Source organism: Diadema antillarum, unplaced genomic scaffold (genome assembly GCF_040938485.1).
Source record: "Diadema antillarum isolate AM-2024a unplaced genomic scaffold, OU_Dant_1.0 scf00000095, whole genome shotgun sequence".
Classification (NCBI taxonomy): Eukaryota; Metazoa; Echinodermata; class Echinoidea; order Diadematoida; family Diadematidae; genus Diadema; species Diadema antillarum.
The window spans coordinates 970,031-1,114,209 of NW_027270984.1; the positions used below are offsets into that span (position 1 = coordinate 970,031).

A 144,179-nucleotide genomic window follows, 5' to 3' on the forward strand; every position below is an offset into this window, starting at 1 on the left:
CCAGGCATCCCACCTTGTTTTTCTGATATTGTTCTGTTGTATGTAATCCTTGTGCTTTATTAATGATTACAAGAAAGCGAAGACTGAATTCAGTTATGGAATTCACACCAGACAGCCATATGTAGGGAAAATATTTGAAAAACTGAATATGGGAAGATCATAACCTGTAACATTTGGCAGGATTTTATCACTAATTTTTACATGAAATGATGGCTTTTCATATTTCAGAGGGAGAAAAACGTCTTGATTGTCAAGAGATGTTAATGATATCAAGGTTACAAGCCAATGATTCTTATGGCAGCATTGTTGTCTTATGACTTTGTAATTTCCGTAATAGATGGACAGATAGACCGTAACCAAACAAACTCTATTCTTCAGAAAGGCAGTGTGGTAGATCTGTCTATGTCTGCAAGTGTTTGTTCAGGTACAAAGTTCTGTTTACTTCCCAGATTAAAAAAAAAAGGTATTATCACCAGTTGCCTACTGGCCTGCATTGATGTTCCTTGAGTAAATTTGGATTGGCATTGATAAAGAGCTTATTTCACTCTTTTCTTAATGTCATTCATCGCTGAAAGGAGCTAGGACTATGAATAAGGAACAAGAAAGTCAAAAAAACAAATTACATAGCTTTGGCGCTATCACAAGTTTTTCCTTTCAAATACAGTTAAACTCGCCTAAGTCGACGTCGCATATGTCGAATAATCGCGCAAGTCGAAGATTTTAAAAAGTCCTGATTTTTCCCCATTGACTTACGTGTATTAATTCACTCACAAGTCGAATTTTTAAAGTCGAATACTCGCCTAAGTCAATGAAATTCCAAGAACACTTTCACGGAAAACCATTGAATTCACTGTGCCTAAGTCGAATAAGATTTTATTGTGTAATAAATCACTGTCAAAATCACGAGACGCCAGCTTTTGTTTACATACAGTATATACCAAAAGAAACTTTGCGTTAATAAACATTAACTTTTCATTAACGCAAGCGGTTTCACCTGAATCGTTATTATAACGCAAACTAACGATCAGGAAAATTAACGTTTGTAGTAACGATGAGTAACGATCCCAAGCGCAAATTAACGATGTTTCGTTGACATTAACGATAGGTAACGCAAGAACTCACGCGAGATTTTGGTTTCCGTTACCCAGACCTGGTGAAAGGACAACGTATCGCCCCTGCCGAGTGTAGCGATCTATGCCTTTACTACCAGAGTCTTTTCGCGAATCGAATCACGATTTCGCGAATGGTTTATGCGACCGGGTTCACCAAAAACGCACACCGGGCCACCAAAAAAAAAGCCGGATGTTTGCCTTCAGTTTTGGAAATGAACAGCGGTAACAATCGGCTCCATAAGATGTTAGAATAAATGTCAGATGTTTGCTCTTAATTTTGGAAATGAATAACGGTAATATTCAATGTGGATAAAGTGTCTTGCTGAAGGGCAAACATCGGGCACACCGCTCCAGCTCTCGGCTCCAGAGTAGACAACATGCATGTACATTATACATGTGTATGCGTGGTGTAACTGTAAGTCGATTTTTTTCGACTAACGCACAAGTCGAAACTCGCCTAAGTCGATGTGTTTTGCTCAGTCCCGAGAAGATCGACTTATGCAAGTTTAACTGTAATTACTGGTAATGTAAGCTCATCTTGCTACATTGAAATTGAGCAAAACATGAATGTTGCATTTCGTACATTCAGGGTGAAGTGTTGTGTACTTGAAATCAAACCATGTGAAAGTAAATGCCGACTTTATAGCATTCTGTCATGCATGGTTTTTTGAAAAGGTCATGCCAGAACTTTTATGTGCATAGAATGAAATTCAAAAACAAAAGCAAAATCAGAAACTGTCAGATTCACAAGTATACATAATGTTTAATAATGATCAACTGCACTATCAATCAGGGCAGTGATTTACAGTAGATGATCATGAGACCACATTTCCAAAAGTACCAGCTACTATTGTGTACATAGATTATGAAATTATTGCAGCTGCTTTGAAAATGTCAGATATCATGCAACATTCATGACTGGCAAACATACATTGTACCAAATCTTGATTTCTTGTTTCCCGTTAGGCATTGCAAGTTACAGCAGTATAGTTTAAGGTTGATATATCTATGTGTTCCTGGTGTAGGAAATACATTGCCTAGAAGTGGAGAAAAAGAGGAGATTTTCAGGGGTTTCCACTTTATATTGCTCATCTGCTGAGTGAACAGAAATACAATGTATGGTATGCATGAGAATTATATCATGTTACCATTAGAATACTAAAACATAGACAAGATAGATACTGTATCTTCTTTTCACTGCCAGCTGCTGTATTCAATATTTATGTATTAAAACGTAATGCAGCGCTCGCTGACATTTTGGCGAAATTATCTCTTTTTCCATCTGAAGTGATGACTGAACTTTCTGAAAGTGGCCTCTGAGGACCTACATTGTATATTTTATACTAAATAATGTACCTTTTAGTTAACAAAAGATAAAGAATTGTGCAGAAAGACATCAAGCTTGAAACGCATAAAACCGACTGCATCAAATGCTGAGATATGAACTAACAGTGAATATAGCCATTGGCATTACCTGGTAAGTCGGGTTCAACAAATCATGGAAGCTGATAATTTTCCACTTTTGTAGTTATCGTAGAATGATATCTTTAGTATTTCTGACACTCTTACTTTTGTATGACAGGGTTGTGGCTGCCAGTTGGTATTAGAATGATTTTCCCAATTTATAGCTGGTGTGTGATGAATGCTTTTATTGGGAAGTAAATCCCAGGTTATATTTATTACACATTTGGCAACATATTTTTTTTTCTTTTTTTTTCAATTTTAAGATCTGGATGTAGCTGGTTTAGTTCACAAAACTACAAACAAAATCCACACACCCTTGTACACAACATACTTTTTGTAGTTCCTACCCTTACACATTTCACTAACAGTAAAAAAAAAAAATCTAGGTATTCACTTATGTACATATCTTTAAAAGATATCTCTTGAACATATTTTATGTATATGCATGTGTGTAATTGTAGAACCTATCAGAAATATTTATGTTGGACAATATGCATTATGATACGAGTTTATGAATTATGACATAAAACAGCATCGATCACCGCTTATCATCAGTATTAATTAGTGCGCTATGCAATTGCCGACGTTGCCAGTAGCTGCGCCAGCACATATTTAAGTGTACATACTGTATGCTCACCGTATTTGATTTTATGTAATAACAGAAATTAGTAATTTTGACCAGTTGTATTTTTGTGTGTTCGTTTCACCTGGGAGTTCTCCAAAGTCAGTGGTGTAACTGCATATTTGATACACACTGTCGCTACTGCCTTTTAACTCTGTCACATGGGCTGCATGATGCTGTTGTCAGCTGCAAAAGAGAACGGTATGTAAACCGCCGACTTCACACAGCACTAGCAACCTTCTTCCACTCACTCAAATAAAAGCACTGGGTGATGGTAGCACATTCATTCATATCTGACTGGAATACAGAGATCGCAACGTTTACCCACTTGAGATCCCAAGAAGGGAGCGTAACTGCCATGTGAAGCTCTGAATCAAAGATAAGCCTCAGCAGAAATGAAACGCTATTTTAGCAGTTTTACAACTACTTGAGGAAACACAAAATTGTGATATTTCATTCAGTTAAAGATGTCTGTTTACATAATTATGAAATTGATGTCATTCATTCATGCACTGCAGCATAGTTCTTTTTTTCTTTTCTTTTTCGGTCATTGCATTGCTACACGAAGGAATAAATGAAAACGTTATTCACGTTGCCTAGAACGTTTCTGCAGTTTCTTCTCTTGGGCAGTGCATACATGTACATGAACGTGTCATGGGTATGTATACTGCTCCTGCAGGTGTATTACATTGTAGCAACTCAGCACTTTCAAAGTTTTGTTATATCAATGCAGATTCCATCCAAATCGTGTGCCTGAAATTTGAGATACAGTGGCATTTTGGCTTCCAGTCATTCATGTATGTAACATAGAAATTGTGCAACTTTTATGTGTTGGTCTTTATGTATTCATTGTTTGGAAAGAAACTGGGCATTAATAGAAATTGAGTTTCACTCTGTAGTCAATTTGAGAAGTACACAAGTAGATGCTTAGTGATTTGAATCTGTATAAGAAATCTTTGGGAATCTCACATACAGTTTGCGTCACTGCAAAGGAGATAACTGATTTCGTGTTGGTTGCACGTGTGTCTGTATTACTTTTGAAAAAAGTGGCGAATGCATACAGAGAGGCGAGTCAAAGGATCTCATCGTTAGTAATGTAATTGACTAATGTGATTTCTGTGACACAGATTTATATGCATTGTCTTTGGAAGGTTGCCTCAGTTTTGAGCCCAAACTATGGAAGTGTGATGAATTTTGAGAATTACTTTCAAGATTTTCATCACAGGCGGTGGTCAAACTCTGAAGATAAGAGCAGGACCTCTTGCTGCAGGTTTGAGTGTTGGATGTGTGTGTGTATGTCTGTCTGTCTATCTATCTGTCTGTCTTAATTCTTAATTCTGGTTATTATACTGTACAAGCTGAAATTTTCGCGGTGGTTTTATTTTCACGAATTTCGCAAATCGCCTTTGAACCTTGAAAATAACAACGCGCAAATACAAAAGTAAGTTCAGTTAGACCCTCGCAACCGCGAAATTAACAACATGCAAATATGTCCTCTCAAGTAGCAATTTGCAAAAATATCTGTACGCGAAAATTTCAGCTCGTACAGTAATACACTAAACCTGGACCGCCAGAAACTTTTTGTGGAATGTCATTATTCTCTCCTGCCTTGACCTGCATAATTATGGCACACAATCTTTCATGAATCAGTTCAATTGCATCATTGCATTGTACTAATAATTATGACCAAAATTCACTAAGGGGAATCTAAATTAATGTATCATAATAGACATGTACACTGTACCCTACTGAACCTATGTCTTTACCTGTACGTATGTGTGCAAGGTTATGCCTATTTGGTGCTTACTTTTAGTTCATGGACTGGAATTTAAGCCATATGATAGATTCGATATGAACTGCCTTTGTGAATTCTGGCCTAAGTGTCTCAGGTATTAAGGAATTCTCATGCTTTGCTCAGTATTACTGTGCAATGATTTGAAGCTCAGATTTTCACATTTTACAGAGAGAGGCAGCTGTACAAGTGTATCTTGCATCTAATTTATGTTTCTTTGTACATGTGTAGTTAACTATTCATTACAAATACTTTCTATGTGTTATCTTTAATTTTCCCCTTATTGTTTTTTTTTAATAAGTTTATGCTGAATACATGTATTGACCTGTATGTCATATGTCATTTGTCTATTTTGTTTCATTAGAGTATAGACTGCAATGATAACATATGGTGTAGTCCTCTGTATATTATGTGTATTTGTGTTGGAGAGGCTGCCTATTTTTAAAATGGTATTCAATTGGAATGATGTTTGCAAATCTTATATGTATTCTTGTAATTTGAAAAAAAATAAAATCATGATCTAATAAATCCTAACTAGTATAATTATATGACAAACATCTAAAGTCCCTTGATGTTTTCTTTGTAAAATTTTGTATAAATACTTCTCATGCTTTCACAGGAAGTATCTCTAAGACATATACATTGTACCTCCTTTGTCTTTAAGGATATATTCTTTCTTCTAAAAGCTGGTTAATTGGTAAACAGTGAAGAGCTTTTAAAAAAACAAAAAGATTTTGATTCTTTGTCATATACAGAGATGCCAACTGGCACTTTCTAGACATATTTTGTACTGTTTATACGGAAAATACTGTTTTCCCAGATTGTATTACTACACAATCATGTTTATTACCAGAAAGGTGGAAATACTGTTTAAAAAAAAAAAAAAAAAAAAAAATCTGCATTTTCAGCATCCCTGCATATATGATGACTCCTGTAAGAATAAGCAATAATGGTCAAAAGAAATTTGCGGCCATAATGCTACACAACATGTAAGGGGATAAGATTATCCACTCAAATCAGAACAGATTCGCAAAAGCTAGCCTTTTTTCTTAAAAACATCTATTCAACCTCTCTGATCAAGGAGTTGTGAGGGGGGGGGGGGGAGACGACTACATTTCAAATGGACATTGGAACAATATTTTTTGTATCAATACTAATATGATGAAGAAAAGAGGATGGTGTGTGATAGTCATCACATCGTATATCAATTATTTAAAATGGGGAGATTTAGTGCTTAATGCATGATACAGGAAAACCCTGTTATAATGAGGTCGCTGGGACCACCAGTTTTACCTCGTTATAAGCAGTACCTCCTCTTAAACACACTGAGAGAGGCTAGCTACATGTACATGTAAATGCAGTAATAGAAAATCAAGACCTCCGAATTCACCTCGTTAAAAGTGGTATCTCATTGTCAGCTAGCTCGTTTTAACAGGGTTTACCTGCATATAACATTTCAACAAAGTCAGTCTTGGCCAGTCTAGTCTTCTTTCAAGCGCACACGTCATTGTCAGTAGAACTGACAGATCATAAACGAATGATACACAAACAGCACTCCGGGTTTTACTGATGTACTTTTTTTGTTTTATTTATATTATTGACACATTCAACTTGTACATGTGTAAGAATAGTTTCTTTATCTCGAGTCCTTCTTCAATTAATTGCCTGCTGCGTCCCTTACTACATAACATCACTTGATGGTAATAGCAAATACATGTAACAGTAAAACCACTCGATATGCCCAATATAGATTCCATTGATGGTCAGGAATAACTCATCAACTGTCAAACTCTGCCTTCTTGATATATCAAAACATCAACACCGGCTTGCCATTCATATCCATTACCTATCTACAGTGTCACTTTGTATGGTGCAACAATCGACTACGTCCTATACAATCATGTCCTGTGTTAATGGTAACACAAAAGCGCTCCCACCCAAGTCACAGCAAGAGTGCACTTCCAAGTCCGGTCGTTTCCGGGTCTGGATAGTGCATGTGTGTTGAAGTTCACTTGCATGATTAAGTATGGGTAGAAATTTCACACACTTGTTTATTGTACATTCTCATAGTCATATTCTACAGCTACAGACATTACCGACTCATTTTATATCTGAATGAAAATATTGTTCATTGATGCAATGCAATACTGTCCTCGTGCGAGCGAATGTCTCGGCTCACCCTATCAATTCTTCAGTCAACGGTATACAGACACAGAAAAATAAGATGCGAGATATGTTGAAGGCAATTTTGAATTTCGCAGGCAGGGACCGCACAACGATAAACACATTGCTTCCAAATCTACACTGAATCTTGGATCAATACGAATGGACAGGAGAGATTCTACCCACGTAACTGTAGACCCAGTAATCACAGATTGCAAATGTCTTTACCAGATCATACGATAATCATTTTAGCATTACGCTTTCTTGTGATGCTGAATCAAAAAGCCATGTAAGTATATGACTACTCGAGTAATCTGCTTTACTTGGGTACCTTCATTTAAAGATGGGCACTTTGTAATATAAGACTCTGCACTTTAAAAGGGAACACAGTCAAATTTCAACAACAGATATTTATGCTAAATCATAGAATAATGTTTCTTTTAAATCCAATAATTCATTAGGATGGGAGTAAATGCACTGAGTAAGCACCTAAGCAGGACTGTGCAGAGGCTAAAATGTATGATATTGTATTACACATATCAGCGCTGACACAAACACTGGAAGCAAAAAATACTGTCTGAAGATATGAATATAACAGCATCACTGCAACAGTTTAAACAAGTGAGGAAAGTTAGCTCTGATGTGACTTTACAAATAGGGCAAAAGATGGACAGATTTGCACACACATTAATCATGATGTTTCTTTTAGACATTGGACGGTCATCTAGTCTATCCAAGACACCTCGTTTTGTTGTTGTCGTGCCCGTCAAAACTTATGGCAGGCATGACAATTCATTATCATCGTGAGTCTGGATATTTCGTAAATGTCCCTCTTGATTCTACTGGCCAATACGCACAGAGCAACTATTAATCTTCAAAGAAAACAGCAGAGATAGGACAAACGTGTCTTGAAGAGCCTACTATGCAATGGCTTGGGCACAAAGACATGCTCCTGTTGGCAGGGATAGTGAAAAATTTTTTTCTCAAAAGACACAGTCTACCCACCCAGCCAAATGCTACTCTGGCTTTTTCAAACCTCACGTACAGGAACAACATACACATCAACCAACGAAACGCTTCTTATGCCATCGACCGACATCAGTCCCTAAAGTTTTTCATAAACATGTACATTTCGTACATGGAGAGTAAGTACAGTTCGGATTTTGTATCATGGAGTATACCATGTTCTCTGACACATTTTTAATCTGCCCTAAGGATCGTACTCATACACTGTACCGCTTCAATAATCATTCTGGTACGGGGAGTACAGTGTAGACTTAGTAGTTTTGGCTCGGTCGCTCTATAAGCTGAGAGCGGCAGTACTTTGGAAGTACTTATAGCCTGGTTCTCTCCAAGGTGGTACAAATGTACTTCATGTCCAAATTTTCACAGCTCAGTCAACTTGCACAATTTTAAGTAGCATGGCATATCCTCCATTTCTAATTGAAGTATAAGAATGACCTTATCAGTCACCGACTTTTCTATCTAGGGTGGGCTTTTTTTCTTTTCTACTTTATTAATGCTAGTCCTTTGAGGTAAGATTTTCTTCATAAGGTATCCAGTGCTTGGATTCAAGACATGACATAACCATTTGTCCATAAATATTGAATTTCCGTCTGGATAAATTACACACTTGGCTACAAAGTATATCCAGTACTGTTTGTCATCTGCCCAATACGATGTACAGATTTGTTAGGAGAATTTCATAGTTTACAACAATATGGGCCATAAAACTACAAAGGAATCCATTAAATATACAGGGGTTATACATAAACACAAGAACCTATTTCAAAGGGAGGTGAGGGAAAAATATACGATGATATAAAACAATGGATTAGGGACATTAAATGTAACTACAATGCCATACGAGTGGTTTTATAACATGCATGTACATGTACTTGTAAATAAGGGTAACAGCTGCAATATTCAACACCTTCCTCTCAGAGCATTTAACTATGGCATGATGAAAATGAATGCATTGCACAGCAAACGATGAAATGTTTAGTTAGATAATATAGGCCAAGTACAATGTATCACAAAAGTGTCTCGAAATGACCTACTATACTATAGCAGCATAAATACACTACATGCACCTCCCCTGTAGTCTTTCAAATAGACTCTACAGAATTATGGTCCCTTTACTTCACATTTTTTTTTTTTCATTTCCAAAACAGTCCTTTAAAACAAGAATGAAGGGAATATAAATCCTTTAAAATATTTTGACTTTCAATTCATTCATTCAAGCTGTCCTACATTATAAACTCATTGTGTAGGTTGCACTTTGTGGTAACAAATTTTGGTTGGCATTCAATGCCATAAGAGGGGCTGAAGTACACCGTAAAATACACTTGAACAACCAGTACGCTCTTTTTCTAACATTCAGAAAGCTCGGAAAAGTATATACTCTGACATTAGGAAGATTACTGTGGCATGTTCCAATTTTTCTAGGAATTAGTGTTGTCCTAACATTAGCAACCATCACTGTGTTAAGATAGGCAAATTATTCAAGTCACAATTCATGTAAAAGCATGAAACTCACATCAAATACAAATATTTTGATTTGTTCAAATATTCCAGCCGTACAAAAATAATATCTCAATTTACAGCCATGCACAAAATTGCATGGTTTTTGTAATTAAAAAAAAAATAGACATACAATGAGATTTCTAAAATGAAAGTCAAAAGCATAACTGGCTAGAAAAGTGTAAAAGATATACGCATATCTTTCTAAGAAGGGAAAATGAAATGAACATCTAATCGCTATGTGACTGCCATTCAAGTGAACATCAACATCTACATTTCATGCACTGTTGACACGAAAGCACTATTTCTATTGCAGACACCACGGTTTCTTAAATTCAGTCGAAGGTACAATAAGACTCTAGCAACACAAATTTTACAGTAGGGGAGGTACAGAAAAAAAAAAAGGAGAAGAATCGCTCGGCATTACAAAACTGGTCCCAGTACTGCTGAACAAAGACAGAAATATAAACGTCTTACTCACCCAATGCGCCAACGTTAAAAGAATTTACCAAGTTCTTATCCAGTCGTTTGTGTTGAAGACTTCCCACAGATGGCATACCAAGTACAATGTGAGAATGCCAAGGAGTACTCTACAAATTAGTCCCATGAATTTTGTGAAAATATTTCCGGGACATAGAGGAGTGGGATACAAAATTTCTAAATGAGTCCTAAATTTCTGTTTGCCCGAGGATTACGTGAAAATGGCTAACATTCCTGTTACACACTTTGGCCCAAGACATTTTGCCTAAGAAACAATGTTGGGGGTACTGGCTTGATGTTGGACGATACGAAATACACACCACACCAAAACGACACAAAACATTGTACGCTGTGGGCCTATATTCATCATTCCATCTGCCAATTCCAAGAGGAGACCGCTTGTTTTTGGACTTCGCTGACAAATATCACTGTAGGCAAATACAAGAAATTCTGCTGAATGGAAAATAACCTCAGAAAAATAAACTTTAAACTTCAGAGCACTTTTGTTTTTCTTTTCAAATCTATAAGCTATAGAATGATGAAGCCATTAACAACAACCCCTTCAGCACCAATAGATTTTATCTTGATGACAGAATAAAAAAATTACAGAAATTGCAAAAGAATTCTAAGCATAACTTTGAGTTGATAGAGAACAGACTAAGAGCATTTCTGACTATCAAACAGAAGAAAGCCTTCATTATAAATAAATATAAAACTTCATTTTAAGGCAAACTGAAGGACAAACCCAATTTCAGACAATTCAATTCGCTCACACAAACATCTCAGCTGGGAAGCAGAAGGGCATTAACTCCAGACAAAGTCCTCGGAGTTAATCCCTTTTGCTTCTCAACAGAGATGGATAAACATGGCATCGAAGCATCACATCTTCACATACATATTGCACTATCAAATAATAAAAAAAGATTTCTTCAGGATAAACGATATCAAATTGAGAAGATATCCATACAAACAAATAAAACAGGTAGACGTCAATCAACTTCACATATAGCAGAGCTATTCACATCTGTTTTTTTCTGCACAAAGGCAAAGATCGGTTCGTTATACATCGGAGAGAGAATGCCGTTTTCACTCAACATGAGTGTCATAAATTATGAGACAGTAGACACAGGAAGACATTGGTGGCGTTCTTGCCTTTACGACAGAAAGCAGAGCGAAGCGGCCGCAGAAACTATCCTTCCATACGGCTGCAGGATACAATATCGGCAATTATTTGAAAGAGCATGTCCAAAACGACTCTGAATTCATCTCACATGGAGAAGCAAACGTCGTTTCTTTGAACAAACGAAGGAGACGGACACCAGATGATAAATTCATTGAAGAATGACGCACACATCTGGTGCTGGAACATCGCCCCCATGCAAGATTGTCTGACACGTTTCATCAGGCTATTCAATCCTTTGCAAATCTTCCGTTCATAAGCAAAACATAATAATGGCAAGAGCTCTTCACATGAAAAGCCGAGGTAAATTTTGCTCTATATTATTTATTGCCAGTCTGGGAAATACAGATTCCTTTTGGATTCCTTGATTGCAATGTGCAAAAGTGAAAAGCTGCAAGCAAAAAAAAAAAAAGGCCATAATGTCATTATTTTCCCTTGGTTGATGCAAGCCCAAAGACATGAAGTAAATATACATACATAAGCAGATGAAATCATTGACAGAACTTCAAGATTCTTCTTCTGTTATGCGTAAGTCATCCGTGTTAACTGCAAATGTGTTGTGCATGTTATCATACATAATATAAATACAGTATGTATAAAGGTTTATCACTAGTTGCAAATTCCTGAATGCTTGAAAAAAAAACAGTGATTCTGAATGAATCACCTCGTATGCATGAATGAGCGCATCTATATGATTCTGAATGTGGATAAAAGCCTGGCGCTATGAGAAAGCTCGCATATCGGTTGCCTCCTCTCCAAATTTCAGATAGGACACTCGGGAGAGAATTTCAACGACCCCTGAACCAGGGTGTCATTGCCTCAGCAAGGAACTCTGCACAATATCATGCAATGTGTTCACCTGAGGTCAAAGGTTCTCGTACTTCTGTTTAAGGTGGATTTCAGTTTTGTCCAATATCTTGCAGCTGACTTACAACCTGAAAAGAGAACGAATCTGTTCTTGGAATTTCACGACAACTTCTGGCTAGGCCTGTTCCATTGCAGTATTGGGAGTACACAAAAGTTCCAGTGGTTAGTGTCTCCTAGTCTTGACACTATGCTATAGTCTCTTTCCAGACTTTGGTCTGCTTTTCGATACCACTGTCTTCCCGTTGGGGCTGTCTTCGAGGTCTAAGATGTTGCCAAGTCCCGAGGGAGCAGCCAGGTCCATGACTCCTCCAAGGCCTGCGGTGGGTGTCTGTTCTGAGGTCGTCGATACTGCCGCCTTTGATGTCGATGTCACGGGATGGCTTGCTGCCAAGACTGCCATGGGACTGGCTATTTGGCGGGACTGTCCGAGCACTGGCGGGAACGCAGATGAACTCGGTGAGGCCAGACCACTAGACATCTTAGGCACGGTGCCGCTGGACATGATGGGACCAGCACTGGACAGGGAGCTGGTGGTACCTTGGGCTGAGAGGGAGGGACCGCCACTGGTGGCTGACATCCTCGGCGAAGTCGTGCTGGACATGACTAGTCCTTCGAGACCGAGGTTGGCGCGAGGGATGCTGACCGCCATGGGGGGTGCCGGTACCAGTGCGTTGGTGGTGACCATCCGCGGGGTGTTGGTGGTGACCATCCCTGAGGAGTAGTTGGATGCCAGTGCGCCGGTGGTGGCCATCCGCGGGGTGTTGGTGTTGAACACCCCCGATGTGTATGTGGATGCCAGTGCGCCGGTGGTGGCCATCCGCGGGGTGTTGGTGTTGAACATCCCCGATGTGTATGTGGATGCCAGTGCGCCGGTGGTGGCCATCCGCGGGGTGTTGGTGGTGACCATCCCCGGGGTGTATGTGGATGCAAGGGGGGTGGTGGCCATCCGCGGGGCGTAAGATGACACCAGCCCACTGGCGGTGGTCATCCGCGAGGCGTAGGTGGATGCCCTGCAGCTCGCAGCCTTCTCTGCCCGGATGCTCCTCACCTTCTCCATCAGCCGCGCCTTGGTCTCCGGGTCTAGGATCTTGATGCCGCTGCTGATGGAGCTCATAGGCGAGGCGTTCCTTGAAAAGATCTGGCCGGACACCTTGTGGACGCCCGAGGGGGCCTCCACATCCAGCTCAGCCTTCTTTTCCGAATTCGGACTGGTGGAGAGGAAGTTGAGGCCGATGGACGAACGCTTTGACCGCGGTGCCGCCGTGGTCTGACTGGCCTTGAGGCGGACGGCGGAGCCACTGGTCACTTCAGGTGTGGCCAGGACAGAGGCAATGCCAAGAGAGGCCCCTGGCGGTGGGTCGTAGACACCGGGACTTGAAGGATGGCTCTGGAGGTCGATGGTCATTCGGGTACCAAAGGGGTTCCTGTATATTTTGACCAGAGAACAAATACAATTGAGAAATTACCTTCAACAACTGGTGTGCAAAGTGAGAAGTCAAATAAATTTTGATACATCAGGACAAGTATTTTCAAACATCCAGCAGTGTCATTCCCACTTTTCTCATCTTCCAATGAAGATGAGTGACTCACTCAAATGATTACAAGCCTCATATTTGGTAACATCTGATTGGAATACTCTACTTCATTTTGTAGCTGTGAAACCTACACTTTTGCCATAAACAAAGATTGGAACATACCTCTTATTTCTCACAATGCCTCAAATTTCTCTCTTTTAACCTGAGGAGGATGAGTCCCGAGTATACTCGGGCAAGAGTCTACGGGAAATGTGTGTTGTAGCAAATCAGCAACCTAATGGAATTTTTCATGGCCAAATGCACAGAACACGCTGGACAAATAATTACATTTTTCAATGTAGCTGTTATAGTTCCCCACTTGACCTAATGAAATCACCCACCCGCCTATTAGCTGAGAATGTTTGAAAGTGGACTATTCCAACGCTTACGTGGAGGTCATCATGGTGTTGCCCATCTGGCCCATGCGGCTGGTGGTGTAAGTGTAGGTGCTGCTGGTGTTTGCAAATCCTTTGCTTGGATAGGTGCCTGGACATTTGAAGTGGAACAAAGGGATAGAGTATTACATCACTGCTAAAACCACAGGGGTTAGTCGCTTACTCCTGTTTCCATCATGATGGTTAAAAAATAATCCAAAGATCACACAAACACAAGGAATGATGGAAAGTCTGTCCAGGTTATCTTACAGGAAAGCAAAATATCTGAGAATCTGAATACTATATCTTGACATTATCAAGGAGATGTCTTCCATTGGTCATGAAATGTCAGCTCCACTCCACAAGGTTGTAACTACTGTTGTAAAAAAAAAATGAGTCTCTAACTGTAGCAAAGTAAAAGTACTGTAACATGAATACATACTACTTTACTGATCATCCATTTGTTTAAGCGAAGATAGAGTTCATTATTTGAAAAGGGCAATGTTACAGCAGATATTACGCAAAGAGAGATTTGATACATCTTACATCATCAGGGAAATGGCACTCAACAGATAAAAGTTGTGACCTTTTAACATCTTATTTTTGGGGGACATCTTTTAAACATAGCTAAAAGAGTGCAATCTTGCAGACTGACCCATCGAAATGTACTTTCCTATCTTACGTTGGTCTTTCCTGCATTCTTAACTTTAGACCGTCAGTTGAAGTGGAACATTAATTTCTTATTAATATCAATTCTACTGATGTAAACATTTATGGAAAAAAAAATGCATTTCAGTGAACAATGCACAACAGACTTCTATTCCTGTAATTCCCCTTACACCCCGGTTTGTGACAAGGGTTTGAGAACAGGGAGCCTGGCTCTGTGGAACTCACCGACAACACAGCCATCGTCCTCAATGTCGTCCAGGTGGTAGCCGGCGTCGCGTTTGGTGTCGATCTCACGGAAGCCCTTGACGACGACCCCAGGCCGCGAGTCCAGCATGCTGGCCATGTGAGGAGTGGCCAGCCGCTGCCAGTGGTGCAGTGCCATGGAACCTGGGGGAGGTATGGCAGGAAGGTGATAGCCATGAAAGAACTGAAAAACAGTTTTGTAACAGTGCAGGACAGGAAGGGGGATTACAAGGCCAGGAATATTTTACTACAACACACATTTACATAACTTTTAATTAACTTTTAACTTTTAAGTACAACTTCACACTTCATGTTCTGAAGTATTTCTGGAACAATGAGGTATGGAAGGTACTTGATGTACATTGTACTTTAGAAGAATTGGATCATTTGTGACACAAATATGAACATGACCTGACATCAGGTTGAGCTCATGTGCTGCTTTAAGTGGCATGGAAGAGTCAAATCACGAGCAAAACAAAAATATCTCAACTCAGCATTTTGAAGTCTTGATTGTTTGTCGACTCAATGACAGGAGGGTCAACCTGGGCCACATTTAAGATCAGAATACACATGCACAATTTTGGGGGTAAGCGATGAACAATCATGAGAATCTGTCCTTGAAGTTCTGATTGATTGAGATAAAGGAGACTCAAAGTAGGCATATCATGCACTTCAACCAAGTCAGCACAGTGGCTCAAATTCTTTTCGTTGAAAGGCATGGGGAACCTTTCTGACACATCTGGATTTACACAAGAAATACTTCAATTTCTTCTGTAAAAACAGATATTTGGAGAGTATTTGGTGTGCCCTGAGGGTATATCCTGCATTGTACAGTTATACATTGTAGATTATTGTGAAACAGTGTTCTTCAGGAACTACAATTAGTCTGTTCAAATTTGAGACATTCTGAGGTGCTTCTTGAAAGGGATTTGATGCAAGATCAGTTTATGAATGTTTGTTGCTGTTACTAACAAAGCCACAAATAACTTAAGTTTAGAGATCCTCTACTGACACTTAATAGAGCAGTTCTCTGATTGGAGCAGGGGGCAACACCAAATAGAACCCCAAAACACAAATGAGCAATCAGTTTTCTTTCTCTAGCAACCGCCTCTCTGCCTCTTACCTTCCATCGGTTTGACAATCTGCAGTTTCTCCGGCATGTACCCGCGGAAGCTCTGGCCGCCGCCCCCAGCGGGAACTGTGGAGATGCCGGAGATTCCAGACAGTCCCGACAACATACTCTCCGGAGTCGGGCACCTGTCCGAGTCGGCATGCCGCTCGGCATACTCCTGCTCGGCTTTCTCGTTCTGCTGGCGCAGCTTGAGGCGTCGCAGCGCCGTGGCCAGGTCGTTGGAACCCGGTATGCTGGACACTGGAGCGGAGGAGGAGGCTCTGTGGACCACGGAGACGGATGTTTGAAAATGAGGGTCATCTTTGTCATTTCATTCAATCTAAATCAACTGGGCGACATTCAACTTCAACATGCTCACTTAAGAAAGTCTCATTACATTTATCACAATGCGAATTGTTAACATAATATTGGGACAGCGTCCTTACAAAATAATTTTGAAAAAAAAATCACAACATAGTACTGTACATCAGATACATGTGTATACATGTATTTGACCCATCCTGCTAGCTGTCATAGAATAACTGTTCATCTTCTGTCTTATTTTTTCATTCATGAAAAGAGAGAAGACACCAAATGCATAGAGTCTTGAATGAACTGCAAGTAGGCAACAGTTCTGTAGAGTGCCTTCATAGAATACAAGAACGTAACAACTCTACAATTTTTGAAGGATGGTTTTAACAATGCTGGTGAGTCAAAATCACTAATCTGCCCCATCAATGCTTGCGAGCCAAATACAAGAAAACAAAAAAGGAAAATACTGGCATTTCAAAAAGATGAGTTACATTGTTTATCGTCTACCGGGGTTATATTTTGAAGAGGTTGGGCCCAATCTTGGGACTTGACTCTTCACCCACTGAGAATATCTCTACTCACCCTGTGGGGCTGTTGATGGACTCACTGTCTCCCTCATACATGTCGCTCCTCTCGGAGCCGACGAGGGAGATGACCGAGCTGGATGGGGAGGTCCTCTGGCTGTAGAAGTCGCTGCTGTAGCCCGAGCCGGGGCTGTTGTGACTCCGCCGGTTCACCACTTTCACTGTCTTCATCACATTCTTGTTGTACTCCCTGGATGGGGTGAGAGAAAAGACATATGCAAGGTATGACAGATCTCTTGAATCGAAATTCCATTTAGCGTCTCTCATAATCATCATCACAAACCTCATCGCAGGCCTCTGAGATGTACTTTGTATCAAACCTTATTTTCCCCTTTTTGATCACCTTCATAAAACATAGCCATAGATATGTGCAATGACAAGCCAGTCAACTGCTGATGAGTGCTCCTTTACGATGCTCTTTAAAGAAAATAAATACAAGATTTAAAGACCAAGTAGAAAAAGTACTGAACAGGAGAGGCATATATCCTATGATGCTGAATTTTTCTAAAGAGCTACATCCAAAGTTAATTTTAAGTCTAACCTTTCCTCACAAAACATTTCACAGTCAGAATTAAAGTCAAACTATTACTCTTATTATCATGACTTGATTGGATGGTCAGAATATGAAATTAGACAACAGCAGCGGTCAAAGTACAGCCATTCCATTTGACTGGATTCCATGGTCGCAAGTCTCAGTATTACCATCGAGACAACTCACCTCTTTCCTTTTTTTGACAGATGCGGATCTTTCTCTAACCTCTGCTCCACGGAGTCCACCAGCTCTGCAGCTAAGGAGTCCTTAAGTCACAAAAAAAAAGGAAATGGGAAAACAAATTACAAAGCTGTGATTAGTTCTTGATGCACAACATAGTGTGTTTCTGCAAAGGGTTGACTGGTTTCCTGGATAAGCAAAAATTGTACATTTTTATATCTTTACTATCTTCTATAGTAAAACTCTAGATTGGTGGCATCTACTAAAAGTGTACAACAACAGATTATCTTTTTGTCAGAATGATCAACAGTGTAATTTCCTACAAACTACATGTACAATTCATGTGGATCAATAAGGGGACATCCTTTTCCTTTTTTCAGCACTGAATGACATTGCTGGTTCCAAGAAAGCGTACACATAATGTGGTATCAGCACATTATGCTAATTTGTCACTGATGACAAATACATGTGGGTACAAATTTGGCAGTTTAGATACTGGTCTTCTGGTCATTTTTGCATGGGGATTTTACCAACTTGTCATATGTCTGTCTTAAAGAAGAAAAAATAAAAGCAAAGTTTACTTCTTCTGTACTTTTTTCCTTAGTGTTTTCCATGAGATGTAGCAAAGTTTGGAAGTGAAAGTCTGTCCTTTAGTTAAGATTTTCTACACTTGCTAAGGTCATCTCCCACATGAAGGTGAAGCTAATGTGAACTACACAATATTCATTTGTTTGCTTTTTGTTTTGAATGATTTGTAAACGATGATGATGAAGCAAGGTTTGAAAGTGAAAATTTGTTCCATGCCTAAGATAACCAACTGGGAAAACAGTTTATCGAAATTTGTTTTCAAAAGACTGAACCCATGAACACACAATCAAAACACATGAAAGAAGTGATAAACAAATTGTATGGTTCTTTCACAGGGTTATTATAGAAGAGAAATATTTCCCCATGAATTTGTCTTTTGAATGCTAGCACAATCTTTAACGCACTGATACTGTCTCCTTTCCTACAATCACAGAAAGGATTTCTGAAGCGTAAGTTTACGAGGCATCGCATATCCAAACTTACAGTTCATAAGAGGAAGAAATACACTTTATTCAGACGGTTCAGTGGAGCATTTGATTAGAGTTTACATAATGATACCAGAGATTGGACTTACACTGTCAATGATCTCATATACAGGCGTGTACCTGCATCATAACCATTTCCTTATCATAAAGAGGAGGTGTGGATTTACATTGTCACATGTTTATGATTACAGCAAACATCACATCCCTTTGTGTCAATATTTTTTATCTCTCTTATGAGTGTTATGATGGGAATTCTGTAGACCTTTGCTCAGAGCTAGTTCATTTAATAAAACATATCTCCTAAGATCAATGTTTGATGTGGCAAAAAAAAAAAGACACCACAAACTGATAAAGCGCATTAATGCAACGTTTAATGTGCATATTTGATCACGATATCGGCACGTTATCCACCGCGTGAATATAAATACATAAATTTCATTAGTGTATCGCTTTTTTTTTCCTTCCTTTTCCAGAGCTGATTTGAGTTTTGCTTTCTACACGTACGTCATTATACATGAATGACGGTGTACTAGAAATGGCCGTGGCTTGCCTGACATAGCAGCAACTAATGCAGGTGAACTGGATTCAAAATCTGGCAATGCATTGAGCGAGTAAAAGTGGACAGAATAGTTTGCTATGAAATCCATCTTCAAAAGAAAAACATCCAAATCAAATTTTGGATACATTACTATACCAGCCTCTTTAATAGCAATACATTTCTCCTTTCCCTACTTTACTTTCTTTCTTATTCTAGTGTGCTACATAATGGGCACGATTCAAAACTTTTCATACAGATATAAAAAGACAGGAATGAAGAAAAGGTAGAAAAGGGAAACTCAGGGAGACTGGAAATGAGGCATTAAACAAAGAATAAACAGAAGAGGGAGAAATAATAGCACACTAATGACTTTTAGTCAAGAGAACCATGAACTGACTCTAATTATTCTTTTGGTTCTCAGAAAGCACTAATCATATTTGCAAATCACTTCTACAAAAGAGGGGTAAGATCCCCTCTGATAAATCTAAGACAATAATCTTGATGTGTGATCATTACTCTCTTTTTTTTTCTTTTTTTTTTTTTTGGGGGGGGGGGCTGGGTCTGTTCACATCATTGAATTAAACATTAACCTTAATCATGGACTGTAATGGGAGTATTAAATATTAAGGTGTGTTTTCAAAATCCAGTCTTATGTGTCTTCCTTGAATTTGGGGAATTTATGGCACTGCAAACAATTCACAATCTTCTTAATGACCTCCTCATGTGCTATGTACATCTAATTTGCAATACTGTAGATGCTGTATGCTTCACTGGGACTTTAATACTTTCACAAATCTGGTGAGTTAAAAGTCAAATCAAGCTTTATTTATAAAAAAAACAACAGCTTTATATATTGCCCTTTATTTGCATTGCATGGGAGTACTACGTATGATAGTGATATACATGTACATACAGTTGTATATGCAATGTGAGCAGGCAGCTGCTGCACCTACATGCCAAGCCTACTATATGCATGTACATGCCTCAGCGGCCACCTGCCATATACGTTCACTAAAAATGATTCCCGTTGAAGAAAAGGTACATTATAGACCATGTCTATAGGGACCACCTGTATGTATAGGCCACTATTTTGTCTCTCTTGGGTGGATGTAATAGACAGGTGTAACTGTATTTGTGTGATGTACAAGTACATTTACAGAAACACATCACTAAAGAACGCTGAGCTTGCAGTATGCTCTGCCTTTCCAAAGAAATATGTGATCTTTCAGACATACCAAGGAATGCATGACTTCCACAATCTAATGTGTTAGCAAAACATTTACACATATTATCAAGATGGCCAAGCTAATGATAGCATTGACACACTATCAAACATCAGAATAAAGAAGTGAGCAAATTCGCTGCACTTTGATTTCAAACACATTATACTCGCATTAAAGGCTTTATCTTCTTTGTGCAAGGTGTTAAAGGAATCATCGCAAAGAAACCCTTCACAGCATAATATGGTATACGAATAATTTATGAGTTGTGAGTGCATAGGGCACGAATATCGCACGAGGCGCGAGATGAGCCACTGGTCTATTCAACAAGGCGCGTAGCGCCGCGTTGAATAGACCAGTGGCGAATCTCGCGCCGAGTGCGGTATTACGTGCCCCAATGCACGAACAAAATCATAAATTATTCGTTTTATACAACACCTTGTCCACAATCACAATACAAAATTAGTGACCGCCAACTCAGGAAGGCCCAAAAATAAATGTAACAATTAGGCAGAGAATTGTAAACCACCCTGTGTACTGCTTTCAAACACTCGTCATGATTCGACCACACAGTCACAGGAATCACGAACTCCGCAGGGTCTATACCCATTCTACGCTAACGTTAGATCGAGTTAGGCCTGACTGTTAGGTCGATCTGAGATGTCGGTAGATCTAGTAGTAGGTCTAGACTTTGTCTATTTCCGAAAATGATTTTGTATAAAAACACAGAAAAATAATCAAATTACGGTTTCTCAACTTGAAATGAAGTCTTGATGTTGGGATTACTGTGGTCCACGTAGCAGATCAGAGTCAAAAGTAAAAACACAGCAGTACCGCTAGGTGTATACAGGCCGCGATACATGCAACTAGCTAGGTAAAGTAACTGCGCGTACACGTTAACGTTGCAGTACTCCGCCGCGCCTGGTCTGTGAGACTTACCGGCAGCGCAGCGCAGCCAGCCAGCACGTACATGTACACTGTACAATGTAGTTTGCTGGCGCTTTGCTACGGGTGTGAGCCACAGAACTCTGTGAGCGGCCATGCATTAGTAGCCCCCCGCGAAGCCGTGCTATAGTACCTTCGAGCCGTGCTATAGGCCCATGCCAGGGGCCTATTGTATGGCTGTCACTCTCAATGAGTTTGATAGGTATTTTCTATTGAATGTCATGTGACATGTTCTTGGCCAATCACAATTCGACATCATTCTGAGGTGTTGTATAATGATTCATACATCACACGCTCAGAGTGAGCAAGGGTAACACTGCATGTGAAGCATTTTCCCAGTGAGTTTATGGGTGTGTAGCATGGCATGGGGTACACAAACACAAACACAAACACAAACACAAACACAAACACAAACATAAACATAAACACAAACACAAACTTCGAATTACATGTTACAAGCTAGCAAACAGAAGTTTCAAAAAGCTGACCAGGTGCTATTATGTTGAAACACCAAGTTTTCATAGACTTTCGTCTACTTTCACTTTTAAAAAAAAGTGCCAAACTTGTACAGATCAAATACGCCAAGGTAAAGTTCATATGTCAAAGCAACAAATGTTTAATCATGAAACATATTTTCTCATTTTTATACAGGAAAGAATATACTAAACATGGTTTGACAAACTAGTGTCTAGCTCTGTACAGTTGTGCTATTTTGACTGTACATGCTATAAACAGCAAAGAAAGATGCATTCTTAAAAACAGTACTATCAAAAAAAAAAGGGGGGGACTGCAAAATAGCCTACTTGTTGATACCCCAGACTGTAATGGAGATATGGAATGGTTTTTCAGGATAAAGTGAGATGGATTTGCTTTCAATACCAAAATGTTATCATGACAGGTAAGGGGAGGGAGGCAAAGTCCAGCCGAACACAACCTTTGATATACATCACGAAGACTCAAACAAAACACTTCAGAAATTTTGATAAGAGCATGTGTGCTTAATCGATATCTGTCACCCTGCCCTATCATGACAAAATATGAATGATTACAACAGGGAGCGGCAAGAGGGGGAGAGGGAGGAAAGAAGATGGGGAGGGGAAGGGGAGGGAGAGAAGATGGAGGAGGGAGAAGAGGGTGGGAGCAGGTGGGTAGAGGGAGGGTAGTGGGAGGGTAGTGGGAGGGTAGTGGGAGGGAAGAGGAAGGGAAGAAGGTGGGGAGGGGAAGGGGAGAGAAAAGGGAGGGGAAATGGTGGGGAAAGGGTGGGGAGGTCGGGAAAGGGAAGGAGGATGGTAAGGAGAGGGAGGGAGAGAGAAATTGGACAGGGAAGGACGAGGAAGGAAGGGGGAAGGAAGAGGGAGGGAAGAGGGAGGGAAGCAGTTGGGGACAGGGAAGGGACAGGGAGGGGAGGAGGGGAGTGGAGGGGATGGGAAAGAGGAGAGGGGAGGGGGGGGGGGAGTAAAAGACTAGGAGGAGGGAGCAAAGAGCACTGATGTTAAGTGCAAATTCCGAACATTCACAACATCCTACTGGGGTTTTGTGAAATGTCCCAAGCATATCCACCACTGAAATCTAAAACAATAGCATTATCTACAACCCAGCACTTTATCTATAGATCGATGATGTCACAATGCCTAATGCAACTTGTACAGGTGTCTACAAACTTTTGTTGCAATTATCATATCAACTATCTGCGATTCATATTCCCCGGAATTTCATGTACATTAAACATATCTGTATCTTTCTTCTTTCACTTTGTTTCGATCATGTTTTGACAGGTTATCAATGAAGCTATCTCCAGAAAACAGCACAGTCCATAGTCTAATCAAACATGTTCGATCTTCAATTTGGTCCTGATGTTTCTACACGGACACATCAGACTTTTGTGGTCGTTGAAATCAATGAGGATGAGTCAAGCAGACGTCCAAGACATCTACCACAAGATATCACAACTGTTGAACTAAACAATGAAGTAAATACTACTGATTTCCACATGACGAGGCAACCCTGGTTCACACAAGTGTAAAATCTTCGTCATTTTTATTTCCCTGGGGTAATCCACCCTTATATATCATTCTAATCATCTTTTCTTCAATAAATTAAAATCATACTGTTCTCTCTCAGTTAAACTTTGCTCATTCACTCATCCAATAAATATGACCATAATGCTGTGAGAAAACTGGGCGCACAAAAACACAAACATGTACAGCTGTGCATTATTGCAATAGTGAGTCAACTGGGCTATCACCATCACCTGATCGGTTTGAGAAACATGCCATATGTTCCTCGCACCATCGTATGAAACAAAAAGTGTTTATATATACATTGTATACAAGTGTGTATATCCCGCACCAAATGCTCCCTTCACACGTTTCAATCTTGTGTGATAAACAATGAATGACAACAACAGCACGTGGCATGGCTGCCAGTCAGTACTTTATTATAGTAGATCACGTGTATTCGTCAAAGCTCTGATGTATGTTAGTGGCGTAAGAGGACATTGGCCGAGAGACTGAAAAAAAGACAAATAAGGATGGAAATACAGAGAGATGGAGAGAGTTGGAGGAGCGAGAGAAGGAGAGAAAAAAGAGAGAGGGAGCGAGGGAGACATGGACAGAGCAAAGATGGAAGAGAGGGAAAGACAGAGAGTGTAAGAGTGAAAGAGAGATGAAGAGAGTAGAGACAGGGGGAAAGAGGGAAACATAAACATCAACGGAGGAGGGAGAGAAAGATCTAGACAAAGAGAGAGATAGATGGAAAGAAAGATGGAGAGAAAGAGTAAGAGGGGGTAAACTTACGGCAGGGAAGACTGGAAGGGGGTTGTAGTAGGGGCCAAAGCCAATGCTTCCGCGGGGCATCGAGTTCCGGTTGGACTTCTTGGCCGTCTCCTGCGCCTCCTGCAACATGCGGTACACCTCGTCGTACTTCTCACGCATTTCCAACAGCTGATGGAAAGAGTCATAAAATGATAGAGAGAATGTGAAGTCAAGAGTGAAATTGTCTCGCTCATTCTCATCGGATCCACGTCAATTGAATGTAGTTACCATCTACATGTACATCACACACACACACACACACACACACACACACACACACACACACACACACACACACATAAAATCATATCAACATCGTTTGAAAACAATGAAAAGAAGGAAAAAACTTCAAAAGAAAGAAAACCCAACCATAGTACTCATAAGATTACAAAATATCTGACCCACCATTTTTGGTGTTGTACAATGGATTAGTCTCCTTTGATTCTGCCGTAGGATTGAAAAAAAGATGGTGGCAGATTCAACTGCATAATTAACCCTTAGCATGTTTATGCACTTAATAGTTAAGACTGTCAACCTGAACTCGCACAAATTACTTGGGTAATAAACAACCAGACTAACCAACTTGTGTGAAATGGCATGACATTTCCTCACAGGAACTGTCAAGATACCACAGGGGTAAGGATTGCGCACTGCCGACTCATAATTGGTTACAGATTTCAGTACATCTACGTTGGAGGAGGAGAGGGGAGGGGGGAAATGCACCCATCGTTGGTAAACAAGTGCAGTGTGTCAAACACACACACACCCAGAGTAGCAGAAGGGTTAACTGTTTCTGTGCCACGGCCATTTAAAAGTGTGTAAAATGCTATGGGATTTCTGTGCCAACCAGCACTCAAAGCAGTCAGAGGGTTAATAGGATGGTTCTCACCTCTTGAGTCAGCTCCTGTTGGGCATCCTTGGAAGCCTGGAGATGCTGATGCATCTCTTCATTCTCCACCGTCAACTGAAACAGATGGAAAGAAAAATCAAGTCATATTAAATGTATCATCAATCAAATTAATCTACTGGACATCATTTACTTGTACAGCATGTTTTTACTTCTTGTTTTTGTTGTATTTTGTTTTTTGTCTGGCTGGTTGTAACTGTCACTGCATTTTTGCCATGCCATGGCAAGATTGAGGACAGACTTTTTTGAGTCATGTGCAGACTCCATCTGACTAAAATAGACATTCTCTCGACTCATCAACTCATAAATTGCGGTTGTGCAAATGTGCTGCAGAAGAGAAACCCAAGGCATTGACGGTTTAGAATTATTCGCAGTATGTGCCTGTCATTAAACAAGTACTTGTCCCGAGTCCACGAATGCCACTAACAAGGTATGGTTTTTGCTGAAAGCAAGTCAATCTCCATACATGCCAGCCCTCATTCAGACCTAAAGAATTGATGGCTCGAAACTTGCTTGCTGATTGACCTTCCTATCAGGACACAATCACTTGACTTGACCAGGTCCTGACCATTACCATGCAGCCACAGTTCAGCAAATGAGTACAGACAGAGCCACAGTCCATACTTCCAGAATACATCTATCCTAAAATCTACCCATTTTTACGCAATCGTCATCGACTGCCTCATCGCTCACCTTCTTAACTTTCTGCTGGACGTCCACGACCTGGGCCAGGAGGCTCGTTACCTCCTCCTGCAATCTCATGTTGTCCTCAAACTTCTTGCTGAGTTCATCTGTTAAGATCTCCACACTACCCCTGGACTCCGCTGAGAGAAGATTAGAAAGAGAGAGGAAAGGGAAAATGTAAGAAAACCAAAAGATTAATATAAATGATTATAAATATCAGCTTTGGTTTCAGTCCTCAAAAAAAAAACAACAACCAAATATTATCATTTATCACAATTTATTTGGATTTTTTATCATTTAATTGGATGCATTAGGATTTGTTGCCCATAATATCCCTCTTGCTCTGAAACATTATACACGGGTGAACTTGCAAGCAAGCAGTATTGTAATGGAATTACACTGCTACATTTCTGAAATACGTGAGCCTACTACAATGTATGTCATCATCCTTGTTCAGTGTAATTTCTTTAAGGTTTTTCAATGTACTGATTCCCTGCTCAAGACCCACAATAAACTCCACAAATCTATACATGGAGCTGTTGATTATGTACTACATGATGTGAAATTATGAAAATCATCTGGAATGCCTCTTTAAGTCGTTTGTAACTTTAAGAACAGCTCAATGAACCCCCCCCCCCCCCCCCCCCCGGGACCACATCTCTTAAGCCCGCCGCACACTACACGATTTTGCCCCGATTCACCGGTCTTAAGACCTTAAGACTAGAAGTATGACGTCACAGTCTTGCCATTTTCCAGTCGTACGACTGGGTCTTAGCGCCAGTCGTAGAGATTTGACATGTTGAATTTCTACGACTGGTCGTAGGTTTTCAGCCATTCACAATGCAATAAAATGCAAGCGCACACAGTGCGCTTTACAGTCGGGTCGTATAGTGTGCGGTGTCCGGTCGTACGACTGGTCTTAAGACCCAGCTTGGCTCAAGACTTTAAGACCAGTCTGATCGTGTAGTGTGCGGTGGCCTTTACCCAGCTCCTTGAAGCAGTCCCTGACGAGCTGCTCCTCCTTCTCCTCGATGCACGTCGTCGTCGTCCGCAGCTCGGCCGTCTCGATCCGGAGGTTGAGGTTCTCCTCTTCCAGGTTCTTGATCTTCTTCTGTAGCGTGTCGATGTCGATGAACTTGGATTGGATACACATCTTGTTCTTGTCGCTCCTTGATGGAGGAGAAAAACAGAAAGAGATATGTCATGCGGCTGGCAAAAGCCACAGTGGCAAAACCTTGCACATTTTCAAGTTCCTACAGTTTAAGGGGATGGTATAGTTTTGGTTGAGACGGGGATTTATCTGTTAACTTTTTGCGAGATAACTAGAAACCACTTTAATGAAATATTCTTTAAAATTGTACATAACATTCTAAGAGGAATTAAAATTCTATTTGATGAAAATCAGAGTATACCTTTCCAAGAGGAATTAAAAGTCTATTTGATGAAAATCAGTTTTGAAATGGCTGAAATATCCAAAAACAAAGACGTTCTATTAAAAGGTGGGGTCTACCGTTTATTAGGACCACTTTGTTTCACTTTGTTTTGGGATATCTCAGCCATTTCACAACCAATTTTTGTCAAATAAACTTTTGATTCCTCTTGGAATGGTATGCTCTTTAATATCTTATATAAGCTGTTCCTAGTTATCTCGCAAAAGTTACAACATGAATCCCCATCTCAACCAAAACTATACCATCCCTTTAAGAAATTGAAGTTTTGCCAGAGTGACCACAAACTTCCTGAAAAAATTTTCAGGAAACTTCTTGCGAAACTTTCCGCTCAAACTAGGGAAATTCCCAAACCCCTGCATAAACAGAAAATGACGGAGACATTACAAATTTCTCACCATGCTCCTTCATCCTCGGAGTCACTCTGTCCAATGTCATTTGTGTAGATTCGGAGGAGATCATTCTTCAACTTGATCTCATGATGCAACTGTGTATTCTGTAAATGGAAGAAACAGAGATTGAACATCATCACAAATATTGATATGATTTTATCATATTTACGACAAATCTGAAACGGCAAGCCTTAGGGGTGCAGAAATACTGATTTGACAGTTTTTTTATGATTTGACATGATCGGACAAAATTAGTAGGCTACCTGTACTTTACAATCGAATCTGTAACCCTTATATGGATCAAGTGATTGTGACAGTTAGTGTGAAGTATTCTTCACACTTCATCTCAAAAGTCACTCTTTTTTTTTTTTTGGGGGGGGGGGTTGTTTGTCACTTTACTTTTGTTTGTCACTTTTTTGAAGGAGACCTCACTGTGATTCTGCTCAGACATATTACAGACATTGTAATTTCATATCTTATCCAGCAAAGGTACATTGAATTCACTGCATTTTTCTCATTCAGCAACGGACCCCTAGCCAAGCAGGGCCAGAAATTTGGCAGAAAACAGCTGGGTTCAGTATGGCATTTGTGTAAGTTTGCCTGAAAGTATCACAGAGGGGTTGCTTAAAACTTCGTAAGAACAGATTCACAGGAAGTAGAATTGAAAACATTTATGATTTTGAGGGCCATTTCCCCCCTCTTGCATCACTTCAACCTTCACCAAAGTCACAGGAAATCCGTTTCAAAGAGGAAATGATGAAACCATCGAGTAGTTTTGCATGTTGGGGAGAAAGTTTGTTACTAAAAACAATCGAACGTGAATTCTCGTGAAATTCTCACAGCATCCTCTACCAAATCACTAACCATGAGTTCTATGAAGCACCCGGAATACACATCGAGAATACCGCGATAAAATGTAATTGTTTAAACAGCACTTGGCATAGCACCTGGATATAACAAAATTTGAAAACCTTTAAAAAGAATGTCACACACAGACAGGGAAAAAAAAGGAAATTAAATGGAATACAATAAACCTTTAAAACAGATGATATAGAATAAGGAAATGCTCTTTGAATATGTTGTGCTGTCTAGACATTTGATGTAAGTTCCCTCTGCCAACGCCCCTTTATCACTATGACACCTCAAATAATTGGTAGTATGCCCCTCTAAGTGTGATATATCCAAATATCAAAAACCGCCAACTACTCAGTATGAAAGAAATGATTTTATCTTCAACTGTTCTACTAAAAGGTGAAATGAGTTTAATGGCACTTTGTCAATATCTACAGGGTGAGAACACTGCCGATAAAAGACATGAAATTAGCCAACTTCAAGCACTTCAATTTTTAACTACCTCAGTGACCCACACTTGGAGGTTATCATGATGGTTTTATGTCCTTCCTACTTTTCTGCCTGCCTACAGATTGAACACTACAGGGCACTCTGATACTCAGCTGTAGTTATCAGTCACCTTTCCTGACTGATAACAGGAAAAGTTACAGTCTATCAAATTTTGTCATATATGAGCTAGTCGTTCTGTCATTAATTGTATGATACCTGAAGCAATGTTACATAAGTACCTCAGCTATTAAAGAGCTGTAAAATTTTGTGGCACTTGAATCTTACTTGCATTGGAATATACATGAAAGCGGTACTGATCAATAAATGTGTTTATATGGGATGTTATCACAAGAAATTGTCAACAACATAGATGCGGCATATCGAAACTTTATAGTTTACTGCAACCTTGTCCCACTTCTAGTGCTGGCGCGTGCCTGGCTTAAAGGACAAGTTCACCTTCATAAACATACGGATTGAGAAAATGCAACAATATTAGTAGAACACATCAGTGAAAGTTTGAGGAAAATTGGACAATCGATGCAAAAGTTATGAATTTTTTAAATTTTTGTGTTGGAACCGCTGGATGAGGAGACTACTACAGCTTGTGAGTCATATGCGTACAACAGTATAAAGAAAATATAAAAGAAAATTCAACATATTTTCACTTTTTTCGCATAATAAAAGAGCAATTGACTTGCCTCTTTCTAAAGGCAGGGGGAATAATATTACCCATAACATTTATCGGTAACGAGTCAGGGGAATGTGTACTTTTTTCAAAAGATGGAATTTTGTGAAATTCTCTTTATATTTTCCTTATATTGTTGTACGCATGTGACATCTAAGTTATTCATACACTGCAGTAGTCTTCTCATCCAGCGGGTACTGCACATAAACTTCAAAAATTCATAACTTTTGAACGGATTGTCTGATTTTCCTCAAACTTTCAATGATGTGTTCTACTAATATTGCTACATTCTCTCAATCCTTATGTTTATGAAGGTGAACTTGTCCTTTAAAGTCAATTAAATGTTGTACACTAACAAACATAAAATTCATCACTATGAATAAAAAGCAGGGGATACATGTGTTTAAAAAAGAAATAGATGACCAAATACCCATAGAGAAAGCAGAAACAAGATCATTGATACCATCAACGACAGTAAGCCAAGATTATCTTTTATTATCCTCCTCCTTTTTTAATCATCATATTTCCTCCTCCTCTTCCACTTCTTTTTCCTTCCTTCTCTTCATCTTTTACCTCATTTCTTTTCCTTTCTCTCATTTGTTCTTCTTCTAGTTTCATTGCCAGAGAAGGTACTGGCCAAATCAGAAAGAAAAAAAGTCTGCCGTTATCTCTAGGCTGCATGTACATCTTTTTAAAAACCAAACTGCAAAATCTTCAAAGGTGCGAAGGGTTGGACATGATTTGCATATAAAAAGGGCAAAAATGTAAATGTCAAGTGATTTTTTTCCCCCAGTCAGCAGTATTTGACCAAAAAACATGTATCCAAGCAACGCTATATGAAATGAATACAGCTGTGAATCCCCCCCCCCCCCGAATATTTTGAATACACAGACCACCAAAAATATGAATAGAGGAGTTCATAACTTCATAAATCAAGTGATGAGTGGATAAACTTAAATTTACAAAAGAATGGATGGAAATAGAGCAAAGAAATTTGATCAATATGGATAAGTCCAATTATTTCAACTTCAGGATGAAATCTGGGTTTGTCTATTGACCCATGATCAGAAAGTATTGTGCAATGTTTGCATAAATATATGGGACCATCAAAATTCAATGTGTAATGGTTGACAACACAACATTTCTCCCTTATCATTTCCACCTTTGAGTTCTTGTTCTACTTAGATTATTAACGAGCGAGCGTCATAATCAGTGTAAGTAGCCATAAAAATAGATTCTTGTTGCATACACACGTGACTACTCTCAAACGTCTGCTCATGCACTAAATGGGCACCTAGAGTTGATCACATGATCAGGCGCGTTAAAAACTGTATGTTCTTCCAATTGAACTTTACATTCACTAATCAGACTGTGATATCTTAAGTAGATGGCTAAATCTCTCTACAAATATTGAGCATCTCAAGTATGTGTGATATAATGATATCCATTTTCATTTTTTCTTTTTCTTTTTTGATACTCAGGAGGGCAAGGTACAATGTGTAGGTATGATACTGATATATTATGATTTACTTCTCTCAGTACATAATTTCCATTATTTCACTAAAAATTGTCAATATTACAATTTGAAGTCACGACCAATCTTTCTTGAAATAAGCCAATCTCAATATTGCCTTTGAATTCCTTTGGGAAACAGGTGTGGGGCCAAAAAGCCACACATTATTCAGAGTTAAAGTACAATTATTCAATTTATCAAGAGACAACATGGATGCTGCTTGAAAACTGTTCATTAATTCTTCTTCTTTTATGGGGGAAGGGGGTCATTTTTTAAGATTATATACTTCCTTTAAAACAAAACATAAGCTGAGGAGTTATGTTTCTTGTGACAAATTTTGGAAACATTTGTAAACTTAAGTCGTAATGTGTGAATCTAATTATGAAAAATGTGGTGAGCAGATTTAAACAAGAAATTTATCAAATTTTGATTGGACCTATTTAGGGAAGCATCATACAATTTTGGTGTGATCCAGAAACTCTCCTCCCCCTCCTCTACAGAAAGAACTAGAAATGTCGCTATGGCGACTGATGCCTCCGCCAAAATGCATGATTCTCCCAATAAGCGTATAGTACAATGTCTTCACAATGTGTGATCCATGACAGTTTCACATAACTGGCAAAATATTGAAATGGCAGGTTTGTCAGAAAATGTCTTGAACTGGGTTTGCTATATTTTTCTAGGAGTGTAGGTACACATATTTGGGGAATTGAGAACTTTTACTTGCATTCTGACGGACCTTTTTGTAAGTTTATGCAATGAGTAATTTCCAAGGTATGAAGAAAGAGTGTAATGACGGTACAAAACATTCTTTTTTCCTGGGGGGGGGGGGGGGAGGCATTGAAACCTAGCCTTTGACCCTTAACCTTTGACCTTTGACCTTCTGGCTGGAAATTTCCCAGAGAATCTCCATCAGGTAATGCATGTATTAAGTTTTGAAAGTAATAATGCAAACATTGCATATACTAGTATATGAGGGAAATAGTAAAATTTTGAGGAGTTGACCTTGACCTTTGACCCCCTGACTATTGACTCATGACCCCTAAATTCCCTAGATAATCCCTGCCCGTCAGTACATGCGTATGTACCAAGTTCCACAAAGATACATTGAACCATTTGCGAGAAAAGTGATATTGCAACATTTTCACCTAACCTTAGACCTTTGACCTTTTGACCTTTGACCTTATGACGTGAAACCCTCTCTGGAGAATCTCTACGCAGTAGTACATGTCCACACCAAGTTTCAAGAAAATACCTTTGGGCATTGCATAGATATGGGGGAAATTGTAACATTTATAGCATTTGACCTTGACCTTTTGACCTTTGACCTCTTGCCAATGTCACTTAAGTCTACTCAACTTATTGTCACATCATACATCATCCTTGGACCAAGTTTGGCGAAAGCTGCTTCATCCAGTTTCGAGTTATCACATAAACAGATGAATTTTAGGATTTGACCTTGATCTTTGACCTTTGACCTCTGTCCGATTTCACTGAAAAACTAATCAAGTAATTGTTCTATCATACATTATCCTCCAACAAAGTTTGGTGAAATTTGCTTGATCCAGTCTTGAGTTATCGCGTAAACAGATAAAATTTCATGATTTGACCTTGACCTTTGACCTTTGACCTTCAGCCGATTTCACCCAAAATCTAATGAAATAATTGCCCTATCATACTTCATACTTGGACCAAGTTTGGTAAAATTCCAGTCAATATTACTCAAGTTATCGCGTAAACGAAAGCGGACGGACGTACGGACGTACGTACAGACGGACGGACAACCCGAAAACATAATGCCTCCGGCACCACTTCGTGGCGGAGGCATAATAAAAACGATAAAAGATGGTCGACTCAAATATCAAATACAATAGGATATCATATATGTTCCCTGTGAGTCCATGTATTGACTTAACAAATGTTTTCCTTTTTTTGGACAAACATCTACATTCCCTCTTTGAAAAAATAATCCAGATTTGAGAATTTGTTTCCATTAGTTAAAAAGAAAGTATCAATAATGTAAGAGTGTCTGCCATCAAAATATTTCATGAATTTCTTAATTTTCTTTTTTAGAGTGCTCGATGATATTTACCAACAAGTCAGTGGTTCCTTTAGATATGAAAAAAAAAAGAATTAATAGGGCTCTGAAAACATGAAGTAAACACAGTTAGAAGGAAATATTGATCCCTTATCATGTTCTTAACACAAGGTTGGTGGCAAAATAATTCACAACAACATGACATGTTGTTATCATCAACTTTTAATGATGTGTCAACATTAAAAACGGAGAGAGAGAGAGACACTCCCACACCAGAAGTTTACACATAATGAAACATGAGCAAACAAAATAAGACGTTCGGCATTACTGTTCGGCACAACATGCCCCAAAACTGGCTCGAGATAAATTGCAACGAGCATTTCCCTGCGCGTGCGCCGAGTAAACTTTTGGCTCAAGCTTTTGATGTGCTCTAGAGCATATTATTTTTTTTGTGGCAGTACGGTATTTCGATGAGAACGCTACTTCCTTAACACTGAGGTACAGTAGTTCTTCATGGTATTAAGATATCATTTGTTATGTAGGCAATGTCAGGTAGATTAAGAAGAATTTTCCAACAAATCTATCAATTTGATACATCACTATAATTTGGACCATTTTACCTTCCTGCCAAGTTATGGAGCAAATGACACATTAAAAAAAATTAATTATAATAAATAAGAATAAATAAACGATAACATAGAATCTGAAATAGATGAACAGATGAGAATGTTAACCTTTAATATAGGATTATGATACCTCATGCAGCCTTTCCTATTAATTCTCACTGGCTAATTTCTCTTCACTTCATGTCCTTCCAATATTTTATAGATAAATTTACAATTACATGCAGGTCATAATTGTGCATAGACCTACATGTTGTATATCCTAGATGGCTTGTAATATATTTAAAGCACGCATTCTTATCAGGGGGTTCAGAACAAGGGAGAAAACAGAGTATCACTAATCTTGTGACCGGAAGTGTTCTTTCTCTCTTCACCACAAAATCTGAAATTACTTGCGAGTCCCAAGTTCTACAAGAGCAACGGAAACAGCTGTCTGATGTGTGTTGCGTGTGCAATATTTATAGATATTATATTATAGATTGTCAAGCCACAGCTATTTATGCCCACAAAGCGTTATTCACTGCCAACTTTAACACCGTTCCATGAAAATACTGTCAGTAGTGGTGTGTATACCTCATGCAGTTGTAAACACAAGCGCGCACTGAAATTAAAGAGATAAATCCTCACGAACTTGACAGTGTGTTGGATTGTATGTACAGTCCGTAGTGTATGAATCGTTTGTCTGTTGCTTTGTTTGTTTATTTCTTTCTTTCTCCATAAACACAAACTGAAAGTTCTCCACGAGCCAGCGGACATTGTTACATGCATTCTAAACATAGGAGGAAATATGGAGTCGGCTTTTTATGAGGACTGCATAAATATATCACTTCTATTTTAAAGCTGTTTCACTTTCTATACACACACAGGAAACCTGGACTGGTTACAGCTACAGATTATAGTATCCTTGCACTTTCGGTGCTCCCAATAGAGAAGAGTTCACCATGATGATCAAGTTAACAGTCACTCATTCCGAGAAAAAGAGAAGGATTCATATTAAAGAGGAGAGTCAAAGAGTGCATTGTTGAATATTTATGATCTCTAATGACGGTAAAACAAAACATTGTTGGAGTTATCAAAGCCATGGGTTCAGTATGTATATGCAAAAAAGTGGGGGGGGGGGGGGTGGGAGGGGGTGTTAGAGTTTAATAACAGGAGGTGAGGGTTTGTTTTAGTGACCAGAGTGTTGATACATTGTAAAGCGCTTCCAGCATCACAGCAAGGTGCTGAGGCACTACACAAACTGAAAACCACATCGCTATGGCAACCAAGGAGGAGAGGGGTGTGGTCAGCCGACATGGCGGAGAGAGAAAAGGAGAGAGAGGGGGGAATAGAGACTAAGACAAACAGAGAAGGAGGAGGAGGAAGAGGAGGAGGAGAAGAGGAGGAGGAAGAGGAAGAGGAGGAGAAGGAGGAGGAGGAAGAAGAAGATGAGGAGGAAGAGGAGGAAGAGGAGAGGAGGAGGAGGAGGAGGAGGAAGAAGAAGAGGAAGAAGAGGAGGAAGAGGAGGAGGAGGAGAGGAGGAGGAAGAGGAGGAGGAGAAGGAGGAGGAGGAGGAAAAGGAGGGGGAGGAGGAGAAGGAGGAGGAGGAAGAAGAAGAGGAGGAAGAGGAGGAAGAGGAGGAGAAGGAGGAGGAGGAAAGACTTGAGATGCTCACCTGGTCTCCGATGACGGTGAGATTCTCCTCAATCAGCTCGATGCGGGCCTCCAGCTGTTTGTTCTGCTGGAGGAGAGACTGGCCAATCTTGGCTGCCAGCTCCAGGTCCTTTTCCTTCTATTCTCGCAAATCGAGCATTTTAGGGAAGAGAGAAAACAAAGAAATATATTTTGTCAGCCTTATACAGCGCATCGAGTCAAAGAAATAGCATGTTATGGGAACAGGCAAGGAAATGATGACAAAACAAATGAACAAGGGATAACAAGACATGGAGAGAATCAGACTGATACATGTATAATACAGACATACAGACTGACACAAAAACAGACAATAAAGAAAAACAGAGAGGGGGAGAGATTAAAAAAAAATGAAGAGCAAGAACAAGAAGTACATAAAGCTATGGTACATGTACACAAAAGGACTGACTCCATTCAATGCCTTCTTCACAGCCTTTGGTTCTAACATCATTTTCCAAATGACAGACTTTAACATTTCACTTCAATTACTCACAAGCTGTTAAACAGTGCCTGCCACTATGATGGAATGCCCATTCCATCAGCAAATTACAAGTGTGCCATGGCTGCTTGCATAGCGAACTATTAAAGATACACTCCAAGAAAGACTAAAGTTATTTCAAACTTTGTAAAGTTTGAAAGTAGCATCATGCACTGAGAGTACGAACATCTAATGCTGATACGATGTGGACAAGATATACTGAAACATTACATGCAGAGCTGTCTGACAAAGTTTTGTTCCTGACAAAAAAGAAAGCTTCCACTGATGCTAACCTGACATAGCAATTTATTCAAACTGAATGCAAAGCACTAAAATGCATTTAGCAGGAGCAGGTGAATTGAAACACCAATATGAAACTAAGGATCTCAGAGAAAATAAAGTTACAATGAATTTAAATAAAATGGTATAATGGTCTTAACAGCTTGTATAAAATAGCTTTGTCATGAATTATTGGCAATATTATTCATAGATGAAACTTATCTTTAAAAGAATAATATTCAAAAAGTATACTGACCTCCTCAAGTAGCTTGGTGACTGCATCAATGTCATTGTAGGTCCTGGTCATTTGGACCACACGGTCACCACATAGCGCTGCAAGGAGAGAAAACAGAAGAATAATAACATATGGACCACTGCTAGGAACATCCTTTAAAATCTGAAAACACTGCTGATACAACAGTTGGGGGGGGGGGGGAGAGAAGGGGGAATATGGAGGAATACAAAACTGGATGGTAAAAGTATACAATCAAAATACCACAAGCAGTCAGGTCAAGGCATTGCTTTGGACAATTTCCATGATACCAAACTCTGGCAAATGTTCACTTGAAAAATGACAACTTTTCTTTTGTCTTCTTCCTCCCTCTCTCTATTATTTTGGGTTTTTTTCCCTCCCCAACTGTACTCTTCAAACAATTTTTGTGGAACCTTCTTTGGAGGTCCCTGGGCAATTTCATTTCAAAATATTGAATCAACAGCACTTCAAGATTTTTCATGTTCTCTTCTGTTCTCCTGGCTCACTCGTGTAAACAAAGACAGGGATAGCGACAAACACATACATTGTTCTTGACGTCATTTCTTGGCAAACTATAAGGTTGGGTATTTTCTACCCCTGTTTGCAACACTCATCCAGTTTGAGACATGTTTCAGGTCTGGTTTACATCCAAGGTTACTATTGCTCAACTTCCACCTACGCTTTATCACGTAAATCAAGCCATTGCAGTTTCACGCAACCTTTTGTACACTCATTGCAAAACCCACATACTTGCTAACATTTTTATTCTTTGCTACATTCTACCATTTCGACCAATCGCACCTTCACTCATATCTAATAATAGTGTCAGCTGTTGTTTAACAGAATATGGTCTTTACATTCAAGAACAATAAAAGAAGAAATCAACACAAGAAATTGTTCATCTTTAATCAAATGCCCACATCTTCCTCTTTTCTTTTCATTTCCCTCTTTATAATACTTTTTCCCTCTCTCTTTCACAATCTTTCCCTCTCTATCTGTCTATCTATCTGTCTCTTTCTTGCTCACTTTCAAAAGGGAAATGAAATACACACTACAGAGAAATTATGCTACAATGAAAATGAACCAAATTTTGTGGCACCACAAGCTTATTGCTACTTCCTTCATTCATAAACATGGCATTCTCATCTGCTGGGGGGAGGGGGAAGGGTGGGGGGGGGGGGAGGGGGAAGGGTGGGGGGGGGATGTCTGTCGTTTTCCGAGTGCTGCCACTTCTGTTTTGCAACCCTACGGATGAAGGCAAGTTGACAAGCACTGTGAGGAAATGAACAGGGCTGCAAGAAAGAACCGAAATCCTCACATACGGATTTCTGGCTCAATTCAGCAGCTAGGTCAACAACGCTAAAAAATAAAGTTCAGAAACTAGTCTCCATCTTCCTTATCTCACCTACTCTCAGTTTACAGAAGAACTGGATAGAGATCAGAATGTGGAAATTCACCATTATGAAGTACATCTGATAAGCTACAAAGTAGGGCATGATATGATACACGTAAATGTTAAAACTACAGCAAAACCACTTTTCATAAACCTATTTATTGAAGAGAAACTGTTGCATAAAAACAATGAACTCTTCTTCTGCCATTACAGCATATCAAAGAGTATAAAATCCGCGAGTCAGGGTATTTGAGTACTTTTTAAAGATTTTGTTTCTCTCAGTTTGTGACTGAAAAAACAAACAAACATTGAAACTGTGGTTTAAAATCCTTTGCAGCTACAACAGGAAAATTTATATTCATGAAATATACTGTACTCTATTCGCTGAATATTTAGCGTTCTAATTTTTCACGAATCAGGACTTCAAGACAATTTTGCGAGTGGTTAAATTTGTGATCATGGAATACAGAAGTGAACTGAGAAATTATTTGATCATGTCATATTCATGTCACAATCAGAGTTAATATTTTCATGTGTTCTCAAATTCACGACTAGCACTTGACTCACAAGATTCGCTAAAAATAAAAACTTCACAAAATGTATGGTGTATACAGTAGTTCATACCTACAGCATGATCTGTAAGTGGTGATACAATGCTCAAAGCCATTTACTATACATGTTGTTCTTGTTTGTGTGAGTGTGTGTGTCTGTGTGTATTTGTGCATGAGAATAGTTTGTTGATGCCGTTGTCATTGATGAGATTCATTGTTGAGATCATTATTCTGTTGCTGTCGTTGTTTCATGATATTACACAAAATTTGGTTAAGAGTGACTGAATATTGCCACTTAGGCTGACGGTGCAATGCTTGTATAAAACATGATCGCCTCTGCTACTCCCACTGAATAATCTATATAGAAGTATCAATATCGAAAGCAAGTATCATAAATCATGCAGCTAGCCATGCAGAGTAGCTGTTCAGGCATTGATATCTCACATGAAATGCCTTTTTGCTAATCGGATAACAACAAAAGCACCGATCAGTCGTTGTGATTGAATACAAACACAACATTATTTTTTTCCTTGCACTTGCACTGGGATATCATAATCAACGTCGGGGCGTAGAATGATATGGGAGTCAAAGTGGAGGAGAATTGAGTTACAATCTGAATGTAACACAGGATGGCATAATTACCACCAAAGCCAGTCGGCTAATTTTCATTTCATGATAAAAGGGGTCAAATTCTTACACTCACCACACCCTGTGCACTTTAATGTGCATTTCTAACGAGTTTGGACAACTGTTTATGTAGAGACACATGATGTACTGTAAAAGGCTTATTGGATCATTATAATACAGAATTTATTTACCACTGAAAAGTAATAACTCATTAAAATCAAGCCACTATCTTTGTGCTTTTCTTTGAATAAATGTTTTTATGTAAAGCTGTTATTTCATATGTTTCCATTGATATTTCGAAATTGTGTGATTTACGTTGCAATGTTGAAACCATTTCAAAATGTAAAACTTCCTTAATAACAATTTCACTCTTATTTTGAAATTGTGCAAGTTAGATTGCAATGTTGAAACCATTTCGAAATGTAAAACTTCCTTAACCATCTCACTCTTGAATAAATACTCATCAATTTTTTTTAAAAACCCATTTTGGAAATCCTGTCTCCTACGTATTTGACTTCCTGTTGATCACATAATGCCGACGAAACTGTCCCGTGAACTCTGAATATTGTTCAGGAAACATTTCGAGAGGAAGAGACACGTTCACACGTGTGCCACGGTGGAGCAACAGAGAATCAAAATCTACTGTGGGTAGACGTGGCTCCACGTACTGACTTCATTAAATGCTTCCCATGCCCTGTAGGCTCTTGATCGACAAACGCCCTGTCCAAAAGAATAGTACAGAACACTAGCACAATGGAAGTGAATGGCAACAATGAAAGGTATTGTAGATAGGTATTCTTTTACTGCACGTAGACAGAACACAGATGAGCTACGACATGTGCGAATATCACAACATTTGCATTGTTCGTGCTATCCTCGTGCTTTAACCCCAGCTTGAACCCTCAGGCCAAATGTGTATTTTCAATTTCCGTAATTGCAATCATCAATCATTTCTCATCAGTGTCTACAACTCTCTTCTCTCGATCCTCGCGGCGCTGTAAAGGGGGAGACTCTTCCTTTTGACACGGACCTATGGATCTGCTCTGTCCCATTGCCATCCCTAATTGATTTCAGTAAGACTGTATTCACTAAAGAGATTATTGTCATGAATTCTAATGATGCTATAAAACAGGTTGGTCCTGATTACAATCTGTATCATCTTTCATTGCTTTCATGCATGTCCCATCAGACCTTTCTTAAGTTTCCATGTTAGGGCACGTTATATACAACCAGCATATAACAACAAAAAAGTGGACCCTAAAGAATTCTGTTTACATCTCAACAAGAAATGGAAGGATTTCCCACAAGGCAGTATAAAAAGGACACTAATTTCATCTCTAGGATAAAGGGAAATATTGTGCTGCACTGGGCGCTGTTTATTAATATGAAAATAAACATGAAATATGAGCAATCCTTTGCCAGTGTAAATTTCCTGTTGCTGCAGTAAAAATGACCACCACTAACCACACACTGAGACATTTAACCTTGAATATAATAGCCTCTTCCTTGTTTGGTTTTGTTAGCTTTTTTTTTCAATGATTTTGAGATTTGCACAGTTGTGAATGCATTCTCTCTTGATTATAGTGATCAGCAGGAATTCATGCACTATGCTGCCAATTTCCTTTTTAATCATTTCTGCCTGAAGAATCATGTCTCTTTAATAGGAATTAAAATGTTTGATGGAACAGTTGCATCACAGAAGAAAATATTAATTTCTCATTGGAATAATCTAGAAGATGACACTACCTACAAAGGATCTATAGTTTCTTTATACACAATTTCCAAATTGAATTGCTTATCAGTTTACTATCATGCCAGGCTTGCACAACACATAATATTTGAGATACATCAATTTGAACTTCTCCCACAAGCAACAAAAACATCACTTAATATTGCCTTCAGTAAACCCTTCAATTTTCATATTTAACAAGGAAACATTCTGAAAGTGCAATGGGCAGAAAGAGAATAGAGTTGCACAGTGCTGGTCTAGTACTGTTCACCAACAAAACCTGATCTTTCTAATGCTCTATGTAAACTGTCAAAAAAAAAAATCCGAACATCCCTTGCCTCTGTATTACCTAACAAAGCCAGATATTGTTATATTTCATATAATAGTACCTCATCAGATATCAGAGATTCTGTGGAAACAAATAATTTAATAGCAAATAAATGATAACTTCCACTCCAAGCTCCCAAAAATACTGACTGTAATTAGTCTGCAAAACAACTGCCATACTTTTTTACAGAAATATCTTCCCCTAAAAAAGAGAAAGAAATTACAGCCTGCTGCTATTGTTGTTATTACTATTGCAATCAGCATTAATATTACTTTCATTATTACTATTACTATCATCATCATCATCATGGAGGTAGTTACATTTTAAAAGAATGTGCATCTCATTCAAATTTGATGGAATCTATTCATATTAAAGTTGATTATTAGTGGAGATTTTTGTGCATGTTGTGCAGGTTGATCTGCAATCTGCACTTCACAACAGAAAAACATGCACAGTCCAACCCCGCATTCCCACAAACACACACAATTTGTTAATCATATTGAAGGGAAAAAAAATAACCAATACTTTAAATAGTTGAAAGAAGACTAGAAAGAAGGGTTGGGAGAGATTGCGCAAGAGACTGACGGCAAGGCTTCTATTCTCAGCAGTTGGGATGAAGTCGGGGCACCAGGAAGGCACGAGTCATAGAAGTCGACCTCCCATATTTCAGAAATCATTACAAAACATACCACAAATACGTTTTGCTCTTGCCACTTTTGTTTATTTCTCTTTTTTCTTTTCTTTTTTTAAACTGGCATGAATCAGCAGTGGCTTGCCACATGTTTTAGCATAAACTTGGCAAGTCATATTTTAATGATATAAGAAGATGGATTACATGTCTGATAAAAAAAAATCTGAGGCTTTTATCTTTTTCAGACATTTATTCACAGACTGCCAAGATTGAAGTGCACTCCTGCTTGAAGCGATTCCTTTGAAGGACAACCATCAGGAGAGATTGCGATGCGCCCATCAGATCACGTTCTGTCGTTCTCGTGGGGCGAATGATGCGACTGCCACGCAATTACCACTTCTGTCCTGACTACTAAAGGAATTTTGCAAATTTATATGAATACAAATATAGATGTTTCTTTTGGGTGATGCCAGGAATTTGAAATTCTGATACCTGTTTCGTATCTTTTTTCAATCTCTTGATAAAACCTGCATCTTGTCCAACTTGTCTGGCAGGACACAGTTGGATATTAAGCTGTTTTTATGAGGAAAAGCTTTTGTTCTCACATTATGCATAAAAATGCGTACATTACAGAAATCCCTAATGAAAAAGAAACATTCAAAGCAGTCACCAAAGCACAGACATCATCACAGAGTTAAAAGACCATTTATATCAGAGTTTAACAAGACCATGATGGCAAACCATCTAGTCTCGATGCAATTTGATTCATAGGTCCTAGAACACTTTCAACTAAAACAGACAGTCACACACACACTGTGTGAAAACATGTGAGGGAAAACAGAGATATATTTTTGAGTCTTCAAGGGCTGGCCTAGTCCTACCCAACAAGAACTTTTGTGTGACCTTTTCGATATTCTCATTTCAGTTGCAGATGAATTCTGAGTCTACTTCATAACTGCAGTGCCATACCTTTGAAATGTGTTCCCTGTGTATTGCTAAAGAATCTCATAATACACTGTCTTCAAAAACAAATCATTCACACTTCTCAAAGCACATCAAAGGCCTCTAATGGGCCAACATGTGAGTTCACATTTAGTAGCTTTGGTTGAGATGGAGCTTCAGTTTTTTTTTTCAACTTTTTGTGAGATAATGAGAAATCTCGTACGTATGAAATATGAAAGAGCATACAATTCTATGAGGAATTTAAAGTTTATTTGATGGAAATTGGTATTGAAATGGCTGAAATATTAAAAAACAAAGAGGTCCTAATAAAAGTTGGGAACCATTTTTTACTAGGACTACTTTGTCTAACTATGTTTTTGGATATCTCAGCCATTTCAAAACGGATTTTCATCAAATAAACTTTGCATTCTTCTAGAATTGTATGCTCTATGATATTTCAAAGCGGCTTCTAATCATCTTGGCAAGAGTTACAATCTGAATTTCCACCTCAACCAAAACTATACCATCCCTTTAATACCGACTTCTTATTTTTACATCTTCTTTTCTTCTACCATCTCTGTACTCACCTGACAATTCTCCGATTTCGAGAATGTCGTAAAGGTACGTATTGATAAACTCCCAGTCGTTCTTCATCTCGAGAGATTGGAGCGAAATGTCCATTGTTGAAAAAAGAATGGTGACAAAAAAGTAAGTTTACCCGTGTTCACAGAAGAACGGACAATCTAAGAACTTTGTGCCTTACGACAATCAATTTTGCAAAAGATAGAAAAATATTTATACAGGGAAACGCTAACAGTTTCGAGTCAAGGTAGGATTGAGTACATGTACAAATTTTGGCATTTGCCTTCTTTCGTTGTTGATGTTTTTCAATTTTCTGCAGCAAATGAGTATGGATCAGTAGAATATATTGCAGTTGTTTTTTTATCGGTATTTTACAGCAATGGGGAAGAACTGTCACAGTTTGTTCAATCGTAGTTGATCAGGGGTGACTGTCCTGACGAGAAGTTGCAACAGGTGACGTCTGCAATAGATCCAAAGCTGGCGAAGGGATTTGGGGTGGGGACCCAGAGACTTGGTACTGATTCAGACAAATCGAGTCAGTTTTGTATTCGAAACTTGGCTCGAGTGTCCACATGAATGCAGTTGGTGCTGCGGTCGCACAAATATCTCTGTGGAAATGGGGACTTGTAGGATAAAAATGCTGACGACTGATGGTGATGATGCAAGACGCTTGATGCGGTAAATACAAAAAAGCGTTAACACAGATGACTCGAGGGGATGATAAGTTCACTTGAACTCTTCCACGGCGCAGCTTCCACCACTGAGAAAAAGCAATAATGGTGCCAACTACACGTGCTAATCGTCTAGTTGAGGTGTCTCACGTCAGGCAGGTGTCTTCTCCCAATGAATGACGGTACTAATCCTCGGTAACCACAACACACAGCCTTTTTCGTAAAGAAACAAAGTCTTGCTCTCTTGCAAGAAAGTCTGAATATGTGACCAAAGTTGCTTTAAGGAAGAAGAGCAATGATTTTCAGGAAAAAACAAAGGGCGAAAAACAAACCAACGAGATGCCTTCAACACAGCGGTGTAAGTCCAACATCCAAAAAGAGTTCAGTTTGAAAGTTTTGATAGTTCTCCATAGGCCTATCAGAGAGCTACGGAGAGCTGGTAACACAATTTTGCCAAATACTGCAGACTTGGGCTCGATAGGTCTAGCGCGAAGCCCGCGTTTCGGGGCAAACGGCGCAGCACCTACAGCCCAGAGCAGGACCAGACGCTATCTGGCTAGGCACACTGCGATGGCACCTCCACTTTGGAATCCCCATCATGTAGAAACAAATAGTGTTAGAAAACAACGTAACACCTCACTTCCAGATATGAGAAACAGGAGGATATCCTCACGGAAATGCGCTCGCACCCGCTCGTTTCCTCTCAACTGAAGCAAGTACGCTGGCGCCAGTGAAAAAAGTACTGATTTCTTATCACCTGACTGATGTTCACTCTGAAGAGTTTCGCTGCGCGAGCACCAGGGTATGGGGGGCAAAGTACATTGATTGTTTCCATCTCAGAAGAGTTATTATCGGTGACTTGATTGCTCTTGAGCAGCAACTTTTATATCATATACCTCATGAAGTTCAAGGAGGGGGAGGGGGACAAAGTGAATCTTTGTGTGGAGTGTGGACAAGGGGCAAACTTTGATGATCTGGTCCTACAACGAGGGTGCAAGGCTTCCCCTATACCAGGTTGAGATTGCCTGAATTGGCAGTGGTAGATTTGGTGCCAATGACGATAAATACAGTGGTAGCAATGATGGCAGTAGTTATAGAAGGGGTTTCTGCAACTGCCATGCTATGGTATAAAGAGTGAAAGTTGCTCTATGGGTTGCACGGCAACTTTTCCATGGCCTGCAGATAGCAGATTATTTGAGAATAAGCAGATTTCTCAGCATCAGACAATAAAGTACCACAAGATTCCCATTCTCCCTCCCCAGCCCCACACCCCATCCCCACCCCCCACACTCCCTCCCAAAAAGAGATGGTCTGAGGAAGATCATCCTCAACAAAAAAAAAATCCCCCCGCCCAACATTGCCAACTATTTCGTCTCATTAATGCACTGTGCATTTATCTCTGATATCGTCTGATAAAACTGAAGCAGTTGATTCAATGCCAAGTTCTTTATGATAATTTCTCTCCTAAAGTGAGATAAGCAGAGGCAATATAATAATTGTAAACACTCCAAGGAAGTCAAACATTAATAACAAATAAAAAATGCTTCATAAAAGTGTGTTGTCGACAGCGGTCCGAAGGGTGATACGCATGTGTGGGCCAACAATAAGAATTTGTACCATGATTACTATATACCATCACTGAAAACAGAGTAGAATGCTTGGTAACGATGATCATTCCAAACACATTTACAACTTCTGGGCTCTGGATAGCTGGTGTGTCTCCATTTTATAAAAAGAATGTAAGCAAAAGGATAATGATGGGCCTCTGACTTAATTACACCAGCATGATTTTAACGGACAGCAGTATTTTCCTTGGCAACCTTCCTTGCTGAGTGGTGTTCAAACTTCAATCAGTAAATGAAGTTTGAGAAAACAGATTGATGCAGAGGAGGAAATTGTTAAAATATCAGGGTGCCTGAAATGTAATTGATTACTGAATAATTGAGCAAGCACTGCAAAAAAGCATGATCTTGCAGCCCCAAATGATGATTACACTATTAAAAAGAATTATATCAACACTGCAGACATTTGAAAGCAATATGTGTACCTTTTTCTCTTTAGGAAATAGAGACTCGTGTTGTTGATTTTGTTGCTCCTTGACTTTAAAATTATTATTAACAATTTGCAAAAGAATACACAGTAACTTCGACCCAAAGAAGGAACCTTTGTAATTTTGTTGAAAAAAAAAAAAACTTTCACAAAGCACACATCGCTTGTGTGAATGTGATGTGCGTTCAATACTCACAAACTCCAAAAAAAAATTATTCTCAACAATCAGATGCATACAATCATATCATACTGTCACTATATACATAAAAACACATAATACTCTGGCTGAATGCTCAGTTAATACTTTAAAAAAAAAATCAATCAGGCAGTCAAAAAAACACATTCACTGAAATACCATAGCTACTGTACAATCACAAAGTTACCTGGGGCACCTGCAACTCACTACCCAGGTAAAATGATCGCGTACTTGCCAGCTTAACGCATGGGGTCCTCGCCCCAATGTCCATTTGGGCAAGTAGGAAATATATCACTGTAATGACACATCACGTAGTACATGTACCCATACATCTGACATATTAAGGCCATGAATACACAACAGATGTTATGGCCATATTTATCTCAAATATCACATTTTTGGCAACAACATAACACATGGCTGATTAACTGCCAGAAGCTTTGCCTTACGAAATGAGGGTTGCTTCTTGAGATAGTAATTTCATTAACCTAATCCAATACTTAATAGCAATTTCATTTAATGCTGATAAGCATAGTACATGTATGCAATGTGCATCAACGTTTAAAGCAGCTGTAACACCCAGACAGAAATGGTTGACTCAACAACAACAAAATATATAATAGTAAAATAAAACTCCCCAAAGCATGCACCCTTCAATCATATTGTTCCCTCTCCATGTTATAGCCAAATACAACAATGGTACTGACTTTCCATGAAACAAATCCTCCTTCCACTCAATAAAGATACCCTAAAGAGTCACTGGGATTGTTTTCATGTGTATACGCATGCTCATGTTCAACATGTCTCCAGCGTGAGACTGACTGACAAATCTGCGACATACAATCTACCATCATACAACCGCGGAGTTTACTTCCAGATCAGGGCCACGTTGCATAAAAGTTACGATCAAACGCAAGTCACGAAGATCAAACGTAAGTCCCAAATGCTCCATTCTGATTGGTTGAAAATCAAGTTGCGCATGATTTTCTTGACTTGCGTTTGATCATAACTTTTATGCAACAGGGCCCAGGTCTGTAGTAAATCCTTGGTACAACAAGCCACAAACATTATACACATACTGTAAAAGTGGATATTTTCGCGCGACTAATTTTTCGCGCTTGGCCGGGTGAGAAGAGTTTCGTGTGTTTTTAATTCCGCGGAATCTAGACACCAAGTACAGGAACATACGGTAAGCAAAAATATTCGCGTGCTTCTATTTTCGCGCTGGTTTCTGGTTGCGCGAAATGCGCGAAAATTTCAACACGGCGAAAATTTCCACTTTCACAGTATTAATCAGTCAAGTGGCAGAGCAGATACAGAAATTGAGAGAAATTCTACCTATGGACGCTCTTCTTGTAGGCACAAGAGTTCGCTGGAAATCACTCTCCTTCTTTGATCGACGTCGCCCCATCTTCAAAGATTCTATTCGCCAGGCAGAGGAATCCTCTCCTAGCAACAGCAGAATGCAATCAGGTGATCCTCGGAGCAGAGTCACGCCGAGGTGAAAGGTTCAAACTTCAGTGTGTGTACAGAGGCACCATCACCCATGAAGCAACCTGCAATTTAACTCTCTGCGGACTGGCCGATATACCAAACTGCCCTTGAAATTGAGCAAAACGGTGATGAAAGAGTTAATCATTCGTATACGTCAACTTCTGCTCAACACTTTCTTTACGATGAGGCCAACAAAAATCGAATGTCACGTTCTTTGCGGCACTCTGATTGAGATGTGCTGGGTGAAGTTTTCAGCTCAACAAAACCCTGGATGCATGATCAAATCTGAAGTGATGACAATTCAAGTAAAAAACAGACTCACATTTATCCAGGTATCTCTGCACACACTCTCAAGTTGCAAGAGGAAAGGAGCAAAGCAAACTGTATGGAGCTATACTGTTTGAGTACCGGGAGATTTCATTTCTCTACACAGAGCAGCTGAAGGAGTTTAAAGTCCGCCCGCCGTTTCAAAAGCAAGAGGAGCGAAAACCCAGACCATGCGAGACAGGATGATCGCAAAGAAGTTCGTTTCCGTCGGGTGACGAGAACTTGAAGATGACAGAAAACTTGAGGATGCTGTATGGGTTGTACAGCTTCCTGCAGGGACGGGTTCCTACTTGTATCATGCAACCGTGGAAGCACTCTCCTCAGAAAAAAATATCAACAATTCGGTTCCAAGTCCATGCGAGATCCAATCAGTATTTGGGATATCCTGGACTTTTGACAGGGGCTCTAAACAAATCCCGCAATTTCCAGTCTCAGATATGGTCACGTAGACAGCGTAGCCTCCACCAGATTGTTTACTTGCACGTCACCAATGTACCCCCTCTGGCGCTCCTTTTAGTGCAGCACACACTTTAACAAAGAACTTTAAATACTGCGGAAAATGATGTGACATTCATCTTGTCATGCCACCTTTGAAAACATCGAAAGGGGAAAATATGAGAAAAAAAAATAAAGATGGGGGATCCAGGGCACCACTCTCATCTGATCAGTTCGGGTCATTCACATACAAGTTTAACAGAGGTCTGCATGAAATGTAAACAAGACTAAAAATCGGAGGGCAAGTCATAAAAGATTGTGGGCTCAAAGCAGAGAGTTTGCTATTTGATCCAATGTTTGATTCGACGAGTGTGAGCACTGACTGCACGTGCGCTTCCCTCCTTTGTTTATATTACCCCTTTCTGAGAAATATTTAAGTCAACATGACAGAAACACAGAAAAATCCACTTCAGTGTCTTGTGTAGGACAACTTCGTAGGAATAGTACCTTCGATGATAACATTTCTGAGAAGCTAACAATGGTAACGATGGGTAGACTTGTCTCCTTGGTTCATATATGGCGTCACTCTTCAGAAGAGCAGATTTTTTGAAAATATGTTTTGAGGAATTATCTGTCGTCCTTCTGTGGGGTTAAATCTTCGCTAATGCCATCACTCAAAAGGCACTAAAATGAGCTACAACCCCAAAGCTGCAATCAAATTCCACACAGATGCAAGTTCACAAAAGTATACAGCGATTTGTAATCTTCTGGAGATAATTCCTCCTAATCGCACACATCCAAGGAAGGAGCTGGCAGAGACGACGCTCTGTGCGTCTGCGTCTCACGCCGCCTTCAACCGAAATGCTGGCAGCGCATGGCAGCCTCTCCCACCAAACCACACACAGACACACACACACACACACACACACAATGCGTGAGGCATATGCTGCGTACAATGAATCATGCATTCGTCGACTATATGCTAGTTGGCTGGTGTTTAAGTAAAGAGGGGAAGGGGTGGGGGGCCAACTTTTTGCACCTCACATGGGTCCGATAATGAACCTCGTGATTACGTGACGACACTCACGGAATACTCCGTCCTAATGAGAGAAACAGGAGTTGCCTAATGCGCGGGTCGCAAAATATTCATTACTTTGCTGGAGGGGGGATATTGGCTAATCAACTCCAAATTAGCTAATTTTCCAGTCCAGTTCATGCAAGCAGGTAAACAGCATCAGAACTCAGCACAGGGTTTTTATATGTTGCTTAACAGCCTATCCTTATATAATGCAACGCTGAAACTTAGCCAGTTTTGTAAAGTTGTATTGAAACTTTCACTGCTCTGAGTCTCACTTTTCACATTAATTCAAAATCTAATGACACTCTGCACATATAATTAGTTTTAATCTACTATGTATTGAAGAGTCCTAGTGGAGTTCTAGTATTAAAACTAATTTATAGACACATTGGCTAGAGTTTGCAATGTAGCAATTAACAATAAAAATTGAAGTATAATCTTTATCTTGTTGACTAGCAATGTGTTTATGACAAATAACTTACATATTCAACTGCTCATACATATATATGGGATGCAGGCATACTACTTATTTTCACATACAGATGAATGAATAATACAAACGTTGTATGTCTATAAATTTGACTGAGAATCACATGGTCGGGACACTGTTCACGCAAGTACCTTTAATATGCATGTACGTCATGCAGTGACGTCTTTCAAAATAACTGTGAAATAATGCACAGTTTGGCAAGTGATATTTCAAGTGTTTTTAACAAGATGAAAATCTAGGTTCGAAGAAGAATACAACGTCTATTAAGAGTCACAAGGTGCTTTTCTTGTACGTCAGTGATAAAGTTTGTGGAAAACTTGGAGGACCTGGCGCTAATTATAGGAAGTTGGCAATCAGGAGTTTTCGTCTACATGCTATAAACCCTTTCGGTGACAATAACGGCACACACGATATTGACGAGTAGGATCATGACTCTGGTCCTCCTTTTTTTTTTTCATTCAGAACAGTCTGGTGATGACGTCGCCGTTTTTCCTACGATAATCTCAAAATATGCTTAAAACGTGTTCTTGGCGCCTACGCCGATCAAGATACCTCATGACTCTTTATTTCTTTTACTCACCTACTACGGGTCATATATTTTGGTTTCTCCATGCAGAAAGCAACGTTACTTTTCACTGCAGTAGTCAATAATGCAAATAAACCTGTATTTGAATGAATTAGACATGTGTGCAAATACAAGTGCATACTGGTAAAATTTAGAGGACTGTAATTTCATTTTATAACTTGAAGAATTTGTAAGATCTCCTGGGAAAAGTGGCACAAACTTACTATCCACAAACACATGTTTCAAGAGCCAATCTACATCTCTAAACATGAATGTGATAAAACCTAAAACGGCATAATAAAATGCTCCATCCCAGTGGGAAAGTGAATGTTCTAAGAAACAAAGGACCAAACAAGTTTATAGCAATCACATTGTTATCAGTGATTGTGAAAATATGATGCCAAACAAGAATAGATCTAATAATTTAAAATAAAAAGATATTAATGGACAACAGAACTATTGACCGTTCATACATAGTTCTTTCTTCACACAGCAATTCTTTTTATAGATATTGAACAGGTTTACTTGCAAGTTCAGACAGCTGTAACTGTAATTTTTTACTGGTTATACCCTACAACAATATTGACGATAAACTTTATTCTAGCATCAACTATCAAAGGGGGATAAGACTCGGCTTATGTGACTCATTTGCTATGCAGACTTAACATGACAATGACTCCATCACTATAGGTGGTCCCAAAAGTCACCCAAATCCTCCTACCCCTACGTTAGTACTGCCCGCCTACATGATACATGTACTTGTTGCCAAAATCATGTTTCCTGCCTGTCAAAACCAAATCATGTACTTTTTTTCTTCCAAGCATAATACAGGTACAAGTACTTCAAATACCTTGGCTATCTTCATGAACATAATACCAATACACCATGGTCAATTGTATTGGATCAGACACTCATTCTCTCCTGGCATAAACAGAGTAGGGTACAAACATTAATTAATCAATAAATATCTGAAAAGAAAAATATAGTTCATCATTATGTGACAGACTGCATAGAAAAAGTGACCCCAATTCAGTGACTTCCCATCTCAGTACTCATCCATTACTGTAAACGTGGAAATTTTCGCGGTACATTAATTTTCGCGGATTTCGCGCTACGTTCGGCTAGCGCGAATTCAAAAACGCGCGAATATATCTTCACAATTTTCTATGCACATTTTGAACGGGATGAATTGTGTGCGCTTCATCGATGATACTGCTACGTAGTACAATGTACAGGCATGTTTACGCTACGAGCTGTGCGAAGAGACGATAGATTGCTGTGTATTGTAGCATGCATGTGTGTGTGAGTGTGGTCTGTGTCCTCGAACATGTTGTAAGTATTGTGCGTGTACGTGTGTGTAGCGTAGAGAGCGACGCTCGGCTGAGTTTCCGGCCGCGATCCTCCAATCCCATTGGCGCAAAAAAAAAAAAATGTTGCTCCCATTGCATGCCCCCCCCCCCCAAGCTGAGGAATGTGGACGACGTCGTGCATTTCAAGACGTACTGTAGTGAGCGCGTACCTACATACCGTGCATTCCGATTGGATTGTATGCGTGTGTACGTGGTAAGTATATTTATGTGATGAAATCGTTGTGTGTCATGCTAGGCGTACCGGTATGCGGTACGGTATGCGGTCTATGTATGCAACGCGCATGCACTAGATTCCTAAGAGTGTTTGAATTTTTCCCGGGATTTCCTTCCGTTGGCAATTCGATCTTAGCGAAAATGCTTCGTTATTTTAAGCCAGTATCGAAGACAGATAATCTACAGCTTTTTCCAAAGCCTGCCAACAAGATCTTGCAAGAGGATGGACTTGATCCAGCATCCATCCGATCAGCAAATGAGGAGATTTTGAAGAAAGTGGAAGAAGATTCATCGGACCAAACGCTTGGGTCTACGTTGTCTGCCGCTAGTTCTACTAGTGGCGGCAAAGTGAAACCCAAGCGTGGGCCGTATGGAGTCTACTCCAGCCAGCTTCGTGCAAAGATTGGCAGATACGCAGCTGAAAATGGCGTTGTTGCGGCGGCAAGAAATTTCACCAAGGAACTCGGACGCCCTGTCAACGAGAGTACGGTGAGAGGGATGAAGAAGGCCTACCTCGGAAAGCTGGACGAAGCTATCCCTGGACCGATCGACGAACTTGCCCGTCAGCACCGCGGCAGACCTCTCATGCTTGGAAAGGAGATGGATTTGAAGGTCCAAAAATTCATCAGGGCTTTGCGCGAGAGTGGAGGACCTGTATCAACCCCTCTGGTGGTAGCGGCAACGAAGGGACTGTTGAAAAATGAGACCCCTCCAATTCTGTCAGAATTTGGGGGACACCTAGTCATCGAGAAGACTTGGGCACGCTCTTTGCTACAGCGCATGAACTTCACGAAGCGGAAAGGCACGAAAGCAGCTCGGAAACTCCCTGATGACCTTGAGGCATTGCGGGGGAAGTTTCAGCGGCGGATTGGCAGGCGTGTCCGGAAGTACAACATCCCAGACGAACTGATCTTGAACTGGGATCAGACTGCCGTGGAAGTAATTCCATCTGGGAGCTGGACAATGAATCATCGTGGGGAAACGCAAGTGGAGATCAAGGGAGTGGATGACAAGAGGCAGTACACTGCCCTTCTTGCATGCACCATGAGTGGCGAGCTATTGCCTCCTCAGATAATCTATCAGGGGACCACTGAGAGATGCCATCCAAACATCAACTTTCCTCGAGATTGGGACATCTGGCATAGCGTCAGTCACTGGAGTACAAGCGACACCATGGTGCGCTACATCGAGCGGATCATTGTTCCATATGTTCGGCGCACTCAGGAGAGGCTCAACACCACCGCTCCTCCACTTCTCATCTTCGATGTGTTTGCTGCCCATCGTACTGATGACGTTAGGAGAGCAATCACGGAAGCAGGTGGTCTGTGCGTGTTCGTTCCACCTACATGCACGGATGAAATGCAGCCTCTCGATGCTACTGTGAATGCCAAGTACAAACAGGTGATGCGCACGCAATTCCAGATGTGGTTTGCCGAAAAAGTGGCAGCAATGGTAGCGCAAGGGCTTGGAGCGGCTGACATCGCGTCTCGATTGGATTTACGCACGGCCACCATCAAGCCTGTACACGCCCAGTGGCTTATCCGCACCCAAGCGATCGTGTCAAGCGAGGCAGAGATCATCAAGGAGGGGTTCAGGAAAACTGGAATCGTGCAGGCGGTGTACGATGCTCGTGCAGGTCCCGTACCCCCATGTGCTGACAGTGACGCCGAAACAGGCGAATGGGATGACGAGTAGACATCTCCCCAACTTCTTCGTGACTTTCAGTTCTAATTTGCCTGTTGTTTTTGACTTCGGATGTAGGCCTACTTGTTTTCTTTTTTTTTCTGCGGACGCATCCAGTGATTGTTAAGAGTTGTCCATTGATATTGCCGTTGCAACATGTTCAGAATGGAAAGTTATGTTCCAACTACGAACCAGATCAGATGTTGAATAACGTTACTGCTGTTGTTAGTGTTCACTCAGCATGTTTGTACTGTAACCTGGAATCAACTTCAACTGCTTGATGAGCTTGGAATGCAGCAATTAATTTCCAATCTTTGGAAATGAGCTGGAGGCAGTGGAGCATCTACACTAGTATCGGTAAGTTAAAAATCTGAAACGTGCCAAGATTCATTGTTTTTGTAAACGTCTACGAGTACAGTACACATGTGCTCTCTAGCTCTGTGGCCATGCGTACCGGCCTAGCAATAAAGTAGCGTAGCAACATAGCACTAGCAGTATTATCGCACGCACCGCACGCACCGCACGCACCGATGCTACATTCCCCCGTGACTACGGTACTACAGTCACAGCTGTACTACAGTCACAGCTGTACTACGTATTTGAGTGCTTGTACTCGCAGTCGAGCCGCTCGCTACGTCGCTTGTCGTACGCTGGCATAGCAAGCTATGTAGCAGAGGCTTTGGATGAAAGGAGTGAATGTGTACTACAGTAAAGTAACCTGCTGCAGAGCGCGAATTTAAGAACCCGCGAATACGTTTTCGAGCCGCTCAGCGCGAAAAATTAATCGCGCGAAAATATTGACGTTTACAGTAATAGAAGTTGTTTGTAGGGCTGAGTAGCGCACAATTTATCCACCAATCAACCCACTACTGGTGTCACGCATGAGATCTATCTCATCTCCATGGAAACCACCGCCCTACATCGATGGCAGTGAGGAGGGAGGGAATCACCCATCAGTTTTGCTGAGAACCGATCACACATATCACACACTGTACTTGCTTGTAATGTGACATCGTTAGGACATGTTTTTTCAGTGTCCTTGTAGATGCAATCAAGTCTGTGCCATGCAATATTTTCCTTCAGCAAAGAATAAATTTACACTTCGGAAACATGGCAATTGTTATCATGTAAAGTAAGGTTATGGACTGCCTGATACTGTCTTCATGAATTTGAATCTCTAAAAAGAGTCCTTTAATATCAAATCATGACCCGAAGAACCAAACGGTGTTTTGAATTGGCAGGCAATGACATGCCCTACAAATTATTGAATGATAGTTTTCCATATTATAGGAATATGAATGATGTATTATTTAAAACAAAAAACAAAAACAAAAACAAAAAAATCCCTGTGGTGAAAAACACTGCAGTAACACATTTTCTTCTCATTTACTTATTTATTTATTTACTGTCTCACTTGGTGTATATTGACCAACAATCATTGTCAGTTCATTTGCTAACCCCCCCCACCCCCCCACCCCCCCACCCCCGATACACCTGTTTCTTTACTGTTGTTTCTGTATATTATCAAGCACTGGTTAAAACAACAACACTGATGCCTTTACAATACAAGTGATAACAAAGCAGTGTGACTGTTCTACACACAAAATAATGGGGACAGAAATGCATACATGTACATCCCGAATACACAATTGGTACGTTTGGGTGTGTCTCTGCGTATGTGGGTGTTATGCCGGTCCGAACTGTAGTGAGATGCCTTGGACAAAACAATGCACTGTGTTGTGAACACCACTTCATGCATTTACATATGCGGCATACGATGTTTACCGGATCAAATTATAAATAGGTCGATACTGGTGCTACCACAAAAGCAACAGAATATTGTATGCTCTAAATATCTTTTTAGAATCAATAACAGTATTTGTATTATATTGCCATATCTGAGGCAATTTATATACTTGTATCTTTTCAAGGAAATCAGGAACTAACTAAAGAAAATAACTTCACATGATCACATACATTGCATCTTTCTCATATAATTTCAATTTTACTGCTGGAGTTGTTTGTCTATGGGTACAGGTTTTAAGTACCTGGTATTCATTCATATTTCACGTGCTCTTCATAACAATGCCATCTGCATTCTAGAAAGGTTAGTCCTTAGAGTGTGCATTCATTAACTTTTCTGAATGAGTAATTTGCACTCATCTTGATCAGTGACTGAACACTGATGATATTTTCACCATCAAACAAATCAGTTTTTAAGCACTTTCAGTATAGCAGGTCTGCACATAAAGATGTTGTAGAGCGATTCAATATCAGAAGGGCATTTAAAACACCTCTACACCGTACATGACATTTGTAGATATAGCCTTACTGCTAACACTCATAATATAACTTGTCCAAGAACGAGGAATTTAAACCTTTTACAGGAGAAAATATGAAGTATTATATCAACTTAATACTAATGAAATTACTTATAGTAATTATGCTTAAAGAGAGAAATAGATAAGCGGAGAGAGAGAGAGAGACATATATTGGCATTCTTATCATAAGGAAAATAAACAACAGCAGCTCAATATTCAATCTATTGTTCCTCTGGTGTTAATGTACTACAGAAAATTTCCATAAACAAATATAAATAAATGAGGTTTATACCATGCCAACATTCCAAAGAGATGAATCAGCTACAGATGTACAATGTATTTGTCATCTGTCAACAATAATTTCCCCTTCAGGAGTTTGGTAAGCCGATCAATGTTTTGCTATGAATGCAGAGTGTCATGAATGAAAACATAAAACATGAAGTGTTGACATGAAGAATCCTACAGCAGTTTGATTGTCACTCATCTTCGAGCAGTTTTACCCTTTCATCATCATCACAAAGAAAAAAAAAAAAGAGTCAAAAAGTTCATATATTGCTATAAAAAATAACAACTTTAGTTTGCTCTGTCCTTGTTATCCTGTTTGGATTTGGCTGGCGTCTGCCTCTGACTCAGTTTCTCACCCAATCATTGTTGCGTCGGTTCCCAGAAAGCAAATATTGTACTATGCATTTGTTTTCGTGCAAGAAGAAGGTTAAAGTGACTACAGAAAGTGAATAGATTGCCACTGTTTATCACTTTCAATTCATAGTTGGTATTAAGGTATACCATGTACAAGAGATGTGTGTGTGTGTGTGTACATAGGTATTTAAATTGTGGTGGCACACAGCATTCGATCCTTAAAAAAAAAAAAATATATGCTGTGTCAAATAAAACATAGAACTAAACCAAAATGAAAGTAAGACAATACATTTCTTCCTTTCTCAGGAATTGAGAGACTTCATACATACATGTAGCCACACCCCATTCACCCAGAATCTATTTATTATACATCATACACAAAGTTTCAATATATATTTCTGACACATTGAAAGACATCCCAGTCATATTGCACAGAGAGTATGCTGAGTGGCAAACATGTACATAACATCATTTCCGTTTGTAGTTTCATGCTTGTAGATTTTAATGGTAAGTTGAAAGTTTTGAGTACAGAAACATTAACTATGGTTGTTAGACCATAAAAATATGTCCTTTCCTCGATCAAATGTGCATGACGTGTCAAATATCTGATGACTGATAGATAAAAAAGATGAATTGTGCAGCCACAAAATATGCAAATTGCAAAATTTGTGAAAGTTTCATACATGCGAAAAATTTCTGGTTTTACAGCATGATGTGCTCTCGTGTGGATAGATTCACAAAACAATTTTTTTTCTTTTCGCTCTTTTTGAAATACCGACTAGATGAGAAACATACTACATATCATCTCTGAAACCTTCAAGGGGACACCTGAAAGGAAATTTGCATAAAAAGGTGATAGACAGGACGAGGACACAAAAAACAACAAAAACTGTGATCTGAGACGGCACTAAAAAACTGTCAAGCAATCATCTCCTACACACAGGAACCTAGGAAGGCCAAGAGATGTATTAGACCTGTCTGATTATGTAATCAATGCCTTGCTCTTAGAATGAATTTCATCCTAACCAAGGTCAATTAACTTCAAAACAATAGATGAATGTCCCATCAATCAAAAAGAGAAACAGTAAAGATAATAAGACATAATTTGATGGATGAAACTAACTATCAAAACACTTCCCTCTAGTATCAAACCTACAGTCTGACTGCAAGAAATTTTTTCCCATAGGAATTCTTCAAATGACTTAAAGGACAAGTTCACCCTCATAAATATAAGGATTGAGAGAATGTAGCAATATTAGTAGAACACTTCATTGAAAGTTTGAGGAAAGTCGGACAATCCGTTCAAAAGTTATGAATTTTTGAAGTTTTTGTGCAGTAACTGCTGGATGAGAAGACTACTGCAGTGTATGAATAACTTAGATGTCACATGCGTACAACAATATAAGGAAAATATAAAGAGAATTTCACAAAATTCCATCTTTTGAAAAAAGTACATATTCCCTTGACTCGTTACCGACATATGTTAGGGGTAATATTATTCCCCCTGCCTTTAGAAAGAGGCAAGTCAAGTGCTCTTTTATTATGCGAAAAAAGTGAAAATATGTTGAATTTTCTTTACATTTTCCTTATACTGTTGTACGCATATGACTCACAAGCTGTAGTAGTCTCCTCATCCAGCGGTTCCAACACAAAAATTTTAAAAATTCATAACTTTTGCATCGATTGTCCAATTTTCCTCAAACTTTCACTGATGTGTTCTACTAATATTGCTGCATTCTCTCAATCCTTATGTTTATGAAGGTGAACTTGTCCTTTAACAAAGGCCATTTGTATAGCCTGTAGAAAAAATAAATAAAAATAGTTGAGACTTAAGAAAAATTTGTACACTGCAATGAGTGCTGCAAGGTAACTATGCCACAAGCTATTGAAAACATCACTAGAAATATCACGTCATGTGTACAATTTTCCTCACTTCGTGTGAAGCTCTCCACAACAATTTGCGATGAGAAGGTTGATGCCATCAGAGAAATTGCAGTATTTTTCACATGACTTCTACTTAATGTTCCACTAACTTACATACACCATATGTTCAGAAACAAAGTAAATCTAATGAATGTATATTGGGGGTACATCAGGGGGGCATTTCATGAAGCGCTTTGTCCGACAAACTTGTCAGACAAATTTGCTCTCAGCCAATCAGACACAAGGACTTCAGCAGCTTATAACAGTTTGTCAGAAAAAATATCTGACAAATGCTTTATGAAATGCCCCCCAGATCTCCCAACCTTTCTGACTGAAAAATAGGGATGATACAGGAAAGAAAGAAGAGTTCAGATTGGAGTGAGTAGTAATATTATCAAGAAAAATTTGAAACTCCGATTGAAACAAGAGCTACACTGCAAGAATGGTCAAAATGGTTGGGATGTCTGGGTACAGGGCACTCCCTTTACAACAACGATGGTTATAATGTAATTTCTTTCTAAAGAGCGAAGTAAAAACTTCATGTTCTAAAAATCATCATCACAATTACAAAAGTCTGTGGTGCAAAATTCCATTCCATCATAACAAAATATCATCATATAGGCCTACACTCTGGGAAACTGCCTGTCCTTAGGACTTTGTTATACCGAGGAGTTACCAGTTCACTGGTAAACTCCTTGGTTATACTGGGGGTCGTCGCCTGTACAATACGTGCACATCAGCACAACCATTACTGATAGAGCTCACTTTCACAGGGTCATATATTACATAACAGGGTGTCGACACCTGCTTACCTCTGAGATCCTCCTCATCATACAGCCATGCCAGGGGATCTTCATATCCTTCTTCCTCCTTCTTCCTCTCTTCCTCCTCCTCTTTACTCATCCTCCCTCTCGGATGATGAGAGCATCAAGAGGAGGAAATTGGACATTGTTCTCGCTGCGTGAGGCACTTTATGTTTTTACAGTCTCCAAAGAGGACGGACTGCCTCGATCGAGGCTTCTTTACGCTCGCTACGATCGCAAACCCCGGTTTCATGCGTCCATTTCAAAATGAAAGACACTGAGTAGTCACTGACGGGTCCAAATCTGGAGTCCAATATTTCCTTTGTGATTAACCACGTGCTTAATGGCTGTCAGTAAATGCAAAACGATCATTCATGAAGTATGAATACTCCTGTGTAGGTATACTCGCTAAACTTGACATTGGACAATCTCCACAGAACTTTTCAAGCAAAGTCTTCATCAGAATCCCGCCTTATAGCATAACTTCTAATGCATCTGTGTTCCATAACAAAAGAGGAACCTGGAAAAGGAACCATCAACCACAAGAAAGAGATTTTTCAAGAAGTCACATGCACTCCTGTTTGAATCCAAGGCACTGGGGTTTATCATCTGAGTTCTCACATCAGAGGTTTCCTTTTGAATGATTTACAGCTGAACACACAAGAGTGAATGATTTCAGGAATTACATTGTAAGAAAGACTGAAAATATGCAAAATATCGCTTCTTCAGCTTTAGATTTCCAACACAAATTAAATATCCTTTTAGAAAAAAAATACACACAAGCTGTCACATTAAACTGAGTTTGTAAGACTGTATACAGTGTGAGTGAAAGTGTGACAGGCAGTACAAACACTCCTCCAAGAAAAGGCACAGATTAAATGAGACATCAAGGTGTTAAACACACACCAAATGAAATTCACAACCTGTCTGTATGCATCAAGCGACAAGTACTTGTCCACATTATTCTCGCGAGGTCTTGCATTCCCTTGTTGAAACAGTGATAATCCCATAGAATCCGGATAGTAATCCTGGCATGCAACGTAGGGTATCCATGTTCGTACCCCATGAATCACAACAACTGTGTGTCAGATTTCATACTCGTACATGTACATATGGACGACGTGCAGTGGTGTGCATTTCCAAGCCGCACTTGCAAAGAGTGAAAAAAAATATCTGTGTTTGCTCTCAAAAAACACTATCACCGACACATTGCTGAATGATTTGGCAGCTCCGGACGACCACTGGGGTTCCACCATCTCGCAGTCACACGTCACGGTACGCCGGGCATCTGCTCGTCACACCGACACACACTGGTCCATTGTCAAGTTTGCGATATAGCATAATGCGATGGAACAACCAACCACTCAAGGCTACATGTATCTCACTGTATCAGAATATTGCTGGCACATGTACTAATTCTCTGACCAACAAATGCGGATACGGCGTAACGGCCATTAGCAACGTGCAGAGAACTCTATGAAACAATGTTTAATTGCATCAAGCCAGAGCCAACTGTTAGAGGCAATAGAAATTTGACTACTTCCTCTATGGAATAGAATCTCTTTCAATTTCTACTTCTTTCTCTAGGAAATATATGTAGTCTCAGACTCAGTATTAGTCAACTAACATAATTTCTCACTTCAAGTACATGTTTTATGGCATTGACCAAAGTCACTACTGACTATACGAAAGTGTGTTTCCCTTTACTGCTGATCAAAAATTCCACTGCTGGCTTGTCAATGTTATTTTCACAAGTGTCCAAATCAGATCAGCACTTGCACGGAGATCTTCTGTCCTTGTGCTCTCGCATTCGAGTCTTCAGAATCCAAAGCCAGGAAAAGGGCAGCTCCAGTCCAATGAAAAATCATCAAAAAACAGAGAGTTTCCTAGCCAAAGTCCAAATGGTGTAAGCAGATGATCTACATGCATGAGTAACATCCTGAAATACAATATGTAGATTCCCGTCTTTGAACAGCCACTAAAGACAAAGAGAGCTCCTTTTGATGTAATCTTATCCCAAACACAACACTGGGGAAAACCTTCCAGTGTGATCAGGCAGTTAATAATGAAACACCTAAATGTCTGAAGAGTCAATAGATTATGTGTGCGACCTTTTGACTACACACACCCAAAACACTCGACTTCATCCGCAGAAATTCGCACCGGAGAGGAAGAATTTCATAGTCCATTGCCAACCACAAGATGAGACTGAGCGTCCACAGGGCGTAGCCAAGCTGGTCCATCAAACCAAGGCTTTCTCCTTCTACACGAAGCAGCTCTTGCCTTTCATTTTTTTTTCTTCTTTTTTTTTAGCTCGGCGAAGCATTCAAATATTAATACAGCGTTCCATCTGTTTGCAGTCTCTTTCGTCATGCCCGACACGACTCCCTGCCCGCCAAAATGGATCCATCAAAAAAAAAAAATGCCATCTCAACCAAAGGGCACATAATTCCATTAAGTTTGTCTCGACACCCCCACTCAAGATACATACATTTAATTCGGGGGGGGGGGGGGGGGGAGCATGGGGATTATCATTTACTTCATTATCTACATCTGTTCATATGCTGGACCGACTATCTCGACCTCATACTGATAAGATACATGCATTCCAAGTGTTAAGACGCATGGAATCAGAAATACTCAAGGCTGAACGGTAAAGGTGCGACTGAAGCATCACGTGTACGATTCTGAGCTTTTGATGGCCTAACACAAAGAAAGGCATGATATGGTAGAAATACACTCATGGTTACATTCACTGTTCTCTGCCATTCACTCATGATTTGGTTGGTTGATGAGACATGGGGGGGGGGGAGGGCTATGAACAGCATTTTGAATTTCAAAGGGCAAGTTTCTCAATATTTACATGTGGGCTACCACTGAAAAGGACAAATTGTTTGAATGCAAATGACTACAGTGAGAATATTTCAACATGACTCTTTGCCGCTATTAATGATTTACAAATATTAACATACAAAGTACTATCAAAGATCATGAGTTTGATTTCCTGAATATCCATCAGAAGTGTGGATAAATATCAAATTGATCAATTTCATACAGATAAGCATACAAATACCTATGAGCAAAAGGCATCAATATGATTCACACAATCCATTGTAAATGATAACACAACTTTTTCATTGTGATACGCAGAATATTTCCTAGCTTTATCTTCAGACCAGTCATCAGAAGAAGTCTAGCCTGTTCTCTCTCTAGCCCCTCCCCCCCCCCCCTTCCTTCTTACCCTCTGGGTACACTGGCACCCTCTGGGTACACTGGCAGAGCGGGTACAGCACTGAACCTCTACACAGGAAATTCAGGTTCAATTTTTGCAGTGTATATCCTAATGGCACGTTCTTAGCAATGATTTTTTATTCACTATGTCCCTCTTGACCCATGCCTGGGCAAAGGTGGCAAAGGTGTACATATGGAAATCTGGCAATGCTAAAGATAGAATGAGAAGGAAGAGTACTGCTAGTACTAGAGATGCTACCCTGGGTAACTGAGACGATTATCACGATCATTTTTGAGTATTACCATATCATTTTATTATCATCAACATTATTGGTATTGGTATTGTTATAATTACCATTAATACCATCATTATTATCATTTTCATCAATATTATCATCTTCATTATCATCATCATTATTACTATCATAACAATACTCTTATCATCACTATCGCTGCCACTACCACTACTGCTACAACTACATTATGTACTATTACTGTTTATCATAATGATTGTCATCCCTGTATCTTTCCCTCTGTTCAATACTCTCTCTCCCTCACTCCCTGTCTCTCTCTCTCTCTCTCTCTACCTCTTTTTCTCTTCCTGTCACTTGCTCTCTCTCTGTTTACAGTATTCCCAGCCAAGACAGTCCTCACAGGTATGACCTGGCAAAGCCAATATTGCATTATGTACAATATCAACACAAAATCTCTGCTGTGTTTTTGAGGTAAAGCTGTTGAAACATGCCACATGCAGAAGGCATACACGCAGAGAACTTGACTGTCACTTGTGTGCATTAAAGGGTAGACCTCCGAATTCATATTCCCCTTGAAAGAGTGTTCTACTTGTACAATGTATTCTGTAGTTTGACTTACAAGGGAAGAGATATGTTAGGATCTTTGCACTGCCACTTTAAACTTTGAGAAACAAAATTCTGCAGCAGTTTGCTACCCATGTAACTGAGTATACGGAGAGTATCTTCTGTTAATATATGCAAATATTGTTAACTGCTATCTTTAAATAAAATAATTAATTTCCATTTTGATCACAAAGTGCAAAGAAATTGAGCAGATAGGCGTACATGTATGCCATGCAAATTTTCCTATTGTTTAGCTTGCCCATCAGGAACCTATAAAAAGAACACCCCCTTCCCCCCCCCCCCCCCAAAAAAAAAGAACAAAGAAATGAGGGTAAAAAAACTATTTTTGCAGATAACTGAATAAAAGTAAAGTACCTATATACACACACCTGGACTCATTTCTCCAGACACTACATAAAAGAGCTTGGTTTATTCAGAATGTCAAGCCTATAGTTGACCACTACCAAAAGTCTTAGGTTATGAACTTGTACATGTATGTGTATATACCTATTATGTGTATTCGTGGGTGTGTTTGAGTGTTGAGCTTTTGTTTGTACATGTGTCTGTGAGAACGAGAATGAGAGAGAAAAAAAAGCTGGAATTGGCTCCCAAATCCAGGACTCTGATTGATTTCTTCTCCATTAGTGGCCAGGTGCCATTTTGTGTTCGTTGTTTTGTCTTCTATTTCTTCTGATCCCTCCTCTCATCGCAATCGGGCGGCGAATAGGGACCCAAACAAGGAAGCAGTCGCTTTGGGCTATTTTCATCCTTCTCGGATAGCAAAAGACTGCACACGTTTTGCAGGTACAATACATGTATACATTTTGTATCGCACTGGTGGCGTCATTCGTGTATTGATTCTCTTTCAGACACACTGATGCTCACAACCGACTAGTTTACCAAACACAATGAAGTTTACACAACCCCTTATGAAAGAGTCTATTCTGTGTCTGATAACCACCAAGCTTGTCTGAGGCTTGCCTGGCATAGCATGAATTAATTCTTGCACTCAAATGAACATGAGACCAAGGATGGGTTATAAAAAAAAAAAAATAAAATAAAAAATTAATTTACTGTGTGGCCTCTTTCTCGTACAATGTACTCCCTGTAATATTCAAAACTGCAAAAAAACACATACATGTGGAAGTTCTTGTCTATTATATGCATTGAATGCCTGTGGCAATTCACAAAAACGTCATGCTGCAATAAAGCTGTCGGCTCCAATTCAAGAAAATTTCATGCCATAAACATTTCTTGCTTTACATTTTAAATGAGTAACATGCACAACCAAAGACTTTTCCTCGGCAACAAGACCCCCAATTACCATGAAGTATTCAGCACTAATTGTTGTCTCTATCTCCCAGATGACATACAGGTAACATCAACGTCAGTCAATTGGTGGGAGACGCAGAGTTTGATATATTCTATCAAAAACTTTGATACCTGGCATACGGCACACACACGTTGCATGGATACCACCTGCACCTGAACCAATTTACCAACCAGCATGTTAAGGTCATCATGTGTTTATTCAGTGCTCCCAATCTAACATTCAGCTATCAAGAAGTCCCAAGGGATGACCAGACTGAACTTCGGACTTCAGAACTCCTTAAAGACTCCCTAATAAAATATGACTGGTAATCATACGATATGTCACCTAGTGACTAGTGACAAGTGACTAATGACATACGACCGGCTTTAGCAACAGCAACAGCATCAGCATGACCACTGAAAAGAATTAAAGATAATCATATCATGTTTTTCACTTTAAAAGTCTTGGTTGTAGCTGACTGCAAAGTCTTTGAATTCCTCACAGCTGATACATAGTTTCCATCTTGTATCCCACAATCTTTTCACTTACAATGTATTTTGGTTCATATGCTCTTGTTATTTAAAAAAAAACAACAACAACAAACCTGTGACTTTATTACTTGACAAAAAGGGGATTCAAAGTTTGGCTCACTTGAACTTTGAGATTTGTGTCTATTTGAAATAAAAACAGGACATTCAAATCAAAGTAAATTTGCCAAAGTTTCCTTCAGAACATTGAAGGGCTTTAATGTGTGTGGGCTTCTGATGTTTTTTATCAAGTGCATACACATGTACTTTACTACTTTTCTATCAAACATGGTCATTTAAAGAGACTTCATGTTCTTATTTTAAGACCTTTAATTACTGTTCTGTCTCTCACTTCGAAGAGCACTCATTATAATGCTCACAAATCCCCTTCCAAAAACCAGTAGTTTTGTCCCACAAAACATCTTTAATATTTATAAAATCATTGTCAAGGAAGAATGACAAGTTTGTAGTTCTTAGGAAAAAGTTCTCACCACAGTCTTGTGTGCTGCAATTCTAAATGGGGCAGAGAAAGAAACAATTGAATATGATATGCCCAAACCTCATTCCCAAACCTTGTAACACAATATTGCAGTTGTAGTTGCGGATGTTTGCAAGGCCCTGGTGTGGACCGAAGGAGTGTCGACCGTGTCAAGTTGCTTTTATAAAGAGAACAATATCCACCTGGCGGCACTTTTCTTTGATAACGTATTGAATTTTATTCTATGCAATGTGTACAATTTATGCCCAAGCCGAAGTAAAATTTCAGCAAAGACTCAGTACTGTACAAATGTTTGAGAGAAATTATTCCTGTGCGATTTGCTAAATGATTCATCTTGTGCGGATAGTAAACTGATAGTATTCTGACTTTGAAACAGCTGTATACAGATTGACAGTATTGAGAATATGCTCCCATTCAATCTATTTTGATCATACCACTCCCATTTTCAAAGACAAGAAAGCACTCAAAGTCGAGGATATCCACACATTCCAAACAGCAATTTTTATGTTAAGCATGTCACACACCTACTTCCATCTTCATTTGAATCATTCTTTGCCTACAATACTGATATCCATTCTTACCCCACACGCCACTCATCCGACTTTCATCTCAATAATCCTAGATCTTTGTTAGCGCATAAATCAACAAGCAAAAGTAGAAATTACGCGGTGCATAATATATGTCCCCGCCGGAAGTAGCATTTTGTAGCAAAATGTACAATATAGGTAAAAAATCAAGGTCAAAGGTCAAAGAAGTCAAAGGTCAAAATTCTGTGTAGAAGTTTTGAAGCCCTCACCTAGTGCCATCACATAAAGCAAACAGAATCGAAATCGGGTTAGAAATGGCGAAGGAGTAGCATTTTGTAACCAATGTACAATATAGGTCAAAAATTAAGGCCAAAGGTCAAAGGTCAAAATTCTGTGTAGAAGTTTTGAAGCCCTCACCTAGTGCCATCACATAAAGCAAACGGAATCGAAATCGGGTTAGAAATGGTGAAGGAGTAGCATTTTGTAGCATTTTGATCACACACGGACGCACACACGGACACACGGACACATGGACACACGGACACACACACGTACGGAGCCCGTTTCATAGTCCCCTGCTCGAACTCGTTCGGCTGGGACAATTAGACATCATAGTCCTGACGTACAAAGAACTCATTACCAGTCAAACTTAAATCACGAACAGCACTCTATTCCTTCAAAGCAACCATCAAAAAATATTTATGGTCTAGATATACCAATTGAATTGAAACTATGTCTGACATCGAAACTTGTTTCAAGTGTCTCATTTGCATTATGGTTTTAATGCACCTAATTTCTGAATCCTTTTTATTCGCAGTTGTCCATTATTTTGAGGTCCATGCCCTTCCGCACTTAGCATGATGCACCTAGCACAATATCAGACTTAACGCTCCTACTCTTTTTCGTTTTTTTTTCCCGCTACCACTTCCTCAGGCCACTATCATTTCAAGCACACGCTTATGATATGTGGTCTGATGCATTTTTCACCTTATAAACATTCCCTATTAAATGGCGTCGTTTATCATCATCGCTGATAATTAACTTGTATGTTAGGTATGTACTGTATCTTCCTTTGTTCGCAATGCTGAAAACGTTATTGATGATGTTATTTTGTATTGAAAATGTAAAAAAAAAAAATTACTTCGAATCAAAATGATGAAAAATGCAGAAATAAAACCAAAACCAAAACCAAACAAAATCTACTGGAATAACGCTCTTTATTGTGACACTATGTGGAACACTTGTAAACAATATTAATGAAATGATTGCACCCCCTCCCCTCCGTACGACCTTGCACGAGTATCACGCCAACGTCATATCAAGCCTGACATTGGGCTGCGCATGCTGCGGTATATTGACAACCTGTGTAATACTGCATGTGGAATGATATTACTCTGTCCATTCATCTCTCATTGTACAAGGCCTCGATCACCGGTGATACACTGCCAGTCGCCAGACCTTGAGCTGGCTACTTCTATTGAAAATTTCGGTCCGCAGGAATGGCAGCATCGACACAAGCCTTTAATTATGCAGGGCAATCAAACTGAGAGTGATGGAGAGTTAGAAAAAAAAACCATCAACAAACCCTTAAAGGAGACCTCCGGATGATTTTCAGATTTTTACATTTGAACAACTATAAATTAGTTATACTGAGGACAGAGTTTCAGAATATATGATAATTGGGATGAAGAATAAGAATATTTTCAAAATTTAGAAAGAATTGGAATGAACAAGGATGATGACATGGCAGGGTCACCTTAAGAATGCATGAGTTGGGGCTCAAGGAAGCAGAACAAAAGAAGAAGGCACGCATAGATTATACACAGGTGAACTCGCAAGCAAGCGGTATTGTAATGGAATTACACCACTACATTTTTTAAATATGTGAGCCTCCTATGTCATCATCCTTGTTCAGTGTAATTTGTTTAAGGTTTTTCCAAGTATTGTTTCTCTGCTTAAGAACCACAATAAATTCCACAAATCTATACATGGAGCTGTTCATTTATGTACTACATGATGTGAAATTATGAAAAATCGTCTGGAATGCCCCTTTAATGAACTTCAATCGTCAGAGATATGAAGCAGATGTGCATGTATACGAGTAATATGTCTACATCAATGCCAATCGTATGTTTCTATTTCATTTCATTTGACTGCCTATTAAAACATTTCTTGTTCTCTTTATATATTTGCTCTCCCTCAATCTCTCTCTCTCTAGCTCTCCTCTCCCTCCCTGCATGCCTGTCTGTCTCTCCTTTTCTCTCCATTTTTCCTACGTCTAGCTTGGTTTGCATCTAGTGGTTTTGTTTCATTTCATTCACAGCTTGCATTATATCTACTCTTTATTCCTGTCATGAACACAAGGACATTACATTTCAATGATGTATAATGTTTTGCTTTTTTAAAGGCTTCAGTTTGGAACTGGTTGACAAATTGCCCTTCATCTACATTACACACACTGTTTATTCTGTGTTTTGAGTGACACTGTAAACAGCCATGATATTAAAAAATCATGGGTATTCCACCCTGGTATAATGACCATAATATCTATAATGGCTAGTACTTAAAACACTGAATAATCTGTGTGTATTTATGTTGATGAAGGGCAATTTGTCAATCAGTTGCTAAAAAATACATCAACAACAACTTGACAAAAGAATCATTAATTTGAAGTGTTAAATGAAGTTGTTGAAAGCTCTAGAAAAAAAAGACATCAGATAGCTTATTTAACTTTGAATAATAAGGCCTTAAGAATTTTCTCGCTGACGATACTTACCGGTAATTCAACAAGTAGCCATAATCACCTACTGTACTTAAAGACAAAGTATTATCTTCCGATAGAATGCTACATACAGAATGCCATATATTTCGTGTGTGTAGGAACCTTGAATCCTACACATTTGCACATTCAGTGTCTTGCACTTTCAGATTTGTATTAATTAAATTTATTATTGATCTCCTTTCAGCCCTTCTCAATACACACTTCTCAACATGCAGTCAAAATAACATAACTCCACTGACGAAAATTGCAGCTCTGTGGGTTTGATGTGCAGAAACTCAACATGTGAGTAACGAGCAATAGGTCTCCGACGCTCCTCACATACACACAAACACACACACACATAGACACATACACAAAAGGTATCACCACGTTCACCACCGCTGTGAGTGAATAGCGGCATGCTCGTACGCATGCACACAAACACACACACACCGACCTGTATCCACTCCACTGAGCAGTGTGTGTGCGCTCGCCTATGAGGCTCACAATAGAGAATGGTCTCACGCACCTAGGGTCTCGCATGGAAGGCCCTCATTGGCTGTATTATAATTAGATTATGCAAATTAGCCATGAAGGTTTCTTGACAGGCCTGTGGGGAAGGTGCATTTCAGTATGAATTTCTCTCTTTTTAGCAAAAATGTTCTCCTGCAAATCATGAAAGAAATTGAAATATGTGCACTTATATGTAATCAACCTAATCACTTGGTTATTGGTGGTCAGACTAGTAAGATTTTAAGTGAATTATGAGAGAGAGCTGTATACAGAAAGCTTGACAACCACGACAAGATTGTAATGCATATAATACCTATAGGCTACTCATCATTATCTCTTCACTCTGGTTTCTCTGCAAGACGCATAAATCTTTCGCCTTTTACTAAAGATTTCCGTGCAGAGGAACACATTGATGAGTATATAAATATTTTTTTCCTGCCCAGTGGAAACACAGGGCATGCAATCTTATGAAAAGACAGACTTCAACATAAAGACTCTGGAGAGTACTAGTACATTGCCAGTGTTAAATACTTGTTGCATTTTGACAAAGGGGACCCACATAGTATTGCCTACTAATACAGGGACATGACATCAGTTTACAGTTTAAAACTGTAATTAATCATTGCCCCTTGAAACATCATTCTTCCCATAGTTGTCAAAGCCTTCTGTTACCCTGACTTGCTGCTCTTCAAAAAGAAAAAAAAAAGTGGGGGTATCAGCATACGTGGATGCTATCAAAAAAATAAAAAATAAAATAAAATAAAATAAAGCTGTCACCAAGTGAATAAATACAAGGTAGCTGTCTATTCTAGACCACTATGGAAGTGTGCAACAGTATACCAGTACAAAGTTAATAAATCGTGTATGTCTACAAATACATTTTTACAATGTATCATTATTGCAATGCAGGGGCGGATCCAGGAATTCCAAAAAGGGGGACGGCAAAATACTTCTGGTGCCACTTCCGGATATTTGAAGTCATTTGGTCGGATATGGGAGAAACAATGCTTATTAACGCACACACACATTTAGCTTCTGACTCAGTGGTACGTAAAGTAGCCTTCACCGCTACAGCGGTGTAATCTATGCTTGTCTACCAAAGATTTTGGTTTGTTTTTAACAGAAACTGAAACATTTTGATGTGAAATTCATAATTATGTTTCTGTTAGGAGTATCACATATAAATCGTGTGAGTTTTGACGGAGTTTGAATTGAGATTGAAATAACCTTTTTTTTTCCCCATCTTCACTATGTGAAAAAGTCCGGATGATGACATCCAAATACGTGATGGGCGAATAATCGAGGTCGGACTGTAATTCAGGACTTCCAAAGCAAACTTTATGAAATAGGTAAAGTCTTCTTTTTATTTTCAACTCACTGAAATACTTGAGTGTCTCCTCCATCATTTCCGAGGAAAGAATGTAGCGGTCGTCGTCGTTCATCTCAGAGCCGCCGGCTACCAGTCCGGCCGAGGCGGCCGAGCCCAGCCAGTCATCGTGTTCATAGCTGTAGTGGGAGGTAGTGTCAGCGCGCAGCGTGTAGAGCGGTATCTGCTCCTCCAGCAAGCTGAAGATCTCCACTTCCGGAATGTTTGAGGTGTTGTGAAGATCTGCACGAAAGAAGGACAATGGTAATCAAATCGTCTATAATTTCACCAGTGAAAACTCAGAAAGACATTCATTCTTGACTTAACAGACATAAAAACATCCACGACTGAAACTGACAAACAATTCTAATCCCTCACAGCCCAATATCAGGGAAACTGGTGTCAGTAACTGGTAAATCAACATGTTACAGAATAACTCATGGAGACTTGCAATATCTTTTGTCTACAAATCAATGGAAAGTTACTGATATATCTCACACTATTTTGTCTGATTTGCATCTACTCCAACCAAAATACTGTTTCAGTAAATGGTAAGTCAACATGTTATTGACTAGCTAAAGGAGATTCTAAGTTTTGAACCATTACACATAGTTTTTGCATTTTGTTTGTCTACAAACCAATGGGAAAATTTTGATAGATCATCTCTATTAGATTTGCATATATGCTGCAACCAAAATCACTGTCTCACAGAGAACATATGTACTTTAAGTTTTAACTTCCCCAACTTTTCTACTTTTAAAGGTGTGATTTCAGTTAATTATCACGCTTGTTTGTTTGATTTTAAAATCCTCTATTCATAAAAGTGAACTTGAATATGGAGTGGTACTGCACTGTAATTCCCAAGAGCTCAAGGGGGGGGGCAGAAGAAGGAGAGGGAAGGAAAAGGGGGATAAAGGAGTCTGGGAGTAGGTAAGGGAGGCTCAGGAGAGGTGGGGGAAAGAGGAGGAAGAAGGAAGATTGGGGAGAGGGAATGGGGGAAAAGAGGGGAAGGGCAGAATCCAAGTGTTGACTGATGATTTTTGCACCTGGCACAATTTGCTATTACACCCTCAAATCATGTTGAGGTGTAAATCCTTGAGTACAAGCACATCTATCAACAGACATGTATAACCAATCATGAGGCTGTAGCTCCATTCCTTTTAGAGAACATTACACACCAGCGGAGGCATCGCCTCAGGATACCCCAAGGGGGAGGAGAGAAAAAGAAGAAAAAATATAAAGAGAAGAAATATAAAAAAGAAGAAAAAATTATAAACCTAACAATTATCTATTTATCTTTTATTTATCTAGTCATAAGACTTTCAATTCATTGTAGAGTATTGAGAAGGCAGTTCATTTGTGGATCAGTTCATTTAGAAATTTATCATCTATCCACTCTAAGTGTGGAAGACATCACAGTGTAGAAATCTCTGCAAACTGTGCTCTTCACTGAACAAGCTTGAAACTTTAAATAGGTGAATTTCTTTTTCCTGGATATCAATTATGAATAGAAATACTCTCAGAAATGAAATTATCAACAAGAGAAATTCATAAAAATTGTCTCACCACACACACACACAAATCAGCTGCACAGCAATGTCCACTTTCAGTTTTGCTTGAAGTTAGTTTAACACAAGCACGTATCTACAATTTTTACGAAAGTAATCAATTCCTAAACCTGTACGAAACAGAAAGAAAAAAAAATGTGTTCAAGCAAAGTTGAGCTCAGTACATTTGTATACATAGCATCGACAGGGCGTTGCCTAGATGCACTGTTCATTACCACATATTGTATGCCACGAGCTTTGCAGGTAGTCTTGCTCCCATGCACTCAGGGTTGTTGTTTTGCTTTGGGGTTTTTTCCCCTCTCTATCTGTTTTACCATACATGCAAAGTTATCAATAAAGACTTACATGTACATTATGCTTAGATCTATGCAGACAAAGTCATCACCCTATCCTGTGTCTCATAGGCTGCGTTTATCATCTTTCCCCTGTTTGAAAAGGCTTTCAAAAGCCGATTCCAAAGCCCTTTCGAAAGCCATTTCCAAAGCCCTTTAGAAATGGCTTCCAAAATAGTTGCATTATCGACTCATCGCGAACACAAAATCTGGCCCTGTCACTGCGCAGCTGCATTGCGCATTTTGACCCGTATGGTTCGTAACCGCAGTATAAAGCCGTTTCAAAACAGCTTTGCGTTTATCTCGCTTCAAAGGGCTTCTAGAAACAGGTTTCTGGAAACCTGTTTCAAAAACCTGTTTCGGAAAGCACAAATTTGCGGTTTTCAAAAAGGCTTTCCAAACCCCATAATCAAAAAAGCTTTGCATTTATCATCTCGTAAAAATTCCCTGAAAGCCATTTGGAAAACCTGTTTCTGCCGAGAAAAAGAGTTGATAAACGCACCCATAGAGACAAGAGCAGCACACAAACACACACACACACACACACAAAGACAGACAGAAAAATATGACAAAAGTCAGCTTTCAGACAGTGAAAGAGAAGGCTGCCTACGATCAAGACTACATGTACAGTCCATGTAACCATGGGTGACCCGTACTATAAATGAGATTCACCACAGCAAATGCACAATGTAGACTGAGGTGCGGTTTCACTCAATACTGCTGACGCAATCTCTACCCTGGCAAGCATCAAGGAACAAACAAAAAAAAAATCTCCTGAAAACTACACGCTGAATGCACTTTACCTGGTTGCTTTCTGCTGTTGTTTTAGCAGGTCGTTTGTACTTTTTCAATAGCATGGCAATTACCATTGCTATCATTGATTCATTGCTATAATTTTCATCATCACTGCAATAAAGATGATGATGATGACGATGATGATGAAGATGATGATGATGATGAAGATAATGATGATGATGATTTCTATACAGACATCCACACTACCATAGGCTGGATGCCCAAGCCAAAGGCCTATAAAATGGCTGAACCTACAAGTGTATAGCCATATTACAAAAAAAAAAAACCAACAACAACAACAACAACAACAACAGAGTCAACAGAGTCATCATAATATGTTCAATGTATCTTGTAGATGATGAGACACACCTATGAAAGTTTGATTACATGTACTGAACTGTGAGAGTGTTGGTCATAGATACTGGCAAAGCAAGGAGGAATACCTGCATGCTGTAGGTTTCTGTTCTTTGTTTTCTGAAACATACACTGTACATACCCGACACTGTATCAGCCTTGCTAAAACGGGACTGCACAGGTAGACTAGGCAGGAGACCCTGGTTAGCATGCGTTATGCAGGGAGGTGTACATAGAGGGCACTCTTTCAAATTGCACTAAATATAGCCTGGAGATCGAGATGCACTGCGTTTGTTCAGTGGGTAGACAAACAGCAATTTGCACATAGCTAATTTTTTTTTTCCGCATCCTAGTACACACAAATATATGTTACATGTATAATGAAAGTGTAGGTAAAGGTGTGGCTCAAGAGACAACTGATGTCGGAGGCATCTTTATGCAACCTACAACATACAAACAAATGTACATGCACAAAGAATGTAAAGGCTTGAGGTTTAATGTCATTTTACCTACTGACAAAATCATTTTAATATCACTCCTAACAAATCATATTGTTTTTGATTCACTCAAATTTATTTATTTCAATTTCATAAAAAAACACAAGAAATTTGGTAAAGATTTGTATGCACGTAACTGAACGTTATTCTGTGTCTGGCATATTATCGGCATGTTTCCTGCCGGCATTTGTTTGCTTGCATGTTCATTAACTTTATCTCTGAGAAATATCACCCAGGAGTTTAACAGGGATGGTGGTGAAAGTTTTCAACATAGGTCCATTGTAGTCCTATTTAAAGATGGGTCCCAACTTAACAGTAACTCTTTGTTTTTGCATTATATCTCAGCCATTTGAAAACCATTTTTCATTAAATAAACTTTGTATTCCTCTTCGAATTGTATGTTCTTTCTTATTTGTGAAGAGGTTCCTTATCATCTGACACACACACACACACACACACACACACACACACACACACACAAATGTGGAAACCTGAAGCCCAATCTCAAACAAAACTATACCATTCATTTAAAAGGAACAGGTGATTATTATCATTTTTTGTTAATTTTTTTTTTTTTTTTTTTTTTTTGGGGGGGGGGGGGGAGAATCTTAATCAGGATTTAAATCTAGGATTTTTTCTTTTAAATGTTACTGCATGTCCAGTTCTTACTGAGGTAGTGACCCTATGGCCTTGGCAGAGGTATCTCTACCTCTGCGAGTACTTCTGGTTTATATATATATTACTGTGACCAATATCGCCATCTTTTCACTGCACAACCAAAACCATGTGGAAACTTCTAGAGTTCTTCTTCCTTTTAGGTTCATGGGCAAGTAAAATACACTATTGGGCAAGTACATAACATGAATGCATGGCCACTTTCCTGGTAAGAACTATGGGGCCCTTGCTCAAATGCCTACTTGAACTGGCAGGCAGGAAACATTGTACATTACAGGCTGTATGTAATGCCATGCCTGGAGAGAGACGAGTGGACATTCAAAATTCATGACAGATGTGTGTTAGGTTTGTGCATCTAATATTACTGCCATGTTTCGAGTGCAACATGCATTGTAACACCCTCTCCATGCCACACATTACGAGCTCAATAACATTAAAATGCAGGCACCAAGCACTTTCGCTGCTGCAACAATTTGGTAGTCCACCAGAATACACCTTCTACTAGAAGTTTCATCTTCATTTTAATTCTATGATGCTTTAATATTTCACAGTATACATCATTTAAATTGCATATAAGCAATAAGATCTCAAATTATAAAACATAATGTACTTCGTTGTAATTGATATGCTCGACCAATCATGATTTCAATTTGAATATTTTGATTCGCATTAAAGCCTTTGAATACGGAGACTAAATTTATCAAAGATTCAAACTATATCACACATTTTGTACTTTAGTAGTAACAAACATGATGTCAATGAATAAAGTGATGAAAGAGAAGCAAATTTTACGGTAATTTGACAATTGTTACAATATCACAAGTTTTTCTTCACAGATTAGGCACTGTCACTATCAAAATCATCACTAGGTATTATTTTTTAAATGGTATCAATAATATGGGAATAAAAGTCACAAGTGATCGCAATCACAGGGCTGCCAACTCTCACTCATTGAGAGTGAGACTCACTCATTTTGGTCCTTTCTCACTCTAAAACCATATTTCATTTGCATGCATTTCTATTAATCTCACTCATTTTTACTCCTACAATGTAAGTTATAGCATTGGCCTATGGGAGTCTCACTCTCAACTAGTTTCCAATGTTGGCAGCGCTGCAATCATAGTAGTAGTAATGAAAAGTAGTGGGTGGTGCACAGTATGTACATGTACTATGACTCATTTACCTGCACATTCTTCAATCAATCATGAACATAAACGTGAAAGCAGTGAACATTTGCCATCTTTTTAAACCACCTCATTCACAGCAGCACCATGAATAGCACTGTCATGAGCACAAAGCATAGCAGCTGCATTAAATACAACTCCAACTGTACACACTGGGATTGCATCTTGAAACCAAATGAATACACTGTACAATTGCACTGCCCTGTACCTCACAATGGTCTTCCAGCGACAGAATACTTGATGAAGGTGGACAAATGGAATCAGGAATTCAATCTCAAGCACTTCTCCATCTTGGCTTCAGGCGAAGCGATCAGAGACGAATCAGAATCACTCAATTTGTCCACACACAAAACGAGAGAAGATTAAAAAAAAAAAATCGCAGTGAAATCAATGGTCCCTTCGTGGAGAATATGCAAGCATGTCTCATCTCGGCTATTTGCCCCACGTGTGCAATTCGCCCCGCATCATTTCATCAGCCACTCGCCGTCGTCTCCACGAAACATGAATCATCCCATCCCCCGAAACTCCCCGACCCCCCCCCCCCCCCCCTTTTCATCCTCTCGATAACTTTTACCCATGTCGCGGCCTGTTGTAGTCTGTGATTCAGTCTGCCATTTAATCCTCCATGAAGCCAGCAAGCTAAAACATGTGGTATCTTGCATAGTGGGAAAGTTCATTTCACATGGCATGTACCCAATAACAGCTGGGCATGACAACGTTTCCAGCGAGTCTGGGGATTTTAAAATCGTCACTCTGTCTGGAAAGCAAATTTTATCTGAAGCTACCATTTAGTATCAGATTAGCCTAGGTGTCAAACATGGGCTTAAACTCTCCTGGGGTATAGCAAAGATACTAGTACGGTATGCAACTACAGGTGCTCTTTCAATACATGCATCTATCTTTTTTGTCCTCAGTTTGAAATGAAGGGTCTACTTTGTGACATGCATTGCAGCTCTTCTGCCATAAACTGGCCCATTTGAAGTCGTTATAAAAACCGAAACTGAAATCTGAGGTCATGATGGAAGCAAAATGTTATAAAACCACCGTGGAGAGTTATGATGAATGGGTTTTGCTTGATGCCCTATGTCTATGAATACACACGGGGAGCTTGCACATTGATTTCAGTAGTAGTAATAACAACTGAACTCTCCCTCAAAGGTGCAGTGCACTTTGCAGAGCACATCATTTGGAATACAGCTTGGTATGCATGTGATGTATGCACCTTTCTATGACATCACTATCACAGGCCCCTAAAATATCTTGTTATTCTTCTTGAACACTGTTCACTCATGAAATATAGGGGGCGGCATCGTCTCCAATAGAACTTGATTCATTATCATGTGTATCTGTCCTGATGTGATACGGTACTAACATTTGCTACTAATTGCTCAACTAGCATTTACCTATAAAGAGACCATATTTACAGCACTTGGATGATGAAGTATAAAACACTTAGATAAGAACTAGTGGATACAAAAAGGGAAATATAGCCCACTTGTTCCATTATGCTCAGTTGAGGGAATGAGTCAAAATGTGAGCTCATATGTGGAGTGATTGCTAATTTGATACTACGTGTAGGTCAAAAATACACTTGAGTGTGATTCACACTAATGCAAATTAGTGGGATACAAATCTCAAGATTTGCATCGCAATCCAAATAGGGATATCAAGATTTCTGACTGTGCTGAAATAAAAATCCACTAAATAGCACAGTGAGCATCGCAACCCATATCCAAAAATAATTATTTCAGAATAATCGCAATAATTCGAGAAATGACATCATGATTCACACAGCAGCGATTGTGTGAACTCTGGAGCAAATATCTCGAGATTTTTTTATTCCGTCATTCAAAACACGCATGATCGAACAGTGCACAAACACTATCAAGGCAAGGGTAACCATTTTGGTAGATTTAAGGCAAGCCTAATTTGGTTGACAAATTATCAGGATCAACAATCAATATTTCTGTCTGAATGGGGGTAAAAATATCTTCATATTTGGATTACAATCATTAACTTGCTGTTATGTCTGGTATGAATGCAACTTTGGAGTTCGGTGAAAAAGGAGAAGGGTGTGGCATATAACGCCTTCAGAAAAGAGGGCTCACATCTTAAACTGATAGTTACCGCTAATGCTTTTCACAGACGACTTGTAGATTTCACACTGTCTGGCCAAGCCAACGAGGGGTGAAATCATGGCCAGGTGCTTCTATACATTGACTTGAAATTTTTGCCATCTTGAAAGGACATTAATAATTTTTTTTGTAGGCTCCTAACATGTAAACACGTACATTGCAAATTCTACATATGTATGATGAGTGCACTGCAGTACCCAAATCAAGAATGGTTTCAAAACAACTTTCAGGGAGTTTTGGGCAGTTGATAACGTATACAAAGCTGTTTTGATTATGGGGTCAGAAACGCCTTTCTGAAACACTGAAACATTGTGTATTCAAAATGCAAACACGTTTTGATAGTGGGTACTGAAACACATTTCAAACATGGTAAAGTTGATAAATGCAGCCAGTGTTGATTGCATTATGAAATATGAGTCTTTAGAACACCAGTAGTAGAAGTATGTATTTGTACATCTCCTACTACTTCTACTACTACGGATAAAAAAAAGTAAAATAAAATGATAATGATGATGATGATGATGATGATGATAACAATAATAATAATAATAATAATAATAATGATAATAATAATAATAATAATAATGATAATAATAAACAATATCTAAAACAAATAGATATCAAAGACAAAGAAATGAAAAGAGAAGAAGAAAAAGAAAAAGAGAAAGAGAGACTGAGATGATACAAAAGGATGTGAGAATGTGGCCTATTTGGTATATTACACCACTGGGTCTCTTTATCCAGGCTAGCGTTCAAGAAGTGGATATTAAACTAATAATTCATCTCTACAGAAACACTTGTCAACACAGGTGTGTATACACCATCAATTGTGATGACAGGAAAAAAAAATATGAGTGTACAAACATTTCATTTCATCTTATTTTCCATTTAAAAATGGAGAATGAATTGTGACTGCTTCTTGATAATACAGGTCTGTAAAAATTGAAGGGTTTTTTTCATCAGGCACCTGAGGTGCTAAAAATGTACCTGCTGCATAGATTTAAGTGATATAAAGAGAGCACTCGAAATCATGCTGGATATATCACATTCTCATTCATATTGTGTCCCAAAGTCTATGAGACTTTGGTGCATGTTCAAGTGGGATTTAAAAAAAAAAAGAATCAAGGGGAGGGGGGGGGGTATACATGTAACTGTACACTAGCAGTTCAGAAGTGGATATGAAGTAATCACTCATCTTTCCAGAAATGCTTGTCAACACAGGTATGAGGCTCAGCAATTGTATAAGATTTAAGTGACTTTCAAATGCAGCAGATCTTTGCGATTTTTTTCCTCCTTTTGTAAATATGATTATTGTCCCTTTCACAGAATTGAGGCTTTCTGTATGTTAAAGGAAGAAACAAAAAATTAGTAACACCATTTAGACCAGTCAAGTTAATTCATTTAAAGGCAACTCGTATTATCACAATTTCTTCTACACGAGTTTCACTTTCTGTCAAATCTAGAGATGCTGGATGCTGTCACTGTCACTATATTAACTTCAGATTGTACTAGATGACATTCAACACCCTTTCCTACTGATGGTGGAAGAGAAGAAGGCAAAATCTATGCATACGATTGTACATCATCTTCAACCCCCCCCCCCCCCCCCCCCATGAGATGGTGCCTGTACCACAATCACAATCAGCAATAATTTGTGCAGTGTTTTGTCAGCCACCAATCCAACTCTTTAGACTGTTAGTCCAGCTGTTGTCAGGGTATGTTCACCCTGATTTTTAAAGAAGAATGTACCCCATTATCATGTCCACCACCAGTCCAACTCTTTGCATTGTTAGTATGACTGTTGTCAGTAAGCATTCATCCCGATTTTTTACCGGTCAGGAGAACGTACCCCATTAAAAATGAAAATAATATTGATAATAATAGCAATTAAATATTTGATACTGAGAGATCTGTGGAAAAAAAAAATTCACCACAATCAGACGCAGTACAAGAGAGGTGTGCATACAAATGTGTGTGTACAGGTTTGTACATGGGATGTGTCCTAGTGTTCACTTGAGAATGTGCATAATGTAGCTTTCTGTGCAGGTCGTACATTCGATGGGATCGTTTGTGTGTAATCAAATGTGTTTACCACTGGTACTAATAATTTGTGAAACTCTGTACAGCGTTCATCGTCTAGAATGAGGCATGATGTGTGCCCATTGGTATGAATGTTGCGCAGCAAAGTGTAGTACATAGATTTTTGTGTACAGAAATGCTGAATCAAATTCTCTCTTTTCTGTGAAATGAATGAAAAAAGAAAAAAACTGTACGAGAAAGCAATTACACAGCACCACTTCAAGAACCCACAAATCATGTTTTTGAGCCACTCAGCACTAAATGGTAATCATGTGAAAATCAAGACATTATACAGCATACCATCAGTGATCACTATTTTTGGTGCAAAATTATCAAAAACCTAAATCACTAAATTTATAACCAATCCTTCAATTGGCTACAGACCTCAAAAGTTTATAAAGTTAATATTCATCTCTCAAATCAAATGAATGTCACCAGTGTCTATCAGTCTTTCTCTACAGTTTATGCAGTAAGACCAGAGTCGCCATTTTAATGACAAGAAGATAAATATACAGCGAAATTCCCCAAGGGACCTGGTAAGTTAACAATGAAGCAGAATGCTTGGTGCACAAAATTCCTAGTAGTCCTCCGCTCTGTTTAGTGAGAGAGCATTGAAGTCGTAGCATCTGGAAGGAAGACTAGAGTGGAGATATTTACATGCATTTTTGAAATTCACTTTCACAGGCATAGTACTTGGTTGCAAGAAGGTATACAGCATCACTTCTATGTACTGCCTGTATGTCCTGGAGGAGAAAAAGTGAATACCTCAAATTAGGTACTATTTAACATCTGGCATTCAAAATCATTCTAACTCTCACCTTAAGTATTCCGCTAAAAATGCGCAGAGAAAATTCATAGAGTGTGTCATTGTGAATACAACTAAAAGATATTTGACAATGACAGCATTTCTTTCATACACGTATCATAATCAATTGTCCAAAAAAAGGACAAAATCTGATGACTGCAATTCGGGTTTTCATTCACTACAGAGATAAACTCTACCCTGATCCATCTTTTCACGATGCCACTATTTTAGCACCAAGTACACTGTACATTGTGCATGCAGTGGATAGCTGTGCACTTGCAGCTCACACTTAAACTTGTGCAGAAAGCTGACTCAAGAGGGCGACATTGACATTCAGAAGACAGAGCACACTGACTCGACTGAGATGCGAACACAATCCCAATGTCCTGAATGTATATTGACTGCAAGGTATTCAGATGTGAAAAAGCTAACTGTTACAACAGCACACATTGCACCCATCAAAAATACTTACTACAAAACACTATGTCATGCCTGTCACTCCATTGAGCAAAAACAAAGAAAATAATTAAAAGAAGACAGGGGAAAAGACAAATTTTTATATCATGCATATCACTCAGAAGCTGTTTTTATACACACACAATTCACAGTAGTGAATAGGCAGGCAATGTTGTTGTATTCTTTTTCATGGCACAATCTTGATGACGTATGTATAATTCATTGCTCTCTGTAGACCAAAAACACCCAGTATCACACTCTTTCATGTGACAAGGGTAACAACATGGCAGCTGTACACACTGAGAACAACGAAAGTGAAGGACTGTGTCCCGAGGGATGGGCCATAAATTTGAGATATCGTGCAGGAGTGAGTCATGTGTGAAAGATCCCAGTTCACTCTTCACGATGAGCATGTGTGAATCCTGGGTGAAGTGGCCTCCTTCACACATCTTCCTGGAAAAAGGTAACTGATGATAATGATGCCCCTAGCTAGGTTCACCCTACATGACCAGTAATTAATAGGGAACAACCACTGATCTTTGAGTATGCTGGATACTGTATACGCTATATATTTCGCGGGGGTTTTATTTTCGCGAATTTCGCGAGTCGGGAAATTAACAACACGCGAAAATATTACCTTCCAAAATGAATCCCTTGCCTTGATGATACGAACATTTCAGTACTACTATACCATGTCACGGCTTACCGAACAGACCATACTGGCTAAGCTTGTTTACGCACGTCCACGTCTACTTACGAATACTGTAGAGAGCCAATCCATTATCGCAAGGGGACCACTCGTCAGAAATCTAGCGCGATGGACTTAACCACTTCAAAAATGTTGAACTCTAACTTACTAGTTCGCAGAGTTTGGTAAGTTTTTTTCATGCAGTGTATAACTAGTATCATTCTTATTTGCTAGTAAGTTGAAAATTCACACTTTCTTTGCCACTTCATATTTTCTCTGGTCCCCCAATCGCGAATTTAACCACTCGCGAAAATGTGTGACAGCGGCAATTCGCAAAAATTTATGTACGCGAAAATTATGGCATATACAGTATCTCATTGGCCCATTTGCACTGTACAACAAGTGAAGCCGCCAGCACCACCATCTTACCAGGCACACTCTATGGAAAATTGTGCGCATTTTCCAGCACAGCTGTAACCAAGTTCATGTGACGTTGTGAGCTCCATACAAAAATGCAATGTGCGTGGTAAGATGGCTACACGGTGGCTTCACAGCAATTGGCCTGTGAGATATCCAGCATACGTCTCCTATGGGGAGATCAGTGGAGAATATCAACAGAATCAACTGTGCTTGTTGTGCCCTGTGTAGAAAGACAGGAAGGAAATAGCGCCACCAACCTGTTAAGGTTCCTGCCTCTTGGATCCCGGTTGTCACCGCATCGTCCTCGCCGTCCGACTGGCCCGAGACAAAGTGTTCTTCCGTGAGCTGGTGACTGGACTCGGACTCTGTGTCTGTGGCCAGCTTGACCGCTGAGAGGGCCAGCGCGGGGAGAAAAAGAGGCGGACCGACGCGTCCTCTGCTCGTTGCAAGGGGGGCAACCTCAGTGGAGTGACGGACGTGCGTCCCTCATGACAACTGCTGACTGCGGTTTTCACGTTGCATCAAGTGTATCTGTGTAAAGCAAAAATATCATTCAAAATTATGTAAAATAAAGATTAGCTACACTAACATCTCATTAAAAAATGACACTACTTGCAAAGAAAAATATATATATATTTTGCATCTTCACCTTTATAGTAATAGGATATACTCTTTCCTCTACATCCTGTAGCATTTTCAGACAGGGACACTATGGAAAATGTTTCTGTGACATATTTAACCCTTCATGTTTCCAGGTACATAGCTTTACATGTACTTGCCAAACATTTTCATCAGCATTTAGTAGTCCATCCAAACTTGATCTGGAAGCAGATTAAAGCATGTCCACTCAAATGTAGTATAATCTCTCTTAATCCAACAGGAAGGCCATGGTGACACAATGACTGGATTAGGGGAATTAGGAGATCTGTATTCAGTAGTGTTTAGTTTCCCAGGCATCTGTGCTGATCAGCAAAGAAAGCACTCCAGTATGCATGCCAATCAGCAAGCACAGAATGGTAAGGGTTAAAGTGTATCTGTACATAGAAATGTAGTTTTCTGACATTGTAGGTTTTGTACTGGTAATATCGCAATCCCTATGAAATATAAGAGTGCAACGTTACTCACATACACTGTACAGAGATAAAGCAATTTATAAAATGGGTTCCAGAACGTAGCCAATAGGAAGCGCTGAAATGAGTCACGTGGGCTTTGATTACTTTAGTACCATTGCACTGCAGTACCAGTGCGCACTCAATCAGTTGTTACAAGTGCGTCGCGCACTACTATACGCGCTGTCAATCCTGTAAACAACTTCTAGTTCGGGCCGCTGCCGGCTGGCCTTTCTTGTGTGCATAACATAATTATGTGGCGTACGTATACAGTACTCTTTACGTACAGTACTTTCATGTACGGGATTTCCGAGTGCGACGTGCTTGACTCGACTCTCTCGAGCGAGTGCTACTGGTATTGACCCACAAAGGTACGTGAAAAATGCTGTTAGTTTTCGACCCATTTTATAAAACAAATGATGCACAGGATTATTTCGTGGCGTTAGTGGAGATGCAGCTCACTCTCGGGTATTTACAATGTAGTGCAACATGCACTCGGCTTCGCCTTGTGCATGTTTCATAATTGTAAATACCCTCAAGTGCGCTACGCCTCCACTAACGCACTCTGTCCTGTGCATCATTTGTATAATATAAAGAGACATAGAGCAATCTCTAAAATGCCAAAAATTACATGCGCCTAGATCTATGAGTAGTCGTCTGGCGTTATCAACTGCATTCGACTGCGTAATTCAATAATTTTCTGTACGATCATTGTACTACGATACTCTCAAAACACGCAAATGTCCATGTACGCAGCTAGGCTGGTGCTGCCATGCCGCACCGCCCAGCGTCGGGCCACTGACCAGGCAGCCGCGGCAGCATCTACTCATGCGGATTGATGCATATGGCTCGATGAGGCAATACCGATAGACAGTATTCGATATGGCTGTGTGCAGACGGAGAAGAACGAAGGAAACGTGCACACACTGATGGTCTACGCGCGGCTACTATTTTCAGATCTGGCTACTATTACAGGGCGCACTAGAGCATGCTGATTTATTAGAATTAATATTTCACAGTTTTGGGCATTTTTTGTGATGGGATAGAATTTTCTCTAGAGTTCTTAGGACATGCTCTCACACCTCTCAAATTCAAATTGTAGAGGAGAGATTCCCTATAATGGAGATCATTTGCTTCAGAGGCACGAAGTTGTCACAACTCTTAAAACAGCCATTCCAAGCAGGGATGATGTAAGGTGCAGGTCTGGTGCAATATTACAATGCAAAACGGACTAATCCACAAAGTGGTTCCACGGACATGGAGAATCAATCACTTTCTCAGCTGACAGTGATTTAGAGCTTTATTTTTTATACTACAGTCAAAGGTGCAGTATACCTCTGATGAAAAGACCTCCGACTTACATTAGAAACTCTCTGAGATTTCATCTAACCAAAGGTAATGTGAGACATCTAAAGTTCCTCAATTTTACTGTAAATACAGAGTAACAAGCAATTCTTAACAAATTCTTGATCGCATGTGTCTGGAATACAGATCGTTTGTGGTATTCAAAGTAACCGTATACCTCGTAGGTGCGACAAGTGGAAATCCTACACGCTAAACATCTGTTGTTGAATACATCAAGTTGATAGCATCGAATGTTACATGTAGAAGACTTTATAGTCAGCATACATGTACATTGTATACTGACTGAGTTTTGTAAGCAACAGGGACTCCGCAAAAATCACCTTCAATGGAAAATTAAGGAAAATTCCGAAATGTTCAAGTGCTCCCATTGATTCTGCTACAAAACTAACAGGGAGACACAACAAATTCATCTCCTACAGAAAAATTGTGTTATAGATGCAAGGGAAAAAACAACAACAATAAAATAAAAAATTTAATAAATAGAATTTAAAAAGTAAACAAAGCAACAACGACAACAAAAAGATCCTGCCTGTGCAAGATTAATTTCCATACTTGCACGTATTCAATTCATCCACAGCCAATAAGCTAAAATAATGAGTCTCCATTACTCAATACATCACATATCCGTGATCAAAGTTCAAGTTAAATGGGAAAAAAAAAAATGTGTCAGAAGGTACTACGAGAGTTTTCCATCAGACTTTGCTCTTCTCATGGATAGCTAATAAAGATGAGTATTGATGATGTGTGTCTATTGTAGAACTGTGATGATTAAAACTGAATAGTGCAGGGTCTATTGTAGTCTTTATTTGTTTCAAGTATGCATAAAGTGGAGACAACAATTAAGATTACAGAGGACTTCAAATTTTTGTAATCGTTTCTTTTTAGATTTGACTTCAATACTGGCTGACTTGTCTGGCTATATGCTGCCGTCGTTAAACGTGATTCTCTCTTTTTTTAGTGTGTACGTGTACACACGTACCTCCTCTCCTCCTAGGGAATGACTATGATGACACAATGATGATTACACAAGAGTTAAAGTTGGTACATCATCCAAATGTGTCTTCACAACGATGTTACACAGGCTTAGCTTTGAACCTTAGAAGTTAATTGTTTAGAATATTTGTGGGAGTATGGTATGTATACAAGTGACACTGTCATTATCAATATGTCTACATGGGGTACTTGTGCTATAAACAACTCTCACCATGTTGTTAATGAATAATTTGCTACATTGTTAACTCTAATGTTATAACTGTTCTTTATAGGATATATATAACAACATATACTAAATCTCATCACTCCCAGATTTTCACATCTTTGATGAATTATAGGGTTTATTCTAAACCTAAAACTTTTGTCATAGCTTCATCATTCTTATCAGATGAGATCAGAGGATCTGGGAGCATCATGTAGAACCATGAAGCTTAGTTTTTCACAATGGAAACAGGAGTATCCGTTCTGTACGTCAGACATGACACAAAATGACAGTCTCTCTTGCTTTGCTGAGAGGTGGTACTTCACACACTGGCGATGTGAATGCTTGCAAAACAGGAACTTTGATTTAATAGGCAGACCACTAATAGCTGGCGTGTGATGTTTTTGAGTCTTCTTTGTCTGTTGCTCTTTGGTGACTGAGCACTATCCATCCTACAGAGCTACTGTACACTCGATTCTCAATTATGGGGGGGGGGGGGATATGCAAATGTTTGTTGAGCATGAAATTGACAGCGGTAATAATTTCGCTCAAAGCCTAAAGATAGCTCTCCAGCACATTCATGCCCACATGACATTTCAGTGAGGCCATAAAAAAGGATTGGCAAACGAGGCACTTTCAGCCCACATTTGCTCAATTTAAAGCAGGCTAATGCTTTGTGCCATCATCACAAAAAGACATCACTTGGGAAAGTGTGATTAAATTGGGACTGTGGTTCACAATGCGAATATAAATCTGCAGCTAAATAGCCTGCGTGATGCTATATTACACTTCCAGAGTAAGCACACGATACACTGTATCACAGCTGATCAATTGTGATGAAATGGCCTGCATTATATTCCACCATTTCATTGCGCAACGGCGCCAAGGATCCCGGCCATATCATAATGGTGACACCCCTCGTCTGTCGTCTGTCTGTCGGAGTAGTAGGGAAAACAGACTTCCACGTGAGATACTGGGCCCTCGTTAATGATTCACTGACTGCCCTAGTCACTCCGACTGCCATACGAATGACTGGACGGACACATGAAGGGCACGACTAGGGATACTTTACTACAATGTAACTAGGATCTTGACATGACAACATGGTGTGTCAACACTGTCGATGCTAGACAACAGGAAGCTGTGCAAAGTTCAATGACCCTCATTCAGACATTTACCATTGCTTGTATCACACAAAATTGTTATTACAATTCCACAGTCATTACCACAGACTGCAATTTGACCTTTACCTCAATACAACATACTACAAAGTGTATGTACCACTTACATTCAAAATCAGACTTTGACAATTATGTAGGACAATACATACAGTAATTACTCTTAGAAACATTAAAGGTCCTGTTTACCTTTGGGGGCAGTGATTTTAAAAATGTTCAAGATATCACTTTTGATGCATACGTGTATGTGTAGGTCAGTTGTATCACAAAACATCCTAGTACCATATAAAATTTTTGCAATTAAGCCTAAAATATAAGGGAATATCACTATTTTTTCTCATTAAACTATAACTGTGTGACGGTTTAGTCTGAACATTTCTATTATAACTTTTGTTCACATTTTGTATATCTAACAATACTAAACATCCATTATACTGGTTCAAATTTTTTTACATTGCTTGTTTCTATCCCTAATTCACATTTTAGAACTATTTTGAAGCACTAATTCTGGGTTTTTGTTTCATCTGCAAATGGTAAATTATGCCTTTAATGACCGACATTCTGCTTCACATTCATCCTACACCCAATCATTACAATGCATTCGAGTCGAATTCAGGGTGGTAATTACTTGATCCGAAATACCAATTTACACACAGTACACAGACACTGCAGTTTATGCACAAATGGGTTTTGATAATGGCCCACATTGGCCCATGAAGGTACCGTAGCTTATCTAGTCAATTGATCATGCAAATTTACACTGCTTATTGAAATGCACACTGCATAGTGTACACTCACACACATCCAAAATGAATACGCTAACACGTACTGTACATGTATATTAAAAGTGAATGATATGGATCCCTATTTCATGTTTGTTTTGGTCCATGGACTAACTTTAAACCAGGGGTTTGATTTAAACCACACTGTACCTTTGTGAATTCAGCCCAGTGAATGAGCATTGACCAACCACTTCAACCAATGTGACCATCTGATGCACTATTATTACCCCATCCCACTATTACATGTACATTTAATACAATACTGTATACGCTATAATTTTCGCGTACATAAATTTTCGCGAATTGTCGCTGTCACACATTTTCGCGAGTGGTTAAATTCGCGATTGGGGGACAAGAGAAAATATGAAGTGGCAAAGAAAGTGTGAATTTTCAACTTACTAGCAAATAAGAATGACACTAGTTATACACTGCATGAAAAAGACTTGCCAAACTCTGCAACTAGTAAATTAGAATTCAACATTTTTGAAGTGGTTAAGTCCATCGCGCTAGATTTCTGACGAGTGGTCCCCTTGCGATAATGGATTGGCTCTCTACAGTATTCGTAAGTAGACGTGGACGTGCGTATACAAGCTTAGCCAGTATGGTCTGTTCGGTAAGCCGTGACATGGTATACTAGTACTGAAATGATCATATCACCAAGGCAAGGTATTCATTTTGGAAGGTAATATTTTCGCGTGTTGTTAATTTCGCAAATAGCTCCCGACTCGCGAAATTCGCGAAAATAAAACCCCCGCGAAATATATAGCGTATACAGTACATGTATGTGGTGCTTTGAGACTTTGCAAGCACTCTGGATAACACCATCAGACACTGTACTGGTAGAGTAATGTATCTAAAGGTAGGACTCATATGGTGCTCATTTCACTGGGTGGCTAATGAGTGCTAATGCATTAATCAATCAACGCTTCAGAACACTGTAAATACCCAGATGCAGGGAACATGTGTGAGGACGGGTAGTAGCAATATCTTTACAGGCATATCAGCGTAATTATGATCATCATGATCTCATTCTTCCAATGGATTAAGTCTTTGCCTGCCAAATGTGCCTCTTTTGTATCATCAGAAAACACACAAATCCCACAGCCCAGCAGTTTGCCTAGCATAGTACAAAGATTTATTAATAGCTAGCAATGTCTCCTCGTAGGCTGATCATAATATTTTCCATAGCATCACTTCTGATTCTACAAAGTACCATCACGATCTCACCATTCAGTTGTTCCTAATTTGAAGCGATATTCCACCCCCAGTTTAGGTTGATATAAAGTGGGGTAAAATCAAACCAAGAGAATGGTACTTGAAGCATCACTAAACTTGGACATGAAACAAGAAATTATGTGAAATTATACACATGGCATGTTTTTCACAATACTGAAATATCCATTGCCACTACATTGATATGCACATTGACTGCAGCAATATTGTCCATTGGCCTGTATACAAATCTTCACAAAGTTTCCCTCTCTGAAATGATATCATAATGACAAAGAAAGTTGTACAATTGTACCAATCTCATCAAATCATTGTATATTTAGCTTTCACATGCAGCAAAACTGTCAGGGAGTGATTGAGGTTATGAGGCTTACATTATCATCTACGAACCGCATGCATGATTTGTTACCAGTCATTTTTCTTTTTTTTTACAAAGCAAAACAAACTAATTGGTAAGCTCAATTGCGAGGACATCATCACCTGATCTTGAATTTGCATTGCACTTGCAACCAAAATGAACATGAGACTTTGAAGGGCCCTTTCTGACATATCAACTTCTTGCATTTATATTCATGACATATAACATATCAAATGTGATATGAGTCCATTCAGACGCAACACCCCATTATTCGATAATTGTACGGGTGCCTTTAGATGCTGTGTAAGTTGAACTTTTATGGGAATAAACGATGCTCAAAACATTGTTTTGAAAAATGTGCTATGCTGAAACAACGCATCAATATACCCGTGAATTCAAACAGGAAAATCCATGATATATCCATATGTCATATATCCATGCATCGTATATCGATACCAGAACTCTCTCGTCCGATTACCCCGAAAGGGGGGTAACATTCCATTCCTTACTCCTGTGAGCTGTCACATATATATGAAAGTTTTATCAATCTGTTTCTTTTAATTTATTCTCATCTATTGAAGTCACTTGGAACATGATGTAATTTTCCAAGATCAAGCGGCCCCCTTTTGTATAACTCAGAAAGGAGAAAGCATTCTGGGAGAATAATTTTAATGCAATAGTTTTCTCCAAGTCTATGATGTTGCATTACTTTTTTCTTGGGGAGGGGGCATCTGACTTTTAATAACGAAGCATAATCGCCTCATAATGTTCCATGAATCACATTCATGTTGTAAAACGTTTGCCAATAATGAGTCACCATACCACACGCACACATACACTTTACAGCCATTTTGCATCCATTTCTGCGCCATTCCAAACATTCTCAATGTTTTGCATGTGAGAACAAAAATGTTGTGCAGTGTTCATTATAGCTTTACAATACATCATGATCACTGAACTAAAATACAGGAATATCCTGTACATCTACACTGTATGTAATAAACTGGAAATAGGTGCTGCAGTTTAAGACAATGAGAATTGAATGCCAACTACAAACACAAGTAACAACAGGAATTATTATTAAAAGAAGGGCTACAGAAGGGAGGGGTTTGTGTGTGTGTGTGTGCGTGTGCATGTCTTATATTATAGAGATGTATGTCCTCTTGTCTGTTAATCACTTTCTCTATATCTCATGCTATTCAGCCTCCTCAACAAGAGGCAAGCAGGCAGTATAAAATGCCTCGACAGTATCACATTATGGATAGATACATGTGTGTGTGTGTGTGTGTGTGTGTGTGTGTGTGTGTGTGTGCGTGTGTGTGTGTGTGTGCGTGTGTGTGTGTGTGTGCGTGTGTGTGTGTGTGCGTGTGTCTTATAAATATATGGAGATGTATGTCCTCTTGTCTGTCAATTACTTTCTCTATATCTCATGCTATTCAGCCTCCTCAACAAGACGCCAGCAAGCAGTAAATGCCTCAACAGTCTCACATTATGGATGTACTGTATAATAGACTGATTGATAGAGGTTATATGTATCATATCACATTTACATTGTACAATTCATATTAAAAGGGAAAGAGCAGCATCCGAATATACAAGCATGTGGGCAAGAAATAGGATGTATTATATTTTATATGCGCATGAATTGGACTCCTGATCACTGTTCTACACTTCCTCAAATCTGAGAACATTACCATTTGGAAATCACAACAAGCCACTTCCTGGAAGAAAAAAAAAACAGAGGATCCGCCGCTCAGTAAATCTCTTTCACTACGCACTCGAAAACCTAACTGAAAACATTCTAGACTGGAAAAGAAATGCTATTTGTTACAGTCCCATTTATAGCAATTTCTTGCTGTGCTCAATTTCCAAAGCACTTTAAATGAACGTGACTGAGAAGTACATATTCGTGTGCTAGTCCAACCTTATTTTTTCTAATCCTCCATCTACAACAAAGCACTCAGAAATATTTCCCTTGTACAGTGAGAAATCCAAAATGATATTGCAATGGTTAACAGAGAATAATCTCATTAAAAAGTGATTTGTTGCAAAAATTGCAGCAGCTAATGTGCCAGTTTTGATCCAAAAGGATGCAGAATGGGGTGGATACTGTAAAACGAGGAATTTTCGCGTGCACTTTAATTTCGCGAATTTCGCGAGCGCCAAGATTCGCGAAATTAAAATGCACGCGAAAGTCCTTGTTTACACTATATGCATTGAACGCCAGTGGCACTTCGCGAAAATTTCATGCCACGAAAAAGGCTGTCGGTTCCAATTCGCGAAAAATTCATGCCGCGAATATATCATGTTTTACAGTACACTACACACCTCACAAAGCATCTAGCCAGTCATGAAATGGAGATGGCTGTAAGCCCAGCCATGCTGTGTTCAAAATTAATCTAGAGCCACTTAAGTACAGCTTTGCAAGTTTTTATAGCTAGATCCATCGACAATTAAGAAAGCCTTCCGTCAAAATCTCATTTAAAGTAAACCGCCTCAGTACCTCCGCTGACTGGCTCATGTACAATATCAGTGGTATTCTGGGATGATGGGCATGAGAGGATTACGGGCAAATTTAGCAAAGCAACATGACAATAGCATGTCATAAGGGTCACATGACCACCCCCCCCCCCATTTCAATTAAAGCAATGAATTTGTTTGCACAATGCCACATCAGTACATGTATATTACCATCGTAACTAATTTTTCTTCTAGATTTTAACTCATTGAGGATGAGTCCTGAGCATACTCGGGCAAGTGTCTATGGGATTATGTGTGTTGTAGCAAAGTCAGTCCGTCCTCAGCGGGTTAATACAAACCTTTACCAATGGCCCAAAAGTGCACACTATGCTTTGCATGTGCAGTTTAACTGAACACCTTTACAAATAAACAGTTGAACACATTTGCATACTACATACTCTACAGCCTAACAGTTAGCTCTCAGGGTACAATCTACCGACACTTTACACCTTAAAAAGAAAGCAATGATATTTCTGCATATTGATTTTAGGAGAAACTATTGTTCTTTAATAATGAGCGGTTATGCCAGATCTAGACTTCTTAAGGACAGTACAGTTGTATATGTACGCCTTGTACGGGGAAAAAATAAGATAAAAAGTATCTGTTCTGTTAAACATTTGTAGGCTGTACACAGGCCACATTATCTTCCTCTCTATGGTACAGTAGTTGTGAAATTACAGTGCTCAGAAATGTTTTTGACAGATCCCCAAAAGGATGTGGACAACAATCCTGCAACACAGGAATCTCTCCCACAACTAGAAAAAAAAAAAATATATGTGTATATATATATATATATATATATATATATATATATTAGAAGAATTAGTCTCAAATACGCCATCTGTAGATCCAACAAGGTTTTTATTCACAAAATTTTCCACCCGTGAATAAAAACCTTCTTGTTGGATCTACAGATGACGTATTTGAGACTCATTCTTCTTATAATTATAACATTCTAAGTCCAACACGTGGAAAATTCCAAGATGAACATTATTATAGATATATACATTTGTATATATTACATATGGGGAAAAAGCAATACAAGAGAGGCAAAATGCAATCTTGGTATTTTTTCAGCCTATCTTGACTACACAATTGTACTTCTTTAAGCCAAGCTTTAATGTGCTGACACATGCTTATGAAGGTCATATCTATTCTGTATTAGTGTATGATATAATAAAGTGTGATTTCTCAATCGCAGCCAACTCTTTTTCTCAGCAAAAGTGCAGAGAAGCATTACTAAAATTAGCGCCTGATACCCTCATGTGCAGTCGGTCAGGAAATTGCGGGATTTCCCTTGAAATTACGACTCATTTTTGCAGTCTGTGCAAATCTTTCCATCTACTCACTCACGGTGCTTCAACAATAAAGTTACAGAGGGGAAACAATATCCTTAAGTAATTTACTCTCTTTCCTTAATAATGAAATTGTTGTATTACGCAAACTGACTGAAAAAAAATATATAAATTAATATGTATATTTCTATTTATATGTGTGTGTGATTGTTATAATGTCTCTTCGATAGATTGCTTGTTCACTTAATACATGTATGACCAAATATTCCTAGATTTACAATTGAGTTAAGCACTTATACATTCCACAATCAACTAGCATATAAAAAAACATCAACACTTTGGGTTGAATTTTTTTTCCTGTCAAACTGGAAATACCACATTATGAAAAGATGACAATTTCTATTGAATGCCATGCCACGAATACCAGCATATTTCTTATTCTATCCTGAAAAGCCAAATAATGTGTACACGTACATGTACATTGAATCTTTGATGCACTGCAAGAGTTAGTGCAATTCATTTGTATTGTAAGTATTGTAATATTGTTGCAGTTCAATGTGGCAATTTCTTCATCCATCCCCCCCCCAAAAAAAAAAAAAAAATCTGAAAAAAAAAAAATCTGAAAAAGAGAGTGTTTTGAACAATAGCTGTGAAATAAAGACAACTCATGTACACTTCACTTCAAGGGTAAAATCAGAAGGTTGCATACCATTTCTTCTTTGAGAGAGCTAAAAGTTGGCCAAATTTCAACATAGTGATTATGACACATAATCTGTATTATAGGACTTTTGCCAATTCACATCCATAACATCAAAATTTCCCCTTTGAACAATCTGTTAAACTTGCACAGTCCAATATGATGCTATTCAACAAAACCCATGACAAAGGAAGTTAATAGGGCTCTCTCCTACAAAGAAAAAAAAAGTATGATCCCTATTTTTGGCCTTTTCCACTGCAGAATGAATGAAAGATTTGCCAATCAACAGTCATGTGACAAATATTGCCACTCTGAGTCACCAATATCCACTGAAGTTGATGGTTTCTTGACAGTCAAACTTTCACACATGTTTAGTATAATGATCTATCTGACTTTCCCAGAATGTTCATACCTTGTACAGCCTGTAGTGTTGCGAAGAGCCTATCTAACTCATATATAATTTTATACAACACCTCAGAATGATGTCGAATTGTGATTGGCCAAGAACATGTCACATGACATTCAATAGAAAATACCTACCAAACTCATTGAGAGTGACAGCCATACAATAGGCCCCTGGCATGGGCCTATTGCATGGCTCGAAGGTACTATAGCACGGCTTCGTGGGGGGCTACTAATGCATGGCCGCTCACAGAGTTCTGTGGCTCACAGCAGCAAAGCGCCAGCAAACTACATTGTACGTGCTGGCCGGCTGCGCTGCGATGCGCTGCCGGTAAACAGACCAGTCGCGGCGGAGTACTGCAACGTTAACGTGTACGCGCAGCTACTTTACCTAGCTAGTTGCATGTATTGCGGCCTACCTAGTTACCTACTGCTGTGTTTTTAGTTTTGACTCTGATCTGCTACGTGGACCACAGTGATCCCAAAATCAAGACTTCATTTCAAGTTGAGAAACCGTAATTTGATTATTTTTCTGTGTTTTTATACAAAATCATTTTCGGAAATAGAGAAAGTCTAGACCTACTACTAGATCTACCGACATCTCAGATAGGCTTAACAGTCAGGCCTAACTCGATCTAACGTTAGCGTAGAATGGGTATAGACCCTGCGGAGTTTGTGATTCCTGTGACTGTGTGGTCGAATCATGACGAGTGTTTGAAAGCAGTACACAGGGTGGTTTACAATTCTCGGCCTAATTGTTACATTTATTTTTGGGCCTTCCTGAGTTAGCGGTCACTAATTTAGTACTGTGATTGTGGACAAGGTGTTGTATAAAACGAATAATTTATGATTTTGTTCGTGCATTGGGGCACGTAATACCGCACTCGGCGCGAGATTCGCCACTGGTCTATTCAACGCGGCGCTACGCGCCTTGTTGAATAGACCAGTGGCTTATCTCGCGCCTCGTGCGATATTCGTGCCCTATGCACTCACAACTCATAAATTATTCGTATACTATTCTACAACTATATCATTTTCATCCAAAAACAAAACTAAAGAAAAAAATCCTTCTTGGAAAAAAAAAGTCTCCTCTAGTACTTTATGATTCACAAGTATACTGAAATGTAAACAGCATGCATCTGAAGATACATTATTGTACGCAAATTCATTAAGAATGTAAATGCAATAGACATAAATTGTTTTTATATGACCAACACAAAATGTACATGATGCACATATTTCTTCATTGTTAAAGGTCCAGTTTACCTTTGGGAGCAGTGATTTCAAAAATGTTCAAGATATCACATTTGATGCGGTATATGTGTAGGTCTATTGTATCACAAAACATCCTACGATATAAAAAATTTGCAAAAAAGCCTAAAATATGAGGAGATATCAGTATTTTTCTCAATAAACCATAACTGTATGTACGGTTTAGTCTGGAAGCATTCTTATTATAACTACCGTATTGTTCACATTTTGTGTATTTAACAATACTTAACATCAATTATACGGATTCAAATTTTTACAGTGGTTGTTTCTATCCCTAACTCACATTTTAGAACTATTTTAAAGCACTAATGTTGGGTTTTTGCTTCATCTGCAAATGGTAAATTATGCCTTTAATCTTTTGAATGTGCAATGCAAGTACACACACAATACAAACAGACAAGTCAGTTCCACACACAGACACACTGCAAAACATGGCATTATACTAAAGTAGTACACATGATGATGATTAAAAATTGCATCCACGCACACTAAATCATGTGCATATTGAAATACAATGTATGCACAAACCTGTTGCATGGTGTAAAATACAGATTTCAAATTCACTTTCACTGCCGAGAGTATAATTTCCCTTCAGTCCATAAAGCATTGTTACTCTTGAACTGTTTGACTTCTTTGAGATGGAGGTACCAGCAATACCATGAAGAGTGTACATGTAGGTGCATATGAGTCAAGTTTTCAAGACATTTCCTGTTTACCATGTACACATGTATATATGCTAGCCTTTGTTAAAGGCCCTATTGATACAGAAATTGCTAAAAAAAAGGAAGCACAGGGTCATTGTGGGAGATTGAAACAAGCCACCAGCAGCAAGCCCCACCAAGAGGGCCTCCAAAGGGTGCCCAAATTTCTCAACATTTTACACCTTTGAACTATGTATACCATAGGTTTACTGCTAGCATTTGGGAGCAAAAATTATCAGCCAATCAGCAAAGCTCTTTGAAATCAGTTAAATGCATACATTTTTGCGCTGACTATAAACAGGCAATATTTCACTGGTCGAAATGACGACCTGAACTACATGTATTCAATAGGAGTTCAGTGCACCAGTCAATTCTTCCCCCCCCCCCCCCCCCCCAAATAGTGAATTACAATCACATTTGTACATCTCATAGGGTCCATGTGCTGGAGCACATGGCTTCCACTTGCTTTGCTTACAATTGTCAGCATCCAAAAAAAACAAAAAACAAAAAACAAGCCATATGGGCCTATGAAAAATGCAAAAACCCATGCCTGGGAAGTACACAACATAGGGCCAGTGTCTACAAAGAGGCTCACGCCTGGCACACCAATCATGAAAGTAAAATGTTTATGTCCTCTTCAGGGCATGAGATATGTACAATTGTAGATTACAGAGCAGGAAGAGCATGGGTCAAATTCAAGTGATTCAAAATACAACTTGTATCAACTAGGTGGCCCTGTACTTTTTAATGAAGCACCAACAAGACTGTGTTTGGTATTAAAGAAGCCAACAGACAGCCATATCAAGGCACCCAGCAGATATGGTGTAAATAGTGATATCAGAATGATTACAAGTTTTCATACCGTTTGTTGAATTTCATTTCTAATCTCGCTGGCAGATAGAGCACTTCACAGCTTTTCCAGCAGCCCCGTAGCTGTCCTCTTCTCAAAATAAATCTTCCTTAAAAGCCATTAAACCTTGCCAGGAAAGTTCCTATTTCAACATTAATGCTATGCTATCTTTTAATTTACCACAAACATACTGCAAATATGTGTACCAACAGTTAACCATCAGTTAATTGTTACTTGATAAGCTACTAATTCAACCAACAGTTGGTCTATCTTTCACAAGTTCGGATTTGAACAAATTAGTTTCAACTTTCTCCTGCTTTCTACAGGGTGCATAAAGCCATCTTCAGACCAAACTGTATAACAGAGGTTCAAATTTGTATGCTTCATGCTTTAATTAAACACTATAAAAACCTGTAATTCATTTAAAACAGTGATTCATTTACTATTACGACACCACAATCCGTCTGGCACTGGCAGCTTTGAAGAGGTGCGGCATTATGCTATTAAAACTCAGTGGGGCAAATACTGACTCGCCCCAGTTGGAGATAATTAACGAAGATGGTCCAACCAGCTGATGAGGAAACCCAGGGATTTCCCCTTCGGATTACAATCGAGGAGGAACAAGTCCAATCTATCGACACCATACAAAGTATGCAGTACAAGGCAAACTGGAGAGCTTCAAAGGTTCAGCCGAAAATCAGGTTGGGGATAGATGAATTTCAGAGTATCAGAAAAAAATTCTCACCCAGACTCAGTAACTCTAAGAAAGACTAACTGGTATAAATAATCAATTGGATTACCCTGGAGGTACAGGCCTGTACAGCAGTTCATGTTGGATGAGAAATTTAAGTAGTTAGCAACTACTGATGATGTACCTCAAATAAAAGTAAACCTCTTACATAATTTCTTCTAGAGGGGAAATTCATAGACTTCTGCAGGTCAGAAAACAACTTTTTATCATGCCCTTATGGTATTTAGATGAAAATATGCCCTTGCAAGACAAGTTTGTTTCCAAGAAACACAGTGAAATAAATCTCTCAAGAATCAAGTAGAATGAGACAAAATTATGGCCCTCTGACCTATTAAAAACTCTCATCATTAGGGTTTTTTGAGTGTGCTATCAAAGCGGCACATATCTCAAAGTAATCTTCATATATAATACTTTGGAAACAAAAAAAGATACAAATTATGTGAAAATGACACATTTACATGATGTACAGTGCATTCCTGTTTTAACGAACAAAGTATTGACAAAATTTCCTTTAACAACAGAGTAAAAATTCAGGTCCTAGATTATTGTTCGGTTATGGCAAAATTTTGATATAACACAAGAAAACTGCAAGTCCCAAGGACTTTGTTATAAAGGGAATTGCCTCTACATGCAGTTTAACTTTAATTTGATTCTCCTGAAAGAGAAGGAATAGCTACAACTTTGTGATTTCTATTGATTTCACCATCTCCCACACATGAGCACAGTACAGGTTACAGGAAACTAAAAAGTGAAATTTGACAAAATGAATTTCACTCTCAAGCAGAGTCTACTATCACATCTCACACTTCACAGAGAATTAAATGCCACCCTCAATAATGCAGTCCATTCTCTTGGTGCTTTTCTTTCGATATGTGCAAACTGAGTGTACACATGATTCATGTGGTGAACATGACTATCGAGAGTTCACATCAGCATTAAAACATTGCGGAGAGTGCCCTCATCCATTCGCATTTACACCAATCCCTCTTCAGGGTAACTCGGGATGCCCTAATCCTCTGCAAAAGGGTAATAGGTTTGAAGAGCCTAAAAATCCTAGGGTCTCTCCTCCAGCCTCCTTGCCTCCTCCCCCTGATCATTTTTTGGCTGTCTGTTAATTCATCTGAAATGCACAATTCCTTCTCGGCATGACACATATGAACTGCAGTCAAATCTGGGCAAAGATGATTTCATTGCATTGCTATTAACAAGCATTCTTTGAAGATTGTGATGTACCATATACATGTACATAGGAAGTGGGCTTCTTTTTAAATTGCCCACATTATAAAGAAAACTTTAAAGATGAACTGTTAATTGAAAAAAAAAATGTAATTTACTTAATTCCTACCAACAAAATTAACAGGAAACAACTACAAAAAATGACTTCCACAATTTTATCTCTTAAGTGATATATTTCATAATTTCTTCCTATTCTGGCTTCTTGCATTATCGCATTAAATTATGAATATACACTGTATCAGAACTGCACAACTACTCAAATGCACTATGCCCTATTCATGTACCTCATTTGCAGTCCCTCTCAACAACACGGAAATTACTAATGTTCACACACGTACAACAATGTACAAGTATACAACTTTTCTTCACTGTAATCCCATAAGTTTCTTAATTTCCGGATCTACCAATTTGCATCACACATGCAGGCTCTATTTTGTATAGATTGTGTGCAAACAGCATACTACATTGTCATATAAAATGCTCCAAAGTTTTGGCCATATTTACAAACTTTTGGGGGGCCCCAGCGTACCCATGTGAGCCTCAATGAAAGGCTCACATATACAGTGTATGCCAACATCTCAGGAACGAATGACAGTTTATGCCAACACACACCCAAATTTCAGAAAAAAATACTGGGAACATGTTAGCTCTATATGCTGAAGTGTGACAAGGCCTTTGGCATTGAACAAATAGACAATGTACTGTAATACTCAAAGTGGTACTCTATCAAATCATTGCGGTTATTCAGTTGTGTCGTTATAAGTACATTACCCCAATTCAGAATTCTAATACTTGACTTCAAAATACAATACTAATCTGCCCTGCATATAACTGCACCTTTCCTGTCATCACTCTCAACTTCTCAAGGGTCTAGTCTTCAAGACTATGCTCATTTACAATACATTGCTCTGTCTTCAGTGTGTTAAATGAAACAATAGTATAAACAAAAAAATGATGTATAAAAAGAGCTTTTGTGCCATATGATTGTTCCCAGTCTATAGAACAGCCTACCTCATGATACTCAAAACAGTCTGTTACTAATATGTACACGTAGGCTCCTTGGGAGGCTCACTTGAAAATACATTTGTTTCAATCTGTTCCATTGTTTTATGATGTAATAATCTTTGTGTATAAATAACGTGTTGGATAAAGAGGTAGGTGTGAAATCTTAGTTCAACTCAAGTGGATATTTACTATGGATCCTCCTTTAATGTACTATGTCTCTTGATTCATCCCGTTGCAACGTATTGTTGTTGTTGTTGTATTATAGAAAGAAAAAAGAGAGATAAAAAATGGGGCCCTATACAAATAATTTGCCCCAGACAGCACTTAACATAAAACAGACATTATAAATCTTAGAAAAATATAAACAAGATTATTAAATGTATATGTATGTACCAAGTCTCTACGAGGGAGCTCATATCGTCTCCACGAGGGAGCTCATATTGTCTCCACAAAGGAGCTCATTAAGTCTCCACGGGGGAGCTCATATTGTCTCCACAAAGGAGCTAATTAGGTCTCCTCGAGGGAGCTCATATATTTATGAATACCTCAAATTCTTTAGTTAAACAAACTCAAATTACTATACAATACACGCACATGTACCACATATTAACTCACCCATGTGCACATACACTTTATACACACATACATCTCCAACCACGCACACACTTACTAATATCAGAGGTCAACCCAAAATGATATACAGTATTCAAATAAAATGCACTCACACTGATGTAAATTACAGAATAGGGAACATTACTATAACTTACCACAACGTATTGTGAAGCTCATCATATGCATAATGTACATGTATGAGCATTTAATCATAGCAGTACAATATTTAAAGGAAACCTTTTTAAAATGTACACTGGAAATAGTATTCTACTTTAAATGGAATGGCTACAAGCATCAAGTGTATTTTTTTTTTCAGTGTGAAATGGGTAATTGTGGCTCTGTGTCTCCACAATATATACAATGTACTTGTGGCACATATCCTCTAATTTTGAGTGCAGCTACAATGTACCAAGTTCTAGCATTTGAAGTAATTCATGGCACCTGCCCAACACATGATGACATTTCGGATGCATGAAAAACAAAATAAATGTTTTGACTGGCACGTCAAGATGAAATATTTCCTACCCTTTTACAGTCTACAGGCTTAATAATGAATCATCCATCAAAAATTGCCGATGGTAATGAAAAGTCAACAATGAACAGCAAATATTTCCAAACACACACATTCGGTTGCCAGGGTTTACACAGGCATGCAGTCTTCTCAGACCCTTTCACAGATGAAAACCTCTCAGATCCATATTTTATGGGTACACCGTACAATTGTAGGTAAACTTTACCTGCTATAGCAATACGCATTAATGAGCACCTCATTCTAGAGGTGAGATATTTTGTTGTATGTTGTACCCCATTTCACGTTTATTGATGACAACGACACACAAGCATATAACAGAAATTATTGCATTAATCCACAAATCATTTTTCTACTGTAATTACTTACAGTATCCTGTAATGTTTGCCCTGGAATTTTACTGACCAATATACAATTGTACCTGTAATTACAATTCCATGCTGTGTCCAGCTGTCAAATCAGATGAAAAGAATGGCAGCAATTCCATCAGATTTAGATATGAAAGAGACTTATAAAAGTCTAAATTTTGACACAACTATAATATGCAAATTTGCTGAAGTGATGATGTCATCAACTCAAAACTCCAACATTAGTTTGTGCACATAAATATCACAGAAAGTACATGTAGGTTTTGATTGATGAGTTAGATAGCAACTAAAATCCACCTGCCTAAAGGTCATCACTACTACACAGTAGGTCACTGCCAAAAAAAGAAAAGAAAAAAGAAAAAGAAATGAATTTTAAAGATTTGATGTAAAGGATATTGTTTTCTTTTTTCTGTTTCATTTAATCATAAAGGAAATTTGAGATTTTTCTTTTCGGTCATGGGGGGGGGTGCTTGAGAGACTGTGATACAATTACTTTTTTTAAATATCTGATTTAAATCTTTAAAGTGGTTGCTACAAAATCACAAGGAGTACATGAAACAAATTATTTGGCTGAAATGACACAACTTCATGACTTGCGATACAAATTTGAAAAAAACAAAACTACAAAGATGCTTTGTTGGTTTTCAATTTACTCTAATACTGATTGTAACTTGTAACTCAAATGGCATGAAGTGCTTCTTTGCAAGTGCTTTAACTTGGCCCCAATGTTTCACTCTTCATCTGACCCACAAACCTATCCTCTGTTGAGGCAGGACTGTATCAAATGTGTATTAATGGAAGCAGCCTGGGAACAGGAGGCTACATGTACAAGTACTGTATACTGAAACTTCAGGAGGCCTATGCATAGTCGGATTAACTAAATGATCTAGAAAGGTCATAAGAGGTCAAGCGGTCATATCTGATGTCTGCTCACGACTCAATTTGAACCAGAGAATAATGGGCTCCAAATCTGTCACAAGGTACACCGGGCAAACTGTGCACATCACTGGTCGCTACACTGAACGCTTCCTCACCTTCTTCATTTGCAATTTTAGAACTTATGAGACCACATTGGTGATTTCAACTGTGGTATCAAAATGACATGAAAATTGTGTATTCTGTTGCTTAATGCAATTTGGATAGCTATTAACAAGAAGAGAAAATGAATTCTGAATCTTAATCCTCCCTTTTTGCACATACACATGGCCTTTAAAAAAGCAACAAACAAAAAAAAAACACCCATGAATTGTTCATTTTATTCTATCCTCTGACACAACCAGTATGATACAGGTCTTAGTCACTTTGCCACTGAACTTCCTTTGGGTGACACTATGATGGGCATCAACTATGAGACTGGTAAGCAAGGAGGAAACTATATTTGAGACACTCGATACTAACCTACTTTTCACCTTCAATTTAATATATCAAGTCAATCCTATCCCACCCACCATGACCATCCTTCCCCCCCCCCCAAAAAAAAGCAACAATGTAAAAACATTATATAACATTAAAGCATAACATGCACTGCACACTGTACATTGGCATAGAAAGATGAACTGTACTTTTATTGCTGTACATGCTTTCATCAACGAACCACTTTATTTGCAAATTTTGTGCTGCTTCTAAGTTGTTTGGATTTGGAGGGAGATCTTATATGTCAATATAATGCATTGTTGTGAAACAAACTTTGTTTTGATTGTTACAAATGTATGTTTTTTGTTCCCCTCGCTCTCCTATTGGACATTGTATAACTTTGTACATTAGACATGAAAGACCAATTCAGGTTATCAATCACTCACATCTCACAAAATTTACTGAGGAATACAGCTAACAGGTAAAATACCTTATGAGAATACTACTGTATGATACACAATCAGGCAAAAAAATTACAGCTAAGGATGTAATCCCTCTGTGTAAAACTTTCTGTACACAAGGGATCAGAGCATTATTTTGTAAAAATGATGCAATATAATGATTTAAAGTGGGATTTGAGGAAAGTTAGAGTATATGCAATCAAAAGAATTATAGTTTTCAATTATAATATTTCAATGGAATAAAAAGACAGTTACCTCCCATTGTGTTTTTTATGTAAGTTTTAGTTTCAACAAATAAGACTACTAAAAATTGCAATGTAACTGTGTAAGGCATTGTTTCTCAAGCCAATAGTGATTTTAATGAGCTCACCAGATCGAAAGGAATATCACCAATTGTTTTATAAATGGAATGAATCACAATCACATGCTGACTGAAGCAATGAAACACTGCATTGGGAACACATGAAATTTAATTCACACTCTTGCCCTTTTTTCCTTTAAAAATGAGAGGTGACTGAGAAATTTGTCTGTCTCTTACTCAGCTTGAAGTAAGAGACAGACAAATTCACAAGAGGTCATTGCCTGACATCAGAATCGGCCCATCACCACAGGCTTTGTACTGGACAGTGGCCAAAGTGCTGGGACACAAGGCTACTACATGAGAGATTCTGGCAGGCAATTAATTAACCATTTCCACATTCTCTGCCCCACTACGATTACGTAGAAAAATCGTGAAATATCCTGTCCGTCTCCCGGATATACGTCAGCTGGGAATGACTGAGAGACACTTTGTGTCTTTAACAAACAATCTCCACACATTGTAAAATTCACAGTAACTTTACTACAGTATGTCTTTATTAAAGCCTTCCTTACTGTCTGTTCAGTGCTTATTACTACACGTACACTTTTGCATGTGCTGTGTTCTAAAGGTGTATCATGGTAAAACAAAACCAGAATATCCTTCAATAAACTCAAGAGCCACTTCCGCAGAAGAGAGAGCATCACTTATTTCCTTTACCCACTCCACACAAGCAGGAAAACATGACTGACATACTGATTCTAATGACCTTCAGCATGTACTGAAGCATGGAATCCTCATGACCAAAATGAGATTTGACTCATAATTCTATTATTGCAATTCTAAATTTAAAAAGCTGTTTTCAGTTTTAAACCCCAAATACTGCTTATAATAATAAAATACAATGTACTTATAGCTCTCTTCCAGATGGAAACAAAGGTAACAAAGCTTCCATCCCACCCCACCCCCTTTGCACAAGATAATAATGCTAACACACTTTCATACTTCTAATTTAATTGTCAAAATCTAGCAGAGAAAATTCCCTTTTCTGGTATCAAAGTTAAACTGCCATTGTACAGTTGGCCGTCGACACAAGACTGCCAACCAAAGCAGGAGCCATCCAAAGGTGAACAACTGAATAAATACCACATGATATGGACTGTGATCACGGCTTGCGGCTCACTCTCAAAGAAAGGCCACTGTCATACTCCATACATGATTACTCACTAAAACTGTATGTTGCACAATAACCTTGAAAGTGCAACTGTCAATTCTAAACAGCCCTTGACAAATGCCCGCCAAAAAAAAGAAAAAAAATATGTTCTTTTTTTAAATAAGTAAGTTCCCTCTTTCCTCCTAAAACCGGTCTGCGCATTCAATCAATTATAGTAGATGCATGTCATTTGTAATATTTTCCATTGTCTGCCCTGCTAGATCGCAACAGGCATGGAAATTATAAATGTGGTGCATCAGACTCCGAGTTTGTCGTTGTAGCTGCCCCGAGTGAGTCAGATGTGAACTTAGGGAGGCACATGGTGATTCAAAGACTTGGGGGGGGGGGGAATGGGGGAGAAGGGAGGGAAAGCAGAGGGCATATCATTTGGGTTGTTTTTGTTGGTTTTTTTTTTTGGGGGGGGGGGTGTTTTTGCTGTTGTTGTTTTTTCAAAGAAATAGAATGGCTTTGGGTCAACTGTTCCTACTCAGGCCTGGCCTTTTGTCAAGGCCTTCTTGCTGTACGATGGCTATAACGGGTGAGCAAAGCGAGCCCAGCTGAGCATGACAGCATGTGGGCCTTTTGAGATCTGCTTCACATTGATACATGTATTATTATTCATGACACATGAACCCTACTGAATGGTCATATTAACGGGTTCCGGTCGACCATTACAACGGCACGCTCCACATGTCCTCTGTCCAGGCGTCGTCCAACCTGTTTGCATGCATCACTGACCACCCATGGAGGTCTGTGGCACGCATTCGCTGTATGCAAATTGGGCTCGGGCAGACAGACGTATGCAGATTGGTTGATTTTTGCTCCCCGATTCAGGGAGCAAAAATCTGTAACTCAAAGGGATAACATCAGGATGCGAATCAGATCTCAAAAGGCTCTTGTGCTGTCCAACTCAGCTGAGGTCGCTTTGTCGACCCCCTTCGCTCACCACCATACATCGAGATGGCCTTGGCAAAAGGCTAACTCATCCCACGGTATACCATAGTTTTGATAACACTGCCCTCTTTAGAAACCATCATCTCAATATCCTCAGTGAGATTCTAAAAACAAAACAGAACAAATCTGGCTGGCTCAAAATAACATTCCTATGTTTGCCTCACACATTCCTCTCATGTAACCCCTAGGGAGATGTATTTTACCAGGTCTTTTTCTATGATACTGCAGTAGTTATTTCATGATGGATTAAAAGCATTGCTTTACAGCAAAATTGTAATTCACAGACATTCAATGATCTTTAACTAAGTGAATGTTAGCATTTATTTCAAATTTCATCCACAGGTTTTTAGATAGTGAAAGAGCCCTTTTCTGTATTATTTTTCATCTTTCAGATGATACATGTACAGAGGCTGAAGCACTTCATTAAAAGGCCCAGCCAAACATGAATTCTACCCACAAACATAACCCTAAACCCTAATCTTAATCCTCACATCAAACTAAACCTAAAACCCTATCACAGCCCTAACCCTAATCGAAAAATAACACTGCGGGCAATTGTCGCAGGAGCAAATGTCATGTCACCCCAGTGGGAGGGCCTTAGGAGACATGTCCATTATCTATATTTCTTTTGAATGATTTCTTTACTTAAGCCTTTGAATGACCAAATTTTGCTTCCAGCATTTACTGGCCAAAAAAAAAAAAAAAAATCACCCTATCAGTATCAGTGCAGCTCAGTTCAAAGAAACTCATGCATGTATCTAGTACATTTGGCAAAGATGACCGATGGATGAATCCATCGACTCCATTGGTTTAAGTGACAGACTTAAATTCATAGACTTTCATTTTCAGGATCGAAGCATCTGTACACAGTACAGCCTTCTCCCAGCTTTTGAATAATATTCACATTCGCATGATAGGCCCTTACAGTAATACCCAATGCATTCAGCTTCAGCTCACTTGGCTCAGGATTGTCAGCACAAATAAAAATGTTACTAGTGTTAACACGAAATAACACTTTTGACATAGAGACGAGGCTCTCCTACATGTACATCACATGTACAGGTTAAACTTCAGTCTGTTGATCAAAAATAACATCTTATGGAGTCCACAAGCTTTTCACATTTGGTTGTAAAAACAGGATTTACCATTACAAAAGGTACTGTATTTAAGCTGTTATTTTCGCGAGGGTTTAATTTTCATGAATTGCGCGAATCACTGTTGGACCACGAATTTTAACAACACGCGAAAATGTCGCCATGCGCTATAGGGTAACGGTGCACTTCAAGGGGATGGCTAGTAACTGATCAGTGGGAATCAGTGGGAGTGCGGGGGGACGATTGTTCCAATCCTAAGAGAACATTATCTATTGCTGTGTGAAAATTCATTGTTTCAGAATGGTCTCATATTCAAGTAATGTGCAGTTTAATGTTTCCAGGTTAGCATGCCTGTACAGTGACGGGGGCGATCATTAACGGCCCGTTAACGATACACCACGCGTTACCCCGGGGTACCGTTGTACCCCAAAGTAACACGTGGTGTAGCGCCACCTCACGTCCACTCGAGGACAGCCGCAGAGAAATGCATATAGATACTCTATTTTTTTCCAGATTGGTTTGAAAACCAAGCTGGAAAAAATAATAATAACCATTTTTATGCGGGGGGAACTGGGTCGAAGTTGCGTTCAACCAGAACGGTTGAAACCGTCGCAATAGCGTACATAAGTGTATGTATCAATGGTGTCAGTCTAAAGAAGCAAAAAACTGACCCAGCAAATGTCAGTATTTAAATGAGAAGTTTTTTGCGGAATTAAACTGTCTAATAGACATTGTCCGTCAAGGTACAACCTTACAACAACAACAAAATTTAATTCAACAAAATGGCTGATTTTTAGTTGGTAGGGTTGGGGGTACCATGTATCGTCACCCTAAGGATCTGTAGCTTGTTTATTCTAAAAATATAACACAAATCCGCCTAATTCTTACCTCAAATATGCCATAAATACTGCAGTTTTGAATGTCATGACCGTCTCGTTGATTATGAATCTCCGTTTTAAAATAGCGCAATTTTAGTGCGTGCGTTCCGTTTTCTTCGCGCAGCTGAAAAGGGAACCTTGCGATCGGCACCCCCTCCCCTCCATAGGTATACACGTGAATTTCACAGCATAGGTATACACGTGAATTTCACAGGCCATAGGTAATACACGTGAATTTCACAGCCATGCGTCGTTACTGAGCGGATGTGTAATTTTTAGCTTGGTTTGTTTGAGTTTGATTTTCGTTTCTTCGTTTTTATTGTCTTTATAGCTAATGACACTTAATCCCGCGCGTACCTTTTCGTTCTATACGCAAACAGCCATGATCGTGATGATACGCAGGGTGCCGATGGGAAGGTGCCCTGCCGATAGGTGGTGCCCCAACCATACTCCGGTATACCATTTATGTCATCATATTCCCGACGACCAGATACAGCTATAAATTTTACAGACCGATCTTTCTGTCAATGACTCAAGAGTAACTTGTTAAGACTCTCCTACTCAGGAGCAGTTTCCAGTGGCCAGTGGAGTGCAGTACGCAGTAGCATGTAACTGTTGTCTAATATTAATAATAATGTCTAAATTAATTTACCCAAACGGCCTAGCACTTTCCAACAAATTTCGGGGCAACTATCAAACCGTCTTTTGACTAGATCAAGGGTGTACATACCCAAACTCCATCTAAAATTCCAACAAGCTCGTGCCAAATCATGCCTAGGCGTTGTCCGCTTATACCTAAAACGTTAGATGCAGCGGCTAACCTCCCCCATGGAATGGTTGGCACGGAGCGCAGCCCGCTCAGCCCAGCCTGCGCTGCTGGCACTGCATGCCACAGAGAGTAGCTGGCAGAAACCTCTCTTTGAATTACATCACTCAACTCACCGATAAGTTGCCGGTTGAACACTTCAGTTTATCAAACGTTACTCAACTTCAAAGATCGGCCCTTGAAGACTACTTTTTCCACGTCAAAATTCAGAACAAATGAGTACGAGACCGCGAAGTGGTGAATAACAAAACTGGATCATCAATATCCTAATGGAAATGACGGGTTGATAAGTCGGTCTTTCAACGACGTTGAGCCGGTTTGTCGGTCATTAGGAAGTCGCCATCTTGTGGCCAGGAAGCGCATGCGTGCGTGGTGCTATGCTGGTATGATTGCGTATGTGGTGTGCAAGCACGGCGCGGTCCACCACCACCACGCGATCGACCGGCGAAAGTTCGTTGACAATCAAGTCGTCGCAAAATAATGCAGCCTCTACGCACACCCACTCTGAGGAATTTGTTTGTAAACACGATGGCGTCTTTTTCTCACGATTAATCAATAACGCATTCTCACGACTGCTTGCGAAACTCGCAGAAGGTGATTCGTGAACTCTTCATTCCGAAACTTCGTTGATCGGAAAATTAATATTGAAGGTCGTTATTCCGAAGGTTAATTCGTTGATCCGATAATGATAAGGATCGCTAATCCAGATATTCATTATTCCGAAGGTTCGTTATTTCAAAAATGTAATAATCTGACGTGGCGAAGCGGGGGATCATCTTTATTGTCGACGAGTAAATAGAGGGTGGGAAAGGGCTAATCATGACCACCCGCAGGGGCACGCAGGATCCTTTCCTGGATACAGGATACAGGGAATTCATTACACGCATGGAGATGTGTGATTAGTTTGTTTGTTTTGTTTGTTGGTTGGTTGGTTGGTTGGTTGGTTGGTTGGTTGGTTTGTTTGTTTGTTTGTTTGTTTGTTTGTTTGTTTGTTTGTTTGTTTGTTTGTTTGTTTGTTTGTTTGTTTTGGGGGGGGGGTTTCTTCCATTGAGTGGCCCCTTATAATGATCGTTTCTGCCTCATGAAGATGTAGAAGGGGGAATGCGAAGGAGGAGGACCAAAAATTGAATAGATTAATTTCGATATCCCCATCACGTTTCCTACATAGAATAACTATTCAACATATTTAAGTTTTCCCATACCTTAAAAGGCACCTATATCGCGCGCCTGCTGGGCCCATTCACTTGCACCAGCACTCACCTCACTCACCCCATTCTCTGTATATAGTGTCTATACAATTTTTGTTGTCACAATGTAATGCCAAAATGTCAGGTTTTTTTTCTGTTTTTTTTTATTTTGCTTTTTTTTCGATAAGTATACAAGATGTATGTTTGCCCATTTTCTTTTTTTTTTCCTTATGAATTCGCTTTCGGAGGCTGTCGTATCTTCAAGCTATATGCTTATTTGACGACAGTCTTCTGCATTCACACTGCCAATACAATGTGCATCAATTCAGTCAGATCATTATTTTGATTCACTTTATCCAGAGTGGTTCCCAATTGACGCGTTCTCTTATTCTTTTCTTTAATCTGAACACGTATCAGTAATATACACACTGTATGTTCTATTGTCTTGTAAAAAAAAAAAAAGATTCATTTGTATCGATGCAGAAAATTCCCGATAAATTCATTTGAATTGAAAAAAAAACACTTCCTTTTTACATCCATTTATGACAAATTACGACTGTATTCCTAGTTCGTCAAGTACGTGCGTATCGTGTGTGTTTGTGCGTATGTTGTGCGTGTGAGTGTGGGTGAGGGTGTACATCATGGGTGTGTGTGGCACGTGTTTTCATTACGTAACATCGTATACTTTGTTTAGTTATAACACCTATATATCGTCACAAAATGAAGTTCATTTCATTTTGAGAATTAAGAACCTCATTTCATTTTCGGATAAACAAACTTTATTTCGTTTTGGGATTAAAAAAAAAACTTTCAGTGAATGTTAAACGAACCTTTAGGCCCTGTTTCGTCTTGGTTTCGGATTAACGCAAATTCAAATCAACGTATCGAGCCTTCGGAATAACGAACCCTCGGAATAACGAACTGCAACCCAAAAAGTAGGGCCTACCCCTTCAAATTTGTAATCTTAGATCTATAGAAACATGCATGCGGTCCCAAAGTTTAATGAAAACTCATCCTCCATCGGTATTCCAAACTCTCGCTTCACATGACTTTGTGCAAATTTTCTTCTTTATCTGTGATCTGCTGAGAAATCAAATTATCACGACGAAATAAATTGAATAATTGAATGATGAATTTTGCAATTGTTTAGTAGTATTTTTTTTTCTTCTTACACGTTTGAACTTCAGCTCGGAATGAAAGAAAATATGTAATATGAACTGATGATAATCTTCATCGTACACGCATTGTAAAATATTCATCATCATCACACTTTCTGCCGGCTGATGGAGAACTAAATCTATTCACGATAGAGGCATCAAATGACATTGTCATGCTGTTTTTAGGAGTGGTCGTTATACGTTGTGTCTTCTTTTTATATAATCATTACCATTTATGGGAAAGCGCTTAATTTGAACGTCAATACAAGTTATCATTATTATAATAGAACGAAACTCGTTGAATTCAGCAATTTGTAGCACTCATCATAATTGAAACTAAAAGATTTGAGAATGATGATGACCACCCTGCGAAAAGACATTTTCCAACCAAAATTTGCAGTGATATCGAACTGCACCAAGACATTGAAAAGAGTATAAAACCTAAATAACATTTCAGATTTAGCGAAGCGCAATGGTATGCCTACATCGGTGTAAATACTGAGTAATGGTATTCAGTAATATCCACTACACACTCGAGAACATAAATTCATTACTCACAAGAACAGCATCACCGACTTGAAGGCGCTTTATATTACTCTTAACGGCCATGCGTGGTTTATAGCAGGAATTATTTCAAAACGAAGAGTTTTGCAATTATTTAATTTTCGCAATTATTAATTTTTGTATGGCAAAATGCCAAATAGCAAAGACTTGGAGAACGTATTTTCAATGCATTCTATAGTTGTGAGGAACAATTAACGTCATGTTAATTGTATAAGTAATATCTAATAAGATCGATGATATAGCAAGATAGCAAATAATATACCACCAATGTACATGCGATTATGACACTGCAATGGAAAGACAATAAAGAGCCTTATATTTGATGTTATTAGCGTTTGTAATGTAATTACACGGTCTAATGGGAACGATAATGATTATGCATTCATATCCCGCTTGATGCGCATAGTATAAGCCGTATCTATACTCAGCCTTCTTGTATGTTAGTGATTATGATCATATACTTTAATGAAAGCTGCTATTAATGATGATGATTAATTTTCCGATGTGAATGTCTCAAGAATAAACAGAATGATGATTGGTTGCGCCTGCATGTCAAGTAGGCCTATGACGCTGTCAACGTCGGTGACTTCTTTTTGGAGAAAGTGGTCCGAACGCAGTGTTTTCTACTAATCTGTTCATTTTCTTCAGTGTGTGCACATTAATCAATGTTTCAGCCTCGTGTGGTCAATGAACCACTCTTGATGGTTTTACAACATGCACAATCTTGACTGCTTAAGTTTGTGCAGGCTTGGGATGTATACGTTTTTATGATTTAAATGCCATGAAAAAAAAAGAATACTGTTATTTACTTTGCAATTATGGCTCTTTATTGTTTTTTGTCATGGCCACAAGTTATAGGGAGAGCATAATGAAATTAGATATATAAACAAAACAAAACAGATATAGAATGATTTATATTAGAGATGATTGTTAAAACGAATGGATAACAATGAAGTAATGAAAGAGACTGATGAAAGAAAAAATAGGAGAAAGGGATGACAAAGAAGTAAAGAAGACAAGACTCATAACAGAGAGAGGCATCCCGTCATGTGTATTTTGTGTTTCGTTGATTCCCTGCATGTAATGACGATGGTAGTTAACCTGGCAGTCATCTATAGATGGCGCTGTTTCAACTCTTCACTCAGTGCCGTATATTCACTGCAAGGTCAACACTAGTACTATACTTTGGTAGTTCACGAATGAGTTTGCGTGACATATAGGCCGACACGTCGTGTATTCGTGCACGCCAAAGCCTCATGATTCTTCCGACGATTTCAAACCGAAGTTCGTGGTCATGTTCAGAATGTAACCCACATTCCCCCACCCCCACCCCCAAAAAGGACAACAAAAACACATGTGTCGAGATAAAAAGATGGCAAATTCCCTGACTTTTCTGTTTTGCGACGGAGTTGAATGAAACTCACTATTTTGTTTATCATATTTCGATTTCATTATAACTTTCAGCGTTCTTTTTCTTTTCTTTTTAAGCACTATTGCAGCTAAAAAAAAAACAAAACAAAACTTGAAAGGAAACTTAAGAGAACAATCATGTTGCAAACAGAAGAATAATGACCTGCTGTCGGAATGACCGATATAATAATAATAATAATAGTGAGACTCTAAAGCGCTCATTTCTATACCTAAAAAAGATACTCAAGGCGCTATAGAACAGAGTACATACCTTTGTGTCACGTTACAACAGTATCACAGAAAATAATAAGACAATAAACCAACAAACAATAGGCCTATATACGTACACATACTATACATACAGGTATACAATATTGTCAATTCAAAAATATATGTCTTGAGATTCTTTATGAAACCATCAATGGAAGATGCTTCTCTAAGAGATTTTGGTAGGCCATTCCATAGTTTTGGGCCTATATATGAAAAAGCCCATATAGAAATTTCAAGTTGTTTTGATATATAATTATCAACAATAACGACAGCAAAAATTGTGAAAAAGCTACATCATCATGATCGTCTAATGAACAGCAGGAACAGTAGGTCTTAATATTCCTGTCAAGGCACGAACTTCATAGAATAATAGTATCTTTTCCTAATAACAATCTTCACCGTTTTTTGAAAGCTCCTCAACTCTATCCCGTTTCGTTATCTGTAAACAGATTTTCGATCTTGTTATCAATGAGCATTTAATGATAACCATTTTCATAGAAGAGTGGGGCTTTATATTCTTCATGGGAACAAGCTATATATGTACTAGAAACTAGGAAAATGCAGATCTAAGTCCATAATCTTAATTGTGACAACTGAGCGTTTTATCCTGAAGCGAACATTGCCAATCAGATCAATGGTTTTCTTGTTTGCGTTTTCAAACGTCGTACTATATACCAAAATATTGAAGTTAAGCTGAGTTTGAGTTTGAGTTTGATTCACAATCAATGACACAAAATGTTAAGTATATATAATGAAATACCATAAACTAGTGCTTTCAGCATGAAACAACACGGCAAAAATGGTAAGTTGGTTTCTAGAATAAGTTCTACTCTTAAACATTTGAGCAATAATAACAAACAAGGGGGTCAAAACAATGTGGAATTAACTATTATGTAACATATAACTTTTCATGAATAACTATTCATTTTCATTGGGCATGTCTGATCATGCAAGTTTGCTTTTTTGTGACATCTTCCGCAATAAGTTTTTATCTCATTTGATCACAAAAGAAAATACAGTTATTTTTTTATAATGTCATGATAAATAAATTTAACGATGTGTGTTTGTTGTTATAAGATGTGCAGAAATTAAAAAATAAAAGAACTAACAAGATAATCTATATAAGATAATATTTGCACGTATGTATTTGAATTTATCATCGTATGTTTTATGCACTCATTACATGTATTTTGCTCTCTATGACTACTGTGATGCACACTTGTTTTATTTCAACTTATTGTATCGTGAAAAAAGTTGCAGAAATAAATGAACCGAACTGAAAAAGAGCTAAGAACTAACGAGGGACCAAAGAGATTTTTGTCCTCCCCACCACTGGGGAAAAGCTCTTTGCGAGGGACATAGAAAATGCGTGATATGAGTAGAATCGATCAAATTCAATTGATCGATAGATAAAGCAGCGGGATCGATATTATGATAACCTTTGAACTTCAGCATCAACTAACGTGGCCGTTGTTGGTTTGCTGCTCAGGTCGGACCTCAGTAACGAGTATGTCAGGGCTGAAAATGAACCAATATTTCCTTTCTTCGGTTGTACTTTTGGTAAGTATCATTGTATTCAGAAATATTGGTTGTAGAGTGACAAGATGACATTGATTGATTCGTGTGATGCTGGTATTTAGGTTCGGTATTCGTATGTGAAATTGAGACTACGTTGTTTGCATCGAGACGGTAGCGGTATAGCAGAGTGGAGTGGAAATCCTCCCCGTTGCTGTGGGGCAGGGTAGCTCGAGTACGGCGTCGTCTGTGCATGATGCGTGAAGAACCAGTGTAGCAGTGGCAAAAAGGGAACCGGGCCGACGAGCGAGCTGTGATACTAGAGATTGCGTGTGCAGGACTTGTACCACTGCCAGTGTATGCCTACCAAAATACCACCATGACTGTGATAGTATTAAGTTTAGGAGGAGCGTGTGTTGATTGGTGTGTAATCGGCAATCAATCTTATGCATATTTCCCCAGTGACAGTGTCTAAACTGTAGTGTGATTGTAAATGTGTAAGTAAGGTTGTGTGACATTGGTCTCACATTCGAAAAGACCTAGCCCGACCAGACGCTGTTACGCTATGCGAAAACAGCGTCTGACGAGCACGGCATGCAGCCTTAAAGTGAGGAACCTCAACACAACTACAAAACTTAGGAAAACGTATACTTTTCTCCTTTAAACAGAATACTTTACTCACGTTAAATGCATGTTTCTATTACAGAAGAATAGTTCGCCACACTGGGTCCATGGAGACCACTTGCGATAAGTCGGTGGAACAAATAAATGACACTTTCTGGCGCAATTCCTGACCGTCGGGCTTCGTCGTTGCAGGATTCAAAATGGCGCCTTGACTTATGCGCATGCGTGACCGGAAGTGCTCCAGAGCGAGCGCGCGGCGTGTGCGTTGAAAGTGTCGAACAAACCTTGGCGTCTGCTACACAATATAACCGTGGTATGGAGCTCAATGCTCCTCGCCCGACCAGACGCCAGCCGCCACCGCCAAGCCCAGTACAGTTTATAGCTGTATACTAGTAACGGTGCGTGCGCTGCTTGAGTGTAGCAGCACGGTCGACAGCGCGACCTTTTGAAAGGGCATTCACATCACGTGACCACCCGATATCTAAACTTGGCCTGGCGTGAAAGATTGTGTACCGTGTGGACATGCTGGATATGATGATCAATTTCGGTAAGTTTCATTACGTACATTTGAATACTGATAGCATCAGATGTAGAGTAAATATTGAAGAGTATACTCGATGAGTTTGAGGTGACAAAAATGATCGTAAGTATCAAAAGTCAAAGCTATCGTGATCCGATTACGTCGCTCTCCTAGTGGTTGGTGGTCGCGCTCGTACAGCCCTGTCGCGACGTACTGTACCATGTTCAGCGACTGGGCTGTGTATAGTTAGAAAAGACCATGACTGCCAGTAAAGTTGAACAACTTCTCCTCAAAATCAAGGAGTTATGAATAATGATACAACCCCTTGGCCTCATCTCACTGACAATGTCTTCTAACGTTAACCGCACTTCCCTGTCAAATATGAAAGATCTAGTACTACTATCATCTATGATCTAGATCTAGATAGGTGCATTCATTACATACACTGATACTAAAAAAGTCCGTCTTCGAGTTTTGTGTTGTTGCCTTTCACATATAGCATACATGAGTTGGGTTTTATCATTGACAGTGGTTGGATCATGCCAACAAAATTATAACTCAGACTAACTTTAGAGACTAATATTAAGGGAGGGAGTTTTTGGCCACAATTAGTGTTTTTTTTTTTATTGTGGTAAAAAATAGACAATGGAACCAAAGTGACAAACATTATACAAATTGTGGGAGTATTTGATACTTCAACATTGATAAAGAAAACTGATGATACCAAGGTAAGACATTACCATGGCAACAGGAATAAATGCAACAAGTTCCCTTAGAGGCCCCTTAAGGCTTTGTGTGTGTATTTAAAAAATACAAAGCGCTTATAAATGATGCAATAAAGATTGCATACTGAAATTGTTGGTATTTACACATTTTGTGTTCTCATGCATTTTGTTAAAATACAATGTATACAAAAAAGAGGCTATTTAAATGTGTATATATAGATGCACTGCACATACTGCACTATTAATGGTGGAGGGAAATTGATCTCACACACTGCCACTTGACAGGTGAGCCGAAACCTAGAACAGAGTGAGCATGACGTGATAAACTGAATCGAGCTCATAGACTCTTTCATGGACTCCTACTATAGTATGGAGAAGACGTGGCGCAGATAATCACAATGATTGAAAAGTGCCAATAAACACCACCAACAACAACAGAGGGAGTTTTTGGGCACTCGGTATGGGTAGCATTGCCTCATATAGTCATGTGACCATAATATGACCATGTTTTTCTCTCAATTTGTTATAAAAGGTTAACGTATATTGATAATCAAGCAATGATCCTCTCTTCAATAATTCATCAAAGAATTTCAAATTCTTTTTTTAAAATCAAAATCGTTTGTTGATTTTTTTTTTTCAATCTTCTCTTTTTTCTTCTAGAACATCTAGTCTAAGGCAACATGTATTTTTACAGTGGTAGTCACTTTATTTTGAACCTTTCTTTCTAACATTTCTGATACAGTGACACACACACACGCACACACACACACATACACACACACACAAATTTCATTCTTCTTTGGCAATCATTTTTGATCAACTGTCATCCTATTCTTAAAATATAAGATGGGTTGATAGATAATTGAAAATTAAGCCAATTATGGTTAGTGATGATCCTCATACTGGGACATGATTATTTGGAAAGAAGACAAAATGTCAAAATATTGTACAGCTCTAGGCATTTGGAACTCCCCTGCACTGAGCACTCACCATCATAGGTATGGGTACGGTATGAGGGTTTTCACAACAAGGAATGAGTACAGCCTTTTGTAGTGTAGGCCTAGTCTGTGTCTTTATATAGCACGCCACTTTTATCTGCCCTACAAGCGTAACTGATTATTTGTCAGATGCACTTTACGCACTTGAATCTGAAATGTTTTGGTTTTGCCTCTTGAGTCTTTATTTCTAACAACAGTTCTCTATTCTCCAATTTGTAAAACTAACTGGGATGTACCCTTTTGTATCTGGAATAGAAATTGTACATCTTCTTACAATGTCAGAAAGAAAGAAAAAAGTATGGCACTCAGAGAAGAAAGTGTATAAAAAAAATCACACATGGTTTTGAATGATTAATTATGCTGTGGGATAAACAAAGGTAGAGCTTTGAGAACTTGTTAGAAACGAAACAAGAAGGGGAGTATGCAAAGATAGAATATTATATTAGAATTACTCCTGTTCGAGGCTTCTATTCATGTATGATTTTTTTTTCCCTTTCTTCATGGTATGTGCAGCTTTCCTGTGTTGGATGTTATACCAACCAGTCAGCAACTGTGGAGCTTGAAGAGTCAAATATCGATGCCATCCTCCAGCACAATGAAGTCGTGTTGGTCAACTTCTATGCAAACTGGTGAGTGTGCTGTCTCTATATTTCATCCCATGGTGAAGGAAGATTTGATTTAGTGCAATAAATGTTGAAGTGTATGATCTTTGATTTGAATGAAATGAAATACAAGATCTCAAACATCTTCTTCTTCTGGTTTTCTGCATACAATTTTACTTCAGTTTTAGAATAGTTAAACATACAATGGAGCTGTGATGTATGATACAGCATGATAGCACTATGATTTTTTTTTTTTTTTTTTTTAATTTCCTAAAGTACCATGGACTGGTTGTACATACCGTATGTACAACTGTATGTACATGTAAGTTGCCTTTTCCAAGGACAGTAGTACACACATTTTTTTTTTTTTTTTTTTTTCTGGGACTTTGCCCTTGAGTCATAAAATAGACTGCAAATACAGTACATGATACATTATGGCTCTTCTCATATTGTCAGTTGTCACAATATTTGAAAAGAAGCTACAGCATCAAGGAAAATTATCAAGGATTTGAAAATTTGATATAGAAATACTAGCCCTTAGTACAAACCAGAATTAAGCATAATGCTTTGATGCTCTCAACCTCAGAATGAATATTCATAGAATGTATGCCTATATCATGGTCTCTTCCTTCACATCAATGAAGGATGTAATTTGATTTTCCTGTTGGCTTTCTAGTATGAGTTGCTTCCTCATACAATATAATCCTTTGATCTCCGTATTTTTGCAAACTATATAGACTGTTCCTGTTTTTCCATCTTTTTTTTTTTGCATTGAAGATTCTTTCTACAGTATGTACACTGAATTTAGAATTGAAATCACAAGCTAGTATTAAAGCAATATTTTCTGCCAGACTTTCATAAAAAGTTCTGAAATACTGTGTGAAAATTATAATGCTTAAGTTTTGCATTGGAACGGTATATCTTTTATAAGCTGTGCCGAGAAATGACATGAAGAAGTAATATTAAGGGAATTGCAGTATGAAAATTTAATCAAGTGATAAATATGATTACGATCAAATGTTTTTTTAATCATGACTTTATTCAAGTTCAAGACAATGTGACTAGAACAAAGCAAAAACTAGGTCCACCATTTCATGCAAACGAATGGCAGGTTAAAACACGTACATGAGTTACAAACTAAGCGAGAGTTACCTTACTACAACACATGATACACAAAAGTCATATCGTGCAGACAAACTTTCAGATATTTCTGTATGATATGACTGCAATACAGTATGGCAACAAAATATTCCTCCTGCATATTATCACAGTACTTAATAATTTGTGATATGAATAAGGAATGGAAAAATGAAAGTGTTTGAAAGCAGACTCATCCAAGAGGGATAAGTTTTTACTGGAAATACTGTGAAAGGAAGAAGGCAGATTCAGCTAAAATTTGAGCAGCTTGGACAAATGGTGAGAAACCTCCCAATAACTTGGATTGCAGAGTGATAAAAGTCACCTAAGATAGCTTTCACCTTGAAAGAGCCTGTGCTCATAGTTGTACACCTATACAGTGTACATGCCTTCTGTCTTAAATTATACTGTGAAGTTTTATAATTTTTGTGAAAACATCATTGATTTGTACAATCTACAAGATCCGTGTACAAAAAAAGGTGCACTTTGTACACAAATTTTACCCAAGAAAGTCCAGCAACAAGTAAATTCTGTATCCTGCCAGGATGAGGAAGTTGATGTCACTCTTTCAAATTCCTGGAATTTCAGGCCATGTAATCATACGGTTGTGTGTGATGTATGAGGACACATGTGACATGGTGTGTGATGACTGCCATACTCTTCTTGAGAGCATCTTCCTTCAAGCACAACAGATTCTGCTGTAAATGTTGTCACTCTGTGAAGTAAAGCCACTGCCTTCCAGATATTACACCTCCCCTAGAGTTTGCTAATGGCGTTGCCAGTTCTCATTTAAAAGCAGTGAGTTAACTGATTGCAGCATGCTTCAAACCCACTTTACTGGCTTTGCCTGGGGCTACTGGGATTCCCTGTTGGGCTAATAAAGTAAATGGGCACTTGCCCTCTAAAAGCACAGGGCTCTTGCCTGGATACTCATTTTCACAAGTGGAAGAAACAGCGGTTTGTGATGGCATAGATTCTGCAGATTTCATTCTGCACAAGCTCTCTCCCTTGAAGTATAATTCCTCAGAACTGCATATCGAAGAAGCATAGAGGTACATTATTTAGGAAAGTAATTTCTTAATTTTAGTCCTATACCCCCTCTCCATGATGATGCTATTAAATGATAGCTCCTCTCTTTTAAATATAATACAACATTTGTTATGATGATGAGATGTTTCATGCAATGATGGGTAATAATAAAGTATAAGACAAAAAAAAATCTTGGTAGAAGAAGGCTGCTGTTCCCATGCACACAGACTGGCAGAAACTTGCAGAGATGGCAATAACATGCTTGAGTGCACTCAGGTGCCAGTTAGCGGTAACGGTGGCTACAATCATCATACAGCTGTATGGCATTCATATAACGAAGCTTGTGTGTTGGATTCGCACCAGAGCATGAGGTTTCAACTTTCACCGTGTAGATAACAGTAGGGGGTAGGTACAGCAGTAATTACAGGTTAACCCCCCCCCCCCCCCCCACCCAAAAAAAAAAAAAAAAAAATGAAATCATAGCATTTGATCAATCACATTCAGTGTGTTTATTTCAAAATGATACCTTGCTTGTTCAGACAGTGTACATGACATCCCTGTCACCTTTTGAATTTAAGTTCATAGGTCTGCTGTATGGCATTAGAAAATTTCAAGTACAATTAAAAACAAACACATTACTGTTAAAAAATATTATACTTCTTCCTGTGAAGACCCAAGCATTTAATTGCTATTTTGATTTTTGCTTCTCCAGAAAGTTGTACTTCTTATGTGTTTAATTTCAGTTTAGGTCTTAATGATGAAGTACAGGTTGTATTGTCAGTGCATTATGTGTGTGCATACAGAGTAATTCCAGGATTAAAAACTTAATATTTTCCCTCTCTGTATAGATGTTAAATGGAATTAGATACTGTAATGCATGGTAATGCCATCTGTATTGTTATTTTTTTTTTTAGTTCAAGTATTTACCTTGTAGCATTGAGCTACGACACTATAGTGCAACACTTTCCAGATTTTGAGTGCCCTTAATAAACATGTTTTTGTGGACCACCTGTTCCCCAGGGTTTGCCCAACATAGCAACAACTAATACATGCAAACTGAATTCAAAGTACTGAAATTCATTGATAGTGTAAAGGTGGATGGCACCATGTGCTACAGGGTCCTTTAGGAAAACTATCGATACATGTAGATATGAATACATTTATAAGTAATTCAGCTACCTATTGTCCACGATGACAAAGCTATAATTTCTGTGTGGGCTTACAACCGAACCAGCTGTTACCATGCCACCTCATTGTCCTTTCATCACCCCATTGCAGTGATACAACTGTAGGCACTTGATATACACTTTATTGACAGCATGATGTCCTATGATACACATAATACACAAATTATACATCTCAGCTAAGACCTTTCTTATGCTATTCCAACCTCTCTATGATAGCACATGCTATTAAACATTGTTTTTCCAATAATAAAAAATAAAAAATATATTTGTTATGTAGTAGTATTGATATCAAAGTTACATCATTTTGTTGTATCACAGCACATTTCCATTTCCTTGTTCCCTTCTATAACACGGTAGTTCTTCTGGTATCCATACTGTAGTACCAGGAGACACAGGGGAATTACATTTATGTAGTGTTTGTTATACTTGTAATGACTAATAAACAGAGATTACCTTTTCATATTACAGTTAGCCAAACCTACTTCTGACCTGGAACTTGCATTTTGCTGTGTAACTTTGATATGAAATACAGACTTTGATACCCAATGACAATAACGACAATAAAGAGTATGCACAGCATGAAGGGGCATTTGATCAATCATGTCTGTAGTGATGCAGGATACTGTGAGTAATTACAGAGAAAGAGACATATTTGTACATTGTAGTGTGACAATGTATTTGATTGCTAATAAGATAAATAAAGGAAGGAGGAACATATGGATAAGTGGTGTGTCATTCCAGGTGAACAATATTAAATTCTTTGTGTGTTCCATTTGTGTCAAAGGTTCATTGGTGATTTATTTATTTATATTTATTAATTTTTTTATGGCCCACACTCAATCAAACAGTAAAGTAAATGTTCAATAGTTTACCATGTCAGTGGACATTGTACTGTAAGACTGTGTCTATCACTGTGCGACATGCAGTGTATTATACTTTATCAGGAAATTTGTACACTTGTAATGTTTGCACAGTATGAAAATAAAAAGTGGATATTGCACCGTCGTCAGTGACAACTGTAGTTGATGCTGATGGACGTTTGAGCTTTTTCCTAATTAAATGTATCAAAAGCGCAGGATACTGACCAAGGTCCTTGTACAAGGCAAGAAGCAGCTGCCACCATGTGCATTAGTTGATTAATGGGAGAGACTGCAACAGAGCATGCAGTTTTCACAGCCAGATGTAAGGCTCACAGGCATGTGTTTGATTTAAGATGGGAACAAACAAAGAGTCTTGTAAAAGGCATGAAAGATACAATATGTTTCAGGTGTACTTTCCAATAACTCAATTTGTTTTTCTTCGATCATGTCAGTTTTTTTTTTTCTAAATAAGATCTACCCAGTCTCCCTGTCTCTCAAAAGTATACATACTGTAGTTTTGCCAGATCATTTAAAGCAGGTGATCATACCTGCATTGATCGGATAGAACTATGTATCTTTTAAACAACTGTAAAGTACCTCTAAATATGTGATAATAAATTTGTATTTCGAGTTACATAAAACATAAAATATCAGTTCCCTTTTTGTTTTAAAACACAATTCCCAGCTGTGTAAATCACTATGAAAATCGGCAAGCATTTAAACTTTAAGCGTGAATATCTCAAAATCACCACATACGACGGACATAGTTTTGCCAGATCACAACCATTCTGCAGGAGGTTCTCTGAAAGCTGATATGCAGAATGTATCTCTCTATGCCTTGACAAGTGTGTATTATAGAATCCTTGCGGTTTAGGAAAATTATTCTTGCCCATTTTAGGTGCATGCAACACTCAAGCATCTCCCTGATAGCTCTTATGGAACCTGCCTGGTGGTTGTTGACATTTACTCTCTACATATAATGTTAGCAGCCTTGGAACAAGGATCCATTTGCAGATGAAACAAAAACCCAACTTTATTGCTTCATGATAGTTCTATAATGTGAATTAGGGATAATAACAACTAATATACAAATTTGAATCGGTATAATCAATGTTAAGTATTGTTACACTGTAGATATACAAAATATGAACAATAGTTACAATAAAAATGTTTATGGACTATACCGTCTACAGTTATGGTTTTTTGAGAAAATTAGTGATATCTTCTTATATTTTAGGCTTTATTGCAAAATGTTTATGTTGTAGGATGTTTTGTGATACAAAGTTATCTGACCTACACATTACAGTACAAAGTATCAAATGTGATATCTCGAACAATTTTTGAATCTCTGCTCCCACCCAATGCTATTTCACAGTTTTACCTTTAAAACCAGGCTGCACTTCTTTTTGATATCACCGTAATGAGAAAGGGGTGTGTTGACTGTTTATTCTGTTTCCAGAAACAAATGGGCCCCTCTAGATTTGTTTTAAAAATCCACATGCTGGTTTTTTGCACTTTCCTTGAATTTATATTGCAGGAGAAGATGTGTATTAAAAGTAAACTTCAAGATTGTAAACTGACTTTTTCTATAAGAAGGCATTTGTTGTTAGATTTTAAATAGAAAAACAAAACAAAACAAAACATTAACTTGTTTTTGTGTCTTTGATATTAGTAGAGTCTGGTGAGGTCCAATACAAGACGTAAGACACATGACAGTGAAATGTGTACATTTGTACCGCTATCAGATGATTCAAATGGTCAGAATAGTGGTAAAGATGACTGTTGTGCAGTGGTCCTCTACTAGACCTTTGTATCAATAACTTTGTGCCAGAAAAGTTGTCTGTAAGTCGTGATGTGCTGGCTGTATTTAAAAGAAAAAAAAAAATTCAGCACAACCTGCTTCACCGTCACGTAGGTGCTGAAAGCAGGGGGCTTTTCTTGTGAACTCCAGAAAGAAATGATCCCCAGAGTTTGGAAAGAGGAGTGGTGAGGTCATAAAAGAGGCCATTTTTTTCTTCTTTTTTTTAGATTGTGAAAAAAAAATAAAGAAAAAGTATGTGTGAATGATTTCTGACTCACATACCTTGTGATTCTCCAGACCAGAGAACATGAAGGGTATTAGTATTGGGAATTAAACTTCAGTGTCAAATATTTCAGCACATCTCATAGTAATCTTCTGAGTTTTCAAATTTCGATGTTTGGGGAAAGTAGTCTTGGGTGGAACTTGAGAAAGTAATTATGTTTTGTCAGACTTTGTTGTTGAGGGCTTTCTGTAGAGCCAGTGTGTGGGATTGTTGTAGAGATGGATGGTTTGAACTTGTAAGTCTGGCTGACTATTGAAGGTTAGTAGTAAACCTTTTGCTCTAAATTCTTATCCTATATGATGGGTGTTCCAAGACATTATTCCCTCCCCCCCCCCCTCCCATACACACACACACACCCCATAAAAGGATACAAAGTTCAAGGGTATTTTCCTCTCCCCCTCTTAGTCCTCTTCTTTGTATTTCTACTGCTTCTTTTTTTTTTTCTCTCTCTCTATCTTCCTTGATAGTGTGTCTGTTAAACTTTGTCATGATCTCAGATTCATTCCTCATTCTGTTTTCTATGTTTTCTTGATGCTATAAACTGTGCCACACTATGCGTATCCATCGAGCGGGATGATTTTGCCTTTCTGTAGATTTAGTTTACTTTTTTTAAAATCTTTTTTTAAAATCTTTTTTAAAATGTTTCTGAGTGTCCTTCTGTCTGTCTGTTGATTACTTTTTAGATCCACTGACTCTGTTTTCTTTGTTCTCTGTACAAAAGTCCATGTTTACTAAAAATTGATTTTTTAAAATATAGGTTATGCACAGTGCAGTTGGAAATACATCTCATCTATCTATATCTGTATAATTTACGTACAGCTGTACATGTAGATGTATATGTATGTCTGTGTATACATATATGTATATGAGTCACAGAAAGGATAACAGGAAATCCGTGCAAAAGAGTAACACATGATCACATGACAGGTTTTGCCCACTTAAGTATGAAGTATTAGACTGTGAAGCAAGTCCATTAAATTTGTATAGTGCCTTGTGATTAGAACTGTGCTTCAATGCAGAATGAGATTTTTGTTCTTTGTGGGAAAGTATCACTTTCAAATACATTGAAAGAAAATGGCAGAAAATCTAAAATAGCACTCACAATGCATGCTGTGAGAGGAGGCTAGGGTTAAGTGGCTGAACAGTTAATTGAGCAAAGGCTGCATAAGCTGGAAGATGTGGCTGTAAGGTATGTGTTGGGAGATCTCTTGCACATGGACTGCCTTCAAACATTTTGAAAAAAGCGAGATATCTTCCATTGAAATAATGGCCGCGCTTCCCCATCATTTTAAATTGGTAATCGACAAGGTGGATTAAGGGTATTGAATTGACAGTATATGATGGGAATAAAATCCTGACAGCATTCTTTTGAAATAAACCAGAACAGAATCAAATGTTTTGATATATGATATATTTCTGTCCAGTTTGATGTAAATTGTGTTCCAAGAGCAAGGAAGAAGATTAGTCCAAATTGAAATAACATATATATGTACTTAAATCATCTGTTATTGAACACAAAAACATATCTTAGCTTAATTTGTTGGCAGACACACACACACACTCACTCACACATCCATCCTTAGTGTACAGAGAAAAAGAGATGAGAAAAAGAAAGGTAAAGGAAGAAAGGAAGTCTAGTCAGTCATGGATACCATCTGTCTAAATACACTCTGTTTATATAGTACTTTAAATCTGGAAAATGTAGCAGTGCTAGATTTAAGGTCACCATCAATAGAATTCCATTCCTTGACACTTGTAAAACGTATGGATTGCAATCTTAAAGTGGAATAAGTAAAAGGTTTACGAAAATTGTAGCGGTCCTGGGTGAGATATGAGTGGAATGAGGAATTCATATGGAACATGCTTCTGAACACATCGGACAACATATTTCGATGATATTTAAACATGAACAACTGCAATGTATGCAGTAATATGTGAATTTCCTAAGAGGGCACAGTTTGTCAACAAACTTGAATCAAGGGCCAAATTTAAACATGTAGCTTTGCTTTATTTAATAATCAAAAGTGTTTCAAATTTCAAGCTGTCCAAATGATGCCTATGTGTATGTATCAAGAATCAAGCAATCTTCAGTTTGAAAGTGTCTTTACCTTCCTGTGGGAAATGTAATTCTCAGAAACATTTTTACAGGAATATGTGAGATTCTAATTTGCTTTTGCAATAAAAATACAAGAGATCCTATGCTTAGCACTAAACTTGTCTTTGAATATGTTTACAAACAGGATATATTTGGTGTGTGAAATCCATCATTGAAAGAAGAAAATGTTTTCACATTTGATATACAATTTCATTTTTCTGTTACTACAGGTGTAGATTCAGTCAGATGCTGAAGCCCATATTCGAGGAGGCAGCCAAGGCGGCCAAGGTGGAGTTTCCACAGCAAGGCAAGGTTGTCTTCGCGGCCCTTGACTGCGACAAGAACCGTAAGCAGTTCCTCAAGGATTCATTTAATTTTAATAGCCCACTTTTGTCACAATCCTTGTAGGGGTGCTTGAATGTGATTCTTTTTTTTTTTTTTACTCTCTCTCCAAACAACACTTGGTGTAGTGAATTAAAGAAAGAAAGAAGGAATAAAAAAAAACAGGCTTTTATCAGATGTAAAAAAAAAAATCAAACTTAGAGCTTAACCCCTTTATCAGCGATTCTAGTTGACTCCGATACCATGTCATTGGCACTGTCAAATGGTGATTCCGAGTGGTATCTTGCAATACCCATTTTTATGCATGAATAAAAGAGCAAGGGAAATATTTAATAAAACAAGTAAAATTTTACATCAGACTGCATTTTGCATTCTGCACCAACTTAAAGGTACAATAAGAGAAAATTAAAGGGATGCATAAAAATTAGTTGGGTATTCATCATACATTGTACATGTACATTGTATTTGTAGCCTCTGAATCCTGAACTTATCAATGGGTCAATACATTGTATGCATAGGGCAGCATATTGTCTAAGTTGTGTACAGTATAACACAGATAGCGGTGGCATAATGTCGGTTTTGTGTATCAGGCAGACCTTTGTCGACAAACAGATTTTTCTGGCAGCTGCTGTGATGTGCAATTTTTCTGTGCCAAAAGATGAAATGATTAGCATATTTAAAGGAGCTTGTCACCCCAACATTTGCTCTCCCATGTTTGATATAATGTCTACCTGTTGCTTTAAATAATGCACATGTGGGAAGAGAGCCCCTTTAATACTAGCTTGAAAGTAAAAGTGGATGTACCAGTCTTTGCATCGGAATCCCAAGAACAAAAATTATGTGTTCCTCTTTACCTTTTCCTGAATTGCAGTGGAAAAATCCATCTTGCTTACTTTACAATATGACTCACTAATTGTCTTTTAGCACTTGCTAAAAGATGAACTTTGATTACAACTTGACAGTGGGTCTTACCTTTTTACTTAATGTCCATTTGATTAGTAATGTTTTAATGTGCAGCAGCATGACCATATATACCAAATGTTTCCAACATTTTATCTTTAGATTTTAGTATTTTCCAGTAGCTCATGGTGTCTTTAGCACAGTCAACCACAGTTTGATGATTTCATAAGAATTTTGTCTTTTTGAGAAAACAATCAAGGCATTTCTCAGAGGCATTGTCTAATAAATCTCTTCAAACCTTCATTAGCAGAAAGCCTCCCTTTAGGACTTGATAATGTGGAAGCAATTTGAAGGTTGTACTTCCTTTTTACAAACATCAGAAAATTTTGCATTGTTGAAGGATAGTGTCTCAAAACATTGTGTAATCTTACAGTAATACACCTCAGAGTTTTTAAAAATGAAATTAAAAACTAAATCCATGTCACGTGAAAACATATTTCTCTTTTGTACCGAGAATAATGGTTGGAATAATTCCATGGTCCAAATAAATTCACTGGATGTCATTAGTATTGTTGCCCCCCCCCCCCACCATCATAAAGAAGTTTGCAGTTTCATTGTACTGAGAAAAGGTCTGGATTACACTGTACATACCGGTAACTCTACAATTTGACAGATTATCAATATATATATATATATATATATATATATATATATATATATATATATATATGGTTATTAATTTTCAGGGTTGCAAAAGGGACACACAAACTTCAATTTTGTTGAAGAAAGCCAAAAGTGTTTTTGGAGATAATGATATGATTCTTTCAATTCTTTGCTCTGTATATCTGTCACACAGCTACTCTTGCCAAGCGATACCACATATCCAAGTACCCAACACTGAAGCTCTTTCGGGGCGGCCGCCTTGCCAAGCGCGAGTACCGCTCCCAGCGACAGAAGGACGCTTTCCTCACTTTCGTCCGCGAGCAGCTGAAGGACCCCATCGTGAGGTTGGGGAAGCCGGAGGAAGTCTCCGGACTAGACGTGAGTGGCGGGGGGCGGGGCCTCGTGTTTTTGTGGGGCGGGGCCTTGTGTTGCCGTGGGGCAGGGCAGTGCCAGGGTCATCTTTGTTTGTCGCAGAGATGCATGTCTTAAAGGAACTGTACAGTACTGGTTGAGGTGGGGATTCAGGTTTATAACATTCCTAAATGAGATAATGAGAAACCTCTTATGAAATACAAAAGAGCACGTAATTTTAAGAAGGATTCAACATTTATTTGATGAAAATTGGTTTTCAAATGGCTGAGATATCCGAAAAAGTGATAATAAGAAAAGGCGACAGGCCACGCCTTTTATTAGGATCTCTTTGTTTCACCTTGTTTTTGGATATCTCAGCCATTTCAAAACCGATTTTCGTCAAATAAACTTTTGATACCTCTTAGAATTGCATACTCTTTGACATCTCAGAGTGGATTCTGAATATCTTGCAAAACGTTAAAAGCTAAATCCTCACCCCAACCAGAACTGTACACACCCTTTAAATTGGACTGTCAGTCTCTTGAAAGGAATGGACTTTAATAAAACTTGAATTAAAGTTAATGGAAGCTAGGGCCATAAACACTGCTTGGGAATATCAACTGGTACAGTTGTATTGAAATGCTGTACTCTAAAAGTCAAAATTTTCACATGAAATTTTTTTCTCACTCAGTCGGGTGAAATGAATTTTGCTTGTTTTTAATTTCATGGAATCAAAGAGATAACATGTTATTACAAATTTTATTTTCATGCTAATTTCATTTTGTGCAAAATGCACAGCAATTTAGATACTTCTGTTTGTACAGCATTAATTTGAATCCCTAGAAATCACATCACTGGTTTGAGTAGCATACAAACCGCATTTGATACTAGATAGAAATAATGGGTTTTCATGCTCATTTCATGAAGTACCATCTCAATGCTGCCTTTTCATGTTGCTAAATTTTGAGAATAAACTTTTTGTCGTCCTGTCAAATTGATAATTTCTGACCAGTCACACAACAACCTAATATACAGTGTACTTGGTGGATACTAGATTTTCTGATTTTGTTAGGTTGGATTGGTTTGGATATAAACAACCTCTGTGAATTTGGGCCCATAGGTTAACTGCACCCAACAAAATGATATGCTCTATAAAAAAGAAAAGAAAAAAAGAATGAGAGTCGTAGTTCACGATGTCATTTTGCTATGAAAGTAAATGTAGAGGTAGTTCAGATACTATGTCATGTGTATCACACTTTGATTATTGAATAACTATGAAAAATGTCTCCCTTTTTTTCTCATCCAAATCATTTTCATTTTTCATTTTCCCTGGTGGTATTGATAATGCCTGTGACTTAATTGGTGTAGCATGGCAATGATTCAAGTTCTGAGACAATTTTTACCACTTGTATAGAGACATACATCAGATTTCAAATTTTTATTTACTTCATATCCTCCAACGAAAGTGCAATTACAATGTAACATTTAAGGAGAAAAAAAAAATAAATAAAGGAAATGCATCTCCCTCGGTTACATGCCCAAATCACCACCACTACTTTGCCTGTCTTTGTTCTGCTCCCATTGATAGAGTCCCATGTCTGCTCTCAGCCTCCTTTTGTCTTCCAGTCTTACCTCTTAAAGGTCGTATATCCCTTTTGCAAATGACACAAAATTTTGCATGGTGGAAGAAGCACAACTCCCAACATTGTGTATGTAATCCACATGGTAATACACCTCAGAGTTTTTAAAAAAGAAATTAAAAACTAACCCGTTGTCATTCCCCTTTTGTGTCGAGAATAACGGTTCTAATTTTTTTGCGGGTCTGAATAAATTCACTGGAAATCTATGGTATTGTTCTCCCTTCCATCATAAAGAAGTTTCCAGTTCTATCATTCTGAGGAAAGGCCTTAATTATGTGCCTTCACAATATACTGTACCTGCTTATGAAAGTAATCTTATTTTCAGGGTTGTAAAAGGAAGACATAAACTGTAAGAACATTGATCCACTCATTCAAATGTTTGCCACTCCACCTTTGACTTGTGCCAAAATATTGTGATATGTGTCTAATTATAATTTTTGCATCCTTCGCTCTCTCGCTCGCTCGCTCTCTCTACCTTTGCAGGAAACCAAGAGAAAACTTATTGGGTACTTCAGAACCGATGATGCATCGGAATATGACACCTTCAGAAGAGTGGCCAGTGTACTGCGTGACGATTGCTCCTTCTTTGCTGGCGTAGGGTAAGTTTTGGCTCACCCATCTAAAATCCTTGTTTAGACAAGTTTGAGATATGTTTTTGCAATATTTTCAATTTCCAACGTGTCTGTGAGCAGGATATGGTTAGATGCAATGGTAACACTACCAACAATAGAAACCTATTATGACTCTTGATTAATTGATTTTGGCATCAAATCTTATTGATAGAGAAATAAAACACCAGGAAAATAAATATGGAACAAAAGCCCTCTCCCCCAGCCCTCATGACATCATACCAACATTTCTCAATTAAAAAAAAAAAAAAATCTAGATAGCTATCTATTTGTACTAGTATTTGTAAGATCTGTATTTGAAAGATCTGAGCAGGATATGTATGGATTTCTAGACTAAAATTTTGTATTTTTCTAATATTTCTCAAGTGCAGTTTCCGTACTCCATTAGGAAATCCTGGATAGTTTCCATGTTGCCTTATTTACTACATGTATTCCAAAAGATTAAAAAAAAAAGAATACACAGGTCTTTATTTCTCATCTTTCAGCCGTCAACCCCCTCCCACCTGGAAAAGAATGAAAGATGAAAAACTTTAAAAACATTTAATATACTTTCAATGCAAAATAAGTTTTTATTGTTCTTCCATTACACAGTGATGCCTTCAGTAAGGAGCTGGCTCCAGGCCCCAGCATTATGTACCGCCCTCCAAGGGTAAGTTGATCACTTCTGTTGCGCCTCTTTCCATTCTGCGCCCAATTTGGTTTGAGAAAAGGAGAATATGAATGGGGGTAGAAGTGGGAGGACATTGAGGGAGAGAAGAAGAAGAAGAAGGTAGGGAAGGAGGAGGAGGAGGAGGCAACGTTGAAGGAAAAGAAGGAGAAGAGGAAGAAGAATGAGGAGAAGAAGGAGAAGAAGGAGAAAAATGAGAAGAGTGAAAAGAAGAAGGGGAGAAGAAGTAGGGGAAGAAGGAGATGGAGAAGGAGGTAAAGGAGGAGGATGAGAAGAAGGAGAAGAAGAGGATGGAGGAGGGAGGTCAAGAAGATTAGGGGAAACATGGAGAAAAAGGTTGAGAGAAGGATGAATTTGAATGGGGGAGAAGTAGGAGCAGAATGAGGTAGAGAAGCAGAGGAGAAGAAGATGGGAAAAAGAAAGAGTAGAAGGAGGAATAGAGGGAGATGAAGAAGGAGAAACAGAAAAAAGAAGGAGAAGGAGAAGAGAGGGAAAACAAGGAGAAAGTTGAAGAAAGAGAATAGGAAGAAGAAATGGAAAACAAGGAGAAAGGTCAAGAGAAAATCAGAAAAAGAACAAATCAACAACTTTTCTTTTGTTTTCTGTATATCTAATCAAAGAAAGTGTTTCAAGTCAAGCTAAGATGGCATAATTCTTGCTATCGCCAATGACGTAAAAAACTCCTGCGCACGCTGAAGAGCTCTGTCATAGGTGCATTGTGGGATTCCTCGGTCCCTTGTTTGCTTCCGGATGTCTCACGCTAGTCGCAGTTCCCATACGATTCAATGGAGTTCTTTGTCTGCTTTTCCGTTGTTAGCCCCTTTTTTCATGGCTATAATTCAGCTTAAAAGAGTTGAAAGTGTCTAAGCTTTACTGATTTGCGGTCACTAGAGTCATGGTTCACTACTGCAAGGCTTCAATGTGCTGGTCACATGATGGAAAGCGAAGAAATCTTCAACAAAAAATACCTCTTTATAAAGACAGAGCATGATGTAAGTGTATGTGCAGCAAAAACCGGGGCAAGTTTGTCCCATGAGCTATCCCATAATGCATCTAAAATGCTGCTCTGCGCACGGCACCTACTGTACGTATTGGCGATACCCTCAATTGATGCACTATACTGTTCTTTATACCACTACTAATTGGACTCAGAGGAAGAGAAGAAGTAGGAGAAGGAGAAAATGAAGTTATAATTTTGATTTGATTACCATTAGCCTTGGGGAGGGGGGATGGGTGGGGAGGCTGTATTTTTTGTCCCCGCCAGACGAGTTCGAGCAGGGGACTATGAAACGGGCTCCGTACATGTGTGTGTCTGTGTTGCCGTCCGTCTGTCCGTCCGTCCGTCTGTGCATCCGTGTGTGATCAAAATGTTCAATTTGCTACTTCTCTGTCATTTATGAGCCAATTTTGATTCTGTTTGCTTTATATGATAGCACTACATGGGAGCTTTGAAACTTCTACACAGAATTTCATTTGTGACCTTTGACCTTGACCTTTGACCTATATTGTACATTTTGCTTCAAAATGCTACTCCTTCGCCATTTCTAACCCGATTTTGATTCTGTTTGCTTTATATGATAGCACTACATGGGAGCTTTGAAACTGCTACGCAGAATTTCAGTTGTGACCTTTGACCTTGACCTATATTGTACATTTTGCTTCAAAATGCTACTCCTTCGCCATTTCTAACCCGATTTTGATTCCGTTTGCTTTATGTGATGGCATTAGGTGAGGGCTTCAAAACTTCCACACAGAATTTTGACCTTTGACTTCTTTGACCTTTGACCTTGATTTTTTACCTATATTGTACATTGGCTACAAAATGCTACTCCTTCGCCATTTCTATCCCGATTTCGATTCCGTTTGCTTTATGTGATGGCACTAGGTGAGGGCTTCAAAACTTCTACACAGAATTTTGACCTTTGACTTCTTTGACCTTTGACCTTGATTTTTGACCTATATTGTACATTGGCTACTAAATGCTACTCCTTCGCCATATCTAACCCGATTTCGATTCCATTTGCTTTATGTGATGGCACTAGGTGAGGGCTTCAAAACTTCTACACAAAATTTTGACCTTTGACTTCTTTGACCTTTGACCTTGATTTTTGACCTATATTGTACATTTTGCTACAAAATGCTACTCCTTCGCCATTTGTAACCCGATTTCAATTCCGTTTGCTTTAAGTGATGACACTAGGTGAGGGCTTCAAAACTTCTACACAGAATTTTGACCTTTGATTTCTTTGACCTCTGACCTTGATTTTTGACCTGTATTGTACATATTGCTACCAAATGCTACTCCTTCGCCATTTCTAACCTGATTTCGATTCCGTTTACTTTATGTGATGGCACTAGGTTAGGGCTTCAAAACTTCTACACAGAATTTTGACCTTTGACTTCTTTGACCTTTGACCTTGATTTTTGACCTATATTGTACATTGGCTACAAAATCCTACTCCTTCGCCATTTCTAACCCGATTTCGATTCCATTTGCTTTATGTGATGGCACTAGGTGAGGGCTTCAAAACTTCTACACAGAATTTTGACCTTTGACTTCTTTGACCTTTGACCTTGATTTTTTTACCTATACTGTACATTTTGCTACTTAATGCTACTTCCGGCGGGGACATATATTACGCACCGCGTAATTTCTACTTTTCCTTGTTTTATAATGAAAGTGTGTCAAGTTGTAAGGGCAGTTTGAAATCATCATAATTTTTTTTTTTATGATCATATATATTGTATGTTTCAAAAGTATATTTGCTTTGATTTCTGTCATTTTTGTTACTTTTTTTTCTGCAGTCTCGGGATCAAGATATGCTGTACCTAGGATCGCTCACAAACCCAGAGTTGCTGCAGGCCTGGTCAAATGATAAGTGCGTTCCTCTTGTTCGAGAAATCACTTTTGAAAATGGAGAGGTAAGTTTCGTCTGGATTTCTCCTCTCTCTTTCTCTCTCTCTCTCTCTCTCTCTCTCTTTCTTTCTTTTCCCCTTCTCATCTAATTTTCCTTCCCCCCTCTTTTTTTGTTTGTTACAGAGAGACATTCCTTTCTGTTGTCTTATACATAAAAAAATGTTCTTTTTATTTTCATATAAAAAGTACACTAGGAATTATACTAAGTTAGATGTTTTTGTTTATGTACTTTCCCACATTTCTCTCTTACCACACTTTCATTGAATACCAATCTGTGTTATTTTTTCTGTAATAATGTTTTACTGCCTGCCCTGCTCTGTTCGTGCATGTTTCTTCTTCTTTCATATCTCACTATGAAGTGCTATCATAATGGATGTGCTGCTCTTATTATCTTATTTTTCATATCTGTTGACAGGAATTAACAGAGGAGGGTCTGCCGTTTTTAATCCTCTTCCACAAGCCAGAGGACACAGGAATAGTTCAGAAGTATACTGAAGTCATTATGAGGGAGTTAATTTCAGAAAGAGGTGAGTTGCTTCCTTTTTGCCCTCATTCTGCCATAATGTGCCTACATGTATGCTGCTTTCTTGATATTTTGTGTTACTTATGTTGTTGTCACTGTTGCAGGTGATCCTTGAAATCCTCAAATATATGTTGAATTGATATGGGGAAAACCTGAAAATTGCATTTTGCATTCAACGGTCTAACAACTGACTGACAAATTGCCCTTCATTGATGTAAGTAAGCACCGATTATTCAGTGTTTCAGTAGTAGCCATGACAAAAAAAAAAAAAAAATACATAATGGGCATACATTTTTGAGTTGGATTCAAGTATGATGGATTTGAGAATAATGATGTCTGTAGATTAGATGTGAGGACAGTATATTGTACTATCAGCAATCTGTTCAAGATTTTTCAAGTTTGGAGTACAAGTGATATATAGAAATGATGATGTTATATATTCATGTTTGATGTATGGCAAATAGAAGCTGTGGAGGGATTTGAATGTTCCTTGTTTCCCCCCTCTGGGGAACTTGACACATTAACCCCACTTCCCCACTTCACACAGATTATTTGTGTGCATGCATATTTATAGGCAAGCTTTGCTCTCCCCAAACTGCACTTTGATACTGACATTCCTTTTGTGTCTCACTGCAGGAAATGTGAACTTTCTGACTGCCGATGGAACGAAGTTCACTCACCCGTTACATCATTTGGGGAAAACCCCTGCCGACCTGCCTGTCATATCAATAGACAGCTTCAGACATATGTACCTCTTCCCCAATATTAATGAACTGACGTAAGTAGCTTCAGTTTTTCAAGACCAGTTACTTACGGTGTATTGCCACAAAAGAGAAGTAGAAGCTGAAAGAAAAATATATATTTTTTTAGTACTTTGTATTGGGCACATCAGGTGTGTTTTCCTCTGAAGCACACATGGTGAATTTTTTCTCTGAAGGATCAGAAATCAGATTGAAATTTCTCAATTATCAAGATCATGTACAAAGTTTTACTTGAGTGTATTGCTCTTTCAATTTTTAATGAAGGGTGCACCAGAGTGTGTAGAAAACCAAGAACAAAAGCCATGTTAACATCTTAAATGTGGTATCAGCAGTTACATTGCCAAATTTCAATGGATGAAATGTGATTTATGAGGATGCAAAAAGGAGGCAAGAATTTATAATTCAGTTATTTCACATGATCTTTTCATATATTATATATATTTTTGTCTTTTCTGCTCATCAAGATGACACATTTCATTTACATATTACCTCCCCCCCCCCCCCTTTTTCTTTAAATTCTCCTGTAGTGTTCCTGGCAGATTGAAGCAGTTTGTCGCAGATCTCCATTCGGGCAAGCTGCATCGCGAGTTCCACCACGGGCCTGACCCCGTGCAGACCAACGCGGCCCCGGGCTCGCCCAAGACCCAGCCCCAAGGCGGCAAGACGGACCCCCCGGAGAGCCAGTTCGTCAAACTGAAACCCAGCGAAAACAGATACACGTTACTAAGGGATGAGCTTTGAGGAAAAGCCTTTCTCCCCTTTCCCCAAAACAAAATCTTTAAAAAAAAGAAGAAATACCTGCCCTGATTTTTAACACTGGACCTCCTTTTTACTACGCCTTTGCATGAGATGAAAGAATGATTCAATGAAAACGATCGCTTTTGTTCAGAATGTCTCTTCCTCTGCTTCGTGCATACTGTCCACGTATCTTCTCGTCTCTTCCTGTTCAATTATGTCTCCTCCTGTCACATTGTCTCACAGCAAATGTTCATCACTTGTCAGACTTTGTAGCGATTAGTCCTGCTGCAGGAAGTGAAACTGAATATGCTTCCAAGCGGAAACCGATTATCACCTCGTTTTATTTTTTCAGCTCGTCGACAATGTGTTATAATTATGCTTTCTCAACTTTCGTTTTCACAATATTGTGCAGTTTGAAGCAAAAATGATGGAAGGTATAGAGTCATTGAATTATGTTTCAAGAATGGAAGAGGGAATAATGGTATCATTGCTCAAGCTCCCTTTTCTTTTAAACAGGTGATTAGGTGGTTGCTTTTGTCAAAGCATTTTTATTTTTTTTTTTGCCAGAGGGTAAAAAAAAAACTAAGAAATCGTAGTACTGCTTAGGTGTCAACATACAGTTACAGGTACATGTTACTAATGTGTCGTGATTTTTGATACCTTACTTCTGATGCAACAAGAGTCTCTTCATCCCCTTAGAGTGACTGGGGATATCCTTTATCACATTTATAGGCTTCTACTTCCCATTCAAAACACTTTGGGGATCTACTTTAGACTGTTCACACCAGCCCTACTTTTCAGGGTTCACTGAAAATGTGATTTGAGTTTTGTTTTTGTTTTTTCTCACTGAAGTGTGACAACTGTTTATGCACTCTCTTATCCTACTACCCAGATATCTGAATGCTTTCGTAATTGATTAGCCCAATGATGATTTTGCATGTGGAGTTCCTGTGAAAGTTCTTTTAAAAAAATAGAAATAAAGAAGTTTGCCTAAATTATGCAGTTTCACGTTTTTGCAAGAACATGGGGTCAAAGTGAAAATCGTGTACACAAGAATGCTTATTTATGCAGAGAATGTTTTAGCAACTATTGAGCCGATGTGATGACATCAATTTATAGGAAAGAAATGGTCTTATTGTATACAGAAACGATCTCATGTACTTATTAAAGCATCCATGGTTTTCTCTTGAAAGATTTTATATCAGTCAGCAGAAGAATGCGATAGATGAAAATTGATGATGTTACACGACGAAGAGTAAGGTTTGCTGGATTGGAAGCAACGGCCCTCAAGTTGGCAGGAGTAGTGTATGAATGCTTCTGATTGCTTGACCTGCAAAAACTTACAAATGTAGGTTGAGATGACTTAGGTCGAGCTTGGTGCCACAGATGCTCTCGATCTCTTTTGTGACACGACCATATGAGCAGTGTCATGTTGGTTTGTTTGAGTTGCTGTAATCACCCCCATGACTGGACTGAGGGGACCAAAGTGTAAAGTATGAATGAAACACTAAAAAGAGACAGATTTTCCTCTGCACAAAGCTGTTTGAAGGTCCGTATTCCATGACTTGTGGTCTTAAAAAAAAAATTAGCACAATATCAGAACAATTACAAAGCACAGATGCACTTTCAAAATACAATCAGCCTTTCCTATTAAAGTCAAATCTCTTTGGATTGAAGAAATAGCTTCCAGATTGAGAAAATTTAACCTTTTTATGAGTGATGAAATCAATAGAATATTAAGAAAAGACAACTTGAAAAGACCTTCAATTTAGGCAAATATTTGACTTGTGCGAGGTCGACTTGAGCAATTTTGACTGTACATACAAACCTCCACATGGAACCTGTGCCCCTGCCTTGAAGTGTCTGCTGCATTAAATGTATCATGACTATTTATGTGCTCGACAAGAGAACATTTTTGTTTGGTTTATACTCAACATGTACAGTCAAATAAAATATGCTGCTTACTTTGTACATTATTTCTGGAAAAAAAGAAGAAGAAAGAATAGACATATGCAATCAATGCCAATGTATATCGAGCTGGCACATGAAGTTCAGGATTTGAATATTTTCTAAGCCGCGATCAGCATTGCCATTTCTTTGCTAAGAAATACAGACTGATGTTTCAAAGTTTAAAAAAAAAAGGGGGAACAATTTTGCTGAGGAAGTAACATTTTGCTGCGCTTGAGTAGACCATCGTTTTGAGAAACAGATTGCAATTCGCTCTTTTGACTTTGCAAATGCTTTCAGCTATTGGACCACATGTTGGACGGTGGAAATTATTGATGCGATGTGGCTGGGAAATGGCCAACATGGAGACACTCTCAGCAATCTTAACTGGATTTCATGTAGTGTCCTGTCAGAAAGTACTACCGGTTAATGAACAGCGTATGTAGGCTCAGAATTGCTTGCACCCGTCGTGTTTGCTATTTTCCAATGTAAGATTAAAGAAAAATAAAAAAGAAATGGTGAAAGATATTCCACCCTCGTAATGTTGTTGTCCTAGTAGATTAGACTGGACTAGTGAGATATCCATTCACTTACTACTCTTTCCAAAGATTCTGACAGGGGTGTATTCAGAGGTTAAGTAAGTGTTGCTCTAATTTTGTAATAACTATTAAAAAAAATAACTTGCATATATGAAATAAAAAACAAGCAAATGCCTAGGGGAACAGAATGGGAGGGGGGAGGGTAAAGTTTTTCAGAAGCATCAAGGAAATGCTTCGCTTGCTGTAGGGTCAAACTTCTACCTATGTGATTTCAATGGCATTCTCGTGTGTAGGATTCAAAGTGTAATTCCACTGATTCTTAACACTGTGTGTACTCTGAGTGCTGACTGGCACAGAAGACCCGATAGTGTTGTACGCCTCATTTGAAGTCCATGACAGGGAAAGGGTTACTGTATTCGCCGAATTTTTCGCGAGGTTATTCTCGCGAGTCAGGTGCTATTCGTGAAATTAAAGACACCCGAAAATATTGATCCTGATGTGAATGAGTATGATGTATATTTCTCCGTTCAGTACAGAACGTAACGATCGCGAATTTCACCACTTGCGAAGTCGTTGGGAATTCCCGATTCGCGAAAATTTAGACTCGTGAAATATATGGCATATACAGTAATAGGTCAGTGCGATAGCAGGAAGTGTTCTGCATTTCATCTTGTCCTCTCTGTCCCTACAAATTTGAAGAAAATTGACAAGAAATTCTCCCATGCAGAATGAAGTGTTGCTGTGTTTTTCTTAGTATTTTTTTCCCGTTTTCTTTGTTAAAGGGTCTCTTCAGAAGTCTTTCTATCTGCATGTAAAGTCCATTAATGCACTTCACTCATCTCTGATATGAGCAATAAATGATTCTACACCATTCCCAAATGATATTGCAGTGTGATCGATGTTAATCAACGCATCAGGAGTCCAGAAAGTTTTTAATGTAATATAAAGATTTTTGTAGCTTGTGTGTAGGTACTATGATTATTTTGTAAATATTTGAAATTTATTTCGCTCGTGCAGAGCTTGCAGAAATGGAGGTAGTACATAGTTGGGTTTATATGTTTTCTTCCTTTGTAAAGGGGATATTAGGGAGCTTTAGATTTTAGACGCGCGGACGTTCAAAGGGAAAAAAACATGGTCTGAGCGTGCGCAGAAGCGCACGTCAACTTGACGCGCGCTTCTGGGCACGCTCAGACCATGTTTTTTTCCCTTTGAACGTCCGCGCGTCTAAAATCTAAAGCTCCCTATTGTCCAAGTGATGTGGGCAAATGCTTTTTTGGATATGTAGGTTGGTAAGTTCTTAGAAAGAGATAATAATGATGATGTCCTTAATCATAAGAGAATATAACTAAGTGTATATGGAAATACAGCAAGGGCGCTGCAATAATGGCTTATAGTTTGATTCATTTTGATTCGTTGTGAACGGAAATATGCGAGGACATTGTATTTGGATTTCATCCCTTAAATTAAGTGTGTCTTCTCCACTGCTAGTATTTGATGTAGTCAGGGTTGATCAGCGAGAATTTTACCACTTGCACCTTTGATAAGCCAGATATTTAATATGTAGCATACTGTAGTGCACTTTCCTGCTCATGACCCCGGGTACGGAAATGAGCAAGATCTGCTAGTATTGAGCAATAAACGATCACTTAGGGCATCCAAAACCAATTCTAGGCCATTGCCTCTCTTATATTAAAGTTTTTGACCAGAACAGCTGGTGTGACTTTACTGAATGGTGGCCACTTTATGGTGCAGTGGAACCTTGTTATAAAGGGATCGGATATAACAAAACTCTGCCATGACAAGGTGATTTTGCAAGTCCCAACTGTTTATGTAGTGAAGGACCGAATATAACAGAGTAATTGTCATGATTTTCAGGTCCTCGCTATAAGGAGGTTCTCCTGTATGTTATTCTAGTTTTGTGAGGTTCAAACACACCATGACCTGAAATCACAATTAGCCTCTATCTTGTGATTTACCATGTGCATTTCTCTTTACTTTGTGTGATTGTTGAACTTCAAATTGTTGGAATGTTATAATCGCATCAACATTTTGTATTTTTTTCAAAATCTTGCACTGCAGACAATTAAGTGCAGTGTCCTCTGTAGCTCTTATCACCAGGGTTTTTTAAGCTCCTTTGTCCCTGAAAGATGATTTCTGTAGAAGTGAGAACAGGACACTGTCCACCAATAGCTGGAGTGACCATTAGCTGCAGGAGTGTTCAGACTAACGTATTTATTGGTTTCTGTGAATGTAGTATTGTGCCAATTGAAGAAATTTAGTTGAGAAATGATTAAAAGTGAAGGGAATACTGTATATGGCAGACACTTTGCAAGCATAATGTTTCGTGAATTGTGACACATACAAATTTTGCGAGTGATCACGGATTCGAGAACCAGAGCGGTGAGATTATATAATATAGGGTGTTTCCAACATGGAAGGCAACACTGGTTACAAAGTCTTGCAGGATAGGCCATCACGTGAAACGGAAACTTCCCACTTTTTATTTTTTGTAATGATGTCTCCGCTGATGATGGCGGCTAATTTTAGACGGAGACATGGCAAATGCTGTCTCGAAGAATTGCTCACGGCTTTAATAGTGAAACAATCATTAGTTTCTGTTATTGTTTGTGTGAGAAGCTTCTTGATTGGATCTCAATTTTATTTTGTTCTCTCCTTGATTTGCTGAAATTAAATCTTGACTCATGAATCAAACTCCTGTGTGTGTTTATGAAGTTTTGTTTGTTTTGAGTATGCTGCTGCTATTAAGTGTTGTAATTTACTGTGCAACTCCCCCTGTACTTTCACATCTATTATGTCATGCTTTTCTCAAACCTGCCATTGTCGAATTTGGGGAGCAGAAACTGCTTGGAAGCAACCTTTCAAGTTTGACAAAATAGGAAAAGAATTCAAAAACAAGTTTTCTTTTCTGCAGTTTAGAGCACCATGGAATACAGGTCTAGGTCAGTCAAGCTATCAAGATAAGATCAATTTTTCTTCAGATTACTGATTTGTTTGAAATTTTGTGAAAATGAGATATGGAATGAGTGAAATATTGTTTTACATTTGTGACCGTGCACCTCAAAACGAACATAAAGTCGCACACACTGATTTTGCGTGAGGACTGAAAATAAGGGAAATGGGTCAACCTAGCCGAACTTGAGTTTTTTCATATTTTCTGAAAGAGCGGGTCTTCTTTTACATTATGCTAAAATTTGGTATCATAAAACGGGCAGGAAAGTGTGTTTTTTTAGCAGTTTATCTCGAATTTTTTAGGTAGAATAGTGTGATTAGGTGTGTCTTTAGAATCCCTTTTTCATTTCTGAAAAACCTTGTCCACACTCTTCACTTTCAACTCTAATTAAACTTTTGAAAGGATAGTGCTACTGCTTTGAAAGTTGGCATTAATTATGGACAGAATGTGTTAATGAGGCATGCTTAATTTCAGTTTAATCTGATAATCCCGTCATTGTTGTTACTCTGGTGGTTTACTTCCTGTTTTTTGTCCTATTCATCGCACAGCCAGCACGGTTTGGTACAGATTAAGCGCTTGAATAGACACTGTACTTCAGAGCCTCTTTTCTCAGTTCACACTTTTCCTGAGTTTGTGGTTTCTTTCCAATATCTAGATAGGTTAGGAGAGTCCATTTGATTTGAGTTATGCATCATTTTAAAGCTTAAAGTCTGCTCTTTCAGAATATGGTCGTAACTAAAAATTCATGTCTAGCGACTTTTTGTTTGTTTTGAGGTGCAGGGTCACATGTT

At 38.6% G+C, this 144,179-nt stretch overlaps 2 protein-coding genes and 1 non-coding gene across 3 annotated transcripts; 2 read left to right on the forward strand and 1 right to left on the reverse strand.

Annotated features, from left to right (window-relative positions):
* Positions 1–9,849: 9,849 nt before the first annotated feature.
* On the reverse strand, positions 9,850–85,243 carry LOC139718499 (trafficking kinesin-binding protein 1-like). Its single transcript, XM_071629972.1, has 16 exons — positions 85,195–85,243; positions 83,562–83,789; positions 71,329–71,559; positions 36,687–36,763; positions 35,657–35,773; positions 27,809–27,906; positions 26,947–27,131; positions 25,972–26,102; positions 25,261–25,335; positions 24,354–24,500; positions 17,789–17,868; positions 17,069–17,260; positions 16,187–16,455; positions 15,046–15,207; positions 14,167–14,263; positions 9,850–13,627 (listed from the first exon to the last, which is right to left on the reverse strand). Exons 1-16 carry the CDS (start codon positions 85,241–85,243, stop codon positions 12,394–12,396), a joined length of 3,372 nt encoding a protein of 1,123 aa, XP_071486073.1. The 3' UTR covers positions 9,850–12,393.
* On the forward strand, positions 70,289–70,408 carry LOC139718538 (U5 spliceosomal RNA). The gene has a single exon (XR_011710035.1). It is a non-coding gene; the product is annotated as a U5 spliceosomal RNA (small nuclear RNA).
* Positions 85,244–115,888: 30,645 nt separating the features above from the next.
* On the forward strand, positions 115,889–141,082 carry LOC139718533 (endoplasmic reticulum resident protein 44-like). Its single transcript, XM_071630005.1, has 10 exons — positions 115,889–115,984; positions 119,320–119,435; positions 128,031–128,146; positions 129,899–130,083; positions 132,180–132,295; positions 132,917–132,974; positions 135,798–135,914; positions 136,325–136,436; positions 137,069–137,210; positions 137,721–141,082. The coding sequence occupies exons 1-10, from the start codon at positions 115,934–115,936 to the stop codon at positions 137,932–137,934; spliced, it is 1,227 nt and encodes a 408-aa protein (XP_071486106.1). The 5' UTR covers positions 115,889–115,933; the 3' UTR covers positions 137,935–141,082.
* The last annotated feature ends 3,097 nt before the right edge of the window (positions 141,083–144,179 follow it).

Excerpts from the sequence above, each read along its gene's own strand:
- LOC139718499 (XM_071629972.1), bottom strand. The coding sequence starts at position 85,243 with ATGAGTAGATGCTGCCGCGGCTGCCTGGTCAGTGGCCCGACGCTGGGC. Across the intron at positions 71,560-83,561 it reads AGAGGCAGGAACCTTAACAG|ATCTTCACAACACCTCAAAC; the intron begins GTTGGTGGCGCT and ends TCTTTCGTGCAG. Across the intron at positions 35,774-36,686 it reads TCACCAAGCTACTTGAGGAG|AAGGAAAAGGACCTGGAGCT; the intron begins GTCAGTATACTT and ends TTGCGAGAATAG.
- LOC139718533 (XM_071630005.1), top strand. The coding sequence starts at position 115,934 with ATGTCAGGGCTGAAAATGAACCAATATTTCCTTTCTTCGGTTGTACTT. Across the intron at positions 132,975-135,797 it reads TTATGTACCGCCCTCCAAGG|TCTCGGGATCAAGATATGCT; the intron begins GTAAGTTGATCA and ends TTTTTTCTGCAG. Across the intron at positions 137,211-137,720 it reads CCCAATATTAATGAACTGAC|TGTTCCTGGCAGATTGAAGC; the intron begins GTAAGTAGCTTC and ends ATTCTCCTGTAG.